Source organism: Gavia stellata, unplaced genomic scaffold (assembly GCF_030936135.1).
Source record: "Gavia stellata isolate bGavSte3 unplaced genomic scaffold, bGavSte3.hap2 HAP2_SCAFFOLD_34, whole genome shotgun sequence".
In the NCBI taxonomy this organism is placed as follows: Eukaryota; Metazoa; Chordata; class Aves; order Gaviiformes; family Gaviidae; genus Gavia; species Gavia stellata.
The window spans coordinates 1123462-1267329 of record NW_026776320.1 but is presented as its reverse complement, the minus strand read 5'-3'; the positions used below and the strand labels follow the sequence as shown (position 1 = coordinate 1267329).

The following is a 143868-nucleotide window of genomic DNA, read 5'->3' as shown; positions in this document are numbered from 1 at the left end:
TCTTCATCAACAGTGCTTTCAATGGGCCCTTTGTGGTTGCATGGCTGTCCAGGACACAGCTGGGGAGCTGAGTTCTGCTTTTGGCATGATTTGTTGGGTGTCCTTGGGCAAGTCCCTTTTTCCCTGGGTCACCTGCATAAAGGATCATAATACTAGCTCACATGAAACATTCCGAGACCACTTTTAAGGAGCTAGATCCTATTGTATAAGAAAACACCAGCAGATGTTAAGGATAATGTCCCATCTATTTTTATTTGGAAAAATATAGAATCATTAAAATCCATTAGCCTTTATCCTTCCCTCTGAAAAGCTTTTTTGTATACATATTTTTGCTGTCCATAGTTGGGGAGATTTAACAAGGCAAGTTTGAACCCAAAAAAAGTCACACTGTACTGAAATGTGCTTTCAACTATCCACAGGTGCACACCATATGGCAAAAATGTGGTTATGAGAAGGTATAGCTCCAAACCGTAAATACATTCATGTCAATATGCTCTGATACACAAGCTGGGTCACTGGGATTTCTTCTAGTCTTGGCTTTTGTCAGATGGGTAAAGCTTGCTTGCCTCAATGCCTGTTAAATCAGAGAAGCTCAGTAAGTGCAAACACGGAGGTTCAGACTAGTCTGAGCAAACCAGCAGAGATAGAAAGAACAAGTATCTCTGGAATCAGTCACCCGGCTTAGCAACCACTACTACCCTCCTTGTTTCTTGCCTCTCCACATTAAAATTCCTTGGAGTGGGAGAGCACTTTGTTGTATTTGCAAATTAATATACTACAGCCATGTTCCTTGTACATATTAAAAAACCCTGCAATTAACTACCAAGCTGGCTAGCCAATTGAAGAATAGATTTGATTCTGTTTTTTCACGTTACCAAGCCTATTTAATTTAAGGTTTGCAAAAAGTAGACTTGATGACTCCTGCTTTGTTCTCTCCAATATTCAAACCATTGCAAACAGTAGTGTAAAATATTACCAAACTATGTGCAAAATAAATATATTATATTCGCTACATAATAAATAGGATGAAAACCAACAGGGAATCAGATAGCCTTTTGATGTGGACTTTGGGACCAGAGTGACATAGACGACTTCAAAACCTGAAGCTCAACTCCATTTTGTGTCAAAAACTTCAAGGAGAAAATTTACTGATTGTTGGCCTCTCATTCCAAAAAGGCTGGGTTTTTTTAGATGTATAGGGCTTTTTTTTGGTTTTTTTTTTTTTAATATTTGCTACAAATGAGTTGTTTCCAGTTTAATGGGGGGGGGAAGAAATAAGGGAAAGCTGCACTGAAAATTAGGAGACGAAACTGGGCAGAGTAACTCTTGAGGCACACTGCCAAAAAAAAAAAATCCAGGAGAGAGAGTATTTCTGAAATACTAGTCACAGACCAGGCAGAGAGGTGGTTCTCTATTTCCACAGCTTATATGAACAGAAATGACACCTGGATATCACTGGTAAAGAACTGACAGGAAGACAGAATTTCAAAAGCACTGAAAATTGGTCTTATTGCTCCCAGTGCCGTCCATTATCGTAAACCAAGCTGGATCAGCACCGGATATTTTGCAACTCTAATAAGCTCCACTGAAAACACAGATTTGATTAAATTCAATAGTTTGGGAAAAATGAATGCATACTAACACTTTGATGTTATTTTAATAGAATTTTGCTGGCTCTATTCATCCACTCTCCTGGGCTAACTCGCTTTTTTTAAGCAAGTGAAAGGGATTGAATTTTATTCAGGACATGTGTGTCACAAAGAAGAAGCAAGTATCTTTTAGAATCCTGCTTTGAAAATGGTAACAAGGATGGGTTAGTTACTGATATTGGTTTCTAAAGTATATACATTAGCATTGTGTTTCAAACAGTTTTACTGCTTTCAAACATTACTCTTCATCTCCCTCACATTTAAAATGTCCCTGACACATGAGTTTTTCTTCTGCTTTGTCAAATTATTTATCTTTTGACATTTTGTTTTTGTATTTCATGAAGGCCCCCAAAGCAGTAGTCTGTGTGAACTAAAAAATTAGCATTATTCTATAGGTGAAAACCTATCTTTTGTTTTGCTATTTCATATCACTCAATAACATGAAATGCCAACTTGTCTTGTTGATTCTTAGCCTTTTTTACTTCAACTATTTAAATGGTTTAAAGACTCGCACAATAAAGTCTCATAAAGTCTCGATTATTCTTCATTCATCTATACTAAACTGTTTTAGTCAACAATTGACCTTGATCTATTACAAGTCTCATTGCATCTGGTTACATTTGCTCTTGGAATTTATTGCTCTTCTTTCATCCACGCTTTTGACCAATACTAATCTACTCTGTTTTTCATTTTCTAAGCATCCCACATAGTTCAGAACCTTATTGATATTCTGGATTCATATGTTCTGATTTATTTGAGTTTCTCCTAACTATCACTGCAGACAAAGGCAGCTTTATTGTAGAACACTAATTGGAAATGGAAAAGTGCTACTTTGTTAGACTGTATTATGAATTCCTCTCCCATCTCCCCAAAGCAAAGTGGTTCTATTATGTGTTTTGGATTATAGACCCCAGACTAAAACCTGCGCATATTCAAGTCTCACCAAGCAACAGCACAAATCCCAAGCAGAGACCAGAAAAGTCACAATTGGCAGCTGTTGAATTTGTATCAGCTGGTAACTGAGGTAAACCGTATCATTGCCAAGCATGGTTTATCTTTCAGTGCAGCCACCAAGATCTGAATTAAACAAGACCAATTTTTTTTCTAATTAGAAATGAGGAGGATGCAATGAGCATCCATTCTAGACACTTTTCTGAGGGGGCATCACATGGAAGCAAATATGTAAACACACAAAGCAGGCCAGCTTGCCAGAGACATTGTAGAAGTTCAAGCAATTGAAACATTGATTACAAGATATTAAAAAAGAAAGGGGTTTTTTTTTGTTTTTTTAATCCATTAGGCCCCTGTGTGGGAGAAGATGGGGTCACTGAACCAATCCTCTGCTCTAGCACAAAACCCACATGGCTCAGCAGGGGAGGGACTGCTGGTTTCCACACATCCATCTTCCATCCTGTTAGAAAGCAGGCTGGGATTAAATCCATCCTCCTGCACAAGCACTGTGTGAGGGCAGAGTTTGAACTCTGTCATCTCTGCAGCCTTGGGCGGGATGGGGTAAGGGGGTGGGAGTCTAATTTTTTACCAGCAGACCACAACAGAAGAGTAAACTTCTAGGGAAATGTTTCTTTAACAATAAATGTCAGCTCATTACTACAGCTGACATTATTATCAGCATCATTATTAGAAAAGTATAAATTCTGGTGAAATTCTGATTTAGGGAAAAGTCTTTGAAACACTGATTTTTCCTTTTAGAAAAATAATTTAATTTTATACTATATTTTTAATTCAGAGTTCCACAGCAATCCACATGTACTTACTTTAACCTATATCTCTCTATAGGTTCTTTTTTTCTAAAATAGGGGTTTAGAAAAAATACAAGTTAATTTGCTTTGCTTTTTCCATTACGAGGAAAAATTCCCATCTAGCTCTAATTGATGTTTATCTTCATAGATTTCTTTATCACCATCAACCTCCAGACAAATCATGCTCCAGCTGAAGGTGAAGTGGTTTCTATAGGGTGTTATATCATATCAGTATGCCACATTGAAGATTTGCTGGGTATGTGTAGCATCAATCCAGTGTGGTGCTCCTGCTCTATCACATTTCGCTAACATAACAACTAAAAAAGAAAAGGTAAATGTAAATGAAATATCCAGCTCACACAATTTGGAAATCACTGGTCGTTCATAACTTCTCCATTTGTTCTGGGGGTTTTTTTTGCAATTCTTCAATTTTATTTTATTTTTTCTTTGTCTTCTAGTTCCTCATCTTACCAAATGAAATCATATGAGCACATGGATTCTCCTTGCAGTACTAAAGATCTACTTGAAGACCTGTGAGGACATTGACTTCCTACCTGCCCGTACAAAGCTTAGCATTGTTATGACAGGATTAAATATTTAGTAACATAATAAAATGCGAAAATGAACTATAATAGCATTACTGCTATTGGGTTACCCCTGCTCAGGATCTGTATTGCATTTTTTGCAACTGCATAGTCATCCATTTTTATTAATAAATGTAAATTTAGAAATCAATATGTTCACCCATATTAAAATCCTTCATTTCTAAACAGGTTTATTTTCACCATAGTAGTTTTTTTTTTCCTCTACTGTATTCCTAAATGTTTTTCTAATGTTAAAATACTTTCTATAGAAATGGTTTGACATTTTCTTTGCTATGTACTAAATCAAGAAACCTAAATCCCAAAGAATTGTTTAATGACTGCTTATGTCTGAGGGAAACCAGGGTTAAAGTGCAATTTTTCAAGTAAGCAGCATGCTGATGCTCACTAAAGTGATACAGATTATTTTAGATAGGAGTAACTGAGCTGGGTAATTCATCTAACCTACCTGACCTGACAACTCCTTTCATTATTTTAGAACAGTAATTGAGATGCCAGAACACGTGATGATGATGACATAAGATGACAATATTGGCCCACTTCAACCAGCCTCCATGTCTACATCAATGAGTGATACTACAGGCTCACAGCTTAGCCACAGACAAGGTCCAAAATGCTTATCCTCCTCTGCCTTTCTTTTCAGAGGATGAGACAACTCCAGGGATTAATGTGTGAATTACCTTGAACTCCTTTTCTCATTGTCATAAGCAATGAAGTGCCTCAGGAACAGTCCTGAAATTGGCTAAGGGCCATATGCCACCACTCACCCTTTCCTGCCCCCTTATTTGTTTCAGTGGTGAGAGGACTGCTGGCTCACTTCACCTCTTCCACCAGTTCTTTTCCCGCTGCCAACTGGGCCACCTACTCCTGTTGACAGCCAGAGAAGTGGAGGCAAGGCTCTTCCTATTCCCTTCAATTCACTCCCATATGAAGGGGAGAAAAGGGCAAGCATTTAGGCCATGTTTTAAGTCATTTTCCTTCCTCTTTACTGCCTGCATATCCTAGGCTTATAGTTCTGCAGCTTCCTTAAAACAGCTGAGAAGAGAGACCTCTGCTTTATAGACTTCAAGTCCACCCTTTGTGATGACCACCTTTAGCAGCCTCCATACAGCTAAAAGTCAGGTTAGACAAAGAGTGTTTTGTCCTCCTTCTTTGTCTAACCGAATATGTGCTTCCCTTTAAATGAGTGCTTAATCCTCACATTAACAGTTTTCTCTCCTAGACTTGCTTCTTGTTGCAAAATCACCTCCTGTGGTTTTAGGCAGAGAACCACAGCTAAGGCTACAACCAAAAGGATGCTCAGAGAATATAATAGAACCTGTAGTTTAACACAGGGATGTATAAATAACATATGATATGAAACAGAATTAAAGCAGTAAGTAGAAACACATCAAGCAAGCAGTCACAGTACTGAATTGAAAAGCAGGGGGAAAAGCAATAGCTGTAGATAACACACTGCGTGTGCTGGAGGGCCTACAGAGATTTCAAAGATAGTTTAAAAAAAAAAAAAAAAAAGACACTTCAACATCTCTAGATCTAAGAATCTAAGACACTCCTAAAGATATTTTCTCCAAGTGAAGCCTAAAATGAAGCACTTCAGCATGAAAATGAAACTATCTGTTTAGCATTCTTTCTGGAGAACTCAAGTATCTCTGGAAGCTCACATTCTCCTTCAGAGCATCACACAGCTGTGGAAATGAGAAAGAAAATATAAAGCAAGACTTGCAATGGATATAAAAATACTATGGAGGTAGTGGGGATCTACTATAGATATCTACCGTGGATAACCCAGCTGATCCGCTCTGCCTTACTGTAAATTCTTAGCAGTGCCACAGAGGAAAAATACAGCCACAGATATTCAGAATAAGCAACACCCAATGGTGAAACGTTTATTTCAAAGAGAAGAAACTGAAATCCAACGTTTCTGTAGCTATAAACACCTTTAATTAGAAAGCTTATTTCACTTCCTGGATATTCAGAGAACTACTCACTGGCCTCAAGCTAATTTCATTTTCCAATCTCATAAGACAGTAGGAGCTACACATAAAATGACAAAAAATTACACCAGTGTGTTTTGTTAGAAAAAGAATTGCACTCTTCACAGTAAGGTGTGATTCTGGAAATATTTTCCTACAGAGGTGTTTGGGTGCTAAAGGGAAGTAAAAAGTTACTGGCAGCAAACTCAGAATATTCTCTTTGTCACCAGAAGTCCAGGAGCCTGGACTGATGCAAAGTAACAGAGCTCCAGCAAAGCCAAAGACAATTCCCTGGTGATAACACTGGATGCTTCAATGGGGTTACTGCACTCAGTGACTGGTTGGGAGGCAAATAAGCACAAGTGTGTCATTCTACTTCTAGAGTTAGTGTGATAGAGCGATCCCCCTCAATACCATGTAAGTGGCATCAAGATTCATGAAATCACAGTAAGAGGATTTTGTGATTAATATATCTGATCACATATCATACTGCCTGACTTCACCCTGCTGTATTAGGCTAAATGAGGGAAAGGGATGTCTTGTTTTTCTTATAATTTGGAGAGAGAAAAAAGAATCCTACACTATCACTTGATTTCTACCATATGGGTTAAATATTTAAAGCACCCATTGCTGGAATGGCTCTCTGAAAAGAACACTAAATTCTTCAGCTTTGACAGGCAAAGTCAGTGATTGGCATTTCAAAATAAAAAAGACTGGAAAGAATATAAAACCCAAACAATAAACCTTTCACATTGGCTGTATTGTCACAAAGCTCCTTCTCTTCATCAGCGTGATGCCAGGTATATTCACTGTCTCCCCAGAAGCTTTAAATAATAACACGAAGGAAAAGATGAGAACTTAATCTATTCCTCTCTAGGGCAACTTTTAACACTAACTTTTCTCTACCGAGATCCTCTCAGTTGACTTCCAGGCTGACACAGCTGATTTACACTGGATTAAAGCATTGGTTTCTTTCTGTGAAGATGACACACCAATGTCCCTGGCTTAAAGCAGACCTTTGGAGTTTTGAACAAAAATCCCTCTTCCCATTCAATCCTTTTTTGTCGTGATTACAGAACAGAACATGCGTTGCTAGAATATGCAACGAGATGTCCATAAAACAGGAATGGGGACATGCAATTGTCTGGTATAATTTCTGAATGCCAGCAAATTAGAGTTGACCAGACAATGACAATTTCATTTTGTGAGAACTTTCAATGTAACCACAACAAAACGTGGAAAATATTTTCCAAATGCTTTTGTTCCAATGCAAAACAGAAAACAAACCCATTTCAAAATCTTGCCATGAAAACAAAATCAGACAAAAATGTCTACTTTCAGAATAAAATCTGAGCTTTTCCATTTGGAAAGAGGAAGCAAGGGTGTTTTAGCTGTTATGAAGCAATATGGAAAATTCAAGCTCCTGTTTCTCATCCCAGATCAGTATCGCAGTAAGTCAGCGATCACCCCTTCTCAGCGGATCATTGAAATACTTAAGTCTCCATAAAACATTGTAGCGTCACAGAATGCATATTTGGCAAATGGAAATTCTCTGATTTAGCCAGCACTAGTAGAAACCTGTTCTTCCACTCTTCCAGAAATTTAAGGAAATTTTTCTTATAAAAATGAGTAACGAATATGAGTAAGCAGAGTTACCTGTGTGCAGAAGCAACATTGGGCTAAATTCTTCCCTGTGACTGCTTGCTGCTGCCATAATTCTGTCTTAAGTACAAATGACTGCACTGCTTTCAAATAACTTGCTATAAATGCTATTTGCTGGAAGAGAGGATAAGTGCTAGCAGCTATAATTCAAAAGCAATAAAAGCTGCACACATTCCCCAGCAACACAACAAATATGAGACAGACCTGCACTTACAACAACAACAGATAGCTAGAATAGTTCAAATTGTTTATTCCTCCAAGAGCAAGAAGAAGGGAAAAAATATCTGGTAGCTCTTCAATGAAATACATTGAGCAATTATGTTAGTAAGAAACAAGAGCATTCCCTGTGTTGGTTAGGCTGTAGAAAAGGGATTCTATAGAATAAAATATCTGCAGCTCAGTGAGCATCGTAACAGGACATTTAAACAGGGACGTGTGAGACACGAAGTAATTTGCTCTACACAGCTTCAGTGAGAGTCCTGTGTCCAGCTTGGAGCACCACATCTTAGCAAATATGCAGACCAGTTTGGAAGGATGCCAGCATAGAACAGTAAGGATGAACTTGAGTGTGGAAGTTTTGCCCCCTGAGGCAAGACCGAAAGAATTGAAAATTTGCTAAGTCTATAAAAACACAGTTGGAAAATCCTGGAAAAAGAAGGCCTGAGTAAGAGTTTTATCTTGATTCTGTCTGTCAGTGACCCAAGCCACTGCCCGAGTATACTCAGCAGTCTGGAAGACAAAATTATTGAAAATGTATGAGAGGGTTTTACCCCTGTAGATCTGAATTTTGCCAGTGAAGTCAATCTTGACAGTAAAGTTTCCCTCTTGATGTCTATCTCAGTGGATCAGAGGATTCACTTTTTAAAGCTTTTTGCCCAGATCTGAGGAATATCCTATGTAAAGCAGGCAACAATAGACCATTATTTTAAATTTGTGAAACTGAAACATCCAGAGTTCCACTAAATATATAGTCCACTTCCTCAAGCTTGGTATCTTAGACACATCCCTGCAGAAATATCCTTAATGCTCCAATTCAGCAAGCATTTAACGTCCATTAAACCAGTCACAAGTTCCATAAGACTGAATGGATTTAAACATACTCTGCTGAAATGAATACTAAAAGTAAAGCTCCCACCATTTTGGAAAAGTTCCTTTGAACAAGATATGTATGAAGCCCATAGAAGGGATAGTATAAACATCTTAAAGCTTAAAACAGAATCAGATTTGCTGAAACAGGAGCAGCAAGGTGATGAAAAAACCATATATTTTTCAAGCTTAGACAGCCAGGCCAAATCAGCTGCAGCAGCCTTTCACCTTTTATAGCTTAAGGATAATTTCCACCTCGCTTAAGGACTATACTTCTCGGAGCTCTCCCTGCCATATTCGTGCTGAGCCCTGTGCCTCCTATACGCCAACCAGAAGGCAGGAGAAGGTTTGCATTGAATATCGCTATATATTATCCCAGAAAAGGTTTTTCCTCAATTCTACCACTGGTGATCAGGCAATTCTGAAAATAACCCATCATCACAGTTTAGCAGAAACCAATTACGAAAAGCTGTGGAAAGGTTTCTTCAGTTGAGTAAGTTACTGCGCGCGTAAGCATAGGACTGTACCTGTTATAATTATTGACTTGAGTGACAATGGAGGAACTGTTCTTCACATTAACCTTCCAATCTTGGGGGCTAAACCAAAAAGTGCCTTAATGTATTTGTTGCTCCACCTCCCATACGGTTTCACAGACTTCAGCAGAATAAAGCTGATTTATACTGCTCAGCACCGGTCCAACACACGCAGGAAACATTGCTAAGGAATCACAGGTTTTGTCTGTACCTTTTCCTCTTTGTAATCCGCGAAAATCCTTTTTATGCTGATCTCTAATGCACGGTGTTAAACCTGCCTGGGCCAATAGATAATACTAAAATACAGGAGCGCTGCTGCGGGCTTCCAGTTCATCATAATCATGCTCCTGACTCCCAAAATTATCAACAGGGTTGGGAACAAAAGAAAATGCTGGGGCAAAGACGGAAGGTGTCACACGGGGTGCACAGATCTGCCTAGAGCACAGAAGCACTGGCAGAGCTGGGACCAGAGGGAATATCAGTACCTCCTTTGCACAGCCTTGCTTAGAAGAGCTTGCTGGTCTTCAACTACGATCCTTCCATAATCTGTAGTGTTACTGAAACATCACCAGAGGATATTTTCCTTTCCTTTCATTGCTGTCCTTTGTAGCACAGCTCAGAAAGTATAAATCAAAGCAGCATGGAAATCACATTTCCTCCCTGCCTCTGGAATGATTTCATCATCTCTTTTTCTATTCAGCCTGTGAAACAGCTAATGCTCTTCTTTTATTTTCAATCCCTTCGTGGATTTTAGGTTACCTGTACTACTGACCTATTTACAACCAAGTGCCAAACTAAAACATAACGTGGCAACAGGTTTAGTAGCCCTTGTCAGTCTAAAGAGATTAAAAACAAAACAAACCCTGCCCCAAAAAAATAAAAACAATCTGGGGTTTTTGCACCCCCAAGGACAATGTTTCAAATCTGAAATTCAGCCACTTGTACCAAAAGAGGCACAAGCAATTTTTTTATATTTTTAAAAAAGTTAGCTAGTATTTAAGCTACTCAGTTAAGGAGATAGCACAAGTCAAATACAGAATAAGCCAAGCTAAGATTAAGATGGAAGTTTCCAGCCTGACAATAAGGGGCATCATCCACTACACAACCACTGAAGAACCCCCATGCTATTTCTGGCATTTCTGCCCTATGCAGGTGTGATCGGTACCCCCTGCTCCCGACCCCTGGTAATGTCTGTCCCCTTAGTGTCAGGTGACAGAATCACACGCATTTAGAAAGACAGCCTCACTCATTTTTGCTGTCACACAGAACACTGATGTGAACATTAAAAATCTTGTAGAATTGTTCCTTTGTCTCTTTGACTACATCAGTTGTTTATGTATAAGCTGCCCAAAGTACCTCACATGTAATTAAACATAATCTTCAATAACACTAAATAATATTCAATATAAACAAACAAATAAGAGTAAGCGCTTGCAGTGAAGTAGGAGAAATCCAATAGAATTAAAACTTTGTAATCAATTTATTATAAGAGTGATTAGCAAAAAATCTTGGGGAGAAGGATTAAGAAGCCATTTCAGAAATACCTGAGCACCATTAGCTCGGTGTCCTCCTCACAGGTGAACAGGTTTTGGAAGACCATGTTCATGGCGCATATGTTGCATTAGGAAATGGATAAACATGCAAAAAGTGAAGTGAATGGGATTCAGAAATTCCACCTGTCTTTCACAGTGATGTCTTTTATAACACTTTTATGATGCAGAAGTATTTTCTTTGGAAATGGAGTGCCATATTAAATGTAAGCATATGGAATTTATAGTGAAACAGGTTATCACTAGTGAAATTATGAAGCTATTACATCTTGTTACTCCCAAATACGTTAGCTTACTTTTTGTTAGTCATTTGCAATAAGACAGTCAAAGTCATCTTGATAATTGATGTGCTGACCTGCCCTAAATGCGATGCCTCTGGTCTTGAAATTTCACCATGATTTCCTCTACAGGGATTTAATTAGGAGATGTGCTCCAAGGCACTCGCTCCACATTTCTGCATCTTCTAAGAATGACCTTTGATTTGTTGATTTTCATTTGCTTAAACACATCCTGAAACAAATTTTGCAAACTGAATTAATTTTCATTTGCACTTTACCATTTATGTTAAAATGGGCCAGCGCTCTAACTTCCTTTGTAAAGACTGGCTTCTAAAAAAGAAATTTCCTAAAGTTTAAATCATTCACCGTAATGTCTGTGAAATGTGTATAATGATTGCTATTAGAAGTCATCATCTAGGGCAAAATACTAAATACATAAACCCACAAGAATTCACAGTAATTCAAAATACATTTTTCTTCCTGGAGAATCTAATTTTAGCTACTAAAAGACCATCATAGCATTAATACTAATGTTTTTATTGTACATGACCTAAACTGTTGTTCAGAAAAACCCCAGGCAACTCACTTAAAAGTGCAATTGCTCTCCTTAGATCAATATGAAAAAAGCAAAATCTAGAAGAGAAAGCAGGGAGGAAGGTATAGCTTTGTTGTATGCTCTACCTGCAAAATGAGCTCATGGGGGTTTATTCACTCTAAAGATGGGTTTCATAGCACCGATAACAACGCGCTGTTAAAAACTACACTGAAAGCAATGGGTGCTGGGACTTTCAAGCATAGGGATGCACATTTAGCAGAAGCCACTTGGCTAGTTAACACTAGAGGCTCTGCCAGTCGACCTGGCCCTGCCCAGTCTAAACCCCTGTGCAATGTGGAAGGAGGTAAGATCCCCTTAGTACATAAAAAGAACTTGCTGGGAAAAACAGTCTGGGTTATTCCTTCCTCAGGAAAAGGTAAACCTATTGGCGGGGTTGTTTTTGCTCAAGGACCTGGGTGTACTTGGTGGGTAATGCAGAAGGATGGGGGAGTCCAGTGTGTACCTCAAGGCGATTTAATTCTGGGTGAAAATAATCCATGATTTGAGCTGCATGTTATGGGAATTGCTATAGCAAGAACCCATTGTTGCTAGCCAGGCTAGGAGCAAAAGGAGGAGTTCATTGCAATCTTAAACCCTATAAGCTGGCCCAAAGGGACCAGGGGTGGAGATTGTCATGGAAATACTTTTAAATTGTTGTAACCCATAAGTTGAGTTGCGTGTTACAGGAATTACTATAGCAGGAACCACCTGTACCAACGGAGGACAAGCCTTACAAGAAGCAGTGCAAGTGCAGCAGTGACCCGACCTGAGCTGGCTGTGGTGCCCAAGAACTCCATGCAATACAACACCTCTCCTGTCCTGAGTGACCACCCTAACAGCTGGAGCCCAAAATGAACTGAAATGAACTCAGTGGACATTTTGTGGACATTTGTGGATATTTATGGACATTTTACAGACATTTCACAGGGGTGATCCATAAACTAAGGGAATGATGTCCGTGTCCTATATCAAAGGGTGGGAAGGGTGATGGTAACTAAGGAGAACGTATTGGATAGCGTGCTACCTGAGCATGCCATAAAAGGTAAGGAATAAGGGGTGGAGAATATGCTGGTTTTGGCTGGGATAGAGTTAGTTTTCTTCACATTCACTAGTACAGGGCTGAGTTTTGGATTTGTGCTGAAAACAGGGTTGATAATGTTTTAGTTATTGCTGAGCGGTGCTTACACAGCGTCCAGGCCTTTTCTGCTTCTCACACCACCCCACCAGCGAGTAGGCTGGGGGTGCACAAGAAGTTGGGCTCTGAACTTGTTTAGGCTACTAAAACTTCCAACATACACTCGCTCTCCTGCTCACGCTGGCCAGAGCTCAACACCGATATAGCGAACGTCCAGCGATTGCTCCTACAGTAAAGGTGCCAGCCCTGAAAGCTGTTGCTGGTCCTCATCTCCCACTGGTAACCTCTAAAACGAACCACAAACACTTGGGCTCTGAACTTGTTTAGAGCTGGGACAGCTGGGACAGCTGGACAGCTGATCCCAACTGACCGAGGGGATATTCCATACCATATGACGTCATGCTCAGTATGGTATTCCCCGCTGGGGCCTGGGGACTTGAAATCCCCCATATGGACACGGGCTGCCCATCCCGAGATTTCTCCTAATTGCCTGTAGAATAACTCCTCAGCGCTGGCATCCTGGCTGGGCGATGGCTAGCAGACACCCACTACAACATCTGCTTTGCTTTCCATCCCCCTCATCCTCACCCAGAGGCTCTCAATCACGTACGTCATCGCCACCTGTAAGGGCTCTACCATCAAACCTCTCCCTCACATACAGCACGACTCCTCCACCTCGCCTGCACTGCCCACCCCTCCTGAACAGCCTGGACCCTCCATCCCAGCGGGACCCCTTCCACCAAGTCCCACTAATCCCAAGGATATCCCAGCTCTGGGAAGGCACCAAGGCTTCCAGCCAAAGGCATTTGCACCCACAGCCCCCAACAGCCACCTGCAGGGCCCGGGGCAGCCCAGCCCCCCTTAACCCTTTCCCTCCCCAGGAGGAGCTGGGGAGGCTGTTGGGGTGGGGCGGAACACAGGGAGCCCCCGCATTCCGTCCTGGGAGACCCAGAGAGTCCTTAGCAGCCAACAGCCACAACGGACCATGGCGCGGCCACCACTGCGGCTCCCAGCGCGTGGGCCCTGGGCCCCCCCGGCGCCCTGGCTCCTTCAGCCTTTTGTGCTCCCCAAAACCTTCTACCCCCAAGGTAGGGACCCACCCCGACCCCTGCAGCCCGGGACGCTCCTGGGGGCAAGAGCGGAGGTGACCGATGGCCGTTGCTCCTGTCTCTCTTGCAGGCTCACCCAACCTGTGCCAACTGCCCGGGCAGGAGCAGCCCTTCCCCGCAGCCTGGGCACCCCCAGTGGGGCTGGCCCCCCAGGCACCACCAGCAGGTATGGCACCCCTCTCTGCTCGGGCACCCCGCCACCTTCGGCACCTTCAGCACCCCCGACCCCTGGGCACGCCCAGGATCCCCCCACCACCCCCAAGCACTCCCAGCATCCCCACCACCCCCGCCCCCCCGGCAGATATGGCACAGGGCTTCAGCAAGCCCGGGCGACCATCCCCTGCCCTTGCCTGGGTGATGGGTGCCCACTAAATCCCATTTCCACAGAACTTCCCAAATCCTTGGGGCCACCTCTCCCGTGTCAGCCCCCTGGAAGTGAGTCTCCTTCCCCAATTTGCAACCTGGTCCCACTGGCACGTCAGCTCACCCCACGGCGAGTGCTCCGGCCACAAGCTCCCCACGTGCCTGGCGCAGAGCCGGGGGACCTCGGCCATCGGGGCCGGCTTGGTGGGTGCCCTTGGAGGGTCCCACCGGCCCAGCACGGCTCCCTCTCCCCCACACAGGTCTGCAGAGGGCTCCATGCGGCTGCTGCTTCCACCCCCAGCTCTTCCACATCCCATGGACGAGCACCCATCTGCCTCCACTGGCCACGGCCACGCTTGGCCGCGCTGCCGCTTCTCTGCCGGGTGCTGCCCTGTGGGGTCCCGGGGGCTGCAGGACCCCCCCGGCTTGGGCAGCCCATCGGAGCCCCCAGGGACAGCCGCAACACCTCCCACCCTACACCCAGCAGGGGAGAGCGGTGACCCCAGCCCCCCCGCTGCTGCCGACGTCCATCCCCAGCTACCAGCAGATCCAGGGGCAGCCCGCAGAGACCAAGACCTCCGGCAGTGCCACCCCCAGGGCAGCACCCCTGGGAAGCAACATCCCCCCGGGCAGCGACATCCCCCCCAGCCCCTCTGCTGCCCCCCACGAGCAAGCCCTGGGGGACCCCACAGGCGACCTCGCCGTGGCTGAGGAGGTCCTTCTCGAAGAGGCCCTGAGGCTCTTTGGTTGCTCCCCGGACGCGGTGGGGGTCAGCCAGGACGCTCCCAGCAGCGGCCCCAGGCCTGGGGACCCTGGTGGCACCGGCGCAGCCATCCCCCACTGCGACTTCGCCTCGCTCTCCCTGCCCGAAGAGCTGCTCAGCCCCGACTACAGCGTCCCCGAGACCGCCGACGCCATCCTCAGCCTGGACGAGTTCGTCATGGGGCTGGAGCCCCAGGAGCCGTGGGGGGATGAGGGCAGGGACCTGCCACCGTCCCAGCCTGCCACGGCAGAGAAGCGGGGGAAGAAGCGCGCCAAGAGCACCTCGCCAAAGCCAGCCAGCAAGCGCAGGGCTCTCGCCGGCAGCACGGGGGTGGCGGGGGGTTGTTTGGACCCACAGCAGGGGTGAGAGGGAGATGGGGGGAGTGGGGGAGGAGGGCTGGGTATTTGGGGAGGGGGGTGGTGTTGGTATAGTAGATTTGGTGAGGCCGCTTCTCTTGTTTTCTGCATTAAAAGCCATTTCTCCTGAACTACTCCGTGCCTGTGTGGGAGCGGGAGGAAGCGCAGGGGGCACCGGGAAAGGGCACCCAAGAGGTGCAAAAGCCCCGCAGAGCCCCACAGCAGAGCCGGCGAGCCCCGAAGGGCACCGAGCCGTCCCCAGGGCTGAGTCACCAGCAGCGGGGCAGACAATGGCGGCAGCTGGGGGACTGCCCTGTCCCCTTCCCCAGGGGAAGCAGACCTTCGGCAGGGGAGCCAGGACAGACGGGTCCCTGCACGACACACGGACACGGCCCCACGCAGAAAGCAGCATGGAGTCCCCGGGACAAGGACAGACCTTGGGGGCCAGGCTGGGGATGGACACACACAACGGGGGCTGCAACGCCTTCGTCCTGAACACGACCAGTGTCCCCTCCAGCAGGGACAGGGCTCGGTGCAAAGCCCTTCAAAGCCTCAAGACAATCACACCCTTCCTTGGGTCCCACCGCGCTCCGCTCTGGAGCCAGGCTCTGCCTCACTGCCCAGCAAAATAACCCCAAATCACTCCAAGAATGGCGAGGGAGGGAGCTGCAGGCCAGGCAGGGACCCTCCTCCCCTTCTCTGGCTGCACCTTGGGCAGACGCAAGACCAGGAAGGTGGCAAAAAAAATAGGAAGAAAGAAAATCACTGCACCGGCCAGAAAGTGCCTGGAAACTTCATCTCTCTTTGTCCCCCTTTTCCCATCCCAGCTCCACAACCTGGGGCCAATGCAGCCAACGGCGCCTTCGGGAAGTGGCCTCACCTTTCCGGCTCTAGCTTGCAGAAGGTGCAGGGTGAGGTCCCCATTGGGGCAGCCTCCCAGTGCCGGGGGTTGGGGGGATAAGCCCCTTCCTTAGGGCAGTCCCAGTGATCCCGCTGGGGCAGTGGGAGCCGCTCGGGACCCCGGGCAGGCACAGTCCCATTGGCGTCTGCATGGCACGGCGCAGCTCCCGCTGCCGCTGCTGCTCAGCGTCTCGCCTCCCATGCTGACCCGCCCCGAGCATCCTCCTCGCCCCAAAACTCCTGTCCCCTGGAGCAGCTGCACCACCACCGCCCACAGCTCTCGGGGGCCACAGAGACTTCTTCTGCTCCAGGGAAAGAGGAAAACAGCAGAAAAGAAAAAGCCCACAACCCAAACTTCAGGGCGGACCAAAACTTAAAGCATCTTCTTAAGGGCATTGTCCAAATTGACTCCTATCCTGAGCCTGCTGCCCACCAGCACCCCCAGACCCCTTTCTGCAGGGCTGCTCTCCAGCCACTCGGACACGGGCTGCCCATCCAGAGATTTCTCCTAATTGCCTGTAGAAGAACTCCTCAGTGCCGGCATCCCGGCTGGGTGCCAACGCATTTTTCTCGATCCCTCTGGCAGCAGAGTGCAGGCCACAATTTGCTTTCACGTGGAGGGGTGTCCAGTACACCTGGAATCGACTGCCCCAGGGGTGGGAACATAGTCCTGCCATTTGGCATGGATGGATACAGACTGCACTGGAGCAAGGTGAAGCTCCCGAACACCTGCAGTGTATTGATGACATCATTGTGTGGGGCAACACAGCGGAGGAAGTGTTTGAGAAGGGGAGAAGAATAATAATTTAATAATACTGATAGATCTTGCGTGTGTGTGTGTCTGTGTGCACGCGTGCACTTCTGGAGACTTTCTTGCGATGACAACTGCTCTGCTGGGAGTTCTTATTATTGTTGCATTCATTTGACTTTGCTTACACAGTCAAACATCGCTGAAGCAAAATCACTACTGATCACTGTGCAAGTGGGAATCGTTCAGGTGACAGTTACATGTGCTGTATCTGGAACCAGATCATAGCAACGGAATTCAGGTATCCTTGAGGACGGAGATGGAAACTCACCCTGGTCACTAGGATCCGCATCCTGGTGAAGACAATGGTACGGTACTAGAACCTTCAAGTAGACAGTAACCTGTTTAGGTTAGTGTTAGCAGACATGTTTTCAGGGTGGCCAGAAGCTTTCCCGTGCTACGTCAAGAAACTCAGCTTAAGCGGGTGGATGTTTGACCAATCGCTTTAATGACAATTACAATTACCCCTCGAGCAAGGGAAGGAGTAAGCCCTTTTGAAATATTAAGGGAAAACCCTAGCCGGTCAGAAGCACAGGTAACCGAAGTGACAAAATGCATTTTATAGGGGAAGGAATGTTGAGAAATTATTCGCTGTCCCTTTCGCGCGTTTTATCATCCTTACAGAGGTACTTCAGTCAGGGAGCTCCTTTGCCCCTGGATTCACCAGTACACAATTTCCAACCTGGAGACCTGGTTTATATTCGCACCTGGAAGGATGAGCCGCTGAGAGAGAAGTGGAAAGGACCCTCTACAACCCTACTGACCACCTAGAGCGCTGTGAAGGTAGAAGGAATCAGCTCCTGGATCCACTACACGGGAGTCGAACCAGCTCCTCCGCCAGAACCCGAAGACAAGTGGAGAGCCATTCCAGCGGGACCCTTGAAAACTGTACTATTGCGTAATCGGGTTGCAAAATGAAAAGCTATCTGGTTTTGTTTCTTTTCCAGGTTGGAGGTACAAATGTGTTTTTCCCAAAATGGGACAGATCTGGAAATGTTTGGGAAAGCTTGGCAAGAAAAGTAATAAATACCACCACCTTCTGTCTAGCTGGTGGAACCTCGGTAGAGGAAGTTTTCACCTCCTGCCTGTTAGGAGTACCTACTCCTCCGACGCTTTTGGAGAATTATAACATTTTAACATCTTTTAATATCAATATGACATACAGCAGCATGTATATTTGGGGAAAACCAACTAAAATCAGGGAAAAAGGTAAGCTAAGAGTGAGAGTTAAGGGCATGTTTCCAGCTGAAAGTTGTGTTCAGTTTGTGAACTGCACTCCACGGTCTAAATGTGAAAATCTTTCAAGAATCGAGCCCCCACTGAAACGTAATAAAACTGAGATAGTGAGTTATGCTTGGGCCCATACTAAATTGCCAGTAGGATGGTTTCTTCTCCGTGGAAAGAGATCATATATCTATATCCCTGTAAATGTCACTGGAGGATCATGCGCAATGGCAAGGTTAACAGCAATGTTACCAAAAAAAGGAAGACTTACGTGAAAAGAAAACTGTTAGCCAGAAGAGACAAGTCGCTGCTCTGTCTCCAGATTGTAACTCTCAACTGACATTATGGAGCCCTAGTGAAATCATGGCAGCTGCCATCCTTGCACCTGGAGTTGGGGTAGCTATGAATTATCACAGTATAAAGAGACTAGCTTGTGAATTAATCAAAAATACTAACTTTCCTTCCCAGGTGCTCTCTGCCTTGAGAGAAGAGATGACACAGATTAGAGAAGTCATGTCAGAAACCCGAGCAGCTGTTGACTCTCTGCTTTTAAGACATACCCATGGATGTGAGGAATTTAAAGGAATGTGTTGTTTTAATTTGACAGACGATTCTCAGATCACAGAAGAAAAGATCCAACAGTTGAAAGAATTAGCGGAAAACACCAAAGAGAGAGAAGGCTTGGATTTTTCTTGGCTGACTTCCTGGTTGCCCGGTTTTGGATGGTTAAAGCAGCTGTTTATAGCTGGCTTCCTCCCGATATTTAGGATTCTGATCAGCTGTTGCATGATACAATGCTCACCTTTATGTTCTAATTGGCTGAAATCATCTCTTCAGAAAAAGCCTTCAAATAATATTTTAATGGTGCAAAAAGAAATTAACCCCTTTGTTGACAAGATAGAACAGAAGGCAATGGAAATTAAGGACGTTCAGACTTGTGGGAATGGTAAAACATATCCATAAGTCTCAAAAGGGGGGAAATTGCTGTGTCTGGAACCAGATTATAGCAACGGAATTCAGGTATCCCTGGGGACGGAGACTCACCCTGGTCGCTGGGATACACGTCCTGGCGAAGACAACGGTGCTGTGCGAGGGCCTTCGAGTGGGCAGTGACATGCGGAAACAAACTTCACAACTGACAGAGAATTGTAAAGCAGGCATGTTTATGGCGGCGCCGGGTGCAAGGGGATTTCTCCTCCTAACATGCACACCGGCTTAAAATCATGACCGGTATTTAAGACAGTTAACAAAGTTAATTACGCCTCCTGGTTCTACCCCTTAATTAACTCTTGGTTAATACTTTTCTTACTTCATCTTAAAGTTACAGTTCTCTTTTAATTCGCCACGCATGCTCAGAGAGTAGGGGGCTTAATTGGGTTGGGGCTTTTCTAGCCAGGAGGTGTGTTCCTTAGCATTAGAATGAGATTATAATGAGACGAGTTAACTCTAGGGCACTATTTTGGCAGTCCATTGTATTTTTCTACGATTCGTCCTTGCGCTAATCGTTATTGCTAGTTAGCAGAGAGTCGGTGAGACAGTCTTTACCTCTAATATTTCTAAGTGCCAAGCGCACTTGTTAAGAAGTATCTTCTTTACATTCTTCTCTCTTACTTTTAACCCTTGTTTTTCAACATGTCCTGTAACAGCAACAACCTACTGAGTGTGTGCGATGGCGTGTGGGGACGTGGGAGTTATTGTGGAGAAGGAGTCTGGGATTTCATCGAGACTGGGATCCCAAACTAACCTCAGTTAGTGATTTTAAGAGTAAAAAATGCACCCCTCGGAGGAGGTTTTCAATGCAAACACAGGTCCCCCTCAGTGTACCGAGTGACATTAAAATGAAGACAGGCGCAGACGGACTTTGGTGTGAGCGACCAGTCCGTGACTGCGACGTGATTCTGTCTCTGTCGCTGTTCCCTACGAAGGACCCCCCGTGTGTCCCAGGGGTGCGCTGGCTGATGGGCACTGCCCGGCACCCCGCTCTGCAGAGCGGCGATACGGACCGAGGTCTCGGCCCCCGGTGCTGACGGGCGTTGTGCACAGCGGGCGAAGAGCCCCGGTGTAGGGACAGGGACCGCACCCGCAGCCCGCCCGGCCCCGCCGCCTCCCGCGGCCCCCACCCGCGCCCCCGCCCGCCCCTTCTCCCCCGCGGGTCTGTCCCCGCGGCAGCTGCAGCGGGATGGCGCTGCTGCCCGTCCCCAGCGTGCGGGGCAGGGCTGCGCACACGGAGCCCGAGGGGTCCCGTCCCGGCACACAGAGCCCGGCGGAGACCTGCGCGGGGGACGGGCGGGAGCGGCGGCAGCAGGAAAACGCTCCCGAGCCGGTCCCCTCCCGGGGCCGGCCCGGGCCGGGCTTCCCGAGCGGGGCGCGCCCCCGGGAGCGGGGCGAGCCCGGGCGCGGCTGGCTACCGAGCCCGGCTGGCTACCGAGCCCGGCGGCGGGGCCGGGCCGGCCGGCAGCGCCGAGCACCGGGCGCAGTCTGCCGCGGGTGCGGCCGAGGGCCGGCGCGGGCTTCGTCCCGGCCGGCACCGTGCGCCTCCGGGGAGCGCCGGGACGGCGGCAGCCGGCTCGGCCCCTCGGCCTCGGCGTCCTTGTCGCCGCCCGGGACACGGGGACCCCCGGGGCGCTCCCCGGCCCCCGGCAGCGTCCCGCCCCGCCCGCCCCCCCACCGCCGCCGGAGCGGGGCAGGACGCGGAGCTGCAGCGCCCGGTGCGCGGTGCCGAGGGGCCGGTTCCTGCCCGCCATCGCCTGCGGCGGGAGGAGCCGCACCGCGCCCGCGGGCACCGCTGCCCCCCCACCCGTCCCTGCCGCTGCGCCCCGACCGGCCGGGGGGGCTCGGCTCGGCCCGGCTGCGCTCGGCTGGACTCGTTCCGGCTCGGCAAAGCTCGGGTCGTTTCGGCTCCGCTCCGATCCGCTCCGATCCGCTAGCTGGGCTGGGCTCGGGTCGTTTCGGCTCGGCTCGGCTGCTCTGGGCTCGGCTCGACGGGGCTCGGCTCGCCCGGCTCGACACCACTCGGCGGGACTCGGCTAAGCTCGGGTCTTTTCGGCTCCGCTCCGATCCGCTCGTCTCGGCTGGGCTCGGCTGGGCTCGGCTGGGCTCGGCTCCGCTGGACTCCGCTCGGATCGGCTCGGCGGGACTCGGCGGGACTCGCGGGACTCGGCGGGGCGGGTCTGGGCCGGGCCCGGTGCCGGTGCCGCAGCCCCCGCCCAGGCGAACCGGCCCGGGCGCTGCCCACGCAGGAGCTCTCCTCGGGCGGGTCCCGGGACACCCCTGCCGAGCTCCGCCGAACCCCCCTCGCTGGGCGGCAGCCGGCGGGACCGAGAGACCCCGGCGGGCGCAGGGCAGAGGCGCGGCGGTCCCGCCCCTCCCCGCCCCTCCCCGCCCCTCCCGGGACAGAGGGGTCCGCAGCGGCTGTCCCGGGGCTGCTGCCCCACGCCCACCCGTGCGGCGGCACCGAAGCGGGTGGAAGAGGCCCCCGGCTGCCGACCCCACACGCGCCCCCCCGCAGGAGCTCCCGGGCCGAGGGGGCCCTGGCCGGGGACGCCCGGCGGGCTCCAGCCCCGGGACGCGGAGCAACTCCCCCGGGAGACGGTGCCGCCGCCGCCGCCGAGCCCCGCTGCGGGGAGCGGGGTGGGGAGCGTGCCGCCGGCGACCCCCCACGTCCCGGGTGGGCAGCGCGCGCGCGCACCCGCGTGTGCATTTGCTTTTCCCCGCGGCCGTTTCGCTGCAGTTTGTAATAACGGGGCCGCGGGCGGGGACGGGGACGGGGCGAAGGGGCGGAGCCGGAGCAAAGGGGTGGAGCAGGAGCGAAGGGGCGGAGCCGGGGCGGGGGGGGCGGAGCTGGGGTGGGGGGCGGAGCCGGAGCGAAATGGCGGGGCCGGAGCAAAGGGGCGGGGCCGGAGCGAAGGGGCGGAGCCGGAGCAGAGGGGCGGAGCCGGAGCGGAGGGGCGGAGCCGGGGCGGGGGGACGGAGCCGGGGCGGGGGGACGGAGCCGGGGCGGGGGGGCGGAGCTGGGGTGGGGGGCGGAGCCGGAGCGAAGGGGCGGGGCCGGAGCAAAGGGGCGGGGCCGGGGCGAAGGGGCGGAGCCGGGGCGGAGGGATGGAGGCGGGGCGGAGGGGCGGAGCCGGAGCGAAGGGGCGGGGCCGGAGTGAAGGGGCGGAGCCGGGGCAGAGGGGCGGAGCCGGAGCAAAGGGGCGGAGCCGGAGCAAAGGGGCGGAGCCGGAGCGGAGGGGCGGAGCCGGAGCAAAGGGGCGGAGCCGGAGCAAAGGGGCGGAGCCGGAGCGGAGGGGCGGAGCCGGGGTGGAGGGGCGGAGCCGGAGCGAAGGGGCGGAGCCGGAGCGAAGGGGCAGGGCCGGAGCGAAGGGGCGGGGCCGGAGCGAAGGGGCGGAGCCGGGGCGGGGGGACGGAGCCGGGGTGGGGGGCGGAGCCGGAGCGGTGGGGTGGAGCCGGAGCGGTGGGGCGGAGCCGGAGTGGAGGGGTGGAGCCGGAGCGAAGGGGCGGGGCCGGAGCGAAGGGGCGGAGCCGGGGTGAGGGGACGGAGCCGGGGCGGGGGGCGGAGCCGAGGCGAGCGGCGGAGCCGGAGGGGAGGGGCGGAGCCGGAGCGAAGGGGCTGAGTCGGAGCGAAGGGGCGGAGCCGGAGCGGAGGGGCGGAGCCGGGGTGGAGGGGCGGAGCCGGAGCGAAGGGGCGGAGCCGGAGCGGAGGGGCGGAGCCGGAGGGGTGGGGCGGAGCCGGAGCGGAGGGGCGGAGCCGGAGCGAAGGGGCGGAGCCGGAGCGGAGGGGCGGAGCCGGGGTGGAGGGGCGGAGCCGGAGCGAAGGGGCGGAGCCGGAGCGGAGGGGCGGGGCCGGAGCGGAGGGGCGGAGCCGGTGTGGAGGGGCGGAGCCGGGGCGAAGGGGCGGAGCCGGGGCGGGCCCGTCCGGCGGGTTCTCATCCGGGGAAGGGGCGGAGGGGGTGGTCCGCTCCCGGGGCCTGAGCGCTGCCCGGGAGCAGAGGCGGGACGGCGGGGAGGAGGAAGGGGGCGGCCGGGGTGCGGGACCCGGCGGGCGGAGGGCGAGCGGAGCGCAGGGCTCGTGTCGGCCACGTCCCGCGGCGAGAACCGGGCTCCCGCGGGGCGGCGGGGGGGTCACGGCGGAGCGGGGAGCTGCCGGGGGGCGGGGAGCGTGCGGGACTCGCTCGGGGGAGCGGGGGGCTGCGGAGGCAGCGGCGGGGCCCGAGGGGGAGGAGCTCTCGCAGCGCGACCGGGACAGAGGAGACACAGACGGCAACTGCGGCAGAGGAGACCGACGCTCCGCTTTTATGGCGCGCACGGCCGCGCAGCGAGCGGAGGCTCCGTCCCGGCGGAGCAGCGCGCCCGCAGCCTTTCCGAGCGGGACACGTCCGGCACAGGGCAGGAGACCCCCGGGGACCTGTGCCAGTCCGCCCCAACAGCCAAAACGGTGATGCACTCCTCCAGGGCAGCGCTGTGAAGGCCTCCGGAAAACCTGTGTTCGGGAATATCAAAAAAGCCTCCTCCAGGGCAGTGCTATTAAGGCCTCTGGAAAAAACGGGTTTGGTAATACTCCAAAAAGGACCAAAGGCGTAAAGGGCTCCCAAAAAACTAAATGGTGACACACTCCAAAGAAGCCCAAGGGTACAGAGGTACAGAAAAGAACCGGTTTGGAGAGCTCCCACAAAAACCAAACGGTGCAGGACCATCCAAAAAAATTAAAGGAGAACGGCTCCCAAAAAAACAAAAGGTGATGCATTCCTCTGGGAGGTCGGCGTGGCGATACACTCCAGAAATCACGGGTTTTGTAATATTCCAAAAAATAGCAAAACCAGAAAGGGCACGCAAAAAACAAAACGGTGACCCTTGCAAAACGAGACCAAGGGTACAGAGCTTAAAAAAAGCCCCAGGGTGCAGGACTCCTTCCAAAACTTACTCCAAATGGTGCAGGGCTCACTCCAAAAATTACTCCAAACCATGCAGGGCTCCCCAAAATTACTCCAAACAGTGCACTGCTCCCCCACAATTACTCCAAACGGTGCAAGACTCCCCCAAAATTACTCCCAATGGTGCAGGGCTAACCAAAAATTACACCAAATGGTGCAGGACTCCCCCCAAAATACTAAAAATGGTGCAGGACTCCCAAAAAACGCAAATGGTGATGCTGTCCTCTGAGGGGTGCAGGCGGAATGGTGATGCTCTCCTCCAGGATGGGGTGTTGCGGCGATGCTCTCCTCTGGCGGGGCAGGGCAGCGATGCTCTCCACCGGGTGGGGGGACCGGTACAGTGATGCACTCCAGAAATCACAGGTTTTGTAATATTCCAAAAAACAGCAAAACCAGAAAGGGCACCCAAAAAACAAAACGGTGACCCTTGCAAAACAAGACCAAGGGTACAGAGCTCAAAAAAAGCCCCACGGTTCAGGACTCCTTCAAAAAAATACACCAAAGGGTGCAGGGCTCCCTCCAAAAATTACTCCAAGGCGTGTAGGACTCCCCAAGAAAAACTTCAAATGGGGGAAGGATCCCCCCAAATACTCCAAACGGTGCAGGTCTCCCTCCAAATTTACTCCAAACGGTGCAGGACTCCCAAAAAAATATTCCATATGGTGCAGGACTGCCAAAAAAATATTCCATATGTTGCAGGACTCCCCCCAAAAATATTCCATATGGTGCAGGACTCCCAAAAAATTACTACAAACCCTGTAGGACTCCCCAAGAGATACTCCAAATGATGCAAGACTCCCACAAAACCCAAATGGTGATGCTCCCCTCCAGGGAGGGGCCGCGCGGTGATACTCACCTCTGGCGGGGCGGCTCTGCGATGCTCTCCTCTGCGTGGGGGGGCCGGCACGGTGATGCTCTCCACGAGATGGGGGGTCATCGTAGTGATGCACTCCAGAAACAATGGGCTTTGTAATATTCGAAAAACCAGCAAAACCAGAAAGGGCACCCAAAAAACAAAACGGTGACCCTTGCAAAACAAGACCAAGGGTACAGAGCTCAAAAAAACCCCAGGGTGCAGGACTCCTTCCAAAAAATACTCCAAAAGTTGCAGGACTCCCTCCAAAAATTACTCCAAACCGTGCAGGACTCCCAAAAAAATTACTCCAAATCGTGTAGGGCTCCCCAAGAAATACTCCAAATGGTGCAGTGACACGCGGAAACAAACTTCACAACTCATACAGAGTTATAAAGCAGGCATGTTTATTGCGGCGCCGGGTGCAAGGGGATTTCTCCTCCTAACATGCACACCGGGTTAAAATCATGACAGGTATTTAAAACAGTTAACAAAGTTAGTTACTCCTACTGGTTCTACCCCTTAATTAACTATTGGTTAATACTTTTCTTACTTCATCTTAAAGTTACAGTTCTTTCTCAATTCACCACACATGCTCAGAGAGTAGGGGGCTAAATTGGGTTGGGGCTTCTCTATCTGGGAGGTGTGTTCCTTAGCATTAGAATGAGATTATAATGAGACAAGCTAACTCTAGGACACTATTTTGGCAGTCTTTTCTATTTTTCTACGATTCGTCCTTGTGCTAATCATTATTGCTAGTTAGCAGAGAGTCAGTGAAGACAGTCTTTATCACAGAGAGTCAGTGCAGACAGTCTTTATCTCTAATATGTCTAAGTACGGGGTGCAGTTGTTACAAAGTATCTTCTCTACACTTTTCTTTCTTACTTTTAACCCTTGTCTCTCAAAATGCCCTGTAACATTCTCCCCTTTTCTGTCCCCTAAGCAAATTCTTTGGCTTTTAAAAGTGGTTTGTTATGTTTCATCATTATTTTTAGTGTCCACACTTGTCCAGTAAGTTCCTTGAGTTTACACCAAAGGATAAGATTTACTATTGTTAATGTTGTCACAGCTATTAGTAACACCAATATCGGGTGGGTCATTATGTTTAAGATTTTGGTAGCTGACGGGGAATAACCCCTAAACACATCCCATCTGCATCATGATGGACAGTAATTAAAGTCTTTCTTCCATTTTCTTCAACTTGTTTTAACAACCTTTTTAAATTTTCATGATGCAATAGTTTTCTTATTAGAGTGAGATTCATTCCAATAGGGGTGGGCTGTATCTCCTGAATCAATGTATAATTAAACTGTAGCAATTGATAAGTAGTAACAGGAGCCGTGTAGGTAAAATCACATCCTGTAAGACTAACAAAGTTGCAAATGCAAATATTTGAATGGTTGCTCGTGTCCACCATTTGATCATCTACTTGTACAAAATCACACTGACTTCTCAGACAAACACATCCCATACCCCTGTAAATTATGATGGTTCTTAGGGTCTCGTTGGGATGCACCTCAAAGTGACAAACATTTTGTTCAGTGTCAAGACAAGTATCTTGCCCTTTGATGGTGTTTCCTTCACAAATAAATCCTTGCTGGTCTCGTACGACACAGGCCTCGACATCAATAGTTTGCCACTTATTCCTGGTTTTCATAGCCCATACCCTATGTTCTAGGGGATGAAGTACAGTTCCGTGGTAATTTAATCCTAGTGCAACAATCGGGTATATGTTATACACTAAAGCTTTATATATTGTTAGTACAAAAGCTGTAGCTGTGTTGTTAGTAGGGTCAAAGGTAAAATTAACCAAATGCCACCACGATGGGAATCTCCTTTCAAATTCTGTTGCGTTACTCCAAATCACCTTTTGGATTTCTTTTGGTAGGATTCCGTCTTCACCTTCCCTAATGATTGCAGCTGCTATTGTCTGTATCCATAATTGAGCTTGGATACAACTGGGTGCTGTAGAAACATTAGTCTGAGCCACGTCTAATGCATTTATAATCAGTTCATTGTCCTTTTCATTAAGCTTTTCCCACTGTGGGAACACATTTGCTGTAAGCCATTGGCCGGTTCCTAAAGTTAGGAGGGAAGATCTTAAAGGGTTCTGTATTTTGTTCAGACCACCGGTCACCGTGGCGAGTTTGTTCCTTATTATCGCAGTATCTATACGATTTAAAACTCCCAGTCCTGTTCCCACTGCACCAATCGCATGTCTCCTTTTCCTCATTCGGGAAGGAAGGGTCCTTTTATGTAACCATGACGCCCACCCTATGTGTAAGGGTCTTATAAATGATGAACAGGCTGGTTGAACGGTGCAAATATCGTTCTGTATTAATAATTCCACTTGCTTAAGAGACCATATTGGATTAGACATTATCTGTTGCTGACTGACATATTTAATTACGTATGGTCCTGTCGGATACACATATGGTCCCATTTGCTCAGGCTCTGTGGGACTTGATTTAGTAGCCTGAGTCGAGGTAGTGTAGGCAGGGGGAGTGGTGGTTTCCTCTGGTGTCTGCAACCGAAATCTAAAAGTTAGAGCTTGGGCCCCCTCTTGAGTTGCCCCCAGACATACTATGGTCACCGTTTGAGTTATATTGAAGGGATACCAACAAGCCTCCTTGCTTTCACATATCGTGCTGCCTGTTCTATTGGCAGAGTCCCAGACAGCACCGTTCTTGGCAGTAATTTGGGTCTGGAGAGGAGGCGGGTTACTTACTTTAAGGAGTCAACAACCTATCTGGACCTCCTTTCCTTTCTCAATCATCCAGGTATAGACCAAATCTATTCTTTCCCATTTAGTTGGTCACAGTGTCATGTTATTATTACATATTGCCACAGTTGCCAAATTCAACCCATTCCCGAGCTTCCCGTATACCCAAAATAAGCGTCTGTCCAAGGCCACTCCCAACAGTGGTTACAGTTCAGCAGAGTCATAAGAATCCATATCATCGCTTTCGAATGCGAAGCTTCAATGGTCCCATAGGTGTCGATTCCCATCGTGGCTTAGGGGCTTTCTTCACTCTGGTGTGATGCACCCACGAGGTCTGCTCTTTAATCTTGATCGCTGTATGGGATGTCAGCAGCACCTGGAAGGGGCCTTCCCATTTAAGTTTCAGAGGTGAATCTGTAAAGGACTTCACATACACGTAATCACCAGGCTTAATATTATGCACCGGCCCATCAAGACCTCTGGCTCTGGTTCCTAAGACAAGTTTCTCTGTCTCCCGAGGTTGTTTTTGCAGGTTTACAATATAATCAGATAACATTTCGTCTCCAATCTGAGTTGATATTCCCGCCTGTACAATATAGGGCCTCCTGTACAGTATTTCAAAAGGGCTGAACTCCTCTTTAGTTCTGGGCTTAGTTCTAATCCTCAGGAGTGCCAAAGATAATGATTGTGGCCAAGACAATCCGGCCTTCTCCTGCTCAATTTTACAATCTGTAACTTAATTAAGTGGTTCATCTTTTCCACTTGACCACTTGCTTGTGGCCTATATGAGGTATGTAACTGCCAATCTATTCCCAAGAGTTTACTAACTTGCTGAACAATTTTTTGCAATGAAATGTGATCCTCTATCTGAGGATATTGTTGCAGGAATTCCAAATCTCAGTATTATTTCTTGTAATAGTGCTTTAGCTGCTTCCCTAGCCTTATTAGTTTGGCAAGGGAATGCTTCTGGCCAGCCTGAAAAGGTGTCTGTTAGAACCAGCAGATATCGAAACCCCCCTTTTCTTGGAAGTTCAGAGAAGTCAATTTGCCACTGCTGCCCTGGATAGTTTCCTTTCCCTATTCGTCCAGGTTGGACTTTAGGGCTTACCTTAGGATTATTTTTCAAACATATCGCACACTGTTCTGTCACTTGTTTAACAGTGGTGTAGAGGTTCCGGGCAACTATACGCTGACTCAAATGTTTATACAATGCCTCAGCTCCCCAGTGGGATTTCCTGTGTTCTGCTATAACTATGGCCCACAATAACGCAAATGGGATTATTATTTTGCCCTGCGGAGCCTTTGCCCACTTGCCTTTCTCTATTTCTCCACCTACGTCTTCAACTAATTTCTGATCTTCTTTGGAATACCTGGGTTCACAATCAATTTGTATTTTACTGTCTGGAACCAATGACTGCACCTCTAATTCACCTTTCTCAGCTGCTCTTTTGGCTTCTCGATCCGCCACAGCATTGCCCAACTCTTGAGCGGTATCTCCTTTCTGATGAGCCTTGCAGTGCATGATACCCACTTTTTCGGGTTGCTGCACTGCTTCCAGGAGCCTAAGAACTTCTTCAGCGTGTTTTATATGTTTCCCCTGGGAGGATAGGAGTCCCCTTTCTTTCCATATGGCTCCATGGGCATGGACTACCCCAAAAGCGTATTTGGAGTCCATCCAGATATTAATCTTTTTGTCTTTGCCTAGCTCCAACGTTCGGGTTAAAGTGATTATTTCTGCTTTTTGTGCCGAGGTATTTGGGGCAAGGGCTGCGTATTCTATTACCTGATTCACGGTGGTTATTGCATACCCTGCTCTGCGGACGCCTTGTCGAACAAAGCTACTTCCATCTGTGTACCAGGAATCCTCAGCGCCTTCCAGTGGCTCCTCCTTTAGATCTGGTCAGCTGGAATAGACCGCTTCAATCGTTTCCAGGCAGTCATGTGATACCGGTTCTCCCGTGGTTCCATTGAGGAAAGTTGCTGGATTGACAATGTTAGTAACAATTATTTCCACATCATCCTGTTCCACCAGAACAGCCTGATATTTAAGGAATCTCTGCAGTAAGAGCCAATGCCTCCCTTTCACCTCTAATACTGTGGATACAGTATGAGATGTCAGCACTGTAATCTTTTGGCCCAATGTAAATTTACGTGCTTCTTGAATATTTAGCACCGATGCTGCTACCGCCCTTAAGCAGCTATGCCAACCTTTACTTACTTCATCAAGTTGTCTGGAGAAATATGCCACTGCTCTTCTATATGGTCCCAAGTTTTGGGCTAAGATTCCCAGGGCTATTCCCTGTTTCTCATGGGAGAACAACCAGAATGTCTTAGTAATATCTGGTAACCCCAAAGCAGGGGCTTCCATTAATTTCCTTTTCAGTTGCTGGAATGCTCTTTCTGCTTCCCCATTCCAGGTGAGGTCTTTTGGATTAGATTTTAACAGTTTATAGAGTGGTCTTACCGAGAGTCCGTAGTTATAGATCCATAGACGACACCACCCCGTCATCCCTAAAAACATATGGAGTTCTTTAGTTGTCTGTGGTCGAGGAGTTTGGTAGGTGGCCTCCTTTCTTGCTGTTTCTAGGGTCCTTTGGTCTTCAGCCACTAACAACTCACATGGTCTTTTTATTTAGGGCTTAGCCGCAATTTTACTCCCTTGAAGCATGACTGACTTCACTGAAGTCAGACGTACCCTGGGGAAAAACAGATTCCAAGCAAGAGAATTATAGAAACCAGCTCCACACCAGGAAGACTCACCAACCTTGATGGAGGCGTTTATACCTGCATCCCGATTCACTGGGTTGTCCACAATCCCGGTGGATCATGGAGCAGCAGAGAGGCAGATGTTGTTCAAAGGGAACACTCATAAGCCTTCCACAGCTAAACCACAGATATTCTGCATGCAAGCAACTGCAAGCCCAATGCAGGTGACTTTACAGAACCATTTCCCAGAGCCTGCCTCTTTGCTAAGGGGTTTTCAAGGTGCTGTGCACCTCCTGACCGCGCTACTCATGCATTTCTAGCTGAGCTACAGCACTCAGATACTTCGCTGACTCATGCTCCACCAAGGACGAGACAAAACGTTCCATTTGTACCAAATGCTGATTCTGCTGTATAAATCCCCACGTGCTCCTCACCGAGCAGCACTCACCCCTCTCCCAATGCCCTGCACAACCCCTGCAAGGGGCACAAAACCCAGTTCAGAACCCTGCCAGGGAGGTACTGAAGCTGTGCAGAGGACCTCTCGCTGGCAGAGCTCCCTACTCCAGACACTCGCCTGTTCAAGGGCAAGTCAAGGGACAAAGTATTGGACATCAGTGCTCTCGGGGGTTATGTCACCCTACTTCTACTTGTGGTGATGTTCACGTGTTGCTCTGCTGCCTCTCAAAACTTGAAGAGCAGCACTTTGCCGCCCTTCATGGGCGCCCGTTTACCTCTGCCACCCCAAAAATGAACACTAATTTATACTAATAAATCACATTTTAAGGCACCAGTGTACTTTGCAAAGCCTACCTCAGTGAGATTAAGCTCTTGTGTCACTTGGGTAGCATAGAAATCTGCCCTAGGCCAACCTAATTTTTACCCTAAATAAGGTTCATGTGAAGTAATTTCTCAGTCCCTCCAAAGGAACAGATTATTTCAGAAGCATGGGGAGCCAGGCACCACAGGGCACTTCCTCTTTAGTTTTCTATATCCATACTGTTTGAGGACAGGACAAAGTGTTAAACTGAATCTAAGCTGCAAATGGAAGATGAGAAAACAGCTCTGCCCAAAGAGATCTTGCACCTCTGGCCTGGTGCAGAAACACCAGCTGGCTCAGAGCTATGCCCTAACCTGGCCTCTCCAACCAAGTCATGCGAAAAACAGTGCTCAGAGGTGGCAGGATGCTGATGGAAGGAGTCAGCCTGCCTGTATTTGTCTGCCTGCAATGCTTCCTCCCTTCCGCGCCATGGACTAAATCCTCTGTATTAACAAGCCTCCCGGTAACAGCACTGACCCTTCACATCACTGCACTGAGAATCAGACTTGCCAGGGCCACAGCACTGATGTTCAAACCTCCAAGCAAATGCATGTGTGGCACGGAATAGGTGCCAGTGGACAGAGCAACCACAATAACAAGCATGAAGACACAGCCACACCAGTACTACTGCCCAGTACCACTGCCAGTACTACAGGCTCTGGAGTAAGGTGTCTGCCTGCAGACTGTATCTGCCCCTTTATTGCTAGACATGCTCTGCCAGGCAGATGTCTCACTGTCATCTGCAGCACACCACCCTCCTGCTGAGTTAAGGACATCTAGAGCTCAGTGTCTCTGCACCAGGCTGGCCACCTGCCACGGGCACAGCACTCCCTCTCCCCTAGACTCGCAGCTGGATCACAGGCAGGCAAGTATGCTCAGGGACAGCACGGCTGCAAGGCTTGGAAACACAGGGGATGAAAAAGCATCATCTTTGCTCCAGTCCAGAGCCAGGCAGGGAAGTGGCTGCCAGATGGGAAAGAGAAAAGCTCTCTGGATCTACTTGTGCCTCTAGGATTTTCCATAAGAATTAAACTCCTACCACTGAGATGGCTAAACATCTTATCAACACCCCTCCCTGACACTTTCCCACTCTTCCACCTGCACCTTCCCTCACGAACATTCAAGAAAGCGCAGGGAGGGAAAGCACAGCCTGCGAGTCCCTGTGCAGCGCCTAGCAGCACCATGCAATGCCAAGATGTGACCAGCTGCAGACTGCCTGACCATAGCCTGGAGCAGACCTCACAGCAGGGGGTGGACTACAACCGGCATGCAAAAAAAGTGATTACTTTAGACACCACGTTCAGCTGTGTCACTACTGTGTCCAACATGATATACATTAAGGTGACTGCAGTTTTCGAAGGTGGTGGTCCTCAATCTGATCAGGCTCACTTCGGGTCCTCCAAATAACAGGTCACTTTTAAACAGACCTTTGTATCTATAATTAGTGGAGCAAACCCATAATTATGCAGCAACGGACAGATACTAGAAACCGACACCTTGAGAGGCTGCCCCACCACAGACAGTAGACTCTGTTAGCCCTGAAGCCAATAGACATTACGTCAAATGTGCCAGCGCTGAAGGATAAAAACAGCCTGAAACACACAAGAGCCTCCAGCCTATGAGAGCATAATCTTCACCATGAGGAAAGAGTTTCCCCCAGTTCCAGATCCAGTGCAACCCCACCAAAACCAGGATGGGTCCTCAAAACCCACACCAGATGCCCTGGTCTGAATCCGGCCCTGCAGGTGCAGCTTCCCCTGAAGGCACCAACCTCTTGGCACCTCCAGTCTCACCTTGTTCTCCTCAGGGGTGAAAAGGATGCAGAAAGTGGAACACATGCCAGGTGCTACCTTACGGTACACAACCTTGGGGCCGATCAACTTGAAATAAGGCGAGCTCTCCAAGACGACCTTCACCAGCCGAGGAGCCTGCAGGAAAGACATGAAACTGTGACTTTGCCAGTTGTGGAAACACGAGGAGAAGAGACCTGGCCATGCCCTGGTGACATCCTTCCTCAACCACCTTTCCAAAGCACTTTTAGCTCTCGAGGTACATGCACATAATACACAAGGGTGGACCTGAATCCCTTCTGCCCGGGCAAAATAGCTCCAGGCCAGAGGCAGTAGGGCAATGCCCTGCTGTGAAGGAAGTGCCAAGCAGATAAGACACCAGCAGCATGGCGATACGATACCCAAATCAAGTCATCCGCATATTCAACAAGCCCATAGAACCTGCTTGCTTCTGCCTGCGCACATCCATGCCATCACGCCTCTAGAGGGGGAATGTATTATCTGAAGGCAAAACAGGACATGTTATACTGGGGCAAGGAAGAAATTAACTTCTAACCTACCTGGTTTGAGCGGGGCAATCAAGCTGCAGTGCTACAGAGTTGTGCAGGCAGACCAACAAGAGAAGGAGACCACAGACATTGTGGCCTTACTGGGAATAAAAGCAAGCTGAGGAGCAAAAGGAGGAACATAGGAAAACAAAGGGACAACCCCACAAACAAGGAGATGGCTAAGAGAATTTAAAGGGGGCTGTAAAGAAGCAAGGAAGAAGCATGATACTCTACAAGGAAAGGTTGATGCAGAAGACCGAGGAGTCAACTTACCCAATTAATGGCAAGCCAGACGACCCCCCAGCCTATGCCTATCAATTATGGGCTTCAAAGGCATTTTCTGAGATACATGACCAGCACTGACTCACACTGTGGTTTCATTACTAAAAGCCAATCTCAGCTCTCCGGAGGCTCTCACTGCCTGCTGATTGTAGCCAGGCAGCTGCCAGTGCAGGCAAGGCAGATTTCTGGGCATTCCTCCCCACACCCGGGAGTCCCTGCAGGCACCCTGCTGCAAGTTTCTGCCCTCTGGGATGCCACAAGCACAGAGACAGCACACAGGTGTTTTCTAGCACACGGATATCAACCCCTGAGCACCAAATCTCATCTCAGAAAGTCTAAAACAGGTGATTTTGACTGACAGGCAGCTTCACTGAGAAACAACGAACCCACATGAGGCTTGGCAAAAGTGGAGATTCATTCTGCACCACCCACCCGAGCCTGATAACCCACGGCCGAGGCAGTCCTGAACTCTCCAAACGCCCTTTGCTCCCAGCAATGCCCTGAGGCAGCGGGTTCCCAGGGCCAATTTCACACTGCAGACAAACATTTTGGTCACCAAGTCCCTTGGGAGAGGAGTGCACATGGCCAAGACCTTCAGCAAAAGCCACCCAGAAGATGTGAGGGTGGCGAGGAGCAGCCTGAAGACAGAAAAGCAATTTTATAACACACAAGTAAGAGCAGTAAGTGTATGGCGAAGCGCTTCTGTATTTGAATGATTACAGAGCCTCTCTTTGGAATATACTTTGCTGTCAGCTGGATTTTGATGGAGCAGACAACCTCAGGCTACCATGCAGTATAAGTCAGTGTGATTCAGAGGAATCTGGGAAACTGGTGAGAAAACTTTGAGACACAGCACCATGTTGCTTTTCTCTAGGACATTCCGAAAAGCCAACAACATACGGATATGATTTAACCTCTCTTGGCATTATCATCTCTATCTGTGTGTACTTAAATATGCCAAGGATTTTCCTTAGAGCTGATCTTTCTTTTACCACAGTGCTGTCCAATGGTTGAAGTCTTACTAGCTTCAAAACTAATTCATTGTGGGGAAAAAAAAAAAAATCAACAGTTCACACATTGCCTCCCCTTTACAGGGCATACAAATCCCAAGGTGCAGCTGTACAAGTTTATGATTTTTTACTGGGAATGGCAAAAGTGTTGATGCAGATGCTCCTTTCCACTTGAGGAAGCAGGAAAAGAGCAAATTAACTGTTTGCCTGTTGGCTGCTACTTGGCAAAGACAAACATTTTGAAGTGCCACATGGATAACGGAGCAGCTGAAGCCAAAAGACTTAGTGGGAATGAGCCATAGGGAAAGAGAAACTGAGGCACACTTTAATCAGGAAAGAGGATACCTACAGCTAAGAGTGCCCAGAATCACTGTGGACCACACAAATGGTATCCCTGGGGCATGGGCATCCACACTGCATTATTCCAATATCCCCGAGCTGAACGCCAGACCAGGGATGGTGCAGCACTCTCCAGGAGTAACTGAGGGACCACGCCTGCATCCTTCCTTGCCAAAGGGGCTTCCATTTTCAACTGTGTCCATGTCAAAACCTGTCATCTCCGAATATACTTCGACTTCTCTTGCTGTTCTTCCACCTGCCATATGCCCCGACAGCTTTTTTTTGTCCACCTGTTTGTTCCCCCAACAGGCAGATTTGGAGAAGGAGTTAATTCACCTGCTCTTGTGCACACTTCCATCTTCCCATCCTGCCCTCCTCTCATGGATACATCTTACTCTTCAGTACACAAGAGTGTCTTTAATTACACCTTTCTTTTTCTGACCCTTCTCTGCTGCCAGCACACTTACTGTTACATGTCAAGAGAAACCCTTGCCTGTACAATGTTCTCTCCCAGAGCACCTTCTAACTCAGCTCCTTTCCTCGCTCCTGTCTTTTCCCACCAGCTTGCTCTTGGCACATGCCTCACTCCAGCAAATGTTTCCCCTGCTGAAATTCAAAAGGTCTCAATTTTCCTCTTTACAGTGGAACAAAATTGCTGATATTTTTCAACTTTTCCCTTCTCAACTTCCTTGGGAAATCTCAAAACAATCACAATTTTTTCAAGCAAAGGTGGAGACCTTCAAGAGCATGTTACTGTGGATGGGCTGTGGTTCTCCAAAGCGAAAGCAGAGAGCCACGTTGCCTTAGAAAAACCTGGGCAGAACTGAATTAAACTTAGCAGGAGCCTAAAGTGGCCCCTAAAGGCCTCCCACTGCTCCTCCTAAATCAGTCCGTTTCCACTGCTGCTTCAAAACACCCTTCCTGGAGTGCTAACACCACTAATTGTAACATATTCCAGCATAAAGCGGAGAAGACACAACCCCTGTGCTCTGACACTGAGCTGCACAGAGGCAGCTAAACAGGTTGTGAGAGGCAGAGATGCCCTGCCAGAAGCCAAGGTTAACCAAGGAGCCACCAAGACGTGATACACGCTCGAGGTCAAGCATGCGGCTGGCAAGAACTGTACAGCCCTCAACATTCCCCTCAGTCCGGGGCTCTCGAGGGGAAGGATGCTGACTAGAAAAGCTCCTTGCTGCTAGATACCACCAACACATGGCCAAAATCAGGGGGAGAAGCCCCAGCATGGGAAGATTTCCACCATCTTGCAAAATAAAGGTGGTGAGGCTTTTTATTCTGACATGCTGTGCTGCGGCAGATACCTTGCTATGCTGTATACCACGTGAACTACACTGCTCTCCTCTTCCAGCACAGCGTTAAACCTCCACCTCCCAGCACTTACCTTGTCGGTGTTCCTCAGAATCAGCGGCGCTTCATAGACCTCGCAGGGGACGTAGCTCTGAAATACCACCTCGGATGGGAAAGGCTGAAACAAGCTCTGTTCCAGGTCAACTGAGGAGACCTGGAGATGCAAGAGAGGGCAGTGAGAGGTTCAGCTACTGGGAGAAAGATTCATGAATGAGACTCCTATATTGATCTCCAGTGAAGTACAGTCTCTTGGTGAGTACGTCTGCCCAGCTCACACTAGGGAAGCAGGAGCTCACCCACCTGTGTTCTGAGCTCAGCACCATGCTCAGCAGGCTCAAGCTAAGAAGCTCTTTTGGGAGGTGTTGCTACAGGTTTCCTTCTCCAAAATGCAAGGCAGCGCTTACCTCCAGCAGAGCCCTGTGCTAATGGGGTCACACAGCGCCGGAGCATTTACTGAAAGAGCCACGAGCGCTCACGGAGAAAGCGAAACCCAAGAATTTACGTGAGACTCCATGGGAAACCATTTTGGGATGATCTTTACTCTGAGACAGAGCCCCACACATCCCCAAATACATTTTTTGATATAGAGCCTAGAAACCAGTAAGAAGGGAACAGTACCAGGGGGGGTAAGGCCAACAAGAAAGTAACACACTAGTTAGGAAAAAGACAAGTGAGGTGAACGGTGGATGGTGATAAAGTTTAGCTCTTTTCTCAGCATTACTGGGCAACTTGAACAAGACTGGACTTGGTATCTCCTTTTTCCATGGGCTTTAATGGGATGCTTTTTTGTATTCTGGTTTTGCTGTTGTATTTCATACCACTGCAGAAGCATGGCTGAAAACATACACAAACAGCAAATGCTTACAGAGCAGAGGCATTACTTTGAGGAAATTCCTCCCTGCTTTGCCTCCCCTGTTCCAGCTGCACTTTTCCCACTCAAAAGACACGGGCAGGTCTCCTGCTTCTCCACAGAAGTCAGAGTCGCGCGGAAGCTAGTAGCTACGCCACACTGCCAGTTAGTTGTGCACTCGTCTGACACATTCCCAACCTCCCGTGCTGTCTAGGGCAATCCTTAACCAATTTGTTACAGGTCTCTGGCTGGCAATTTCCCACTCAACAGCCTACCTCAGTTATCTACCCATTTGGACTGCGCGTTGTACTGAGCAGTCCTGTAAAGAAAAGCAGCTTTAAACATACATCTGAGTAAACACTGAGCCAGATAGAGCACATCCACGCCCCTCTGCCCAGGGTCATTCCCCTGTATATATGGCAGCCTGCAAATTCTAACACCTGCAAGGGTCCCACACATTGTTCCAACCCACAGCATTAATGCAGTTGGTTTTGTTAAATCTTTAATACTTGCCATAGGCCTTCAGCCTTCGAAGGCCAATGCTGCCACCGCTGAGGGAGTCCTATGACCCCAAGCATTTGACAGAGGCTACACCAAAGCGAGATGTGGCTATTTCAGCAGGAGGATGGAAAATGGCAAGATCGCACCCTGGTGTCCTGCCCCAGCCTTCCCCCAGTATCGGGCTTTAGCACTGGTAGCTAAATTCCAGCAAAACCCACCAAGTTCACCAGAGGTTATCTGTATTGGCTACTAAGCATATCAGGACTTCAATGTCTCACCGGGGAAAAATGTTTTACCTTTCCCCCAGCAGAAGGCAGAAGGAACTCCACCACCACCAGCAGTTTGAAAGGACAACAGGACCTAGTCACTGAGTTATTCAGATAAGCTGGAGGCGAGCCTGTCACAAGCACGCACCCTCTTCAAATGCCACATCAAAGAGCAAGGAAAAGGCTACCTTTCAATGGGAGCTTTCACTCCTCTCTAGAAGCTGGATAATCCGGGGCCGCCTCATCTCCCCAGTGCTGGCCAGCCTCTGCTCCGTGGTGAGAGACATATCTCTTTCAGGAAGGCGGAGGGAGTCAGCTGAAATGCAAAACACCAGCAAGAGCTACAGAAATGCCTTTCTTCAGAAAGACTTTTCTTGGTCAAGTGCCACTGATGAATAATTTGTGATCACAGCCACCTGGATAGTCCTGGAAGTCCCCAAGTTTCTGCTGAAATATTTAACACCAGGAAATTAATGATATAGAGCGGAATACACACGCTCTAACCAAGTGGCTCTGCCCCATTAGCTTCTCCTTCATGATTCGATGTGACATGTTTGGGGGATTACTTCTCTTTGGGCATTTGTTTTCTCTTTAGTTTTGCTGGATTGAGCCAGACTGAGCCTTTGAAGAGAGTGGGGAGGAGTTATCAGAAATCCCTGAACTCCATCCTTGCACAACGCTCACAACCAACACGTGTGTGGAGATGTCACACAGTCATGCCAGGACCTGGAAAATTCAGAAGGCTCAGCAGCACAAATACAGGCACAGAGGGGCCCTTCAGGGCCCGTGAGCTTGGCAAAAGCTGCGCTCAGGAAAAAGTTAAGGTGAGCACTTTGCTATGGCCCTTAAGCATCCAGATCCCTTTGTGCATGTGTCCAACAGCTTCCCTCATCACAATAGAACTAAACTGCTCTCTGATGATGCTGTGCTGAAAAAGACAGGAAATTAAGAATAAACAGTCAATTTCTTGATGGGCGGTAAGAAAAAAAACGGGAAGTTTCACCTAAAGGCACAGCTTCATGTCTATATAGATCCTGTGGCTGGCACTATGCCACGTGCCAGTGCTCTTATTTCAAGGGACCCCACATCACTTGTGCTGAAGCAGCAGCACCAACCTCTGAGCTGGTCCGATACCAACCCATCGCCCTCCAAACTTAAAGGGTGGGGATACTCTACAGATACTCTGCACTACAACACACCATACCCAGCTTTTCATCCTGCCATTTATTACAAAAGCTCTACCACAGCCAAGATAGTTAATAGGAGCCTAGTGTTATACCTTCCTCTTCTTTCTTTTAATAAACTTTCAATCCTCAGCTGTCAGTGAGGTGGACCAAGCTCCCTTCCAAGGGTCTGCTGGAGATTCCACAGCTCCGCATGCTATAATTCACAACTGTGGCTCCTGCCTTAAGTATTTACAGTACTGTTTTCCCTTTCCCAACTGCCTCTCCCAGCACCTGATCTCTGCTATCCTGGCTTTGCTACTTGCAACAGCTCTCCCTTTTTATTTACTCTTTTCCTGGCAGCTCGACCACATTTCATTCTGGTTCACAATGCATCGCATCTTCCATGCAGGCAGCAACTTTGGAGTGGAAAAGCAGAAACCAAAGGACTACGAATCGGTCTGCAGGTCAGGAGCAAGTGGCCATAGGCAGGGTCAGAGCTGATGATGTTCACATCCTGACCAGCTGCCTTCACCAGCCAGGACCCTGAGAGGTCAGGCATCAGCCGAGTTCTCTGACAAGCTCCTGTGAACCTCAAGCCAAGCCAAGCTCTTTTAATCTCAATTTTCAAAACCTTCCGAGTGAAATATTTATGCGTATTCATGCCCAGATCTCAAAGGAGTTTCAAGCTCTGGAAAAACATCAACATTAATTGAATTCAAAGGTGCTAAACAGCAGACAGGTAAGCAGAGGCAGGACCACCACCCCACGGCCTCACTTTGGCAGGCTCCAGCCTCGTACCCAATGGTCCAGCACACATATGTTACTGGCCGCCAGAATAGCAAATATTCCCTATTGACTGGATTACTACTGTAACACTACAGCACTGGCTGTAACCCCGAGGTGCTACAGAGCAGACTTTGGCTTCACCGAGTTATTTCCCACCCTTCAGTCAGGGGGCAAGGCTGGACAACCTGTTAGGAGCAAGCTGCACCCTCCTGGAGTAGTCTAGCCTTTGGATTTTCCCTCGACGTAGACAGGAATTGCTTCTCAGGAAATCACCTATGGATTTAGAAGGCAAGGAAAGGATAGTTAGGGTGAGTTGGCTGTGCAGTCGCTTCGAGCTAGGCCATTTGTTGCGTTTTGCATCACAAGCCTTCACGGTATTTTATAGACAGAGCAAGAATAAATCGTCTTGTGCCTCATTTACAGACTGGGCCACAAAAAGATTTAAGGCCAAAACATCCGAAAGCCCACGTGCGAGACGAGGGGGGCAAGACCAGCAGCGGCGAGGCAGGCAGCCTCCATCCCCCTCCACATTTAACCCGCAGCCCCGGTGCAGTCACATCTGCATCCCATGGGGAAAAGCAAGCAAGCTAGCACGCAGCACTGATCATGAAAAGAGCCACACGTCACCTGGACACAGCCCGTGTGCCAATAGAGCCTAAAAATCAACTCACACACACCCCATAGAGGTGTCAGCACTGCCCTCAAAAGGGACTATCTGCTCCTCTCCTGCTCACTGGGTGATAACTCGCACCCCAGTCCAACCGGCTCACCTGCTCGGCTGCCACCTCGCGCCTCCCAGTCTGCCTGTGGCGGGGCGCTCGGCACAGGTGACACCGATGCACAAACCGGCACAGCCAACCTTGTCATTTCTCAGGGAAGCGCTGTAATAAGTACACCCCGACAAGCACAGCCCAACAGACACAGCTCTACACTCTTCGCTGAAGCCAGGCTCCCCCTCACTCCCTCACTGAGGAGCTCCAGATGGGCTCTGAGCTCCATCACGGGGCACACCACTGGTCCACTCAAACGGATGCATTTCACCCGAGTGCCTCTGCCCAGCACTCTTGTGCAGGGTCTGACACAGGGCTGAAGGGAGCTCAGGGCTTGCAGAGTTCTCCTCAAATCCCTCATGCCCATTTCAAGGCCAGAGATGCTTCTGCGACTAGGAAAACAGAACCGGCTGTTTCCATCATGGTGGAAAACTCAAGTTGCCTACGATGGCAAACAAGAGCACTTCCAAAGCAGATATCTGGAGGTTAATTCCCGCTTCACAGTCAGCATCACTGGTATTTCATTAAGAAGCCATCCAGGACACTTCAAACTCTGAGCCTTGGGCAAATGCCACAGGACTGCAAAGTGTGAAATCATTATCTAAAAGAACAGGTCACCTGTTCCTCTTCCCCACACTTCCTCTCCAACAAAAAGGCTCCTGCCTAAACAACTAGACCTGAGAAGTCCCACAGCCGTTAACGCACTTCACCTGGGGGCACGTGCATTCTGCTCCTGGGGAACAGCAAGCCTTCAGGCAGGGCTCACCCAGTGCCACAGGACAGGCACGTAGCGCAACGTCTGCTTCTCAGCGTACAGTCTCTTCCAAGGACTGAGCGACAAAATACAAATGCACGCAATAAAGTGTCACCCCTGGTATGCAGCACATCACCCTCCGGTGCCTTCAGCATGAGCACAACCTGGGCTCATCCTCCTCCCACCATGCGTCAACTCATTTTTGCCTTATGTTCCCTACACTGCCACAGAGACGAGCCGGTCATTAACTGACAGAGGGAAACGCAGGGCTCCGAGGTCAGGTAACCGGGGCAAGATGTGACCTGCAGTTCTTCCCAGCCACTGCTTTCCTTCCATCCGCCTCACAGCAGCAGAGGCCAGCTTATTCACCCCCACTCTACCAGGTGGACATTGGGATATGGATCCCATAGCCTGGCTATTTCATTGTACTTTCTCATCTAGATGAAGACCCAGCGAGATCTTACAGAACTTGCACAAAGTTTAGGCGGGTTTTTTTTCCTAGACAGGTTCAATCCAAAGTAAAGCAGAACTCACAGTAAAGAGAAGCCTGGGACGGGGGAGCTCAAACATGCCGGACAGGGAGAAACATATGCTGACATTTTTTTATGCGCATGCCTTCACTCCAAAGCCTTTTTCTCCTTGGCTCCTCTTCCCACATCCCAACTCTCATACATTAACTCCCTTATTTCAACTCCCAGCAAATCTCCATCCGCTCTTGCCAGACCCTGGGCTGGACAGACCCAAGCCCATCACCTGGAGGGCAACTACACCAGCACACACAGCAACACGGTTTATCACTGGAAATTCCAAATGACAGCCCTGAAGAGGTCACCACTTGGGAAGACCACACCAAGACACTCTGCAGGAGCTAATTTGAGCCACCCAGGCTACAGAAGCGCAGCACCCAGAGGGCCCCAGCTCTATCCCTGCGCTCAGCCAGGCTCTTCAGCCTCCCTGCAGCACCCATCACTACAGGGAAAGCCTGGGTAACCCTTGCAAAACCTGCTCCCAGCCCCGAGGGAGGTCAACTCCCTTTGCCAGGGCCTTAAACACCCAGACGAAATCCTGGCAGGCAGCACAGAATAGCTGATGCAGCCCCATGAAAGGGGAGCCACGGAGACCCTGGTGAGCAAGCTGAAGGGGACTGGTGCCCTCTGCAAAAAGCAGCTTTCTTGGATTCTCTCGGCTTTTGCACACAAAGCCCTCAGTGCACTCCGGCGTTTTGCAAAACACACACGTTCTGCCAAAGCTGCTTCATTTCTGATGGCACAGAAGGTGAACACTGCAGATTATTACTTTTTCGAGCTAACGGGGACTTTGAGGGGTAGGAATACACTGCATTCCCAGAGAGCACAGTGGGGAGGTGTCGCTGCAGGTGTACACTACCAGCCAGAGTGCTGGCAGCTGAGCAGGGGGAGGCCACAGCCAGCTTGTCCAGTAGCTTCTTCACCATAACCATGGCTCTTGGTGGATACAGACACCAGGCAGCCCTGCCCAGCTGCCATTTTTAAACAGCAACAGACCTGAAATTAAAATCAACATGGGTGTACGTACTTTGCAAACCTACACACACGGTTCAGGATGCCCTGCAGGATGTAGAAGACTGCAGCCACCGCTTTCTGACCCAGTCCTGGGCTTCACCATGCTTGCAGGTGGAAAGTCATAAGACAGACCATCCCTCTCACAGAGCTTGCTGCCAGATGCACAGGTGTAGCTGAGACAGGGAAGACCATGTCTCTTCCAGGCTTCTTCCTCAGGACAGGGCTTATCAGTTCCAAGAACACTTGCAAGCTAGCCACAAAATGAAGCATCAGCCATCTTCCCCAGGGGAGACCCACACTTTCAAAAAGAGAGCCCAGAAGCTGAAATTCACACCACCACGGTAGCTCAGGACCATGAACTCAGAGGAGCTCCAGGGTTTACATCGCCGCTCCTTCTCCATTCCTGGGGCTGTACATACAACCCCACAGGGACCAACAAGGCCCTCTTCCCTTGCCAACACCCTCTCTGCCCCATGAGCTCGCCTCTGTTTTCCTTCACAATATCCAACTCCCACCATTAGGTTCAGCTTGGAGCCACCATTCCCGATTCACACGTGGCTCTCAGTTGGCTGCCTGTGTTTCTGGCTCAAAGGACACGTTTCAAGCAGCACAGACTGCAGCTAGTCCCAAGAAAACGGAGAGGGGAGGATCACACTTGCACACAGCCCAGCGCAGAAGCAAGCCACCCACCTCAGCACTTCAGACAAGCCACCCTTCTCCACCCTAGCAGGGTCTGACCAAAGCAGGCTCTTGGCCCTGGTCTCCTTAGAGGCACAGGTAACAGTTAAGCCATGCAGGGAGCTGCTCTACAGGGCTCCAAATCCTTCCCCCCATCCCCTGAGAAGCGTTGTTTACATAGCTCTTACCCTCCTGCAGAAACAAATGAGCATACAGCCAAGGGCAACAGGCAGCCATGTTGCATTAGTAACCTCTCCTTTGCTGCAGTGCTAGAGGGACACAGAGCACTATCAGCCGGCATCCCCAAAAGCCCTGCTGCAGGCTCTGAGATGAGACCTGACAGCACAGGCACTGTCTAGCTTCTGAACACCAACACCAGAGCCCCTGGGCGGGGGGTTGAAACAGGCACATCAGAAACATAGCTTTCCTGTCACCAGTGCTGCACTCACCAGACCAAACCCACAGAATAACTGGACATGTCTGGCGTCTTGCAGAGGACAGAGCCACAGCAAAGGCTACGACCAGAGCTGCAATGAGGATCCAGGGAGAGCAGGGAAGTGCTGGCGCAGACAGCTTACACCACCACAGGGATGCAGATGGGAGCATCCACTACCCCCACTTCAACCCATAAAGGAAAAACTCCAGCACTCGGTTAAAGAAAGGAATACAACTGCAACACTCATTCATTTTAGATGCTATCAAAACTTTTCCTCCTGAATAACTGCAGTGAGATCACTTACCTAACTGCAACCTCATGAAGTGCCAATCATGAAGTCCCAAACAGGCAGCCCATAATCCTCTTTGTCCAAGCAGCGTTCATACTTGTTTTCTTCTGAAAAAAGAAGGACAATAAAGTTGGCCCCTTTCAGCCATGTTTCCCCGGCCTTCCTCTGAGCAATGCAATCCCACATTGCAGGGGAGAACATTGATCCTTCTGGTAGCACAGACCTCAAGGCACAGCCCTGGGTTTCCTTTCTCCCTTTTTATCCCCATGCTGGGAATCTGTTTTGTTTCCTCACTTTTTGCTTAGTTTACATCTCACTTCCAAACCCTGAACTGTTTCTCTACTCCTGCTCTGAATCAAGACAAGATTTCAAATGCCTACATTTTGGAGACCCTGACATTAGCCGTACAGCCATGAAACCCAAAAAGAGTAAATGGTTTTTTCCCCACTGCTTTTTAAAACAAAGTCCTTGGCCCCAACAAGTGTAATGCTTCCTAGGTTTTCCTTTTCCTTAATACTATGAAACCATTTAATCCAGCCAGCTCTCTTTCTGTAAATGCAGAAGAAAATTGACAAGCCTCAAGAAGGTAATCCCATTTCAAGGGGAATGTCTGACATAGAGGTTAGCAGGGCAGTAACTGAGGCTGGGATTGCCTGGAGACAATGCACAAGAAGATGGGCAGGCTCTGGATGAAGTTCAGGCAGCAAGGTACTGCCACAGTGTTACAGAACATCTCAAAACACAAGGTCACAAACAAGTGGAAAAGAATGGAAAGAATGGAAAGAAGATACTTCATAACAAATGCACCTGGCACTTAGACATATTAAAGATAAAGACTGTCTCCACTAACTCTCCACTAACTAGCAATAACGATTAACGCAAGGACGAATCTTAGAAAAATAGAATGGACTGCCAAAATAGTGCCCTAAAGTTAACCTGCCTCATTATAATCTCATTGTAATGTGAAAACCACACCTCCTAGCTAGAAAACACCCCCAACCCAAATAAGCCCCCTACTCTCAGCATGCGTATTGAATTAAAAGAGAACTGTATCTTTAAGATGAAGTAAGAAAGGTACTAACCAATAGTTAATTTAGGGGTAGCACCAGTAGGCGTAACTAACTTTGTTAACTGTTTTAAATACCTGCCATGGTTTTAAGCCAGTGTGCATGTTAGGCACTGCAATAAACCAAGGTCGGCTTTCTAAACTATCATTTGGTTTGGAGAGTTTTCTTCGCTACGATTTTCCAGCACGCACCGGAGTATTTTCGGGGAGGCCCTCCGATTCCCTGGTCAGGTGAGTTTCTGCGACAGCTCTCTGGGGAGGCACGTAAACCAGTGCACGGCCAACATAGGCTGGAGAAGAGAACACACCTGCAGAGTCTATACTGGGGGGGGGTAGGGTGGGGGGGGTAGGGGGGAGGCACGTAAACCAATGCACGGCCAACATAGGCTGGAGAAGAATCTCTGGGAGACTAACGACATCATTGGTATTGGCATTAGTATTGGGATTGGTATTGATATTGGATTGGTATTGATATTGGTTGCCTGCAAGGAAGTCATATCTGAATTAAGTACGCGTTGTTGAGCTATTGGTATTGGCAGTGCACGACTGTGTAATCCGTACACTACTACGGGGACGCCCGGAGTCTGGATTTTGGTTTGGCTTGGGCACACGTACGTGGTAATTTTATACAGTGGGCGATGGACAGTCTACTGAAGGGGGAATTCTTAAGCGCTCTCCTCTAGGGTGTATACTAAACCACTGGAGCAAGTTGGGGGGTGATCCCTTGCTCAGAAAAAGCTGGTAGAATATTGCAGTCATTGGTGGCCCTTGTATACTCTGGATGATCAGGAGAAATGGCCTAAGAATGGAAGTATAAGCTACAATACTGTGTTGCAATTAATGCTGTTCTGTAGATGCGAAGGAAAATGGCATGAGATACCATATGTGAATTTGTTCTTTGCGTTGCGGAATAATTATGATATACGTAGGGAGCGTGGCTTGATGGAAGGTGAAAGTGCTGTATTGGCGCTAGAGGCAGAAAATAAGAAAACACCTAAGCGTTGTTGTTCAGCATGTAGCATCGGCAGGCGATGCAAGAAATATAAAGAGAAATGGGAAGAAGAGCAACAGGAGGAGGAATTTGAGATAAGGATAGTAATTGGGAGAGGCAATGGGCAAAGCATGGACTGGACAATGTTAGAGAGTGGGATGAATGTGGATTTCTGTTGTTGTAATTGTGGGTTTGATTTTGGCGTGGGGAATTCTTTTTGTTGCTGTGAGTGAAGTTTGTAAAGATTGTGTGATGAATGTGGATTTTAATGATAATTCTTAAATACGTGATAACAGATTTAAGAAGGGGAGGAGATTTCCCTGTAAAGCACAAAGGGCCGGAATATCCTTGGAGAAAGATCAGTGTGCTTTCTGTAAGCAGAAAGGACACTGGAAAAGGGAGCGTCCACAGTTAAGAGGACAAGGCCTGGAGGAAATGCCAAGTCAGGCTGTTAACATGATGACATTAGAGTCAGACTGAGGGAGACCGGGGGAAGATTCAGAAACCCTCCCCAACAGAACCCCTGGTTATAGTAAAGTTGAGGAATGAAAAAGTAAAATTTTTAGTAGGTATGGGGGCCACTTACTCAGTATTGAATACAGGCAAGGCTAATTTGAGTAATCAAAGCACATCAATTATTGGTGCCACAGAGCGGAAAGAAAATAGGCCATTTTTCCGGCCTTTGAAGTTTGGAATTGGCAAAAGGGTGTTAACCCATCAATTTCTTTATATTCCTAATTGCCCTGTGCCGCTATTAGGACAAGACATATTAAGTAAATTGAATGCACAAATTACTTTTTCAAAAGGAAAAATCCAAATCCATATTCCTGAAAATAAAGCTTTGGACCCGCAACTTTTTATGTTACAGAAGGAAGCCGAGTTACAGGAAATACCAGAAGAAGTTGAAAATGCTGTAACCCCTCTAGTATGGCCTTCAGGAACACCAGGACGATCCCGAGCGGCAGAACCAGTAATTGTTCAGTTGAAACCAGGCGCCAGACCGGTAAGACAAAAACAGTATCCAATTAAATTAGAAGCAAGAAAAGGCTTAGAACCATTAATAGAACAATTTGTAAATTTTGGATTACTAACAGAATGTCAGTCAGAACACAACACCCCTGCCGTTAGCATCTGAGAGTCAGGAACCGTTTGCTTTTGAGTAGGAAAGCCCTAAGACTGGTAGAAAAACTCACTTGTGCTGGACAGTATTACCACAAGGATTTAAGAATAGTCCTATGATCCTTGGAAATCAATTAGCCAAAGAATTAGAAGACTGGCAAAAGATGCATAAAAAGATCACCTTACTGCAATATGGAGATGACACACTGCTAGCAGCAAGTAACAAGGAAGATTCCATACAAATTACCATAGATCTCCTAAACTTTTTAGGTTGGCAGGGTACAAAGTATCCCGGAAAAAGGCACAGATCGCCCAACAGGAGGTAATATATTTGGGGTACACAATTTCCCAGGGCCAGCGTAGTCTTGGAATTGAAAGAAAAGAGGCTGTTTGCCAGATGCCCGAACCTACATCGAAACAAGAGCTCAGAGCATTTCCCGGAATGGACGCATGGTGTCGCCTGTGGATAATAAATTTTGGACTCACTGCCAAACCCCTATAGGAAGCTGTACTAGGGGAGGAAATCTCCTTGTCTGGACTCAGGAGTGCAGAGAAGCATTCACAAAATTGAAACAGGCCTTAATGAATGCTCCAGCCCTAGGCCTTCCGAATTTGGAAAAACCATTTGAATTATCTGTGCATGAAAGACTGCATATTGCCTCAGGGGTATTGGCCCAGAAGCTGGGATCATGGAGAAGATCCGTGGGAGATTTTTCAAAACAACTAGACAATGTTAGCAAAGGATGGCCAGCATGTCTCCAAGCAGCGGCGGCTACAGTATTACTGATCCAAGAGGCCTGAAAATTGACGCTCGGGCAAAAATTAACTGTATTGGTACCCCATGCAGTTACAGCAGTGCTGGAACAAAAAGGAGGACACTGGTTGTCACCAAGCCGGATGCTGAAATATCAAGCCGCTCTTCTGGAACAAGACGATGTGGAGCTGAAAGTAACCACGATCCTGAATCCAGCGACCTTCCTAACTACTGATGCTGGTGGAGAAGAATTAGCACACGACTGTCTGCAAACGGTAGAACAGACGTAGTCCAGCAGACCAGACCTGAAAGACCTACCAATAGAAAATGCGGACTGGGACCCGTTCATAGATGGTAGCAGCTTTATGCGGAATGGAACACGAAAATCAGGTTATGCAGTAATAAGTGGTAAGGAAGTCATTGAGGCCAAAGCTCTGCCATCTAACACTTCAGCCCAGAAAGCAGAACTCATAGCCTTACTGAGAGCATTAGAACTGTCAAAAGGTAAAACTGTTAATATATGGACAGATTCAAAATTTGCCTTTGGAGTGGTGCATGCTCACGGAGCCATTTGGAAAGAAAGGGGACTTCTAACATCGCAGGGATCCCCAGTCAAATACAGGCCAAGGATCCAACAACTATTACAAGCAATTCATCTACCCCGATTAGTGGCAATTATGCATTGCAAGGCACATCAAACTGGAAATAGCCCAACGCATGTAGGGGACCGCAAGGCAGACAGAGCTGCGAGAGAAGCAGCTGAAGGTCAAATATTGCTAGTTTGGCCAGAAAAGGTTCAGAGGTTGGGACCTAAGAGTCCGCAATATACACCAGAAGACAATCAATTGGCTAACCTACTGAAAGCAAACAAAAATCAAGAAGGATGGTGGGTGAACCCTTCGCACCAAGTAATAGTTACACAAGAAATCGTGCGTGAAATACCCAATAGACAACACCAAGAAACTCACTGGGGAATAGAAACCATGGTGGAAGCACTAAAAACACAAGTGCTAAGTGTTCGAATGACTGGAATAATTAAGAGCATAGTGAAGAAATGTGAGTTATGCCTGAAGAATAATCCTCACCTACCCTGAAGACCTTTACCAAGGGTGACAAAGCGAGGAAACAGTCCAGGAGACTATTGGCAAATAGATTTTTCCGAATTACCGCGGCAAAATGGGTACCGGTATCTTTTAGTAATGTTAGACACTTTCTCAGGTTGGCCAGAAGCTTTCCCTTGTTGCACCAACAAGGCAAAAGAAGTAGCAAAAGTGCTACTGAAGGAAAGAATACCAAGATTTCGGGTACCCATAGGACTATCTTCAGATAGGGGCCCACACTTCATAGCAGAAGCTGTTCAAAGTTTGACTAAAGCATTAGGGGTAAAATGGGCTCTCCATACCCCATGGAGACCTCAAGCAAGTGGAAAAGTAGAAAGAATTAATCAAAACCTAAAAAGACAGAGAAGTAATATTTGCCAGGAGGCTCAGATGAAATGGCTGGATGCTTTCCCCTTAGCTTTGCTACGGATATGCATCCAGCCTAGAACCAAAGAAAAGGTTAGTCCTTTTGAGACCACATACGGTAAACCTTATCAGATGACTGAAACAGGAGTTAATCCTGAAATTGCAGGAAGACATTACCTAAAAGAATATGTTATCTCTCTGGGAAAGGTTCTGTCCTCTCTCCACAGGTGCATCACTGTGAGCACGCCACTATCTTTGGACGTGCCTGTGCATCACTACCAACCAGGGGACGGGGTGTATCTGAGGACATGGTCAGACGAGCCGTTGAAAGAGAAGTGGAAAGGACCTCTTCAAGTTTTACTCACCACCCATACTGCTGTCAAGCTTGAGGGAGTCGCTCCGTGGACACAGCACAGCAGGATCAAGCCAGTCGCGTCACCACAGTAGTCTGTCAAACAAGAGAGACCTTTACGTTTACAATTAACGCAGGAATCATGAAGTTCTGGATTATATCTCTTGCAGCGATGTCAGGAAGTGCGGAAGTCAATACAGATGGAGAGGTCAATACAGATTTGGATGAAAACCTGATGCTAACTTTGATACAAGGGTTTGGTAAAATGCATAATCTTACCAGTGTTACAGCATGCATCCCAATCCCTCACTTGGCCAGTCAGCCCATCCCATGGGGCACTATACCGGTAAATTTATCTTTACTAGAGGAATATGACAACATCACAGGAGCCTTTAAGCAGGCCAGTGTCTCTTATTATTTAGACAAAGACAAGAAATGTAGACAGAGAGGAAGCGATGTATTACAAGATGCTACTTTTTGGACATGAGGGGACAACAGAACAGTATTTGGGAGAGGCTCGGAAAAACAACGTCCCAAGGGATCACACCCCTTAGATGGCCATTTTCTGCAAATAGCATTGGCAGCCTCTGGCGGACAGGCCGCAGGATTACTGAAACTCTGTGTCACTAATAATACAGTACCTAACGTAACCTCCGCTCCAGAATGTACTAACCTTAGAACAGAACTCAAAATTTGGACTAGACCTTTGGAAGGACATTGGAAACATAAAGGGAATGTGGACTGGTGCTTTAATTGGGGAACGAAGGCTACTTATGTTAGCCGAACCAATTGGATGTGCCCCGATGTTCTAAATTATAGTGAAATATCAATCCTAAATTCTACCTTGACAAAGATAGAACGTTGTAACAAACAAAATTTTTCAACTAATGATTGTAAACAAGACGTTCCAACCCCAGGCTACACGACCTGGGTCACATCAGATGGCTATTGGACTACCTGACTACGACTTAGTACAATAACTAGACAAGTAATTTTAGGATTACTGACCTTATGTCCTATATGGAAAAAGAATCCAATCAAAGCTCAATATTGGGGACGAATTAAAAGAGATACCGAGACAGAAAAGGACCCCGATACTTGGACGGAGCCTTCTGCAGCAGTACAATTTGAGTGGGCACTCCAAAGTTTCCCATTACCAGGGCTTTAGAAAATCGAATGTTAATAGAAAATCTGACTTGGCAGGTGGAAGCCTTAGCAAGAACCACTCAGAAAGGATTCCAAATGATCAACAAACAAATCCAAGCTAACACTAAAATGACATTACAAAATAGGCTGGCCTTAGACTTGCTATTAGTCAAAGAACAAGGAGTGTGTGGATATCTTACGTTAGACAAAGAGCACTGCTGTATCCACATCCCAAATATCACTGAAAACCTGCAAGAACAATTAGACAAAACGAGAAAAGTAGGAAAAGACAATAGAGTGATAAAAGAGGCAGCGGAAAATAATTGGTTTATCAAAATTCTCCAAGAATTAGGTGGGTGGTCTCTAAAAGGATGGTTAGCTACATTGTTGGAGGGAGTAATTCATGTGGTTGTGATTGTGATTATTCTAGGAATCTGCATAGGCTGTACTAAAAGAACCACTGAAAGAAACATATGGAAGTAGTAAAAATCTAAATACTTCAAAAGGGGGGACTGATACCAAAGAATTAAGAAAAAAACCGAAGTTGCCAAGCCTAAACCGTGATCACATACAAGCAATTAATGACCCTAACTGCATCGCTGAACTGATATAATGATAATACCAGAACTTCAGACTGAACTACTATCTAAACCACTGAGAAGACTTGGTATCGACTATGCATAAGATAACTGATTTTTCCACACAATTGCTTCAGTAAGGCTCTTAGAAATTATTATTAATAATATTGATAGTATTATGGTATTAATAGTATTATTGCGTGCATAATCAGGTTAGAGTTGAAATATTTTATATGCTATTTCTTTTTCCAGGTTGTAAGAGGACGGGATAGATTTGAGAATGTGTGACAAGGTTAATCACCTTCTGTTTAGTTGCTGAAATCCAAGTAAGAAGGATTCAGACTTCTGGACATTATAAAATATATCCGTACGTTTCAAAGGGGGGAAATGTTACAGAACATCTTGAAAAACAAGGTCAAAAACAAGTGTTAAGAACAAGTAAGAAGAGTTAGAAGAACGTAAAGAAGATACTTCATAACAAATGCACCTGGCTCTTAGACATATTAGAGATAAAGACTGTCTTCACTAACTCTCTACTGACTAGCAATAACGATTAATGCAAGGACGAATCTTAGAAAAATAGAATGGAATGCCAAAATAGTGCCCTAGAGTTAACCTGTCTCACTATAACCTCATGATAATGCTAAAGAACACACCTCCTAGCTAGAAAAGCCCCCAACCCAGTTAAGACCCCTACTCTCTGAGCATGCGTGGTGAATTAAAAGAGAACTACAAGATGAAGTAAGAAAGGTATTAACCAAGAGTTAATTAAGGGGTAGAGCCAGTAGGCATAACTAACTTTGTCAACTGTTTTAAATACCTGTCATGATTTTAACCCGCTGTGGGAGAAATCCCCCATGCACCCGGCGCTGCAATAAACCAGTGTCGGCTTTCTAAACTATCATTTGGTTTGGAGAGTTTTCTTGGTTACGAATTTCAGTAACAGCCGGGGTGCAATTTCTCCTTAAAAATGTCATAATCCCGATTGTTTGCAGTAAAACACATTATCATTAAATTGCCATGACGGCTCTGCTCCGCTCTCAATTGTTTATTGCATTGGGATTTCAAGCGGAAAAAATCTCCAAGTCCAATCATCAAGAAAAAGCACCAAAAAAGGCAAAGTGTCCATTGGAAATGCTGAGAAACAGTTCAGTAACTCCTGAATATATTCCCTGTTTTCACTGTGAGACTCCAGCTCTGAAGGGGGGAAGCAGAATACAGAGATCCGGTAATACCACACTATACCATCTTTAATTCGCGAGAGCGAAGCGTAATACGCAGCAAGCTGCAAATACAGTGCTCTTCACTTACAGTAGCTGAAAGCATTTCATTCCCTTTTTTTCCATCCATTGCTGGGTTGGGGTTGGCTTCCCCCCCCACCTTTGAGCTGTGTTAAACAACTCGGCTTACCTGGAGGTGCACGGCGCTTGTGTTCTAGCTTGTGCTGCGGGTTCTTCCTGCAAAGAAGAAACCTCTGGTGAAGCTCCGGCGGAGCTGGGTACGGGGAAGGGAGCTAAAGCTGTGCATTAAAGACAGGGGAGGAGGGGTGACCCAGCGCGCACCTTCCCGCCCCACTCCGCTCCCGGCCAAGGGACCGGATTCGCCCCTCGCCAAGCTCTGCCGCCGCGGCAGGGCTGGGTCTGGCCCCAGGGACGGTGCTTTCCCTCCCGCTGTACGGGCGGCTGCTCCTTCGCCTCTCGAGCCGCCGGTCGTCCCCGGGGAAACCCCGGCAGGGCCCCGCGGGAGGCGGCAGCGCGGGCGCCCGCTCGCCCCGTCTGCGCTCCGCGCTCGGCCCCCGGCGCTGCAGACCCGGGGGGGCGGCGGGGGGGAGCTGCCGGCTGCCGGCTGCCCTCCCGGCGCTTCCCCCCGGGCCGCGGAACCCCTCGCGGGGGGGTCCGCAGACTGCCCTCCCGCAGGCCGGGCGCTCCCGAGCGACTCCCGCCGGCCCCGACGAGGCGGCGGCGGGGGCCGGCGCCCTGCCCCGCCGGCCCGCTCCCGGGGCGGGCTCGCCGCGGGAGAGCCGCCCCCGAGGAGGGGCCCCGCCGCGGAGGGCCGGTCCCGCCGGGCCCCCCGGCCCGCGCTGAGGGCGGCGGGGCGCTGCCGGAGCCCTCCCTGGCGCGGGCGGGGCGGGCGCGGCTCGGCGGAGGTGAGGGGGGGGCCGGCGCCTTCCCGCCGGGGTTCGGCTCCACTTCTTCCCCGGGTGGACGGCGCCTGGGAAAGGTCTTCTCCGGCCCGGCCCGGCCCGGAGCGGAGCGGCGGGGAACGCGGCCTCGTTCGCTTCGCTCCCCGGCGCGGCCGCGGCGTGGGCTGTGCCGCCGCCCGCGCGGGGCCCCACGGGCCTGGCCCGGGCCCGGGCCTGGGTCGGAAGGGACCCCTCAGGGCCGTCCGGGCCGCCCCTGCCGCGGGCAGGGACATCTGCCGCTCGGCCGGGCCGCGTCCCCTCGCCCCCCGCGGGGAGCTGAGCCGAGGGCTGCGCTGCCCTCCGCCCTGCCCGGGGCGAGCGGGCCTGAGGGGCTGCGGGGCTGCGGGCAGCGCTCGCCCGGAACGCCTTCCCGCGGGGGTTCGGCTCCGCTTCTTCCCCGGGTGGACGGCGTCGGGGAAAGGTCTTCTCCGCACGGAGCGGGGCGGGCGGGCGGGCGGAGCAGACGCGGGGCTGGGGAGCGGCTGCGGAAGAAGCCCCGGCTGGAGGTGCTGGAGAGAAGGGGGGCCCTGCCTCCTTCCCTCGGCCGCCCCTCGGGTTTGCTCGCGGGGTGGGTGCGCGGGGGCCAGAAGCCCCAGTTCAAGTCCCATGAATGAAATTCATGTCGGATTTACTTCATTTAGTTACTGACGGCTGTGGATCCTTCACCGACATGCGTTTGCGATGCTTGTTTAGTGCTGAAAACGGCTTCAAAAACGTTTGAAACAGAGATCTCGCCAGCTTGTGTTCTGCTGGCACTGGCACTGGACAGGTACGTCTTTGTGTAACGCCACCACCCCCAAAAAAAACCCCACTCCCCCCTGAAACTGAAGTCCAGTTCTGGACCTCCTGTGTGCCTTTTAGCGGCGAGTCATTTTCTTTCAGGCGACGTGGATCCAGACGTATATCCTGTGTCACTTCACTGTTGAGTGCACAGACTTCTTGTAAACCTCAGCTGCTCAGGTCACATCCTCTGTCGGTGTTGGAATAAGAATTTCAGGTAAGACAGACTGACATCTGTGTGCTGCTGGGATTGTATTTGGGAGATCACAGACGGCCTTCAGCTTTGAGGATCAAATTTAACCATGATTCTAAACAAGAAGTAGAAATACCTTGCCCCTCCTCTCCCTCCTTGACCAGCTTCAAAGTTTTTAAGTGAATTGGCCTGTGTATTCCTCGTCCCTGTCATGCTGTCGCTGGGTCAAGAGGACTACCCACGGGTGTAAGTTCAGGCGTGTGTCGGAGACTTTGCAGGATTGAGGGCAGGTTGATGACCAGCAAGGAGATGTTTCCTTTGTAAACTTGTGGCTTTTATTCTGAGCTGAATCAAAGTGGTTCATGTTCATGTCTGTCTTTCAAGCCTGGAAAGTGTCCCACAGCTCCAATCCTGGACCAAGTGCTTTCTGGGGAGGATGGCATGGTGGGCTGGTCCTCCGTCCCTGGGAGTGACTCGGGGGTGGTCCGGTTTTCTAGAGCTGCTGCATTCTTGTGCAGAATTCAGCCCCTGCACGATTCAATCTTGGTTCTGCAGAGCTGGTAATCAGAGGGGTGCCTGGGTCTCTGCTGGTGGGGTGGGTGGGTGGGTGCTGAGAGCTCGGCTGTGCCTGTGATTGCTGCTACTGTGGTTCCTCGATTCACACGTGGATGAGATATGAACACAGTCTCTGTCACAGCTGTTCTCTGTCCGTAGGAGAATCAAATGCCGAGACTGAGCTACTTAACCTGAACCTGCTTTTTCTTCCAGGGAAAATGCTGCAGGAGAGTAAAAGCCTTGTCACTGAGGAGCCAAAGCATTGGCTGGATGTTCTCTCTATCTGGAGAAACCTTCCTGGGCATGAGGGGAAAAAAGGCGATGATTCTCAAGAAAGCCCATCGCCTCTGAAGAGACAAGAGATCTTTTGTCTCTTTTGTCTCCTCTTCTCTGACGAAGAGACAAATATTGCAAGTGAAAGACAGAAAGCAGACCAAGCGAGAGAGACTGTGTCTGAGGAATGTCAAGCGGAAGCTGAAGAGAGGTGTGTGGTACCAGAGAGAAAGAGCGATCGGGACTGCCGGACTGAAAGCAAGGCTTCCTTCAAAGTCCCTTCCAAAAGCAGTGGGGAGAAGCCTGTTGCGAATGGGCAGCTTAGCTTCAGTTTGAGAGTTTCTTGTCGTTGTAGTGGAGCGGTTGCCAGAATACTTCCTTCGCAGGTATGCTAAAGTTTCTGTGTTTTAAAAGAATTTAGCAAAGGTGAAGGGAGATGTGTAGTTTGTAATTTCAATTGTGTTGTATGTTTCAGACTAACAAACTGATTGAAGCTTTTTCAGTATTTTCTCAAAAAAACCCCCTTAACCTGCATTTACTTTGAACAAGTGGAAATACAAGGGCTGTTGTTAATTTCTGGGCACTGTTGCCCTGAGTATTTTCCAAATCAATGCCTTTTGCTGAGGATAAGTAAAGGTAAGAGGTTGAGGTGTCTGGGCTTGTGGAGTCCCAGGAGTGACCTGAGAGTAGTTTCCAGCTACTTAAGGGCCGTTGCAAGGCCAGTGGAGCCGGACTCCTCTGGGTTGTGGCAGCCTGTGTAAAAGAAGGGGCAAAACCAGACTTGCAGCTTGGGCGGGCTCTGGTTGGGCCTTGGGGAGAACTTGTTCCCCAGGAGGGCGGTGCAGCCCTGAAATGTGTCCTGGGGGGTGGACCTTGGTCCTTGGGAGAGAGGGGCCCTTTCCATGCAGCACTCTTCCCATCTATAATACCTTTCTCCTGTGAGGAAAATAAAAAAGATGAACAAAGAAACCCCGTGTAGCTGCAATTTATGTAGATTTCTCTTCCTTGAAGAGCACAGTAGTTTAACTAGATGATTTTTTTTCCCTCCTAAAGCTAGTACCTTGGGAAGGTGGGACACATGAGCCTGCCAGCATGAACGTTTGCTTAAATTTCTGTTGTGCGTTGGAACTGTCATACTCTGAAGGTAGTCCGAGCTTTCTAGATGCCATAAAAGCATTCAAATGGTGAGTTGCAGTTGTGCATTCACAGGTTTTCTCTTAGGTAAAGTAGTTTACAGCTCTCAGAAATATTTTGTGCGTGATCTATAATTCTAAAAGGATGACAACTTTAGTTGTACCTTGGGCGGGACTTGAACTTCAGCCTCCCGCACTCCAGGGGAGTGACGGTCACTTTGTCCTGCGGTGTCTTTGCTCTGCCCCTTGCTCACTCGCTGTGCCCTGTTGTACCTCTTCTAGTCTTTGTACGAGTGGTTCTCCTCGGGATAAAGAGAGACTCTTTCTCTCCCCAGGTATTTATAAGGACTGTGCAGTCAAGGCTGTGATCTGTAGTTTTGTTAATTCTGCTCTTTTTACTGCCTGTGACTGTTCTTCCCCCGTGCAGGCGATGGGAAGAGCCGTTGGCATAGCGCTCATGAAGCAGTTTGGGTGGCGGGCTGATCTGCGGGACCCCGATGCAGAGGTCGCGGTGTTTGTCTGCCAGACGGCTGTCGCTGCTTCCAGGATTGCCCCTGATAGCTTTTGGGTTGTTCTCTGCTCCCTTTGCACTCAGGACCGTGGCCTCTCCCCTGTTTGTCTTTCTGCTGCTGAGTTTAACTAGAAACCATCTGGTAGCGCTGAGTAAAGCTTTTCGGTAGCTACCATGTGCGTAGTGCCTTCCAGAGCACTGAAATAAATAGCAGAAGGGCCAGCATGGAAAAGCTGTAGTGGTCATATTGGCCGTTGAAAACATGTGACGATGCCTAGTGAATCATTTTCTGTAGGTATTCCTAATTATGTGTCAGTTATGTCTGTTATTTTTTGCCACCTGAGGATGTGGAGGTACTTTGTTAAATTAAATGAGGTCTTCTGCCATGACAGCGAGGCAGACTTTACGAACAAGGAGTGCTCTGTGCGGAGGTGACAACGAGTCTGCAGGTCTTGTGCCTTCAGGATACAAGATAGCTGACATTTTGTGACTTCTTTTTGGTTAGAATTCTTCTCTTCAAAGTCAGTTGATCACTTTCTGGGGCAGTGTGTGAATTTGGATATTATTTGGGTTTTACTGTAGCTGAATAATTACCCCTTAGGCTCTTTGGTTGTGGAGTGGTAGTTTGTTGTGTGCCTGCAGAACAGCCTGAGGCAGATTGGTTTCATCCACTTCCTGCTAAATAGCTCTTTTGGAAACTGCCTGTTAGTTACTAGAAAGTGATTAAGGAGAACTTCATGTATACATTACGTAACTTTTTACACGTGCGCGCGCACACGTGCACGCATGTGTATATATCCACCTGTGTAAGTGTATATGCTGTGAGCTTACAGGTTGAGAGGTTTAGGAAAAAGAGTAGTAAACTGCTGCGTACAGAGGAATGTTTGATTTGTGGCGAGAATTTTATCTACAAATGTCTTTTACCCTTTAGGATGGCGCCAGAAGTTGCTGCAGTAGGAAGAAAAGGTGTCTATAACCACCTCTGTGATCTGTGGGCAGCTGGAATAACTGCTATAGAGCTTGCTAAGCTTCATTCTCCAATGTTTGACCTACATCCAGTGAGGTTAGCAAGGGGTTAAAGCGCGGTGTGTAAGTACAGCTCCCCAAATCTGGAGTAGTGGCTACATGGGTGCTTGTGGTGTTTGGGGGTACTGCAAGGGTATTGGGTTGTAAGTGTTCTGGATGAACGTGATAGAAATTGTGACAACTCCTTTTGGTGCATAAATGCACCATGTTGTCCTGGTAAGCATCTCTTAAACGGATGGACTTCTTCCTGCCAACTAAACAATGTATTCAACATTCATGTCGGGTATGTACTGCCATGTAAACCACAGAAATACTGTTGGTTTTTTTAGAGCGCTTTTGCTAATGATGGAAAAGAACTTCCAGCCTCCTGAATTAAAGGACAAAATGAAATGGCGAGTACTTTTCTGTTTCAGTAGATAATGATCATGTAGTTCACTGGGCAATTGATTCTCATGTTTACCACTTCCTTTTACAGGTCCAATAGTTTCCATCATTCTGTGAAAATGGTACTTAGGAAAAAATCCTAAAAAAAGACCGACAGCTGAAAAGTTACTACAGGTATAAATTTATGTATGGGATTTTTTTAAAGTTCTAAAATTAAAATATGCTTAATATGAGTGGTTGGAATTTTAATCTGTGTTTTTCCTTCTGTCTTTCAGCATCCTTTTTGTTACCCAGCCATTAAATCCAAGTCTTGCTATTGAACTTTTGGATAAAATGAATAATCCTGAGCATTCCACTTACCGTGATTTTGATGACGATGATCCTGAGGTAGGAATACGTTTTAATCACAGAATCAGATTAAGTTTTCATTTGCCGACAAAACTAAATGCTTATGATTTCTTGAGCCACAGAATGTTTTGTGATCTGGGAACAGGCTCAAGGGTTGCTTTTACTTTTGGTTGTGCTGCTCTGTCACATGTACAGGCCCTTAGCAAAACTCATTATATTTGGGGGAGAAACGCTCAAAGAGAAAGAGATGAAAACACTTTAAAATTTTGTTTGCAGTTGTCCTTCAACAATTTTGCAGCAGTATGTGTGGACTTATTCTCCAGTCCCGAGTTCTGTCGTGCATTCTGCTTTCTGTTTCTTTGTGGAATTATGTTTCCATTCATCTGCAAAACAAGCATTCATAAAAATCGTTTTCTACCTCTGTAGAACTTGTTCTTTTGTTCCTCATTTGCTTTCTTATGAGAAGGAGAGAACGATCCTGTAGTTGTTTTTGTCAAGCGGTTTGGTATGTGTTTCTTGCAGATTCTATTTTCTATCTTGGAATACTCTGAAACTCCATTTCACCTACGGTTTTGTCAAAGACAAAGTTTCTGACTTTCTGCTTTAACAGCTGGGAAGAAACAGCACGCTTATGTAAGATGATAAGCGGTGCAGGACTGAAGTGTTTCATAAACAAGAGAAAACAGATATTCTGTTACTGCATCCTGTCTTCATACTTAACTGTATGTTAGTGAAGACTTTCCAACTATCAATACCGTTAAACTGAGAGGCCAAAAAGGAAATGTTATCTGAGCAAAGATAAATGCTGGCCAGCATTGTCTTTACTTGCTCAAATCCAGTGTTTTAAAAACCCTTGTCTTGAAGTTAAAGACACTCTACAGATAAAATGTCTCCAAATGATTCTAACTTTCATGTACAATCACATACATGCAATCTTTATTTTTAGCTTCCGCTTGATTTCTGTCTGTCTTTGTTGCTATTATGCTAAAGAAACCTGCTAAAAACCAGGTACACAATACTGGGTTTAAAGTGAATATATTTTGGTATTGAAGTATTTTATTGTTCACTTCTAGCCTCTGGTAGTGCCTCATAGGATTCATTTGAGAAGTAGAAATGGGAGAGAAGAAAAGACATGCTCTGAAATAAACTGTAAGCATATGACAACATTAACTATTCTTAAAATAATCATTGATATTCACTTATTTCAACTCGTATTCTGCATAGCTGACGTATATAGAAACAGTTTTAGTGATATTCAGGAAAAGAAAAACTTATGCTGTTTCACTTAGGGATATAGTTTCTAGATGACTATGCAAAAGAAACATTAGTGTAAAGCATTTGAATGCCCCTTTTGTCAGCACTTCAGCAAATGCCACTATTGCTTCATCTTAACTGAACAGGACGCAACCTGAGCTCTTCTGAGAGCTGGTTGGTATCGCTTCATACGCCACTGCAGCAGGGATATTCGGAGTGATGCCAGATTGTGCTAGGTAGCAGAATGGCAGAGGAAGATTTTTCTGCCTTAAATTAGTCTCTTGTTGTGGTTTTTGCTTTTGAACTGAAACAGTCCTTTAGAAATCAGGAAAGGAGGTGGTTGATCGCTGGCCATTAAAAGCAGACTCCATCCCCCAAACTGTGGTCATTCTTTAGCTTGAATTAAATCAGAGCAATCCTTGGAGCTTTAGTTGTGCAAACTTTGTGCAGATGAGTTAAGATGATACTGCATCACACAAACTGAAATATGCATTAGTTTCCCGGAAACAGGCTGGCTGTGGCGATTAGCTCTATTGGGTTATGTTAATGTTGTCTACCTGGAGACAAAAGTAGATCTAGCACCTGATATAGCCTCTGGGTCTCCTGATAATGGCCGATATGCAAACTTGAGACTTGGCCAAACAGCCAAGTCAGTGAAATGCCGCAAATGGGTGCCCTAAGGCTAACCTACCTCATTATAATGTTAAAACCCACACCTCCTAGCTAGAAAAGCCCCCAACCCAAATAAGCCCCCTACTCTCTGGGCATGCGTAGTGAATTAAAAGAGAACTGTATCTTTAAGATGAAGTAAGAAAGATCCTAACCAATAGTTAGCTAAAGGGTGGGACCAGTAGGTGTAACTAACTTTGTTAACTGTTTAAATACCTGTCATGATTTCAACTGGGTGTGCATGCTAGGAGGAAAGATCCCCCATGCACCCAGCGCTGCAATAAACCAATGTCGGCTTTCTAAACTATCATTTGGTTTGGAGAGTTTTCTTGGTTACGATTTTCGGTAACATAATTACAGTCCAACTTAGATTCTTGTTTTCATTTCTCCTCTGTAGTTGGTCAAGTAAAATTTGGTCCACCGTTGAGGGAGGAGACAGAGCCACATCGTGAGTTTGTGAGTTACAAGCATGGGCTATGCTCTGCACATTATTCCCTGCAAATGTCTGTGGAGGAGGAGAAATCCAAGATGTGTAGCATACCTCCTTAGTGCTACTGAAGTTGGTAGTGAATTTTTCTGACAAGTAGCATATTGGTCCTGGATCTTTTGGTGCCATTGCACTATATGCAGCAAGACCCCTTATTCGTGGGCTCTGCCAGGTGTGATGTATGTGCTAAGCAACAGCCCTTGGTCTTGTGGGTTTCCCCTGTGCTTTATACCTCATTGCCAAGTATATAATTCCCTTTATTTATAGAGTTATTTTTTTAATTGTAGAATGCCTGTGCATATTCAAATGTTTCTCTCCCTTGTGCTTGTATTGACACTTGAGCCACGCCGAGTCTGGCAGTTGATGTATTCTGTGAAGGTGTGTTGCCAATGTTTTCATCCTACGGACCTGTCAGTGCAAGGGGTGTGAGAACTCAAGCAGTGAGGGAAAAGGTGTCTGTGCTGCCTCACGCACGCGATTGCAGCAGCTTCCTCTCTTCTATGGAGACTGTTGCTTTCCACACTTGTGCACTTGGGCAGTTTCTTCACATTCCTGGATAAAAAAGACACTCCTTTGCTTCCTTACTGCAGACTTCTGTGTTCTCTGTTTTTCTAAGGCAGGTGTTGAGGTGAAAAAGTTGGCTTAGTGCATAGGTGGGAGGGACATTGGCTTTGCTGAGTTGGTTTTGGGAAGGGTGTGTAGCTGGGAATGTAATTCCTCTTCTGAAGGCTACAAACTACACGTGAGTGGGATTTCTGGCGTAGGTTTCCTTGTACTGCTCTGTCGTTGTACTAAAATCTCCTTCCCGGTGCCTTGTCCTTTGGTAGTGGGTCAGCTGGCTCTGGGTGTATGAGTTTGTACGTGATCGGCTGGACAGGTAGTCTGCAGGTTCTAGTGCCCGTTGGAGACAGGGGAGAATAGCTTACCACATCTCACGTAGGACTTAGGCAGTTGTTTCAGATATGTTATTTAGACCTTGACATGACTGCATAACAACATCATTTCGGAGCCCTGGTTATACAAGTGTTTGTTAAACATGGTAATGAAGTCAGTGTTTCACTGTAAACTCATCACCGTAAACTCCAAAAGATTTTTGAACTGATTCCAAGTTATCCCGGCTTTGCTCCCCTGTTGCATTGTCTGGATTATAAAGAAAATACAATTGGTAGCATCGTATAGTTCAAATTATAATGCTTGGCTCCTTAAGAATTTCATTTATTTCTACAGACACAGAATCATAATTGCAAAGAGATGTTAAGGGAGAAGCTGAAGTTTTAAAAATACTTTTTCTGTTTCTTTCTTGCTTTATCAGTTACTGACCAAACCAAACCAGTTAGCGGACAACTTCATGGGGCAGAGATGTGTTTTCCTTGCACCTTAGGAACCTGAGTTGCTAAACCGGGGAGAGGGATTTTCTGCAGGGACTAAAGCACAACTTTGGAGAGCACTTCTTCCTCCGGTGTTGTTGGGAGGGAGGAAGAGCCTTTTCCTACCTTGTGGGTTAGCAATCAGGGCCTTTGCACTTTGGAATGGCAGAAGCCCTTGCTGCTCCAAGAAGGGACTTGAACGATGCAGATTAATTCTGCTGATAAGGAAATCTCTTAGTATTGTCTGCTCCTGTTGGAGTTTGGGTATTTGAAACCTGTCCAAAGAACTTGCCTCATCTCCCTGCCTGTAGGGAAGATCCCTGATTGCTTGTTTGGATCTTTCCGAAGAGGGCAATTAACTGGTCCACTGCTCGTATCAGAATGAAGCATGCAGTCCTGATCTGTCCTTTCCAGATAAAACAGAGCTATGATTTTGAAAATGATGATGTTGGGTCTGGAGACCAAAGAAAAACTGTATTTTGTCATTAGATATAGAACCGATGGACAATTTAAATTGGCATGTCAAATGCGAACTAGAGCTCTGTTCACAGAATGGCTGTTCCAGCAAAGAGCCTTAGCACAAAGCAGGCTGAGGGAGAAGTTTGTAACAACCTACACGCTCTTTTAAATGCAAGCGGGAGCAAGAGGTGCCTGTCTGTTCCTCCAGCACTAACAGTGTGGATCCCTTTTCCTTACAGCAGTTCTTCTGACCCTTTTGCTTCTGTCTCACTAAAGCATGCTTAAATTTGATGTTTATAAGGCAAAGGACTGGACCGCTGCAGCATGAGGAGTTATTGGTGGTGGTGCACGGAGATGTGGAACTGGCACATACTTGCCTCTAACTGAGGCAGTTTGTCGCTCATTGCCACAGCTCAGGTGGTGAACAATAATCCATTCTTTTGGTGTGACTCGGTAGTGTCTGGTAATGTGACCGTACCCTTCGCTGTGTTTTACCTCCATCCCCAGAACTGGCTTAACATGGTTTGAGTTTCAACTAACAACTTTTTTTTTAGCAAGAAACTTTCCCTTTGTGTCTACGTGGCTTTCAGTCACAATGTAAATAATTTGAGTGTCTTGATCTCTGTCTAACAAACAGCCTGGCAGTAGTGATTTTTGGACGATTCAGAAGAAAAATACTACACTGCAAGATCTAACCTGGTATTTTTCATCTTATACCTTTCTTTGTCAGTGTTAGTTTTGTCTTTGTTTTCCTTTTTCAAAGCTCATGTTGTGCCCTGTTGTTGTACTGGTGTTTTCATCTGTGTAAAAGCCATTCAGTCAGTATAAGGATGAGTCTAGATGTGGGTTTCTGTAATGTGGGAAGGAATTCTTAGTATGTGCAGTATTGAAAGTATTTAACCCGTATTCATGTTTAGTTGAATCATTTGTATAGAAGGGGCTCAGTATTAGGCACTCATTCTAATTTCTTTATTTAACTGCCTTGCAAAGCATAACTTGTTAGTTTTTTGGAGGGTGGTTAAAAATAGAAGAGACAGTCTCTTTGTATTTTTGTCTGGTAGTTCCTTTAAATAGTCCCATGAAAGACTATAAAATTACATAAATGTAAGTCTCTGAATTCTCCAGATGGTAATTGTGTGACAGAATGAATATACACTGAATAGCAGTAACAGAAAGTGGGGTCATAAGTGTTTTCAATGGCATTTGGCATCGCTTACAGACTGATACGTTTTTGACATTTTCTTTTACTGCACTGCTAAAAAATTTGGTTCCTAGCATTGCAGTGTAGAAATTACTCTAGAAAGAGAGTTTTCTTATTTCTGTGCTCTTTAGGCACTGTGTAGTTCGAAAAGTAATGCTTTGAAATCTTGGACATCTTCATATACTGTTAAAAAAGTTAAAGAAACGTTCTGTACTAGATGAAGAGCATTATTCTGCTAACTTTCTTTGATTCGTGAGATGTTTCATAGAAGTGCAGTGAGGGGAACATGGAAGACTGGGCTGCTTGGGAATGTCTTGGTTTGTTTTTCATGTGGTGTTTTTTGTTTTGGATTTGTTACAAATCTGTAATATAAAAACTCACCTACACAATGTACGTAGGTGAGCAGGCACTTCTTTACTGCAGCGCTGGACGCCCAGGGGATCACTCCACCTAGTGTGCGTGCCTAGTTTCTCTGCTACAAAAGTTATATTCAACTAAAGTATACATATTCATCATATTTCCAAGAAACAATTAACATACTCATACAATTTCCGAGAACTCATAAATATATGTAAATGCTCGTGAGGCATGCGCCTTCAGGTACAGAGGTGGTCGTCTGATGTCCTCTGGTGGTCGTCCATAGTCTTCCTCATGGTGTCCTTTAGTTGAACCCCATCTTTGCGCATGCTCAGGTTGGTTGCAAAATCCCATTCTTGGAATCTTCTTAAGTTTTCCTCGGTTTACTGACCAGGCCTATAACTTACCATTCTCTTGACAAGCAAACCCTATCGATTCACAATGCTACATTGTTCAACAGTTAGTTTATGATTAAATCACAGATAAATCATGCCTAGTTACCTTCATACAGAATATATATAATTTATTTTTTATTAATCGCTCTCTGGATTATACTGTTCTATCAATATCCATCCTTAAAATAATCAATGGTTATTTCTATTAATATCTATTGATTGGCATTCTTGATATTCAAATCAAGATGGGAAAGGTAAGGAATTTTCCAAGCAGCATCACTGGTGCCTATCAGGTCACATTGTCACGGGACTCAAACGAAACTTTTCTATTCAATTCTTCATCGTTCCATCTCGTTACTGTTAGTTCCTTAGTATGGAACGGCAACTCCCTGGTGAGGTTCCTATGGTTAATGTTTCTAACTGAAAAATCCTAACATATGCATTTGTATTTTATTATTTTATTTATTAATCATATTTAACCTTTCTGTATGATTATATTTGATTATTTTAAAAAATCAGAGTATTTACAACAGATTTGTTTGTTTTGGCATGAGTTGGCTTGGTGTGACGTGAATCTGCCAATACCATAGTTACTGAGAGCTTAGACTGTCTTCCCCGTTCGTGGAAGGATTTTCCTGTATTGCTTGATTATGAAAATGTTTCATAAATTGCGTTGAGATGAGTAGCTTAGATTTCTCTGTACACGGTTGGAGCACCTCCATCGTGTGCAATTGCTCTGGTTTGGGGAGTGTGGTTTTGGTTTTTCGTTTTGGTTTTCTTTTGTTTTCATCTTTTCAGTTTAACGCTTTTTAAAATCTGCCTTTTTCAGGTTACTTTCAGTGTTTGTCGCATGTCTTGCTAGCCTCGTATCTGGGGGTCTGAGAGACAGCTGAGAACATGTCTCCTAACTGGACTGTCCTTTCCCATCCTTCTTTTGCCCCATGCTGTTCAGTACCCTCTTCAAAAATTATTACTATGATAAAGCTTGTAAAGTACTGTTGTTGTCCCATTCGTGGGAGGGTTTTTAAAGTCAATCGACAGCACTCTCTGTGTTTCACTGCTTTCTTCACAACCTCCTGTGCTCATTGTGAATCAAAGAGGAGAATTCTGGTTTGGTGGCAATGCTTCACCCATTTGTGAGGTTTTTTCCAGTAAGACCTAATCCTTCTTGAAACTAGGAGAAATATTTAGTAGTTGGTTCCTTCTTCTGTTGTGGACCAGCACACACTGATCAGACTTTCTCTCTCTGTCTCTGTCCTTCCCCCACTCCCCGCTCCTGCTCTTGACAGTATTGGCTTCGGCTATGTTCAGTGAGGGAAGTGTTATGTGGATTTTTCAAACGTCATCAAGAGGAAAAGACTACTTTTTCAGAAGCATAATATATCACCTACTATTGTTGGGGTCTTTCCCATGCTATTCTACTGGGTTTATAAAATACCTTATGAGCAGCAACTCTTTTGCATAGCAATGTGCCTCTAAGATCCTACCCCAAAAAATCATCAGAAATTGAGACATATTTGGGGCATCACGAGTCATAAAAGGTATACAGTCAAGGCTGGGAGCAAATCTGGGGAGTGAGTGAGACTATTTTTATTTATTACCTCACATTTGGCACAGCTGGATGGGTCATATGGCAGCTTATGCAGTCACCATGCACATTACCTTTTAAAAACTTGACAGCTACGATGTGGTTACCCTTAAAAAGCATTCTTCTCCTTTTCCTCTTCCCCCTCCCTCTGCAGCTGTGTTCCTGAAACAGCTACCTGGATCTGCCAGGATGGAGAAATTCAGTAAAGGTCTTGTTAGCAGGGAAAATTCTGTGTCCAAACCCCAGTATCCCTTCATGCAAATGGCAAACAGACAAAGACAAGATAGTACTCCTCTTTGATCTTCTACAAATGTACCCCTTTGATTCGTATCTAAATACATAACAGAATATTGTGCTCTAGGTACAGGGCTCTTCTCTTTTTCAGGATAGGTCTTTTTTACTTTTTCTGCACCTAGACCACAAGTTCTTCAGGAACTTACTTGGGCACCTTCCACTGTTTGAGACTTTCTTGCACATTTTGCTTCCTGTCATTTTGAGTTCCTCCTGTTCCTATTCCGGTCATTGCACAGTGTTTTGGCAGCTGTTTTCTGACAATCTCCTTTGCCTCGGGAGCAGCAGAGGTATGCTGGTCTTTAAAAAAAAAAAAAAAAAAAAAAAAAAGTCTTCCCTGCACATTAGACTTCACATAGGGTAGACCTCAAACAAATGCTTCTCCCATATTTTTCCCTGTCTTTCTGTGTACTTTAAAAGCATTTGTTTGGATACAGACTCAAATAAGTGGGAGAGCTGAGCATTGCATTTGCAGTGAGCTCAGTAAATGGTTTAAATCAAAGTAATCTTCTCCCAAAATATGTGCACCTTTGCTCTGGAACAATTTTTGAGTTTTATGCTATTGATCCTGGGAGAAGCACCTGAAAATCCAATGGCTAACGACATATATGAGTATTCATCTTGTATTGCGGCAGCCACCACGATGACAGTCTCGGGAATCTACCTGAGCTGGTGTAGTAGGACCCAATTTCTGTCAGTTGAAATGTTTTTGCTATAATTAAGCCTATGTTCAGAAGCAGTCTCAAGTACGTGACATGCTGAGGAATAATGTGCAGCTTCTTTCAGGTTCTTGTTTCCACCAGGTCGGTTCCCCGTTCGGGTTCCCTGTGTGGCGTTGCAATGGCTGTGTCAGTGTGGTGGAGGGAGGTGCGTGGGGTAGAGAGAAGGCGGGAGTAAGGGCTGTTAAACCCAGCTTCTGCAGAGCTGTTGCTGTATGTGTAAGTGCATCCACCTCCCAGAGGTGACGTGTTGTACTTAGCAGTGGTGGGGTCAGTCCAGGGGAATCTGTACGAGAATTTGGCTTCTAGCCCCAGAAGCCCCATTTCTGAGCAACAGAGCTTATTGTTGTTCTGATTCAAAACAAAAGGTCATGTTGAGCAAATAATAATATTTTCATTCAGGTTACCCTGATCTGCAAGGAAGTATTGTGGCAAAAAATCTTTCTTCCCTTTCATAGTGAGCTGAAAAATAATTCCAGTTCATATATGCTAGACTGAGCTGCATACCTTGTTAAGTTATAAATGCCATCAGAGAATCCCCCAAAAAAGATGAGGTAGGAAGGAACCCCTGGAGATCTCTAGCCTACTCCTGCTTAAAACAAGGGCAGCTTCCAAGCTAGATCTGAGGTTTAGTTAAAGGCATGGGCACAGTATGGATGGATGGTAAATTGACCATCGCAGGCTGCCCTGGCTGTAATGCTTTCGGATATTCTCTTTTCCCAGTAAATGGAGCGCTAAGTTCAGTTTTTACAAAGAATGCTCGGCTTCCAGGGCTTCCAGTAAGCCTGTATCCATTATTTAATTGATGGAGCACTTTGGGGAGTCTCAGTGAGCCTCACGTATCCCATTGAGCCTCCTGTGGTTTGAGGTTCCTTTTCAGTAAGCCATTAGCTCTTTCTACCATCCCATTTGATGGAGGGTAATATGGAATACCCATTTAATTTCCTCTTGTCTTACCCAATCTTGCACTTCCTTACACGAAAAATGTGAGCCATTATCACTTTGGAAAACATCAGGAGTAGGTAGATTTGAGAACCAAACCGAGAGCCCTGGCACTGTATTTTGCCCATCGGCTTTCTGACAGTTGCCATAAGCAAGTTGCCGGAGACTGCTTCTACTCCTGTGAGGATGTATCGATATCCTGCGGAGGATTTGAATGGCCCAATGTAGTCAATTTGCCATGTAGGCCATACGAGTTTTCCCTTCACTGATACGTAGAGGTGGTGCTTTAGCAGGACAATCTGCTGGTAATTTCAGTCTACACTGGGGATGTTCTGTAAGAACAGCTTCACAAGTTTTTCTGTTCGTAGGCCAGCCTTTGTGCAGCAAAGTGAAGTGCTTCTTTTCCTGTGTGGCCTAGGTTTCGGTGCAACCATTCTCCCCGTCGATCCCACTCGGGATTGAAGGTGATTTTCCTAATGTTAGTTAGCTCATCTACCTTTTGATTCCACTTTGTGGCTGGTTGATTATCCTTGGCATGAGCTTTTACCCATCCTATCTTGAAAGGTGTTTTCCTGGCTATCTCTAGTAATAATTGACAGTCTTTGTTTCTCCAGGCTGGGGACCTATTTACTTCCCAAATCAAGGTTGCCCATTGACAGAGCCACTGTGTGGCACCGGCCCACACAGCACTAAGAGTCTACATAGATGAGTTTTGCTTAATTCTGTGCTGTTAAAACAACTGCTTTTATTTCTCCTACTTGTTTGCTGCCTGCACCTTCTTCTATTAGTTGTTTGCTGGTGGTAATAATTAATGCAAGGGCCTTATATTGCCGTTTATCATTTACCCTTTTTGCCGAAGCATCCGTAAACCAAATGTTTTCTGTTGGTGTACCCTCAGCGAGGGGCGGTGCATCTGGGATGGGTGAAGGTTTAAAAGGTGGTTGTAGCACTCAAGGTTCTGTGTTTGTGGGCATCTGCAATTTGGGAACCTGAGTGTGTCCTTCAGTTAATTGCATATTCTCTGCAACTCCTGTTAGGTAGTCATAGCATTTTCTGGGAAATGACAGAAAATCCAGGTACCTGCTTCCTCCAGTATCCTAAAGTTCCCATTAGTTGTTGTAAGTCCTTCCTTGACTGGGGCTTTTGCAGCTCTTTGATTTTTCTTAAGGTATCTGGAGGAATCACTGCACTGCCTGCTATCCACCAAGTACCTAGAAGTTTTACTTCTTTACATTTTCCGGGTGGAATCTCAATTTCTGCTTTATTTAGTGCTTGCCATACTGCCGCTGCCGCTTCCCCCACCTTCTTAGGGGAAGTTCCTCTAGTCAGGATATCATCTATATAATTGGTACAGTTTAACTTCTTGGGGGAGTGCAACTGTCTGTAAAAGTTCAGCAAGTGCTGCAGGAGCAATTGTGGGTGAATGTTTATACCCCTGTGGGAGTCTGTTGAAGGTATGTTGTGTTCCCTCCCAAGTGAAAGCAAACTTCTCTTTATCCTCCTCCTTCAAGGGAACCGTAAAGACCATCTCTTTTGCATCTAGCACAGCCATCCATGGATGTGCAGCTGCTTGCAAAGTAGCTGTTAAGTTTGCAATGTTTGGTACAGCAGCTGTTAGCAGGGCTGTCTTAGCATTCAGGTGCGGATAATCAATTGTTAAATGCCAGCTCCAGTCTGGCTTCCCAACTGGCCAGACAGGTGAGTTCTATGGGGAGTAGGTTCTGGAGATAATTTGTCATTTCTCCAAATCAGCTATGACTTAAGAAATTCCATTTTGTGTCGCAGCAGAAATCGGATATTGTGGTACGTTAGTGATTTTTGACTCAGGGAGCGCAGGGGCTGCGCAAAGTACACGCACTGTAGCCTCCCTCTTTCTACTGGGGTTGGGATCGATGTTGGAGCCCAAGGACCACACTCTGCCATTTGGCAGGCGCCAGGTTTGTCTGTTGAAAACATCGAAACCTAGAATATTTTCATGGTGATCTGTAATTGCAAAGTGAGTAGTCGATGTGCGCTTCTCGCCCAGGAGCCATAAATTGACCTTGGCAGTTTGACACTCAGCACTTGCTCCATTCACACCGGTGATCTTAACTCTTTCCCATCCGGATCGCATGCCCAGCTTCTTGGCATCTTGTTGTGTTAGTAGTGAAATTTGTGCTTCCGCATCTATTAAAAACTTCACCAATTGTCCTTGAGGGCCAACTGGAATTAAGATATATGGGCCATCATCACTTATCTGCTGATAAGCCTCCACTTTCTGGACAGGCAGACCCAATGGCCTTCTGGACATCACTCGTTTTTTGGCTTCATGCCCTAGAGTTCCTCCCTAAAGGGGAGGAAGGGGTTGTCTCCCTTTCTGGGGACTGCTGCTGGAGGAGTTCCCTATTTCACTGTTACCTGGTTTCTGGAATGCTTCAATCAGACTCAAGATAATATTAGTAGGCTCACCTTGCATGCTGACTCCAGGAATGCCTAGGGCTAATGCATTCCTCATTTGCACCTCTTCAAGGGCTTCCCAATTAGGTCAATTGTCACAAGATCATTCTTCTGAGAAGTTGGGACTCATCCATGCTTCAGTAAATAAACTTGCCATCCTGCCTGACTACATCAATTTGTCCGGATAGAGGGTGAGAGAGTTCACTTCACTCGTAAGAGAGAGGCAACAACATGCTTCATTGACATAAAACATTGAGTTAACAAAGTTCAATGGTAAATGCAAGAGTGGTTTAACAAGACTGGATGGCAAGGAACACTGGATTATTTACTGCATAGAGGACAGGTCAGACAAAACTGTCAGGGAGACCCTTGCGTTGAGTCATGAGGTTCAGAGAGGACCCCCTTGCTTTCTAAACTTCTTCTGAGAGAGGAGGCTAGGTGCGGCTGGATCCAGACCTGGGCAACATCCTGCGGCTCTCCAGAGCTAAACAGAGGGTAGGAGCATGGGGCACACAGGGCAGGAATGCCTGGGTGTCCCAGCTTCATCCCCTTGGGGCTGGGGTGCACCGAGGTGGACGGTCTCTTTCTAAAGACCTCCCAAGGAAGGGTTTGTCCTCAACGTCCAGATTCAGCCCCCCATGGGTTTCCCCTGCCCATGCTCCTCTTCCACCTCTCAGCCCTTCAAAGAGTTGAAGGGGTGCTTTTCTCTCTTTGGCCTCAGGACATGCAGCTCAAGCTCGCCCTGGTGCAGAGCATCACCGAGGTCAGCTGTGCCATCCAGGCTGTGGGCGACTGTGGCAGCTTTGAGCTCTCCTTAAAGCGGAAGGCGATGTGGACCTCGCTGGTGAGTACCCGTAGGTGGGGCAGTCGCACGGGGGAGTTTTGGGCTGCGCCATCAGACTGGTTTCCCCAGAGGCACGATGTGGGGAGGGGAGCAGGGTCCCTCCTGCGGTGCCTTTGGGGATGCGTGGGGGTGATGGGGCAGTGTCTGCCCAGACCTGGCAGCAGAGCCTGTCCCCAGGGGAGGCGGGAGGGCTGTCCCATGCCCCGGCCAACTCTGTGCTTCTCTCTCTGGGACTTGCAGGACTGGATCAAGGGGGAGCCCTGGGACTCCCTGGTGTATGGAGTGTTCCAGGCCCTGGAGGAGTTGAGGTGAGGTCTGTTCCCCAGGCTCTGGGGACTTCTAGTGTGCCCCATCCCAGCTGTCTGGGGCAGCCCCAGTGGCCTTGAGCATGGAGCCGGGAGCTGCTGGGGCTGTGGAGTGGGAGGGTGTCCCCCATGTTGGGTGTCTCCCCCAGGAAGGGAGCCCCCAGGGTTCCTTAACCTGGGGGCGGGGGTTTGCCTGCTGCCTGGGAGGAGGCAGGAATTGCTGGTGCTGAAGGCAGTGCTCGCTGGCATGGGCTGGGGGTGTTGGATTTGGGGCCCTCGATTAGGAGGAACCCAGCTGTGGTCTAAGCCACTCTGGAGAGGGCTAGTAAATCCTCTTTCTGTTTTCTTTTTTCCTCTGGCCAGCAAGCTGAGGCCACTTCTGAGCAGGGAGGAAAATCGCAAGTTGCTGTCAGTGTGCTGCCAGACTGTCTTGTCCTGTCCTTCCGAGGACTGGATGAACAAGGTCAGGAAGACAGTGAGGGCAGCCGTGAACACGCAGGTACCCACCAGCCAGTGCCTGCCCACCCCTGGGTCAGGGTCCCACCTCAGGTCGCCCCGGCAGCCCCCCAGCTCTGCTTTCCTGCTTTCAGCTTCTGCACATGAGATGCATGGAAGATCTGGGCCATCTCCTAGAAAGTCTTCTGGAGGCAGAGGAGACCTCTGCCTGCTTTGATGACGTGGTCCATGTGAGTGGCCATGGTGCAACAGGGAAAGTGTCGTGGGGACAGAGAGTGGAGGCATTAGAGGGTGTTAGGAGGTGGATACCTTTCCTACGGGAAAGTGGGGCTTTGGCTCCTCGCTCTGAGGCTGTGCGTCTGGCTGGAGCAAGGGGCTGAGCTGGGGGACGGGAGCGCAGGCCAGGCAGGGAAGTGGGCCCTGATTTAGGCAAAGCCAAGAGCCAGCCCTGAGCTGGGTGAGAGCAGCCTGGGGGAAGGCTGGAGTGGGGAGGTGCCGGCAGGGAAGCAACAGTGGGCTCAGGGCAGAGGCGGCTGGAGAGAGCGAGGTGGTGGAGGCTGCAGTGCCAGTGCTTAGTGGGGCTGGGGGCCGTGCTGGGAAGGGGCCAGAGAAGGAGGGAGTTGGAGAGGGACCTCAGGGAGAGAAAGATGCCTGTTGCGAGAGAGATGCACCCTGCCTCAGGTCCTGAAGGGCTGGCTCACCTCAGCCAAAGAATGGGAGCGGGAGAGAGCCCTGCAGGTTTGCGTCCATGTGCTGGGAGCTTGCAAGGAGCAACGTGAGCTTATGGTGAGTAAAGCCCCCCTGCATGCCCTGGTGCCCCCTTCCCACCATCTGTGTCCCCCAGAAGGGAGCCCTGCCCAACTGGGTGCTGGGTTTGGGGGCTCCTGGGGGATGGAGCTGCTAGGAGCAGAGGCTGCTGAAACCCTGAAGCCCCAGCAAATGGTTCCAGGAGGAGGAGGGCTCTTTCCAGCCCAGGATTTGTCAGCAGGGAATTCCTGCTGCACCGAGTTCAGGAGGGCCCTGGGTTTCCCTGTGGCCTTCACCGCCATCCCTTGGGTTCTCCTTTGCAGTATCTGGGGTCAGCGGTTGGGTTTCTGTAGACGTGACTCGTCTTTTTTCCTGGTGTTTGCTCCAGCCAAGACCATGGAGGTGGTGCCTCAGGCAGATGAGATCAGGTGCTTTGGTGAGGAGCTGAACAGCCCAGACACGGAGACTGTGGTGGAGACCTGTACCAAAATAGCAAAGGTAACTGGCCCCAAAAGACCGGGGTGGGGGCCCAGCTCCTGGGCTCCTGCACGTCTCCCTGCTCCCCTCCAGAGTCTCTCGCTGTCTCCAGAGCAAGCTGTCCAGGATGGCTGTTGTTAGCAAGTAGCAGGAGGCTTTGAGACAAGACTGTGCTTTAGACACACTGGAGCAGATACCGTGATGTGTGTATGTGCGTTCGCACATGTGTGAGTGCTTTTGTCAGAATACAAATTTGGTATATGAGCCAACGACGTGGGGGGAGACACTTCCAAATCGGTTAGCTGTGTCAGATGTAAACAGCACTGTATGCACAGCAGGAGGAAAAAGTGATTGCCCCCTCTACGATTGCCTGACTAACAGTCCCGTCAAGTTTCCTTTCCTTGCCGAATTGCTGGAGCAGAGCTGTGACGCGGTCTCTCCTGTTCCTGACTTCTCTCCAGGCTGTTTGCAAATGCATCCTTCCAGCACAGGCTACAGACTTTCTGAGTGCTGTCCTGGACAGCTTGCTGCATGTCAGACCTGCGTGTGTGAAGGCAGTATGGAAGTGGGTGTTCCATCTTCCTGGTGGAATGCAGGAAGGAAATAGTCCAGGAGGCAAAGGAGACCTTTTTCCCGTTTGACTTTGTCTTTTCTCCTGTTGGCTGTTGCACGACACCCTGTGCAGTTGGCATGGGCTCAAGAAACACTGCCTGTGTGCCGAGCCGAGGGGCTGCCGATGCTCCGAGTCGTGCATTGGCAACTGCTGCTGGGGTCTGCTCCAGCTGGTGACAGGGATGTGGGCCCGTCTTGTCCAAAGTCTTCCGTTGTCCAGGTCCTTCCCACGAGTGACGCACTGGGAGGCACCGACCTTGCCGTTCCTCCCCTTCCTCCGGGGTCACTGTCAGTCCTCCCTGCCCTGGGACCTGCTTCACTTTGCTCTTTCCTCACTTCTCCCCAATTCCCCCTACTCTGAGCTTTGCTGGGCACACCAGGTTTTCCATAGGTTTCATACTTGTTCATTGCTCTCATTGCTTTCCCCGACTGTGGTGTTTCCCAGCCTGCGAGGTGCCCTTCCTTTAGCCACCAGTTGCTGCCTGTTTGTAGCCTGGGAGCCTCTGGCCTCGTGCTGTGCCTGCCCTTTCAAGGCTCCTGTTCTCCTCCTCCGTTCCTGCTCTCCTGCGCTCCGTTTGGGCTCCAGGGCCAGCAGCAGCTCGCTCAGCCCAGACTAACTCCGTGGCTGTCCACCGCTGACAAAGGTCGGTCGCAGTGACAGCAGCCACGGGTAGCAGCCCACAGGATCGCGCCCAGCTGAGCTAAAGCTCACCCAGCCGTTAAGCCACTGCCATTACAGCCAGGGCAGGGTGTCCCTGTGCCGTCCCTGCGCCGTCCCTGCAGAGCCCGCGGCCGCTCTGGGCAGCGGGAGTGCCGCATCCGTGGGCTGTGGGGTCACCCCTTGCTGCTTCCCCAGGCGCAGAGCAGGTTCTGTCTGCACCACGGGCCAGAGGTAGGCAGCTGTGGGAGAAGCTGGGATCTTCCACGGATGAGGGACCTGGCTGCCTATTTGTCCTTATCATGGCCACGGCTTCTAGCTGTGAAAGGCTCAAGCAAACACTCCTTCCTTCAGGGGAAGGTCCTCTGTGTGGGGAAGGGGTTGGCGCTTTGGGAAAGGAGGGTAGAGGCAAGGAGAAGTGTCCCCGGAGAACTGGGTTCCTCTGGAAGGAGTCACGAGCCCTTGCAGAGGCCCTGCAAGGCATCTTCAGGGTCTCAAAGAGCGTGTTTGGTTTTGCTCTTGCATCGCTACAGACACGTGGGGAGAGTTAGTCAAGCGTTGGGTGTGAAATGTGTCCGTGTCCTCTGTGTGCACAATGGCACGCAGCTGCTCATACGGTGCCCAGGGACATGCCATGACTGAGTCTGCGCGTGTGAGTGCATGCATGTCTGTGTGTGCGTGTGCGCGCACAATTGCTAAGAGCACGCTCGGCTCCAGACGTGAGCCAGGATCAGGCAGGGTGGAAGGGGTGAGGTTTCGAGCTAGGTCTGGACTCTGTGTCACGGGAGCAGGCACTGCTCATATGCTGAATGACTGTGTCTGGGCCCCGCAGGAGGGGGTAAAGGATGCACCGAGCCCTTCTTTCTCCTCTTCTTCCATTCAGGTGCCAAAAATCCTGAACACCCTTTACACCTGCATGCAGCAGAGCACCCACAGGCCCTTACCCAATAATGACCACAAATGGCTCTTCACACCATTTTTCTGTATGTTCAGGTTAGTTCTTTCAGTCAGACACAGAAATCACAAGTGATTTCTTCTTCTTTCCCTGAAGTAATCAGTCTTTTAAGTAGTTACTGCTAAACAATGCGGAAGCTACCAAAAGAAGTTGAAGCAGGTACTTTCCTCCTCACAAGCAGCATATCATTGAAGTGCTTCCCCTATTAAATTCTCTTCTCTACTCTAAAGGGTCCCTGTTTTCTCTGCCCCCAAGGTAAACTCCAGAGCTATTCATGGGGTTTCAAAGAAAGGCACAGGTAGTTTACCTGCCTTTAAAAAAAAAAAAGGGCACTCAGAGCTATGAATGGAGACTGTTTACTAAACACTGCACAGACAAATTAACCAAAGAGCAGACGTTAATGGGAAAAGCTGGGAGCAGAATGAGAAGCATCACACAACTAAAGCTATCCCAAGCACTTAGGCCTCCATCAAGGACCACAAGCCCTGAGGCTGATGATGGCTGTTGGATGAGCTTCCCTCCCCCAGGTGGAAACACCTCTCACTGTGCTGTGCTCAGACCAAAGAAGGAAAAAGCGATACACCCCCCCACATCTAAAGGCATGCCACTCCTTTCAAAGGTAAATTTTGATTTATTTAGATAAACTGCCTGGCCAGTTTTAGCACCTGCCTCTAGAGTATATTGATTTCATCCACCCCTACCCACAAAAACTTCTGACTGAGTGCTGAGTAATGTGGAGTCAGGTGGACTTAGACAAGCGCGCTGCTACCAGGGAACTGTATTTTTAACCTATTTACAAGTATTTGTTGCTTTGAAGCTGCCCGAGGGTCAGCATGCCCTCGCTACTGGAGGTTCTTGCTCTGTGCAGGCACTAAGGAAGACATTTCTGGCCACAGGTTATTTTAAAGCACAGCCGAACATACAGTTTATGACCTCCTGAGAATTATCTCCCAGACAGATCCGGAACAAGGGCAAAACTTGTATATTTAACATGCATTTGGGTTACCTGACTGTTAAACATGTTACAAATCTGTAATATAAAAACTCACCTACACAATGCATGTAGGTGAGCAGGCACTTCTTTATTGCAGCGCTGGACGCACAGGGGATCGCTCCACCTAGTGTGCGTGCCTAGCTTCTGCACTACCAAAGTTATATACAATCAAAGTATACATATTCATCATATTTCCAAGAAACAATTAACATATGCATACAATTTCTGAGAACTCATTAATATAAGTAAATGCTCGTGAGGCATGCACCTTCAGGTACAGAGGTGGTCGTCTGACGTCCTCTGGTGGTCGTCCATAGTCTTCCTCATGGTGTCCTTTAGTTGAACCCCATCTTTGCGCATGCTCAGGTTGGTTGCAAAATCCCATTCTTGGAATCTTCTTAAGTTTTCCTTGGTTTACTGACCAGGCCTATAACTTACCATTCTCTTGACAAGCAAACCCTATCGATTCACAATGCTACATTGTTCAACAGTTAGTTTATGATGAAATCACAGATAAATCATGCCTAGTTACCTTCATACAGAATATATATAATTTATTTTTTATTAATCGCTCTCTGGATTATACTATTCTATCAATATCCATCCTTAAAATAATCAATGGTTATTTCTATTAATATCTATTGATTGGCATTCTTGATATTCAAATCAAGATGGGAAAGGTAAGGAATTTTCCAAGCAGCATCACTGGTGCCTATCAGGTCACATTGTCACGGGACTCAAACGAAACTTTTCTATTCAATTCTTCATCGTTCCATCTCGTTACTGTTAGTTCCTTAGTATGGAACGGCAACTCCCTGGTGAGGTTCCTATGGTTAATGTTTCTAACTGAAAAATCCTAACATATGCATTTGTATTTTATTATTTTATTTATTAATCATATTTAACCTTTCTGTATGATTATATTTGATTATTTTAAAAAATCAGAGTATTTACAACAGATTTGTTTGTTTGTTTTGGCATGAGTTGGCTTGGTGTGACGTGAATCTGCCAATACCATAGTTACTGAGAGCTTAGACTGTCTTCACCGTTCGTGGAAGGATTTTCCTGTATTGCTTGATTATGAAAATGTTTCATAAATTGCGTTGAGATGAGTAGCTTAGATTTCTCTGTACACGGTTGGAGCACCTCCATCGTGTGCAATTGCTCTGGTTTGGGGAGTGTGGTTTTGGTTTTTTGTTTTGGTTTTCTTTTGTTTTCATCTTTTCAGTTTAACGCTTTTTAAAATCTGCCTTTTTCAGGTTACTTTCAGTGTTTGTCGCATGTCTTGCTAGCCTCGTATCTGGGGGTCTGAGAGACAGCTGAGAACATGTCTCCTAACTGGACTGTCCTTTCCCATCCTTCTTTTGCCCCATGCTGTTCAGTACCCTCTTCAGAAATTATTACTATGACCAAGCTTGTAAAGTACTGTTGTTGTCCCATTCGTGGGAGGGTTTTTAAAGTCGATCGACAGCACTTTCTGTGTTTCACTGCTTTCTTCACAACCTCCTGTGCTCATTGTGAATCAGAGAGGAGAATTCTGGTTTGGTGGCAATGTTTCACCCATTTGTGAGGTTTTTTCCAGTAAGACCTAATCCTTCTGGAAATTAGGAGATCTATTTAGTAGTTGGTTCCTTCTTCTGTTGTGGACCAGCACACACTGATCAGACTTTCTCTCTCTGTCTCTGTCCTTCCCCTACTCCCCGCTCCTGCTCTTGACAGTATTGGCTTCAGCTATGTTCAGTGAGAAAAGTGATATGTGGATTTTTCAAACGTCATCAAGAGGAAAAGAAGCATAATATATCACCTACTATTGTTGGGTTCTTTCCCATGCTGTTTTACAGGGTTTATAAAATGCCTTATGAGCAACAACTCTTTTGCAGAGCTCCATGTCTCTAAGATCCTGCCCCAAAAAAATCATCAGAAATTGAGACATATTTGGGGCATCACGAGTCATAAAAGGTATACAGTCGAGGCTGGGAGCAAATCTGGGGAGTGAGTGAGGGTATTTTTTCTTATCACCTCGCATTTGGCACAGCTTATGCAGTCACCATGCACGTTACCTTTTAAAAACTTGACAGCTACGATGTGGTTACCCTTAAAAATCATTCTTCTCCTTTTCCTCTTACCCCTCCCTCTGCCGCTGTGTTCCTGAAACAGCTACCTGGATCTGCCAGAAGGATGGAGAAATTCAGTAAAGGTCTTGTTAGCAGGGAAAATTCCGTGTCCAAACCCCAGTAGCCGTTCATGCAAATGGCAAACAGACAAGAACAAGATAGTACTCCTCTTTGATCTTCTACAAATATACCCCTTTGATTCGTATCTAAAGACAGAATAACAGAATATTGTGCTGTACGTACAGGGCTCTTCTCTTTTTCAGGATAGATCTTTTTTACTTTTTCTGCACCTAGACAGCAAGTTTCTGAGGAACTTACTAACTTGAGTACCTTCCGCCGTTTGAGATTGTCTTGCACATTCTGCTTCCTGTCATAGTCTTCCTCATGGTGTCCTTTAGTTGAACCCCATCTTTGCGCATGCTCAGGTTGGTTGCAAAATTCCATTCTTGGAATCTTCTTAAGTTTTCCCCGGTTTACTGACCAGGCCTACAACTTATCCTTCTCTTGACAAGCAAATCCTACCTATTCACAGTGCTACATTGTTCATAGCTAGTTTATGATTAAATCGGGGTAGCTCATACCTAGTTACCCTTATACAGAATATATATATATATATAACTTTAGATCTTTTAATAATCACTTTCTAGCTTATACTTTTCTGTCAATTTCCATGCCTATGAATAATCAGTGTTTATTTCTATCTATCGATTGGCATTCTTGATATTCATATAAAGATGGGAGGGTAAGGGGATTTTCAAGCAGCATCACTGGTGCATATCAGGTTACACTGTCACAGGACTCAAACAACACTTTTCTATTCAATTCTTCATCGTTCCATCTCGTTACTGTTAGTTCCTCAGTATGGAACGGCAACTCCCTGGTGAGGTTCCTATGGTTATTGTTTGTAACTTAACAATCCTAACTTATTTATTTATTAATTAAATTTAACCTTTTCTATATATCATATTTTGATTAAAAATCAGAATATTTACAACAACTCTGTCCTGGGAGGGGGCCAGGGAATCCAGTTTGGACTGGGAATGATCCCAATATGTCCTGGGAGGGGGCCAGGGGATCCAGTTTGGACTGGGAATGATTCCAGTGTGTCCAGGGAGGGGGCCAGGGGATCCAGTTTGGATAGGGAATGATCCCAGACTGTCCTCTGAGGGGGCCAGGGGATGCAGTTTGGACTGGGAATGATCCCGGTCTGTCCTGGGAGGGGGCCAGGAGATCCACTTTGGACTGGGAATGATCCCAGTCAGTCCTGGGAGGGGGCCAGGGGCTCCAGTTTGGACTGGGAATGATTCCAATCTGTCATGGGAGGGGGCCAGGGGATCCAGTTTGGACTGGGAATGATCTCACTCTGTCCTGGGAGGAGGCCAGGGGATCCAGTTTGGACTGGGACAGGGCCCACTCTGTACTGGGAGGGGGCCAGGGAATCCAGTTTTGACTGGGAATGATCCCAGTCTGTCCTGGGAGGGGGCCAGGGGATCCAGTTTGGACTGGGAATGATCCCAGTCTGTCCTGGGAGGGGGCCAGGGTACACCGTTTGTACTGGGAATGATCCCAGTCTGTCCTGGGAGAGGGCCAGGGGATCCAGTTTTGACTGGGACAGAGCCCACTCTGTACTGGGAGGGGCCAGTAGATCCAGTTTGGACTGGGAATGATTCCAGTCTGTCCTGGGAGGGGGCCAGCGGATCCAGTTTGTACTGGGACAGGGCCCAGTCTGTCTTGGGAGGGGGCCAGGGGCTCCAGCTGGAACTGGGGATGACTGCAGTCTGTACTGGGAGGGGACCAGCGGCTCCAGTTTGGACTGGGACAGGGCCCAGTCTCTCCTGGGAGGGGCTCAGGGGATCCAGTTTGGACTGGGAGAGGGCCCAGTCTGTCCTGGGAGCGGGCCAGTGGATCCAGTTTGGACTGGGAATGATCCCAGACTGTCCTGGGAGGGGGCCGTGGGATCCTGTTCGGAGTGGGACAGGTCGCATTGTGTCCTAGGAGGGTGCTAGGGGATCCATTTTGGACTGGGAATTATTCTAGTCCATACTGGGAGGAAGCCAGGGTATGCGCTTTGGACTGGGAATGATCCCGCTCTGGACTGGGAGGGGGCCAGGGGATCCATTTTGGACTGGGAATGATCCCAGTCTGTCCTGGGAGGGGGCCAGGGGATCCAGTTTGGACTGGGAATGATCCCAGTCTGTCCTGGGAGGGGGCCAGGGGACCCAGTTTGGACTGGGAATGATCCCAGTCTGTCCTGGAAGGGGGCCAGGGGATCCAGTTTGGACTGGGAATGATCCCAGTCTGTCCTGGGAGCGGGCCAGGGGATCCAATTTGGACTGGGACAGGGCCCATTCTGTACTGGGAGCGGCCAGGGGCTCCAGTTGGAACTGGGAATGATCACAGTCTGTCCTGGGAGGGGGGCAGGGGCTCTAGTTTGGACTGGGAATGATTCCAGTCGATAATGGGAGGAGGACACCGGATCCAGTTTGGTCTGGGAATGATCCCAAAATGGACTGGGAGGGGGCCACTGGATCCAGTTTGGACTGGGAATGATCCCAGTCAGGACTGGGAGGAGGACATTGGATCCAGTTTGGACTGGGAATGATCCCACTCTGTTGTGGGAAGTGGCCAGCAGATCCAGTTTGACTGGGAATGATCCCAGTCTGTCCTGGGAGGGGGCCAGGGGCTCCAATTTGGACTGGGACAGTTCCCAGTCTGTGCTGGGAAGCGGCCAGGGCATCCAGTTTGGACTGGGAATGATCCGAGTCTGTACTGAGAGGGGGCCAGGGAATGCAGTTTGGACTGGGACAGGGCACAGTCTGTACTCGGAGGGGGTCATGGGATACAGTTTGGAGTGGGACAGGTCCCAGCCTGTCCTGGGAGGGGGCCAGGGGATCCAGTTTGGACTGGGAATGATCCCAGTCTGTCCTGGGAGGGGGCCAGTGGATCCAGGTTGGACTGGGAATGATCCCAGTCTGTACTGGGAGGGTGCCAGGGGATCCTGTTTGGACTGGGAATGACCCCAGTCTGTCCTGGGAGGGGGCCAGGGGATCCTGTTTGGACTGGGAATGACCCCAGTCTGTCCTGAGAGGGGGCCAGGGGCTCCAGTTTGGACTGGGAATGATCCCACTCTGTCCTGGGAGGGGGCCAGGGGATCCAGTTTGGACTGGGACAGGGCCCAGTCTGTCCTGGGAGGGTGCCAGGGGATCCAGTTTGGACAGGGACAGGGCGCAGTCTGCCCTGGGAGGGGGCAATGGGATCCAGTTTGGAGTGGGATAGAGCCCAGTGTGTCCTAGGAGGGGGCCAGGGCATCCAGTTTGTACTGGGACAGGGCCCAGTCTGTACTGGGAGGGGGCCAGGGGCTGCATTTGGAACTGGGGATGATTGCATTCTGTCCTGGGAGGGGACCAGGGGCTCCAGTTTGGACTGGGACAGGTCCCATTCTGTACTGGGACGGGGCCAGGGGATCCAGTTTGGACTGGGACAGGGCCAAGTTTGTACGGGGAGGGGGCCAGGGGATCCAGTTTCGACTGGGAATGATCCCGTTCTGGACTGGGAGGGGGACAGGGGATCCATTTTGGACTGGGAATGATCCCAATCTGGAATGGGAGAGGGGCCAGGGGCTCCAGTTTGGACTGGGAATGATCCCAGTCTGTCCTGGGAGGGGGCGAGGGGATCCAGTTTGGACTGGGAATGATCCCAGTCTGTCCTGGGAGCGGGCCAGGGGATCCAGGTTGGACTGGGAATGATCCCAGTCTGTCCTGGGAGGGGGCCAGGGAATCCAGTTTGGCCTGGGAATGATCCCAGTCTGTCCTGGGAGGGGGCCAGGGGATGCAGTTTGGACTGGGAATGATCCCGGTCTGGACTGGGAGGGGGCCATTGGATCCAGTTTGGACTGGGAATGATCCCACTCTGTACTGGGAGGGTGCCACGGGATCCAGTTTGGACTGGGACAGGGCCCAGTCTGTCCTGGGAGGGGGCAATGGGATTCAGTTTGGAGCGGGAATGGTCCCAATCTGTTCTGGGAGGCAGCCATGGGATCCAGTTTGGACTGGGACAGGGCCCATTGTGTCCTGGGAGGGGGCAGGGGATCCAGTTGGGACTGGGAATGATCCCAGTCTGTCCTGGGAGTGGGCCAGGGGATCCAGATTGGATTGGGACAGGGCCCAGTCTGTCCTGGGAGGTGGCCAGGGGATCCAGTTTGGACTGGGACAGGGCCAATTCTGTACTGGAAGGGGGCCAGGGGCTCCAGTTGGAACTGGGAATGATTGCAGTCTCTACTGGGAGGTTGCCAGGGGCTCCAGTTTGGACTGGGACAGGTTCCAGTCTGTCCTGGGAGGGGGCCAGGCGATCCAGTTTGGTCTGGGACAGGGCCAAGTCTGTACGGGGAGGGGGCCAGGGGATGCAGTTTGGACTGGGAATTATCCTGGTCTGTCCTGGGATGGGGCCAGGGGATCCAGTTTGGACTGGGAATGATCCCAGTCTGTCCTGGGAGGGGGCCAGTGGATCCAGTTTGGACTGGGAATGATCCCAGTCTGTGCTGGGAAGGGGGCCAGTGGATCCAGTTTGGACTGGGAATGATCCCAGTCTGTCCTGGGAGGGGGCCAGGGGATCCAGTTTGGACTGGGAATGATCCCAATCTATCCTGGGAGGGGGCTAGGGGATCCAGTTTGGATTGCGACAGGGCCTATTTGTACTGGGAGCGGCCAGGGGCTCCGTTGGAACTGGGAATGATTGCAGTCTTTACTGGGAGTGGACCAGGGGCTCCAGTTTGGACTGGGACAGGTCCCAGTCTGTCCTTGGAGGGGGCCAGGGGTTCCAGTTTGGACTGGGAATGATCCCACTCTGTCCTGGGAGGGGGCCAGGGGATCCAGTTTGGACTGGGACAGGGCCCAGTCTGTCCTGGGAGGGTGCCAGGGGATCCAGTTTGGACAGGGACAGGGCGCAGTCTGCCCTGGGAGGGGGCAATGGGATCCAGTTTGGAGTGGGATAGAGCCCAGTGTGTCCTAGGAGGGGGCCAGGGCATCCAGTTTGTACTGGGACAGGGCCCAGTCTGTACTGGGAGGGGGCCAGGGGCTGCATTTGGAACTGGGGATGATTGCATTCTGTCCTGGGAGGGGACCAGGGGCTCCAGTTTGGACTGGGACAGGTCCCATTCTGTACTGGGACGGGGCCAGGGGATCCAGTTTGGACTGGGACAGGGCCAAGTTTGTACGGGGAGGGGGCCAGGGGATCCAGTTTCGACTGGGAATGATCCCGTTCTGGACTGGGAGGGGGACAGGGGATCCATTTTGGACTGGGAATGATCCCAATCTGGAATGGGAGAGGGGCCAGGGGCTCCAGTTTGGACTGGGAATGATCCCAGTCTGTCCTGGGAGGGGGCGAGGGGATCCAGTTTGGACTGGGAATGATCCCAGTCTGTCCTGGGAGCGGGCCAGGGGATCCAGGTTGGACTGGGAATGATCCCAGTCTGTCCTGGGAGGGGGCCAGGGAATCCAGTTTGGCCTGGGAATGATCCCAGTCTGTCCTGGGAGGGGGCCAGGGGATGCAGTTTGGACTGGGAATGATCCCGGTCTGGACTGGGAGGGGGCCATTGGATCCAGTTTGGACTGGGAATGATCCCACTCTGTACTGGGAGGGTGCCACGGGATCCAGTTTGGACTGGGACAGGGCCCAGTCTGTCCTGGGAGGGGGCAATGGGATTCAGTTTGGAGCGGGAATGGTCCCAATCTGTTCTGGGAGGCAGCCATGGGATCCAGTTTGGACTGGGACAGGGCCCATTGTGTCCTGGGAGGGGGCAGGGGATCCAGTTGGGACTGGGAATGATCCCAGTCTGTCCTGGGAGTGGGCCAGGGGATCCAGATTGGATTGGGACAGGGCCCAGTCTGTCCTGGGAGGTGGCCAGGGGATCCAGTTTGGACTGGGACAGGGCCAATTCTGTACTGGAAGGGGGCCAGGGGCTCCAGTTGGAACTGGGAATGATTGCAGTCTCTACTGGGAGGTTGCCAGGGGCTCCAGTTTGGACTGGGACAGGTTCCAGTCTGTCCTGGGAGGGGGCCAGGCGATCCAGTTTGGTCTGGGACAGGGCCAAGTCTGTACGGGGAGGGGGCCAGGGGATGCAGTTTGGACTGGGAATTATCCTGGTCTGTCCTGGGATGGGGCCAGGGGATCCAGTTTGGACTGGGAATGATCCCAGTCTGTCCTGGGAGGGGGCCAGTGGATCCAGTTTGGACTGGGAATGATCCCAGTCTGTGCTGGGAGGGGGCCAGTGGATCCAGTTTGGACTGGGAATGATCCCAGTCTGTCCTGGGAGGGGGCCAGGGGATCCAGTTTGGACTGGGAATGATCCCAATCTATCCTGGGAGGGGGCTAGGGGATCCAGTTTGGATTGCGACAGGGCCTATTTGTACTGGGAGCGGCCAGGGGCTCCGTTGGAACTGGGAATGATTGCAGTCTTTACTGGGAGTGGACCAGGGGCTCCAGTTTGGACTGGGACAGGTCCCAGTCTGTCCTTGGAGGGGGCCAGGGGTTCCAGTTTGGACTGGGAATGATCCCACTCTGTCCTGGGAGGGGGCCAGGGGATCCAGTTTGGACTGGGACAGGGCCCAGTCTGTCCTGGGAGGGTGCCAGGGGATCCAGTTTGGACAGGGACAGGGCGCAGTCTGCCCTGGGAGGGGGCAATGGGATCCAGTTTGGAGTGGGATAGAGCCCAGTGTGTCCTAGGAGGGGGCCAGGGCATCCAGTTTGTACTGGGACAGGGCCCAGTCTGTACTGGGAGGGGGCCAGGGGCTGCATTTGGAACTGGGGATGATTGCATTCTGTCCTGGGAGGGGACCAGGGGCTCCAGTTTGGACTGGGACAGGTCCCATTCTGTACTGGGACGGGGCCAGGGGATCCAGTTTGGACTGGGACAGGGCCAAGTTTGTACGGGGAGGGGGCCAGGGGATCCAGTTTCGACTGGGAATGATCCCGTTCTGGACTGGGAGGGGGACAGGGGATCCATTTTGGACTGGGAATGATCCCAATCTGGAATGGGAGAGGGGCCAGGGGCTCCAGTTTGGACTGGGAATGATCCCAGTCTGTCCTGGGAGGGGGCGAGGGGATCCAGTTTGGACTGGGAATGATCCCAGTCTGTCCTGGGAGCGGGCCAGGGGATCCAGGTTGGACTGGGAATGATCCCAGTCTGTCCTGGGAGGGGGCCAGGGAATCCAGTTTGGCCTGGGAATGATCCCAGTCTGTCCTGGGAGGGGGCCAGGGGATGCAGTTTGGACTGGGAATGATCCCGGTCTGGACTGGGAGGGGGCCATTGGATCCAGTTTGGACTGGGAATGATCCCACTCTGTACTGGGAGGGTGCCACGGGATCCAGTTTGGACTGGGACAGGGCCCAGTCTGTCCTGGGAGGGGGCAATGGGATTCAGTTTGGAGCGGGAATGGTCCCAATCTGTTCTGGGAGGCAGCCATGGGATCCAGTTTGGACTGGGACAGGGCCCATTGTGTCCTGGGAGGGGGCAGGGGATCCAGTTGGGACTGGGAATGATCCCAGTCTGTCCTGGGAGTGGGCCAGGGGATCCAGATTGGATTGGGACAGGGCCCAGTCTGTCCTGGGAGGTGGCCAGGGGATCCAGTTTGGACTGGGACAGGGCCAATTCTGTACTGGAAGGGGGCCAGGGGCTCCAGTTGGAACTGGGAATGATTGCAGTCTCTACTGGGAGGTTGCCAGGGGCTGCAGTTTGGACTGGGACAGGTTCCAGTCTGTCCTGGGAGGGGGCCAGGCGATCCAGTTTGGTCTGGGACAGGGCCAAGTCTGTACGGGGAGGGGGCCAGGGGATGCAGTTTGGACTGGGAATTATCCTGGTCTGTCCTGGGATGGGGCCAGGGGATCCAGTTTGGACTGGGAATGATCCCAGTCTGTCCTGGGAGGGGGCCAGTGGATCCAGTTTGGACTGGGAATGATCCCAGTCTGTGCTGGGAGGGGGCCAGTGGATCCAGTTTGGACTGGGAATGATCCCAGTCTGTCCTGGGAGGGGGCCAGGGGATCCAGTTTGGACTGGGAATGATCCCAATCTATCCTGGGAGGGGGCTAGGGGATCCAGTTTGGATTGCGACAGGGCCTATTTGTACTGGGAGCGGCCAGGGGCTCCGTTGGAACTGGGAATGATTGCAGTCTTTACTGGGAGTGGACCAGGGGCTCCAGTTTGGACTGGGACAGGTCCCAGTCTGTCCTTGGAGGGGGCCAGGGGTTCCAGTTTGGACTGGGAATGATCCCACTCTGTCCTGGGAGGGGGCCAGGGGATCCAGTTTGGACTGGGACAGGGCCCAGTCTGTCCTGGGAGGGTGCCAGGGGATCCAGTTTGGACAGGGACAGGGCGCAGTCTGCCCTGGGAGGGGGCAATGGGATCCAGTTTGGAGTGGGATAGAGCCCAGTGTGTCCTAGGAGGGGGCCAGGGCATCCAGTTTGTACTGGGACAGGGCCCAGTCTGTACTGGGAGGGGGCCAGGGGCTGCATTTGGAACTGGGGATGATTGCATTCTGTCCTGGGAGGGGACCAGGGGCTCCAGTTTGGACTGGGACAGGTCCCATTCTGTACTGGGACGGGGCCAGGGGATCCAGTTTGGACTGGGACAGGGCCAAGTTTGTACGGGGAGGGGGCCAGGGGATCCAGTTTCGACTGGGAATGATCCCGTTCTGGACTGGGAGGGGGACAGGGGATCCATTTTGGACTGGGAATGATCCCAATCTGGAATGGGAGAGGGGCCAGGGGCTCCAGTTTGGACTGGGAATGATCCCAGTCTGTCCTGGGAGGGGGCGAGGGGATCCAGTTTGGACTGGGAATGATCCCAGTCTGTCCTGGGAGCGGGCCAGGGGATCCAGGTTGGACTGGGAATGATCCCAGTCTGTCCTGGGAGGGGGCCAGGGAATCCAGTTTGGCCTGGGAATGATCCCAGTCTGTCCTGGGAGGGGGCTAGGGGGTCCAGTTTGGACTGGGAATGATTCCAGTCCATACTGAGAGGAGGACACTGGATCCAGTTTTGTCTGGGAATGATCCCAATCTGGACTGGGAGGGGGCCAGGGGATCCAGTTTGGAGTGGGAATGATCCCAATCTGTCCTGGGAGGGGGCTAGGGTATCCAGTTTGGACTGGGACAGGGCCCAGTCTGTGTTGGGAGGGGGCCAGGGGACTAAGTTTGGACTGGGAATTATTCTAGTCCATACTGGGAGGAAGCCAGGGTATGCACTTTGGACTGGGAATGATCCCGGTCTGGACTGGGAGGGGGCCATTGGATCCAGTTTGGACTGGGAATGATCCCACTCTGTACTGGGAGGGTGCCACGGGATCCAGTTTGGACTGGGACAGGGCCCAGTCTGTCCTGGGAGGGGGCAATGGGATTCAGTTTGGAGCGGGAATGGTCCCAATCTGTTCTGGGAGGCAGCCATGGGATCCAGTTTGGACTGGGACAGGGCCCATTGTGTCCTGGGAGGGGGCAGGGGATCCAGTTGGGACTGGGAATGATCCCAGTCTGTCCTGGGAGTGGGCCAGGGGATCCAGATTGGATTGGGACAGGGCCCAGTCTGTCCTGGGAGGTGGCCAGGGGATCCAGTTTGGACTGGGACAGGGCCAATTCTGTACTGGAAGGGGGCCAGGGGCTCCAGTTGGAACTGGGAATGATTGCAGTCTCTACTGGGAGGTTGCCAGGGGCTCCAGTTTGGACTGGGACAGGTTCCAGTCTGTCCTGGGAGGGGGCCAGGCGATCCAGTTTGGTCTGGGACAGGGCCAAGTCTGTACGTGGAGGGGGCCAGGGGATGCAGTTTGGACTGGGAATTATCCTGGTCTGTCCTGGGATGGGGCCAGGGGATCCAGTTTGGACTGGGAATGATCCCAGTCTGTCCTGGGAGGGGGCCAGTGGATCCAGTTTGGACTGGGAATGATCCCAGTCTGTGCTGGGAGGGGGCCAGGGGATCCAGTTTGGAGTGGGAATGATCCCAATCTATCCTGGGAGGGGGCTAGGGGATCCAGTTTGGATTGCGACAGGGCCTATTTGTACTGGGAGCGGCCAGGGGCTCCGTTGGAACTGGGAATGATTGCAGTCTTTACTGGGAGTGGACCAGGGGCTCCAGTTTGGACTGGGACAGGGCTAAGCCTGTATGGGGAGGGGGCCCTGGGCTCGAGTTTGGACTGGAAATGATCCCACTCTGTCCTGGGAGGTGGCCAGGGGATCCAGTTTGGACAGGGACAGGGCCCATTCTGTCCTGGGATGGGGCCAGGGGCTCCAGTTGGAACTGGGAATGATTGCAGTCTGTACTGGGAGGTACAGGCCAGGGTATCCAGTTTGGACTGGGAAAGGGCCAAGTCTGTACGGGGAGGGGGCCAGGGGATCCAGTTTGGACTGGGAATTATCCCAGTCTGTCCTCGGTGGGGGCCAGGGGATTCAGTTTGGACTGGGACAGGGCCCACTCTGTACTGGAGGAGCCAGTGGATGGAGTTTGGACTGGGACAGGGCCCAGTCTTTCCGGGGAGGTGGCCAGGGGAAACAGTTTGGTGTGGGAATTATCCCAATCTGTCCTGGGAGGGGGCCTGGGGCTCCCGTTGGAACTGGGAATAATTGCAGTCTGTACTGGGAGGGGACCAGAGTCTCCAGTTTGGACTGGGACTGGTCCCAGTCTGTCTTGGGAGGGGGCCAGGGGATCCAGTTTGGACTGGGAAAGATCCCGGTCTGGACTGGGATGTGGCCAGGGGATCCAGTTTTGAATGGGAATGATCCCAGTCTGTCCTGGGAGGGGGCCTGGGGATCCAGTTTGGACTGGGACAGGGCCCAGTCTGTCCTGGGAGTGGGCCAGGGGATCCAGTTTGGACTGGGAATGATCACAGTCTGTCTTGGGAAGGGGCCAGGGGATCCAATTTGGACTGGGACAGGGCCCATTCTGTAATGGGAGCGGCCAGGGGCTCCAGTTGGAACTGGGAATGATTGCAGTCTCTACTGGGAGGTTGCCAGGGGCTCCAGTTTGGACTGGGACAGGTTCCAGTCTGTCCTGGGAGGGGGCCAGGCGATCCATTTTGGACTGGGATTGATCCGTGTCTGTCCTCGGTGGGGGCCAGGGGATTCAGTTTGGACTGGGACAGGGCCCAGTCTGTCCTGGGAGGGGGCCACGTGATCCAGTACGGACTGGGAATGATCCCAGTCTGTCCTGGGAGAGGGACAGGGCATCCAGTTTGGACTGGGAATGATCCCAGTGTGTCCTGGGAGGGGGCCAGGGGTTCCGATCTGTACTGCGGCAGGGCCCAGTCTGTACTGGGAGGGGGCCAGGGGATTAAGTTTGGTCTGGGACAGGGCCTAGTCTGTCCTGGTAGGGGACCAAGGGATCCATTTTGGACTGGGAATGATTCTAGTCCATACTGGGAGGAACCCAGTGTATGCACTTTGGACTGGGAATGATCCCGGTCTGGACTGGGAGGGGGCCATTGTATCCAGTTTGGACTGGGAATGATCCCACTTTGTACTGGGAGGGTGCCAGGGCATCCAGTTTGGACTGGGACAGGACCCAGTCTGTCCTGGGAGGGGGCCAGGAGATCCAGTTTGGACTGGGAATGATCCCAGTCTGTCCTGGGAGGGGGCCATGGGATCCTTTTGGACTGGGACAGGGCCCACTCTCTACTGGGAGGGGGCCAGGGGTTAAGTTTGGACTGGGACAGGGCCCAGTCTGTCCTGTGAGGGAGCCAGGGGATCCAGTTTGGAGTAGGAATGATCCCAATCTGTCCTGGGAGGTGGCCAGGGGATCCAGTTTGGACTGGGACAGGGCCAATTCTGTACTGGGAGGGGGCCAGGGGCTCCAGTTGGAACTGGGAATGATTGCAGTCTCTACTGGGAGGTTGCCAGGGGCTCCAGTTTGGACTGGGACAGGTTCCAGTCTGTCCTGGGATGGGGCCAGGCGATCCAGTTTGGTCTGGGACAGGGCCAAGTCTGTACGGGGAGGGGGCCAGGGGATGCAGTTTGGACTGGGAATGATCCCGGTCTGGACTGGGACGGGGCCAGGGGATCCAATTGGGACTGGGACAAGGCCCACTCTGTACTGGGAGGGGGCCAGGGGATCCAGTTTGGACTGGGAATTATCGCAGTCTGTGCTGGGAGGGGGCCAGGAGATCCATTTTGGACTGGGAATGATTCTAGTCCATACTGGGAGGAAGCCAGTGTATGCACTTTGGACTGGGAATGATCCCGGTATGGACAGGGAGGGGGCCAGGGGATCCAGTTTGGACTGGGAATGTTCCCACTCGGTACTGGGAGGGTGCCAGGGGATCCTGTTTGGACTGGGAGAGGGCCCAGTCTGTCCTTGGAGCGGGTTAGGGGATCCAATTTGGACTGGGAATGATCCCAGTCTGTCCTGGGAGGGGGCCAGAGGATCCAGTTTGGACTGGGAACGATCACAATGTGTACTGGGACGGGGCCAGGGCATCCAGTTTGGACTGGGAATGATCCCAGTCTGTCCTGGGAGTGGGCAGGGGATCCAGTTCAGAGTGGGAATGATCCCAGTCTGTCCTGGGAGGGGGCCAGGAGATCCAGTTTCGACTGGGAATGATCCCATTCTGTCCCGGGGTGGGGTGGGGCAGGGCATCCAGTTCGGACTGGGAATGATCCCAGTCTGTCCTGGGAGGGGGCCAGGGAATCCAGTTCGGACTGGGACAGGGCCCAGTCTGTCCTGGCAGGTGACACGCGGAAACAAACTTCACAACTCACACAGAGTTATAAAGCTGACATTGGTTTATTGCGGCGCCGGGTGCAAGGGGATTTCTCCTCCTAACATGCACACCGGGTTAAAATCATGACAGGTATTTAAAACAGTTAACAAAGTTAGTTACGCCTCCTGGTTCTACCCCTTAATTAACTCTTGGTTAATACTTTTCTTACTTCATCTTAAAGTTACAGTTCTCTTTTAATTCACCACGCATGCTCAGAGAGTAGGGGGCTAAATTGGGTTGGGGCTTTTCTATCTGGGAGGTGTGTTCTTTAGCATTAGAATGAGATTATAATGAGACGAGTTAACTCTAGGGCACTATTTTGGCAGTCTTTTCTATATTTCTACGATTCGTCCTTGTGCTAATCATTATTGCTAGTTAGCAGAGAGTCAGTGCGGACAGTCTTTATCAGCAGAGAGTCAGTGAAGACAGTCTTTATCTCTAATATGTCTAAGTACCGGGTGCAGTTGTTACAAAGTATTTTCTCTACATTTTTCTTTCTTACTTTTAACCCTTGTTTCTCACGGTGCCCTGTAACGTTGTAAAGTTCCCCCAGGATCTAGTAAAAATCCTCCAGGATACTCTCTTTTTGAATGTGAGGTGTTGTGGTTGAAGTTCTTATTTTTAATTAGCTTAAGCAGGAATGTGTTCATTACTTGTAAAACATGCTCTGGAAGCTAGGCAGTATGCAGAGCTGAAAAGTAAACCCTCATCAGAGAATGTTCTGAGGGCCCCACAAGCTGTACCACGCACTTTTCAGAGTACTAGAAGTTGGGAAACTATTTGTCAAAATCGATGAAATACTGCCCTCTTCGGATTAAATTTGGTCTAGGGGTAGCTGCACTTGCAAGGAAAGAAAAGAGATCTGAAGAAAGAATAAAGGGACAAAAGATGCGGCTTGGCAACTGGGTGAACCTTCTACAGCGGTTGTTCATTGGGGAACCTTCATAATTTCTGAGTGGCAAATACAGTGACCCCCATCAAAGCGAGAGATATGGGTAGCCTGAATAAGAGCAACACGCAATGTACCGGTGTATTTTAGGATAATAGCGTAATGAAAAGAAAGGTGCCATGAAATGCAAGCAGCAGATGGATGCCTGAAAGTAAGCAGGCGGTGGTTCTTGGTGTAATTAAGCAATGGAACTTCTTGCTGCTCAGTTTTGTGCATACTAACCTTTTGAAACGTTCAAAACCAAGGAATCCAAGCCCCCAAAAGAAAAGCCCATTGGAGAGCTTTCACACACAAAGACACATTCAGGAAGTCTCTGAGCTGCAAACTGCTGGGTGAGCGTGCTGCAAAAGTACCACCATTTGCTTGCCTCTGTCTTATGCCCTTTCCTAGGTATTCTCCCCTGGCAGCTCTCACTGACTCACTTCTAGTACCTTCAGTGCTCACCTTAGTGAAGTATTCCTCCCTTAATGGCAAAACTGACTTGCACACTCGCCACTAGGTAAGGCATTTTGCAGACCTACAAGCAGAAAAGGGTTCAAAAATAAGATGAGTAAGATGCGCTCATACAGAAATTTGTACACGCTGAACCATTTGTCTGATTAGTTTGACTGTTTTTATGATAACTTCCTCACACAGAGTTGCACACAACATTGTTCCAGCTGTAAGTCACCACACACTCTGAAAATCTGATTGCTTTTCAGACCTTTTACGAGAAAGATGGGCACAGCAGGATCTGAACCTTCACTGAGCATCTGCACAGCTGAGGGTCCAGGACATCGCTTTACCCTTTCACAGGATGAGGCCTAATCCTTCTCGCACGTCCTGCAACTTCTGCTGCAGAGATGAAAAGTGCTCTTGTTCATCCCTTCCTTTTTTTGACCCTTTGAGACTCCCGTGGAGAGAACTGAGGAAGTAATCCTTATGCTCCCATCCTGGTAAAACCCACAACTCCATTCAGCTTTCACACGTCTCAAAATGGAAATCACCATCTAAGGAAACTGCTGCTTTCTCTCCACCATGGTGGACTGACGTGAATGCCACTTCCATTTTGACACAGTTTTACAAGTGAAAGAGTTCTTTAAAACGCTGTAATTCCTTCAAATGCATTGTAAAATACTTCTGGTATAGAACATCTTTAAATACGTTCAGTGTATGAACAACACAAATCTTTTTGTACTGAAATATTTTATTTGTATTTCTTTAATTAATGTCCCTTCCAGCTGGAGCTATTCTGTTCTGTTCTGTTCTGTTCTATTCTATTCTATTTTTAACCAATGTTTGTGAAAGCTGCTGAATCGAAGGAAACCAGAAAGTGGCTTCTGACACTGCAGCTTCTGGAAGCTGTTGCACCTTTGGAAACCTTTGCTGTATTTCCTACAGGCAGTGCTTTCTCTTCTGGGACTTTGGCGAGCCCCCCTTCACGGGCTTGTGACCGCCGTGCTCTGGGTTGTGGCCACTCAGGTCTTGAAGACCTCCAGGCTCAGGGATCCTACCTCATCTCTGGGCATCCCACTCCAGTGCTTCATGATCCTCACAGGGATTTTGGTTTTGATCCCTTACCTCCAGCCTGAACCTCTCTAGTTTCAGGCAATGCCACCGTCCCTCACCCTCCCAGCAGGCAGTGCTGGGAAGAGCCTGTCCCCATCCCCTTGATACCTTCCCCATAGGCACCAGCGTGCGCTGTGAGGTGCCCCAACACCTTCTCTGGTCCATGCTGAACCAGCCCCAGCCCCACAGACCCTCCTTGCCTCCCCTGAGCCCCTCTGCTATGTCGGCCTCCCTCCTGTCCAGGATCCCACATGGGACATAGCACCGGCATGAGGCCTGATGGGTGCTGAGCAGAGGGCATCACCCTTGTGCCTTCTGGCTAGGGGAGAAAGACAGGAGAAAAACTGTGAGAGCGAGCCAAGTGCTGCCCTTGATCCCTGTGGGAGGAAGCAGGGGAGCCCCGAGGGCTGGCCAGCATGCTGGGGTGTGGGAAGAGCCTGTGGGACTTTGTCCCGCAGCCTCCCAGGGAGGCACGGGGTGTTACCCAATGAACCCTCTTGTCGTATGTGCCTGGAGACATCTGCCATGGCCAGAGCGACCTGACAGGGCTCTGGGAAGACATGGCTGAGACCTTGGTAACTGGCGTGAAACACCGATGCCGAGCACAAGACAAGAGGTGGGGGGACGGAGTGGGCACTGGTGTTGCGGTAACCCCAGATGTGTGTACTGGGGCTGCAGCGCTGCCAGGGTGAGCGCCTTGGGCGAGGATGGCCCGTTGGGACAGTGTCATCAACAAGATATGGGTTCTGATGTCACTGAATCCCCGATTCAACCGATGGGTTCTGTTGTCACCAAGGGATGGACTGAGACGTCCCCGAGAGACAGACTGTGATGTCACCTAGTGACGGACTGTGATATTCCCAAGCGATGGATTGTGACCAGGCATCCCCCACTGCTTATATCTGGGCGCCGAGTCGCACCCAGCCAGCTCGTGCCAGCACTCCAGCTGAGCGAGTTCGCGAGGTTTGGAGTGTTAAGCGAGGCCTGTGGTGCTGGTGTCGTGCTCAGGGAGTTGTTTGTTGCAGCTCTCCGTGTCCAACCCCAGAGCCGTCAAAGGATTTTCCCGGCCCTGCCAGCTTCAGGCAGCCGGGGCACCTAGGAGGCACCCTCACAGCAGCAGAGGTGAGCTGTGCGGGGACACCTCACCCTGGGGAGCTGGGAGGGTTTCCTTCTTGAGGGACCTGGGCATTTCTTCCACCCCTCGCCAGGCCACCCAATGACCGTGGCCTCTCTTCCTTTTCTAGTGTGACACCCGCTGCTGCAGCACCGGTGCGAGGGAGCCTCTTGACATCGCCAGCTCCCCCCAGCCCACCGCAGCACGTGGAGAGCATGGCCACGGAGCTGGAGAACTGCTGTCCAATATGCCTGGACAGCTGGGACAATGCCGCTTACGTGATGCCATGCCTCCACCAATTCTGTTACGGGTGCATCCTGCGGTGGGCTGAGAGCAAGCCCGAGTGCCCCCTCTGCAAGAGGAGGATCCTCTCCATCGTGCACTCGGTGCGGGCAGACGACAACTTTGAGGAGCATGTTGTCCCACCTGTGGCTTCATCCGTCGTCAGCCACCAGGCAGGAGGAGTTCCTGGCCATCCAGCTGCCCACAGCCCTGCAGCGACACAACCACAGCCTGTGGGGATGGTGTCCAGGGCTTCTCTGGGTGGCCTCCAGCCCAACACCTGGGCATCCCTTTTCCGGGTCCACCCAGCTCTCCTCCAGCCCCTTCTGACCTGGGTGCGTCAGGAGCTGGGACGGATCTTTGGGAACCGGCGTTCGCTGGCGGCCATCGTGGAGGACCTCGTCATGCCCCTCCTGGTCCTCTTTGGGCTGGATGAAGACCTACTGGTCCAGCTGCTGGGGGCCTCCCTCCAAAGCCGTGCGGCAACATTTGTGCACCAACTTATTAATGTTGCTGTGCGATGGTGCAGTGGGGAAGCCCACCGTCTGCTGGGTCTGGAGGATGGCCATGCTGCCGGGGAGCGGGAGGGCAGCCCCGTGGCTGCCCCCAGCCCCGCTGCCTCCCGAGGAGGGTCTCCCACACCTGTCCCGGCCCCCTCCAGCAGCTCCGAGGGAACCAACGTGGACGACCTCCCCAGCACCTCAGCAGCTGCCCTTTGTGGGGGTCCTGGCAGCCCTCCCTCTGCCCCCGTTCCTATTCCTGGGGAGCAAGAAGAGCCCCCGGAGGATCCCGAGGAGGCCATGGCACATCCATCTACTCCCAGCCGGGGCAGGGACCACTCCCCTGGGGGGCCACGGCGACCCCCGAAGAGGAGGGCCGGCAGCCCCGAGGCTTCCTCTCCAGCCAAGAAGAGGCCACCCCGCCGGCAGCACTAGAAGAACGCCCCAGGCACTGCCGAAACCGGGGTGGGCCAGCAGCTGGGGCATGTGCCGGCCCTCAAGGGCTGCCAGCCCTCTAAGTCTAATTATCAGGCAGTAAAAGAAAATAAAGGCTTGAAAACTGCCAAAAAAGTCTTGGTGTTTCTCACAGTGCAGGTGGCGTTGCTATCCCCACCCGGGCTGCTTTCTCTGCCTTTTCCTGGGGCTATGCCCACCATTTCCTGGGTGGTCAAACACTGGAACCGTCCTTCTTAGAGCAGTAGTCGATGCCCCCTGCCTGTCAGTGCCCCAAAAAAAGGCATTTGGACAGTGCCCTCCACATGCTTTAACTTTGGGTCAGCCCTCGACTGGTTGGGCAGTTGGACTAGATGATCATTGTAGGTTCCCTTCCGACTGGAAATATTTCCTCTCCCCTCCCCTCCCCTCCTCCCCCCCCCGCCCCTCCTCCCCTCCCTCCCCCCTCCTAATAAATAGTGTAATCCTCTTCAGGAAGAAAAAGGAGCTAAAGGACCTGTTTGACCTTTCACTTACCATTTGAATCTCCGTCTTCAGAACTTTCTGCTGTTTGGCAATCTGGCATTTCACTGTCCTCTCTTAGGTCTGAATGTTCAGAAAGCATGACACTCTTCTTTTCAGAAGCAGATTTAGCCACAAGGAGAACCCTCTCTCTTTCATTTTCTGACCCAGATTTATTTTCATGCCCATTTTTCTGTCGTTCTTGAAGTATGCTTCCATTTTCTTCCATAGAAGAATCCTGTGTGGACTCAACTTCCGTGCAATCCATGTTAGAAACATGTTCTTCTGGAGACTCTTCCGCACTCTCTACTTCATTTTGGTCTTCTGGAACTTTATTCTCTTTATTGAACTAAAATTTCCTCCTCTTTGCTGCGATACTTGAAGACGCTTTGTTCTTTCTGCGTTTCCTTTTTGACATCTCTACAAAGAGATATCAGAAAAAGTAAGCCAAAACATTACCAGAACAGTTCTTCCTTCAAAATCCAGCATCCTCATCTTACTTGACTTACAAGGAAAATTATCAAAGGAGCTCAGGTAACATCGTCTGTCTCCCTACATATGTCTAGAGAAAGAGTTGCAAGTTAATGAGGTCAATTTGCTATTAGAGTTTAAAAAGCCAGCTACAGAATTTCACTCACAAAACCATCAGCTTCAAGATTTTATGAGCAGAAAATTCTTACTTTAGATAGGAAGTATTACCAGAAAGCAAAGTTATTAGGTGAAGTTGCTTACTGTCTTACTACGTGAACTAATATAGATGAACAGAAAAGCATTTGGAGACGAGCCCTTCTTCAAATCGGTTATAAAGCTGTAAACTTCAGAAGCTAAACACATGTTGGGCAGAGTTAAAGAGACAATTTTAAGGGAATATTTGCTGGAGAAAAATTTGCCTGTGAAGACTTACACCTCACACGCTTTCTGTTAATCTTGTTTAAAACAAACTTAGCATTTTTGCCTTCCAGAAAAACCCACCGTTCTTTGTATCGACGGAGTACTGCACAAAGCGCATGGGTGAAGTCAATGGCAAAATTCCTAGTCCTGTTATGGAGACCAGGAAAGTTCACCCCATGTCATGCGTTTTAGCCGAAAGAGACCCAAGTCCCTTTGTTCTTTCATGTCCTTTTCACAGGAAAAGTGAGGAAATAATTGTCTTTCCTTTACATATCTATTATTATTGCTCCCCTATTTTTCTGCCCTTTCCCCCTTCAGCTGGAAATCACACTAAGAGGTGGCATAGATTTTAGCATTTGAGGGCAGGGAAGGGAAAAATACTGTTTCTCATAACTAAAAGCTAGTTGAGTATTCAGAAACTGCCATGTACAACATTTTTGACTTCAAGAGAGAGCAATTTAGGAGCCATTAAACATCAGTTGGGTCATCAAGTCCAGTGTCTTACAATGTAAACCATCCACTGTACTTGAACTTCATAACTATATCGAATGAATGACCTCTGGATTTATCTCACGTTTTGAAGCAAATTAAAAACACTGAACGCCTCTGGCACGAAGAACCAGGCATCACAGAAACCTGTTATGTCACAAAACCAGAGAAGGTATCAGTGACTTTAGCACCTTCTCCAAGAAAGTCTGAATAAAATGCAACTTGCCTTCAGAGCACGGTGTACTGGAATCTACAGGCGCTGCTGGCATCTTCATCTTTTCGTTACACTTTGGGTCTGTTTTCTCACAGCCAGGAACATAGTTCTGCTTTGGCATTACATGGTAGTAAGGCGGAGCATACTTTGAAGAGCTACAACCTTGCAATAAAGAACAGATAGCAAAGAATTGTGTCTTGCATTGTTGGTTACAAATACCGAGACAAATCTTAAAATCATTAGCGTCAAAAACCGTACCTCTTTTCTTGCGAGATTCTTGAATTTCTTCACAGCGCTGTTCAAAATCTTCATCCATTTCCTCTCTCACAATGGCATATGCAGTATCTCTCAAAGCACAAGCTCTGTGCCTAATGAGACGATCTGAAATTTTACAGTCAGAACTGAGTCTTTTCTACCAGCCGATGAAATCCTTTATTTTGATTACTTATCGAAAGATTTTGCTCTTTTCATAGATAGGTTCTGAAGGGTTATCTCAGTGAATATTTTCAGCATAACAACATAAAAGTTAATCATTAAAGCAAAAGCACTAGTTACTGATCAACACTTCTATCACAATTTCTTGTCCAAGTAGTTTAATGCTCCAACATTTACAACCTGGCAAGAAATGCTGTCTGTGGATGTTTAAAATGATCTAATCCCAAGTCTACTGTCCACAGATGACGTTTATCAATTTATACATTTTTAATTTTTCCAAATTAGGGATAAAAACACATTCTTACCTCCAGGGTCTTTATCTGGGTTGTACTGTAAAGCATTGCTGCAGATTAGATCGATGTCTTTTAGAAAATCTCCTGCAGTTAGGTACTGGTGCAAGTCAATCTTCGAGAGAACTGCCGAAAGGTCCATGGGCTGTTTAATAACTGCGTCATAATCAGGTACCTACAAATGAAATATGCGTGTTCAGAGATTTAACACAGTATCTACCAACATTAATTATTTTAATAACGTAAAATAAAGGACTTCTTCAAAACCCCAAATATTTATGACACATCCAAAGATATGGAAATTAACCAGTTAGTTGCTTGAAAATAGAAGGGCTATTTCAACTGGCTTTGAAGAGACAGACCAGAAGAGGGAAAAACAAGAAGCAGGGAGGCCAGAAGCACGTGTGGGGCAGAGAAGGGAGCAGACACCCAGAGTGGGATTCATTTCACTTTGCTTCAGAAAATCACAGCAAAGAAAGCTTTCTCAGTAGAGTCACCCGAGATTCTCTTTGTTGTTGGCGGGAAGAAAAAGGTGCAGGAATGCACCTTTGAAGTATCTGTCCTAGGCATCTACTTTTGCATGAGATAACTGGACCGAGAGGTGCCGATTTCTTTACTCAGACCATAAAAGGAGCCTAATGACTAGTAGAGATGAGGACATCTAGGTTTGTTTAGGTTATTTACATCTCAGAAACTAGAAGTAAAGGGAAAGACAAGTCAGTGGATGTTTAGGGGAACAGGACTTTGCTGAAATGCAAAGCTCTATTAAAACGACAGCTGACTTCGAAGTATATGCCCCTGGCTTAGACTTATTCAATACATTACATGAGAAAAAAAAAAGACAGAAGCGTATGGGAGGAAGAAGAAACCACACAGCCCTTATGGTTGATCTTATACGGAGGAGCCCCAGACGAAACAGAGAATAGAACCTTGGAATTTATTTTAAAAACTGCTGTTCTTACTCCTGTTCTCACAGAAACTACTGCGAGTCAATTAAAGAGCTTTAGGCTTTATTAAAACAGTCCTATAGATACTGTTTATAATTATAAAGAAAGAGATCTCTCTGCTTTTCAGTGCTGTAAGATGCCTACATGTCAAAGCCTTTTCATGAGTGAACTGTGTTGGCAGTCGGTCTAACTGGCAGTTGGTCTAACTGGCAGTCGCTCTAGATGATCGTTATAGGTCCCTTCCAACTGAAATATTCTAAAGTTCTGAAGGCATTGCAGAAGGAACCCGGGGCTTTCAGTGAAACTCAAATAACAGACATTTGAGGGCCTCAAGGAGTCAGCAAAAGTAAAAGCAAACTTCCTGCTTCTTGAAAAATCAGAATAGTACGGTCCTAAAAACAAAGACAAACCTTCCTATAAAGAGCACACGAACTCTGAGAAATATAAACATGCAGAAATTATGAATACACGCAGATAAAATGGTATTACAGATCAACACTAATTTACCTCCTCTGGGTCGACAGGCTTTGTAAATGCTCTGAAACGTCTGTCACCGGCAAGTCTACGAGTCACATCCCTTAAGAAAATCCTAAGTTCACGCAATATATCCTCCTCCTGCTCCTCCAGCTGTCTTATTTCTTCCTCTGTCAGCTGTGGAGGCTTAGGCGGTGGTGCTACAGGCAGTACTTCCAATGTCTGCCAAGCTTAAAAGAATCAGAAACTTTTAGTCAATTTACGGTACTCAAATACAAGCCTATGAAAAATTATTGATAGAAAATTACCACCAAAGCAAATGCTGTAGAGCTGTTAACTTACAGTTAGCAAAGTTTTCTATGTAGAATATCCTCACCTGTCTTAGTTTTTGATGCAGGAGGTTTAGCAGTTTGATTTACAATTAAGTCCTCAAAAAATGTCCTTCTTTCTTCCTCATTAGGCAACTGGATTTTGAACACTTCATCATCTTTAATAAACAATTCTTTTATCTAAAGCATGAGGAGAAAAGATATTTCAGATGTAAGGTCACACAAATTCATGTTCTGTTCCAAAAAGATGAGTGCCTTTCCAAATTAAACCGAATAATCACCTTGATAAGACAAACTGTGAAAAGGTATCTTCTTGGCCTTAAAAGGCTGGATTTTCATAGGTTAGCATGGCAAATTAAAGTATCTTCTCTAAGGAACACCTCTAGAGTTAAAGCTCAATGAAGGGACCCTATGATACACTGATAAAGTGCTGACATTCAGCACCTCCTAGACTGCTTATTTTGTATTTACCTGCCTTGCTGTCCTTTAGTTTGAATCTTTATGGCAGCTATAGAAGGAACAGGCAGGATTCAGGAGACAAGTGTGGGCTTTTTTGGTAAGGTGCTGTGGGGTTTTTTTAAATTAATTTAAATGAGGTGTCTAAAGCTGCACACTTCCAAGTTTTACTCCATTTTTCAATCTCTACTACCAGAAAGTATGGAAGGAATTTCAATACTTATTTTAGAAAGAATTTATTAACCGTAGAAGAATTTCTGTAGAAAGTTAAGCCCTTTCAAAGCGTTTGATGATAAACACATCTAGGCAACCCCCTCTCTCCCCCCCAGTAAATGAGACAAAATAATCAGAGCAGCATATTCACATTTTGAACACCTTCCTTTAATGCACACTCTCAGATACCTAGAAAGCTAAGCACATACTCTTACTGAATTTTGTTAAGAAATACAACTAAAAATAGATTTCCAAGTTACTTAAACAGAAGTTGGAACTTAGCTTTCTGATTTGTAAAGCTTTCACCGATATGAAGAAAGAAATTGAAATTTTTAATAAAGAATTTAAATTTGAAATTACATTCCATCATTAAGAGTGTGACCATCGTACTTTCTCTGTAAAATACCTTTCACTTTTCAGTAAAAGTATCTTTTTCCCATGTACATTTCAAGCACCGTATATTCTTGACTAAGTACGTACCTAACAATCTTGAAGTCACTGGAATTATTGTCTGAAGTAAATGTTTATGTCTGTCTAATGAGCATGAGTGTGTGAGAAGCGGGAAAAAGTTGGGTCAAAGTCAATCTCTTTACTCAGAAAACACTTTAGGCAAATGCTTTCAAGCATTGTTTTGTCTAAGCAAATTTTAAGAGACCTGGTTAGGGTGCCTGAGTAATAACAGTATGAATTTGCTTAAGAGTGCACAGTACTCCAACGTTTAAAGGATTTATAAATTAACAAAAAACTGACTAAAAAAAGTAAGAAGAGTATCAACAGAAATACCTCTTCTGGGAGATCTGCATGACACACATCAGATGTTGCAAGCAGCAAAACTGGAGCAAATGCTGGAATGTTCTGCAGTAGTGTTGTAAAAGTAGCTCTCAATGTAGCTCCAGCAGCCTCCCACCACAAATGGATATGTGGAATATAAATGATACTTGGTGCTGTTCTTTGTGCTTCTCGCATCAACTGGTAAAATGAAAGCTTGGATAAGAAAACGAAACCATGTAGAACAGGCTAATAAGTAACTACGTGTCAGTCAAACTATCTTATGAAATAGGAGCACATGCAGCCAAAACATCAAAACAATCCAACAAAAAACAACTCCTTAACAATAAGGTAAAATTTTCACTTTACTCAAATATGGACATTGCTACACAGACAGAAACTGACCTGAATCTCTGCCTGATTTCAAAACTACTTAGGTGTAAGGTAATGCCTAAAGAGCCTTACAACTCAGCTGCTGTGGTGGTGTGCCTGAAAAAACAAGACTAACCCTTGAGCAAGATGTATTAGCCTGGGTAAATCACTACACGACTGCACCATTTTCAATTCAGAGTGCGCACATATCCAAGTCACTCTGAAGCACAGTTTGAACAAGCAAAGACCTATGTGAAAAGATGAGGGCTGACACTGTGAAAGAAGCCTGGTTACAATTCATAACTTCACGTACATTTTATAAGAGGTGACCAGTCTGAATAGCTGCCTGAATAGCTAAATCACTCACAGCCTCTCATTATCAATCAGACCAGATTACGTGCTTTGGAAGACCACAAGCCATTGCCTACAGATGGTACCTCGATCACAGAAGAGGACATGCATCTACCACATGAGGGAAGCGGCAACAGTCCTTTCACATGACAAATTTCTCCGTGCACCCTTTCAGATTATCAATATTCAGGGAGTTCCTGTCACAAGATGGGAAGTGCACGTGGTATATCCGGGCAGTGACTAGACATGCTAGTTATATGACTGCAGGTGCAACCATCACATAACACAAAAGGAATTGTTCCTCTTCTGTGACAAATGAGTCTCCAGTCATGGAACATGTCCATCCTTACTTGTAGAGCTCTCAAATGCTGCTACTAAAGGTGAAAATATTTTAATACAGTGATGTCAAACAACGAAACAGATTTCCTGCCTAAAAGTAAAAAGGAAAACAGCACTAAATCTGCTTATATTTAATTTATAGTATAAGAAAAACAAACATAAGTGTTCCATGAATTTTAACGCTTTTACTGCATATACTGCAGCAGTACAAGCTGTATAGGTATATATAAGAAAAGAAACACTTCTTTTCCCCAAAAGCTTGATTGCCTTACAAATATAATGAAAATGAAGGTTACAAAAAGTGCATGACAGGCAGTCAGGCTGCTGCAGAGCCATCTACTGGGAGCACAGATTCTTAAGCAGCAATGAAAACAACTTTCTGGATCCCACCGAGATGGGGAGGACTTCTTGCTATAAAGAGGGGTTTATTAGCAGCACCTCCCAGCTTCCCGAGCTGCTAGCAACATCCTCACTTTCCATTCCTTTGGAATGAAAGATAGGGCCACATGTAACATCCTCATTTGGTATCATTTGATCTAGCAGAAAAGTGGCTTTTCAGACAGAAGTAAACCTAACAGCACATTCAAACCAGGCCACCTCCATTAACAATGAATTTTGCTTACTTTACTAGTTTATATACAGTTCATGAATCCTATGAGATTAAAGAGAAAAAAAGGTACCTGTGCACATGTTTCTTCCGATGATGTGGTGCTAACAAACAGAACAGATAGGTCTAGTGTATAGACTGGAAACTTTTCCAGGGCATGTAGTACTGCAGGTGCCAAATGAGTAGCTTGCCCGTATCCTGGCTCTCCAACTAGTAAGAACCGTGGCCTGCAAGATGTTGGCTGGTAATAAGCATTTCTAGAACAGGAAGAAGAAAACAAGTTTAAAAATGAGGTGATGAATAGGCACACAGATGATAAGGTTTTTTCCTATACACCTTTCTTTCTTTTTTTTTTCCCTTTCGGTAAATACTCTCCATGTTCCAGCAAATAATAAGCTGGTCTGTGATCAGGAACACTGTCAAAGCCCATTTTCTTTTTAAAAAACTTGTACCATACCTCCCTTAAGAAATCCTGCCAATCCCCAGCATGTCTGCTGTTCCTTTGGCTGGGTTAAGTAACGGCTCTTAAATCATACAGGGGGACTGTCCAGCTAAATACACATGTGACAACTCATCAGCAACCCGATATGGGGAAGAATAACTACTCTATCTCTCAGCACATGCCAATCTGGATCTCCTCACTGCCCGTAGACACTGATTTTCAGTAGGTCTTGAGTTTAAGTAGCTGTGAGATCTCTACATCTGTCTAGTTTAGCTGAAATTTGGCCATAGTTACTGGAGATAGTGGGAAGGAAGGAGTAGAACAACATTTCTAGAAAAAAATTAACGTGGGCACTGAAACACATTAGCTGTATCTGAAGAAGTACACAAATGGACTGGTTAAATTACAGCAGTACACTCAATATGTATTAAGATGTATATTTATTTTATTCAGTCATTCTAATGTTTCATCTTTGAATTGTCTATTAATTTCCTAGTAATCCTGCTTTACTAGCATGAAACACATTTGTGAAGAGCATTCGTTTTTTTCCACCACAATACTATTGTACCTTTGCTGGCTGAAGACAAAGATCTAGAGACCTAACCAAGCTCAGCAGGTCAGAAGATTTTCTGGACAGCGCAGCAATAGAAAGTGAGAAAAATAACTGACCCACCAGTGACGACAATAATCTGTTTTTTCAACTGTCAGCTTATATGACTTCCACATTAAAATGTTAAATCTGTAGGGTTTTTTTAGCTAAAAGGACAGGCAGCACGTTTCTTTGGTCTTGAGTCTTTCAAGGAATGCCATGGATTAAATCAACACATTCTAATAGTCTGTGGACCACTTTGACTTAGGAAAAGAGGGCTGGACCATTCAGTTTGATGGGTTATGGCAGTGTACTCCATTAGAACCTCAGTACCCAGCTGGATCTTCACGCTTACTTCTTGCAAATATTGATCACCCCCCCACACCCCTCCCCTCTACTTCTTCATCTACCACCCCTCACACCAAAACTGTTTACAGACACGGCCATCTGAATAATGCAAACATAAAGGGACAAATATGTACCTGCTAAAATTGAGGAATTTTTCCTTTTGTCTACCAGGCATTTCAGGAGTTGGCTTATCTTCGAAGATTGATGGTGATTCCTCATCACTGTCAATCACATAATTTCTTAAAATATGATTTAAACTGTCTGAAAGACAAGAGAGGTTTGTTAACTTTCCTGAATAGTCCATATCTTGCTCTCACATTAATACAGCTTCTAAATCAGTGCTGGAGACCCCTTATATTGTATTTCTTCATTTGAGGGCACATGCCGAATGTTATTTTATGAAGAGTTTATCCTACCACAGATCTAAGGAGATTGCACAAGTCTCTACAAAGCTGTCCTACATCGCATGATTTGCATAAGGTATTCTCTCTCTGTTGGTGAAAACAACAGGAGGTTTCTTCCTTAGAATAAAGATGATTAGGAACTTTTGTAGTTCCTAGACACCTGAAAAACCCAACAAGGCCACTTCCTTCTGGAGCAGGTTCCCCCACTGGATGTGGGGAAATTAAGTGAACGTGGTGGCCACAGCCTTCCCTTTGTCTAGGACTAGTGAGTCAGAATATACAGATCAACACATCTTCTAAATAAGGCTCCTCAAAGATCCCCGAAGGAAGAGATCATGAAAGGCCGACAACGGAGACGGGATGCAATTACCAATCCCTTAGCCTCTCTGCTTTTATATTGTTGGTGGGTTTCTGCCTCTTTTACCAATGCAAACAATCTACCAGCTCTACTGGGAGTAATACTGATAGGATATTCTCCAGGGATTAGGATAGTAACTAACTATTCATGGATCTCCGTTAATCAGGAGTGCAGCGAGTTTATCAATTTATTTGCTGTCACCAACCGACAGACAACTTGGTCAGGGCTGATGCAGTCAGGAGTGTGAGCTCACATACGCTATGCAAGCCAAGCCCCAGAGTATACGTTACTGAAACATTCTGATCTCATGTGCAGGTGTACAATGTGATCCACAAACATTCAAATTAAGAGACTATGGTTAAAAATCACGATAGCTGTAACACTATTTAGCTTAAACCACTTATACTTGTATTGTGGTTCCGACATTCTTCACAGGAATTAGAAGCATTCATGTAAAAATGCCCTCTCCCCCCATTTAAACATTTATTTTGAAAGAGGTGCCTCACACATTAAACCTTAAATCCATCTCTATGAATGATAAACACGATATTAGCTACTGTGAGAAACAGGGTGCTCTAGGAGAGAATGCGTAGTTCTCTCCTAGGTATTGCGAGTCATTCACAGCTCCCATCCAGCACTTCAGTTTAGAATCCAGAATAAAAACTATGCACGATATTCCTGAAATAAAGGCGTGCATGTGCATATTATAAAATCCTACTGTCATTATGGCTGAGAGGTTTCTGTATGTTGATTGCACAAATCGGAAGTTTTTGCTTTGGCAGAAGTTTAAAGAAGCGGCTACTGTTGTTATACCTTGCTGTTGGTCCTTCTTTAGAGCAAGCTCTGCGTGGGGAAATACTCTCTGCAAGGCTTGTAAAATTCTTGCTAGTGTGTTTTCAAGCAGTGGTTTTGAAATAGGTGATAGTGCTCGCCCAGGTGAAGCCACAGCCCTCCGTGAAGCTGGAACAGTCTTCTGCATAGCCATGACAAAATCCTTCGCTGTTATTTTAATAGAAGCAATATCTAACTGCAGTTTCTCACTGCTTTTGTATATTTGAGGATAGCGGCGGCGCAGAGCACAGAGGGCAGCTTCAGCACATAAGCATTTAATATCAGCACCACAGTATCCTAATAAACAAAACAAGAATGAAATGTTGTGTCAGTCTCAGGCAACACAGAAGTCAAGGCCAAGGTTTCCAAAGTGCAACACTGAAAGACTTTGTATGCAGCTAAAAATTAACAGGCTAAGAGATAATCCAAAGCGTTACCGAACTGCAGAGAAGTTTTGTTATGTGGCTCACAGCCTGATACCCTGCGCTTATGAAGTGGCCTCCTAATCAGAACTTTAGTCCTGAGGAAGATGCCCCAAAGCTCTTTAATGTTCTGAGAGACAAGAAGAAAATTAAAAGAAAAGAAGCATCTAACTTTGTTTGCTCCCAAGGCGTGTCAGCTGCCTCACTCTGCAGCAAGGCACAAGAGCTCGGGTGCTGCCTGGTACAAGCTCAGATTCCTTAGGACTCAGTCATGTGCAGTGACTGACTTTGTTTTCAAACTTACCAACACATTTTTCAGCTAGCTCTTCAAGAAACATGTCCAGTGGCTTAGGGGTCCAGTCTCGTGTGTGAATCTTGAAAATATCTTTTCTAGCCTGGAAACAAAATGGTTGCATTTTGGTTTGTCCTAAGTTTTCTCTTAAAAATAAAAAACAAAACACAAAACCACCTCACATTAATAAAAATACTTTTTCTCTCCTATTCAGCAAAATCTCATGCTGACAGGCTCATTAGTTCATCAAATTTGGTTTTCTGCCAGTTCATTCAAGGAAGACAGTCCTAGCACTACCTTTCAAATTGCTACAGTTACTACGAAGAACAATAATTATGACTCAAACTCCTGTCATTGATCCAGAAAATGTCAAATGTTGCCTGTCTTCGTGTCTGATCTTAGCAAGACTTTCATTTAAGTATTTCCTGGTACACAGATTAATTATGGCAGATTTCTAGAATTCTTCCACAGTAGGGAACCGTGTATTATATCCGTTTCATGGCACCTCCTCTCCTGTTCCTGAAAGCAGATAGAAACTGGAGGCAAATGTGTGTGTTAACTACATGGTTCAGTGCACTTTTATTAGCCTTCGCTCCAATAAGCATTTTATCCTTTTTCCAAAAAGTGCTACTAAAAGAAAAAGCAATATCAGCGGTAGCCAGAGAAAAACCACAAAAACAGGGTTGCAGTTTTGCACACTATCGTCCCCCCAATATGTTTTTGTTGCTATATACCTATTTTTTCATTGCTTAGCTATTGCCATTGAACTAGAAGCTTCCCAAGCCCTGCACCTGTGCAGTGTACTTCACATCTTTGTCCAAGTCGCTGCTAACGAGTACCAGTAAGAATGTCAGATCCCCAAATACTTATAGGTAACTCCCAGGATACCCAGCCTGGGAACAGTCCAACACAGGTACGTCCACTATCCATTCATAAACCAAGAACTGAGAGCAAGAGTGCTTCAGGGTGAAAGTGCCTAATTGGATTAAATAAGTAAGCAAACATGAACCACTTTGGGAATGAAAAATCTTAAGTTGCTCCAGCACCAGCCTTGGTAAAAGTTGTTGTTAGCAGAAAGGAATTCTTGCGTGCACACCATTTCTGTCATTTTCCAGATGAGATAGCAGTAATTTATAGCTAATTCAGACATTGAACCTTACTTAAACATTTCAGTGACTAGCAGCATCCCCTTTTCTTGGCTGGTCACAGTGAAACCAAAATTAATTCTAGAACTACCTACTTGTTGAAATCATCTTAGTCATATATATTCAGTACCAGGTCTGCCCTCCACAGCACAACGCAGCTCTCTCCAGACATCCCTCTTTTGTCCAAGTTGTACAACACTGATTTCGACTTTAACTGCTCCGTGATACTGCACTGTTACGTGATTTTGTTACAAAGAGGGACTTTGCCACATTAGCATTAGGGTTGAGTTTAAGTTCTGACCTCTTTATTTGGCAGGCTGAAGAGGAACTCTCGATCAAACCGTCCGGGTCTTCGTAAAGCAGGATCTATAGAATCCAGCCTGTTGGTGGCTCCAATTACCACAATCTCTCCTCTGCTGTCTAACCCATCCATAAGTGCCAGAAGTGTTGATACAATAGAGCTAACAGAAAAATGTAATTTTCATTCACTGGTTTAGTAAATTTTGTTACATTTTACATGACCTTCTCCAATGACCACTCAAAAAGGACAAGCTTTTATTGATGAGATGCTCCTTACTGAAAGACTCGTTTTAAGACATAAAAAAACAGACAAGGTAACACAGGTCTTGTGCTGCTCTCAAGCTTAGTGAATTGTTTTCAATTATTGTTTAAAAACCATCTGAAGTTTAGTAGCATTGAATTACTAGTTTTCAGGACAAATGAATGTGTCACATGAAGTTAAATAGGTTGTGGTCTTCTTTTCACAAAGATCTAGCAGCATCTATGTAGGTACAAAAAATGTACTACCTATGGATTTCGTCTTGTTCACAGGACCGCACAGGAGCAAGACCATCTATCTCATCAAAGAAAATAATTGAAGGTCGCATCTGGTAGGCCTAGAATGAAAACACAGGAATACTGACATAAGTAAAGCAGCACAATTTTAAAGAGAAAAACGTCATGGTTGGAAAGTCACTGGAGCTAGATTTTTCCAACTAGCATCAGGGATCTCTACTAATTGAGCTAACGGAGTAAGTGGCACGAGTAACAGAAGACAGCAGCTATGTCAACCCACTGAGACTGGGTGACAGGAAACAAATCATACCAGTAGTTTTTACAGCTATTTGGCAACCACCGAGAACAGAGCCAGGACTTAATTCAATTACAGGTTCTGGAAGCAAGCTTCTGTTATGAATTTAAATGACCATGCTTGCAGCCTGCATCTGTTTCCCTCTGATCTAAAGCCACCGTCTCTTACCTCTTGAAACCTTTTTTGTGGCTGTTTGATGTTTTTTTTTTTTGGGGGGGGGGTGTTGCTTTGTGAGGTTCTCTCATTTGTTTTATTAATCTTTCCCAATACATCTCAAGATTTCAAGCCCCTAAAAAACCCACTGAAAAAAGAAACACTGACAATCCCGTTTCAGTGGAAGGAACTGACAAAACCCAAAAAAGAGTGAGTTCTTAAAAATATTGACCACAGAAAACTACAGTTACAACTCGGACAGAACACGTGGCACGTTTCCACCTTACCTGATCAAACAATAAACGAAGCTGTCGTTCAGATTCCCCCGCCCATTTACTCAGGCAGTCGGCACCTTTTCTCATAAAAAAGGCTATTCTCCTGTCACCTTGGCTACATTCATTAGCAAGTGCACGAGCAACCAGTGTCTTCCCAGTCCCTGGAGGGCCATAGAAGAGACAGCCTCTGCAATTAAAAATACCAAAGAGTCACATAAGAAAAAAACATCATGGCAAAGTACCTATTACAACCCTCATCCCTACAACACACAACTCTTCTCTCTAGCTTACACTTGACGTGTAAGAGAGCGGTAACAGCTGAAGCGTGAGAAAAGTCAAACCAGATGGAAGTTTTGTGTTCCTACACAACTCAACAAGGCAGTAAACAACATGAATAAAGAGGATCATGCAGATGTACAGAACCTTGAGAAATGATCGTAGTGTCCCAGAACAACACTTCCAAAACTGCTGACAAACTACAGGGGTGGTTACAGCACAGTGGAGCCAAACAAGAACAAACTTCAGCACAGAATCTAAGACTGGGCTAACTTATGAATCACCAGTTCATTCTTCAATGATACACGGCACATTCATTCTTGTTTTCACAAAAGGCAAGATTTGATAGTAAAGCATTTAATTCTCCCGTAAAAAGCTTTAAGTTAGTGGACTTGGTCTCCCATTGCTGATGATAAACGAGGAGGAAGTCTAAAGCTGGGATATATAAATATAGCCATCAGATAAATATAGCCATCAGATAAATATAGCCATCAGCTAGAAAAGCCAATACACTGCTGTTTCAAAAAGAATTTAAATGAATAAAGAAGCAAAACACAGATTTTGTTGTCGTTCCTTGTAATACTTTTAAAGTTACTGAAAGCAAAGGATTAAAAGTCGTATTTCAATATACCATGATTGAGTTTTGCTGACCAAGAATATGTAAAGCTAACAAGTAAATCTCTAATAATTTCATTTCATAACTAAGTACAACAAACGCTGCAAGGTTCTAGTTGCAAGTCCTATCAATTGTAAACTTGATACTTGAGCACTTGAAAAAAAAGAGAGTCGGTGGGAGAGACAACTGGACTTCCAAGAAACAAATTACAGTTGACTACCAGTAGGTAATTCCTTCTTCCTGCTTATAAACTAATGAAGTTGACTTGTACGTAGAACTCAAAACAAAAACACTCCAACCCTGCCTTTTAAAGGCAAGACACTTTCAAAGTATATTCTCACCACACAGTACATCTTTGAACCTACATATATTCTGGATTCTATCCAGTTTTAAGAAATTACTTTTGACTACTGCTAAAAAACCCCATCAACACTCCTGAAAATTTTGAAGCATGGAAACATATTGATACCTCAGTTGAATATTCTCATGAAAATGGGGGACCAGCAGGTCGAGGGAGGTGATTCTTCCCCTCTACTTCACTCTCATGAGACCCCACCTGGAGTACTGCGTTCAGCTCTGGGGCCCCCCACGTAAGGACAGGGACCTGTTGGCGCAAGTCCAGAGGAGGGCCACAAAGATGATCAGAGGGCTGGAGCACCTCTCCTATGAAGACAGGCTGAGAGAGTTGGCATTGTTCAGCCTGGAGAAGTGAAGGCTCCGGGGAGACCTTAGAGCAGCCTTCCAGTACCCGAAAGGGGCCTACAGGAAAGCTGGAGAGGGACTTTTTGCAAGGGCATGTAGTGACAGGACAAGGGGTAATGGCTTTAAAACTGAAAGAGGGTGGATTGAGATCAGCTATAAGGAAGAAATTCTTCACCATGTGGCTGGTGAGGCACTGGAACAGGTTGCCCAGAGAAGCTGTGGACGCCCCAACCCTGGAAGTGTTCAAGGCCAGGTTGTATGGGGCTTTGAGCAACCTGCTCTAGTGGAAGGTGTCCCTGCCCATGGAAGAGGGTTGGAACTGGATGATCTTTAAGGTCCCTTCCAACCCAAACCATTCTATGATTCTATGAAACAATGTCTGTTACCTTGGAGGTTGAATTTTGAATCTCTCAAAGACTTCTGGGTAAAGCAAAGGAAAAACGACCATCTCTTTTAAAGCTGAAATGTGGTCAGAAAGACCACCCACACCATCAAACCGTACCTAAAGAGAAATTCAAAAGAACACATTTTATATGTTAAAGAAAGCTGCAACCTTGATAAGGTTCCATCAGAAATTGTATGTCAGCACAAAGGAAATGCTCTGGGCAATTTTCAAACTGCTTGAGAGAAAACTGTAAACCAAGGTAGCTGTAGACAGCACGTTATTGAAAGCTTTCATAAACACTGGAAACATCTCACTGACACAATGAACTAAAAATACTTACTGAACAATCTGTTTGCATTGGATCAACGTCAGCCAGACATGCTCCAATTTTCATTCGATCCTTGTGAATTCCCTTCAAATCGTCTTTTCGAAAGTTTAGTGGAAGACACCTGATTTGAATTAAGGAGAAAGAGAAAAGCGCTTTCTAACTTACGATGCAGCTAGAAGGTTTTTGCTTTTATAACAATGGCAAGTGAATGCAGAAAACCTTACAAATGAGCTTAAACTTCCTAAATAGTTAAATACTTGTTCAAATTGTTTTCTATTTAATGTCTGTGAGTAAATAAAGGAAAAAGGTCACTGCAGGCATTAAACTGGGTTTACTTTAACAACTCTTAGCACTTACGAATAGCCACACCAGTCAACACAGCACATACATGAATGCAAGCTCTCACTACTTAAAAATTAGATCAAATGTTCAAGGTTTTTATAGATTTAAGAACAAGCATTTGAGATTTGCAAAAATACACTGTTTTCAGGTTTATTTTCCCTCTCGGTGAGCACAGTAAAAAAAATCCATTTAAGCAAGAGAAAAATAAGAATTCTAAAGATCATAGTAAGACAACAGAAAGAAATTATGGCAGTTTATAATAGCACTTAAGTTGTTCTGCATGATAGCATTAAGTAATTTTCAGTTCACAGCCTTCCTCAGACAACAGGCTGCTTGTTCTTCTCTTAACTGTAATCTAAGTTTTGTACTGGTTTTCCATGACTATACATGCTGGAAAAAACATCCCACTGCTGTTACACTTGGCAAACCTTTCTGAAAACAATGCCCATTTGGGCTTCACAAAGAGAATTAAGCCATGGACAGACAGGCAGAAACACTGGGACTACTTCACTTTGGCTTTATCCAACTTTCCTCAGTATCTTAACTCAACCAAGCATTATAAGAACATTCATAAGCATGGAAGAAAAGTTAATTAAAAGTGAAGGCAGTTCTGATGCTAAGAAAATTCATTTAGAGGGCAAGTACATAAAAGATGCTCTGGTATGAAGACCTCTCTGCAACTGGCAATCCCAAAACAGAGACACCAGTGGCAAATTTCAACATTGGCTGTGCCCAAATTCTTTACACATGAAACACCTTCCAAATACATCCTCCCGCACATGCTCTCAGACCTGGAAGTCTTAAGCAGCCACAAGCACCTATTTCCAAAAAACAGGTTAAACAGTTTTGCTGCGAAGTACAAAGCCCCACACCTTACACAAATCAATGTATTAACAATAATTCACAGAATCACAGAATCACAGAATCACTACGGTTGGAAAAGACCTGTAAGATCATCAAGTCCAACCTGAAAAAAAAAAAAAAACAAAAAACAAAAAACACCACACAAACAACCCACGCAAGCCAACCACCACACAACAACAACAAGGCACAACACACCAAAAACCAACCCACCCAACACCACACAGCACCATGTCCATCAAGCTACATCCCACAATGCCACATCCACACGCTCCTTGAATACCTCCAGGGAGGGTGACTCTACCACCTCCCTGGGCAGCCTATTCCAATGTTTCACTACTCTCTCGGTAAAGAACTTTTTCCTAATATCCAGCCTGAACCTCCCCTGGCGCAACTTGAGGCCATTTCCTCTAGTCCTGTCACTAGTCACTTGGGAGAAGAGACCAACACCCACCTCTCTGCAACCCCCCTTCAGGTAGTTGTAGAGAGCGATAAGGTCTCCCCTCAGCCTCCTCTTCTCCAGGCTAAACAACCCCAGTTCCCTCAGCCGCTCCTCATAAGACTTGTGTTCCAGACCCCTCACCAGCTTCGTCGCCCTTCTCTGGACACGCTCCAGCACCTCCATGTCTTTCTTGTAGCGAGGGGCCCAAAACTGAACACAGTATTCGAGGTGCGGCCTCACCAGCGCCGAGTACAGAGGCATGATTACCTCCCTGCTCCTGCTGGCCACACCATTTCTGATACAAGCCAGGATGCCGTTGGCCTTCTTGGCCACCTGGGCACACTGCTGGCTCATATTCAGCTGGGTGTCGATCAACACCCCCAGGTCCTTTTCTGCGGGGGAGCTTTCCAGCCACTCGTCCCCAAGCCTGTAGCGTTGCCTGGGGTTGTTGTGGCCAAAGTGTAGAACCCGGCACTTGGCCTTATTGAACTTCATCCGGTTGGTCTCAGCCCATCGATCCAGCCTGTCCAGATCCCTCTGCAGAGCCTTCCTACCCTCAAGCAGATCAACACTCCCTCCCAACTTGGTGTCGTCTGCAAACTTGCTGAGGGAGCACTCTATCCCCTCATCCAGATCATCAATGAAGACATTAAACAAGACCGGTCCCAAAACTGAGCCCTGGGGGACTCCGCTTGTGACCGGCCGCCAGCTGGATTTCACCCCATTCACTACAACTCTCTGGGCTCGGCCATCCAGCCAGTTTTTTACCCAGCGAAGAGTGTACCTGTCTAAACCACGGGCCGCCAGCTTCTCTAGGAGAATACTGTGGGGAACAGTGTCAAAGGCTTTGCTGAAGTCCAGGTAGACAACATCAACAGCCTTCCCCTCGTCCACTAGGCGGGTCACCTGGTCATAGAAGGAGATCAGGTTGGCCAAGCAGGACCTGCCTTTCATGAACCCGTGCTGGCTTGGCCTGATCCCTTGGGTATTCTGCACGTGTCCCGTGAGCGCCCTCAAGATGAGCCTCTCCATAACCTTCCCCGGCACCGAGGTCAGGCTGACAGGCCTGTAGTTCCCCGGATCCTCCTTCCGACCCTTCTTGTAGATGGGCGTCACGTTGGCAAGCCTCCAGTCATCCGGGACCTTCCCCGTTGACCAGGACTGTTGATAAATGATGGAGAGCGGCTTGGCAAGCTCCTCCGCCAGCTCCCTCAGCACCCTTGGGTGGATGCCATCAGGCCCCATAGACTTATGAGTCTCCAGGTGGCATAGCAGGTCGTTAACTGCTTCCTCCTGGATCATGGGGAGCCTATTTTGCTCTCCATCCCTGTCATCCAGCTCAGGGAGACGGATACCCTGAGGATACCTGGTGTGGCTGTTAAAGACTGAGGCGAAGAAGGCATTAAGTACCTCAGCCTTTTCCTCATCCTTCGTGACAATGTTCCCCGCCGCATCCAGTAGAGGATGGAGATCCTCCTTGGCCCCCTTTTTGTTGTTAATGTATTTATAGAAGCTTTTTTTGTTGTCCCTCACGACCGTGGCCAGGTTGAGCTCTAGCTGGGCTTTCGCCTTCCTAATTCCCTCCCTGCATGACCTAACGAGGTCCTTGTATTCTTCTTCACTTGCCTTCCCCTTTTTCCAGAGGTGGTAAGTTCTCTTTTTTTCCCCGAGCCTCAGCATAAGCTCCTTGTTCAGCCAGGCCGGCCGTCTTCCCCGCCGGCTCTTCTTACGGCACAGGGGCACTGCCTGCTCCTGCGAGCAGGACATACCAGTGCAGGCAGAGGAAGAGGAGGAGACCCTACCTGATCAACGACCACGGAATGTTAGCAGAGGTTGCCAGTAACAACCCAGAAGTTCCAAGCTGCACCACCCTGTTGGAACTCTACTATGGAAGGCACCTGCAGCCCAGCAGTTGTCACACGGATGTACCGTATACGTAAGGGCACGTAGGGAAGTCTCAGCCTGACCACTGAATACATTTAGCTCTTGCTGCCAGGAATAACAATACCTTTTTCTGTTGTCAAAAGAAGGAGAAAGTCCCTAGCCAATATTATGCCATAGCAGAAAGGCTTGCTAGTAAGGCTCATTTTAGTAGCTTTGTAAGATCATGAAAAAAACCCACTTACTTTGTTGTAAGTTTGTCGAACAAAACAGATTGATTTGTAATGGTGTAACGACTTTGTTGAAGTCTGCAGCTTCAGCGGACCTCCAAATCCCCGTTTTCTTCATGGACTTGTTGTGCAGCTTTTGCATCAGCTCCGGTCTTCAGTGTTCTGGTGACTACAATGCATTAATGTATAAAATATTTTGAGACAGAAAATACATTATTCCCTTTATTTCACCGTTGCTCTAGTAAAATGTAAAAAAATCTGCAGTGGCTTGATTTTTTCTTTAAATACCGAATTGGAAGTTATTGTCATGACCACAGCATTCAACTTTAATTAATTATGTTTAAACTACCTACCTAAAAGCATGACTTGTATAGCAATTTTTTAATAGACTGGGAAGCCAATCTGATGAAAAAAAACACGCAGCTTTTGTTCCATGCAGGAAGCAAGTTCATTCCAGTTACTTCTTTCTGGAAAAGTGAAAGCAACAAATACCTCTCTCTAAGGTGTTTTTACTCCATCCATGTCAAATTGTATCGAATAGTTTTTTTAAAAAAATATTTATGTGGGAAGTCTCTTCTTAAGATGCGTGGTTTTAGTCCATTGTTTAAGCATGCATCACTCATTTCCTGCATCCTGACACAAAATCTCTAGAAGATAAGAAACGTCTCAAGATAAACTCCCAAATAGCAAAGAACTCAAACGCTTGCCTGCTTTAAAAACGATCTGCCCAGTATTTACCACACAGCATCCTTTGCCACGGGTCTGTTACTTGCACTATCATTAAAACAGTTAAGAGAGGTCAGTGAGGAAGTAGTGCACAATTAGAACTTGAATTACTACACACAAAGCGCATTTCAGGCCCCTTCCTGCGTTCAGCCCATCCATGGCTGGCAGGACGCTGCCTGGAAATAACGCATTTTCCCAGCTGCCAGCAAGCAGCCTCACAGCACCAAGCCTGCTTGTGTACTCAGCACAGTGATTCAGTTCCAAGGTGAATCACTGAACTTCAGTGACACCTTCCCCACATCAGCGGGTTTGTGCGCCTCATGACTGAATTACTTTTTAACTCAAATATTACCTCCTATTTGCAAGAACGATTTTCAAGTAATTTGTGTCCTGCAGACTCCAGAAAATCCGTGTCACAAAGAAACCTGAGCTAAGGAACAGATTCTCAGGCACTAGTGCCTAAGAGCAGGCTGGAATTCAAGCTGTGTTCTCCCCAAGCCTGACAGGAATTAATAGCATATCCTTCTATTCTCACCTACCTCTTTCCTAAAACTCGTAGGAAATTCACTATCTTTTCACTATCTATTTTCACAAATTCAGCTGCTTTGGGTTGATAAGTTCAGCAGTTTTTGTGGCCAAGTTAAATAGATGGAGTGACCAAACACAATCCTTCTCAGAAACCAGAGTAAAAAGGAATCCTAGGGAGTTACCACTACTTACCTTCTTTATATTCTTATTTTTTTTTGGTCTGACTTTGGCTTTGCCAACCGCCTACATTAAGAAAGAGAACAGAGGAGAGAAAGAAGAAAAGAATTATTGTATTAGAATATTGTATAGAAGTCTTGTATTGTACTGTTCCCCATCAAGACTAGGGAACCTGACCAAGTTTGTAATCCAGTGCTCCACATCATGCAAAGAAAAGCCTGTGGACCACACTGAGGATTCAGGTCCCAAGTCTGCTGCGTACCATATGCAGACAGTTCGGTAGGGACGCAACTTTCCTAACCGGCTAATCTTGAAGTCTCAACAGTGCAAATAACATCTCAGTAACCAAAGCGGAGGAGAGATCTCAAAAGAGTTGGGAAAAGATGCACGTTTTTTATACAAGCAGAAGACTTTTACTAAGAAGAGTGATTCTCGTTCTAAGACACTGACACTGACATTAACATAATCATACTGCCCCGCAGATTTTTAGCTGTAGATTTATCATGACATGACTCATTATGCATGCTTTCACTTTTCCTTTTAATTCTATGAATTGAACAGGGATTGGACATCTAGAAATACAATACCTCGTTAAGTGTCTTCAATTGACATTTTCACTTAATATTTCCATGCTTTTGTCAAAGCTAGAGTCTGAACAGGGCGGCATGTTTTTTCTCATTGATTTCAAACAGTGTCCACTGAAGCATTCAATTTTGCCAGAGGAAAATTCCTAGGGAAAGAAAGAAGGAAATAAGAACATATTAATCTGAACCATGTATGTTGAGCTAAGAAGGGAATTCTCCCTCCTTTAGGCAAGTTTATTCTGTAAGTCTCATGACTTGATAGTGGTGCAACTCATGGCAGGTAAGCCTTGAACCACTTCGGCACCAAGAAGTAGCCCTCAGAAAAAAAACCCAGCCAACCAGCTTTCAAAGCTAAAGCTCCTCTCCGCCACACCTTTCTTGTGGACAACTTGAGCTTAATAGCCTTTGAAAAAATTATTGCGGCAAAACCTTTCAGATAAACTTAGTGTTTCATGAAAAAACCCCCACCTTTTATTTCAACATTGGTTCAGAGAAGCAGCCAAGCTTGACCTTGCATGTCCTGGGATTAAAATCTAGTTAGGAGAGTTTTTCTCCTCTTTCCGTTCCATTTGTGACCTCATTTGGAGGGATATTAAAAGATTTCCTTCAGGAGGATGGCATTTATCCACAGGAAGCCAAAGGGAACTCAAGATACACTTCTTTTATTACCATTGATCTTGTTCACATTGGTATTTCTGCAAGGAGGATGAGTACTATCACTTCTACTATGTGAGGAAAGCTGTGATGACCATGAGAGGTGGCTTGTTCAATTTACAACCCAAGGTTTCATTAGGAATACCCCAAACTACATCTCACACTGAAAAAGGCAGAAAAACGACCAGATTCTTCTACTTCTTGACACTAACTTTACCAAGAGGTACTTCCATTAGTAGTTGATGGAGATGGTGACAGAGGCGTGAAGAATGTCACTACAGGAGGGCAGTGATGCATGCGTAAGGCCCATGCAGGGCCATGCAATGAGAGCTGTGGCCACCTGCTGCTGAGGGGTCAGCCCTGAGCCACAGAGCTGGGCAATCCTGTAACTGTCTGACGGTCTTCTCCTCAGTCAACCTTGAACAAGTCATCCCCACCGTTCACCTGACAACTTCTCATGATAAGACAGACCTTTTGCACGAGGAGGATTTCCATCACCTTTCCTTCATGGCTCGTTTTAAGGAGCACCTCCCTTCCAGCAGTCCTCTGGGCTGGTGGAGCAAGGCCTCATGAGACGCCTCCCGTAACTGGCTTTTGAATTGGGGCATCTGAGATGAAACCCCTGAAGACATTTTCTGCTTCTCAGATCCAGCACAGATGGATGTAACAAGACCTAAAGCTTAACAAGAGGCAGTCGGATATGTCAGAGTCACCCTTAACATTTTTCCTCTCAAAGGTTTAAGAAAGAAATCATAACAGAAAGCCTTTCAACTATTTTTCAATTTGACAGAGCCCTAGGTTTATTTGAAGAAGGCAGGGCTTTGTGCACACTCACACACAGGAGCATGTAAAGACTTAAACCAATACGTTCAGCGTTCATCACTGAGACAACTAGAAAAAAAAAGCCTAGACCAAGAAATAATGATGTTCTCTTACCTGCAAACACACTCAATAGTATTCCTACAGCTGGTATGACTATGGCTTTTCTATCATCCTATAAAATCTACAGGCACGCCTGGGAACTCCCTAGAATGTTAGGTGACGTGATTAAAGGCTAATCTGCACAAACAAAAAGCAGCGAAGCACTGGCGGGCAGAGGCACCCCGGTAACTCAGCGCGGGGGGAACAGCCGGGCCCCACTCCTCACAGGGCCATCGGTCAGCCCAAGGCCTGGCTCCAGGGTGAGGGACCCCCCAGGGGCGTGGGCAGGAGAGGCCTCAGGGGTCACCTCACCTTGTAACAGGTTCTGGGTGTTCACTTCCAGCAAAAGCTGGAAGTTATAGTCATTTCTGCCCTGTTTTCATGAGAACTCTATTTCAGGAATATGACAATTGACAAGTAAAGGAAGAGGTCATGTGTCAGCGGGGATGAACTTTTGGGGAGAGTTTAATCTGTGTTAGTTGTGGTGTAAGTTGTGAAAAATCACGACCACTAAATACTACAACTGTACTTTGACATAGAATGTTTATTTTCCATAAAAATCTGAAATTGAGCATCACATAAAATATTGCAATAAATATTACATAATATAATTAACAGACATTGAACTGAAGTCTACATGCAGTGCTTGCGCAGTATTTTGCTTCTGTTTCTGACTGCCCATTTTATATTTTATTATTGCCTATGACATTATTCATCTACTCATTTATGCGTTCTAAAAGCAGAATCAGTATGATGATCTAAAGGAGTGAAATATTCAGCTAAGGTAAGATACTGGTGGCTTAGGCAAAAATAATTTGAATCGGTGAGAAGTGTAAAATAAAAATTTGCATGTGTGAGTACTGGAAGTAATATGAGCAGATGCAGCGCAGCTTACACAATGCACATAACTATTGTGGCTCTGTCTTATGAAGAGGTAAATTCTATCACATTAAGACTAATTTGATTATCTTGTGTTTTTAGAACAAATTATCTTGTGTTTTTAGAACAAATAGTGCATCCTGGCTTTTGTTGAAATGATTGCAGGAGTATACTTGACATTTACTTTCTGTATTGTAGTTTTATTTCACAGAATCACAGAATCACTACGGTTGGAAAAGACCTGTAAGATCATCAAGTCCAACCTGAAAAAAAAAAAAAAAAAAAAAAGCCAACCACCACACAACAACAACAAGCCACAACACACCAAAAACCAACCCACCCAACACCACACAGCACCATGTCCATCAAGCTACATGCCACAATGCCACATCCACACGTATGCTTTATAAACGTATTTCACCGGAAACCACATTCTTGTATAGCTCTCTTGTCCAAGGAATATCGGAATGTGCAGGCTGATGCATGAAGTACAGAGGTTCAGCTATAATTTCTGGATTAAATCCTTCATTCACCAGATGCATTTTCTGATGCTTGAAAGTTGCAGTGATTTGCATAACATCCTAACAAAGAAGTAATTCAAGTAAAATGCAATGTTCCATTTCAGCCTGTGTCATTGAAAATTGGATGCAATTACTGAGTAAAATGAATCATACCATTTTACTATGGAATGTCTTCAGTTAGACAGAATGATCTGATTCACAGGTACAGTGAAATCTCAGTCTAAATGCAGCATTTATTTCTTACTCATTTCTCTATCAAAGCCACATGCGAGCTTGGAAGTTTCTGTTTCAAAATAAGAATTTTCTTTAACTTTCATTGGTGCAGCTGATCACAAAATCTCTAGTTCATGGGACACTTGGCGATGCTCTGCAGAGAGCTGGCTGATTTTATGGTACTGGCTCTCCTCTCATTTCCAGCTGTTAAACTTCATTTAAGACATTAAATACAAATACGCTAAACGCCTTCCTGTGTTATTTTTCTGTGTAAGCATTTGCTGTACAGCAGTGACTCAAATGCCAATTCATGAACAAGTTGGTCTACACACGATAGTCAGTGTACGAGAGCAGAAGTGGTATATAAAATAATCTCATTTGAAAGGTGGCTTACATTAAGGGAAAAGCTCAAAACACACTGTTTTCAAGCACTGTTATTACTTGTACGGTGTTTTCAATGTAGCCAACATTTTCTTTCACTTCTCTTGCTGAAACAGGCCACTTTTCAGTTCTTGTTTTTCCGTCTTGATCTGTAACATGATCTGTAACATGCCTGATTTCCTCTTCACACTGCTACTCCATTTCCACAGCTCCCAGATCATTTAGTCTTTGGCTTCTGAGCTGAGACTGCTAATAAGTTTGCCAGCTCCTTCTCTCTTTTGGCAGCACTTAGGACAGGATCCACGCTTAGACCACCAAGTCATTTCACACAGGCACCGAAGAGCTGCCAGATGGTAATAATGGTCAGTCATTACCAGGTGGGATTGCTTCAAACTGAATAGCTAGCATGAATTTGTCTTGGTAATTATTTAAAAAGTTGCAATGATAAGATTAAAAGTTCAATAAAGACAGGTACTAAATATTTTAAATGTGTGTTATGAATACAGATTGCTGAGATTTTCTGTTTAAATGATCCCTTGATGTTATTTTAATAAAGTCAGATTTTTCTACATGGAAAGACGAGTTTTGGAAAAAAAAAAAAAAACAAAACCAAAAAACCCCTAAAAACCTCAAACCAAACCAGAGCACAAATAATGCAAAACTGAAATCACTCCCTGCATGCTCTTAGAAACCTCTTCCTAATATCCTTCTGCAAACAAGAAATAAAGCTAGCAAAAGTCAAGTGAAAAACCTACTATCTCAGAGCCTCGGAGTACACTGGTTCTATGCATCATTGTCGCTGGGCCCCTGCTCTTCTTCTAGAGTCAAGTCAGGGAGGTTGAGAAGAACAACTCTCAGCCTGTCTGGTTTTCACAAAATCAGTCAACCATGGTTGCAAGTTATATTAGAAAGAGCCTACGTATGGACTGCTGAAAAATTTTCAAGATTGATTTGATCTTAAATCCAATTTTGCATGAGAATTTCATATTTTTGTTTGTCACTCTTGATTAGGATGAACTCTTTCTCAAGACACATCTGGTTTTTTCAGAAGGGACTGAATTATCTGTCCACTCAGAAAATTGTGAGTTCAGCATTCATCCTATTATCCTCCCCTAAGATGTTTTTTAAAGTAACGATATGTTTTTTTGTAATTTTGAGGGTTTTTTCTAAGATTGTTTTTATCTGCTTTAATAAGAATTTACACATGTGTAGATGTTCATCAGTTAGTACTGATAGTATCTTTGGTAGTAAGCTAGCTAAAAAAAGCTTTAGTCAGAGAACACATAAATGCAAGCAGGTTTAATCGCTTCCACATATATAGACCCTAGAGCTCCATATAGATTTTCTCCATCTAATGGAACCATAAAGACAAGTCTGTTCCAAAGGTTTTTCCGAGAAGAGGGCACTGCTGTCCTGAGGCACCGTAGATAACCTATGCTAACTGCATTTGAAGATACATTTACTTAGTACAGTAACCTATTAGTGAAAAAATAGCTTTCCTCAATTCTTTAAACTCTCTAAAAATTACACTTCTCTCTAAATGTATACTCTCTCTGTGTGCTTTCTCCGTTAGGTTCCCATCTTGTTCGCAGTCAAATTTGTGCCTTTCAGGCAATTTGTCAGTATTTAGGGAGAGGCAAAACTGCCGAATGCCTCTCGGCATCCCCTAACAGCACAAAACGGTCTGCTCAAACTTTCAGAAGATGTAATGTGGGGCCCTTTCCTGCTCTCTGCAGATGATACTCTCCTGACCTGTTGCAGAAGGTCATCCTGTGGGGAGTACACGAGGGGTGTATTCCTTGCACTTTTAAGGTGCCTTTTCCTATCCCTTTTGTGTTTTGGTTAGGCAGCAGCAGTCTTGGGATCAGTTGCTGTAGCCCAGCATGCCTGCCCATGCTGTTCCCTAAGAAACAAAGCACTGAAATGGCTTTTAAAACAGTCCAGGTGTATACTTAGCATACCAAAAACCAGCATCTGGGCAAGACTCTAAGGACAGGACAGGAGGACATACCTGAAAAAACACCTGGTTGCTAGCTCTCTACAAATAACCCCCCTTATCAGAATCAAAAGGGGAGGCTCCGTCGTTCTTCCTTTCCTTCCCTTTAATATAAAGAATCCAATTCTGTAGGTGTTACTCAAATATGTGACTCAAAAAGCTCCAACACAGATTTAGTTGACCTTCTTCTGAAGGTTAGTTAAAGCTTCCGCAATGCATTTGTACCTTCTGACACTAAAAATCAAGCCTGACTGCCGAGATGCCTATGTGAATGCCCTTTTAGACTTTTGGTACAGGATACAAATAGGATTCTAAGTTAAACCTGCAGAACATACGCAGTGGTATGAGCAATACGCAGACCTCAAGTCATGTTATGGTGGATCTATGTAACGATTGGCATCTGTTCTAAGCTTCAAAAACTAGGCATGTATCTTAGATATTGTTTGCAGACTGTAGAAGGTGATAAAAATGAGAAAATGACACAAGTCTATTGGTAGACATAATATTTGAGTTACTCACCAAACGGAGATACTTGCCAAACAACAGAATGTTACAGCATTCTCAAGTTAATGAAAATTCACTAGAAGGCAAAGATTGCCTAATTCAGTGCATCCACTGATGCCGAGAAGCACTCATGTGGTACAAGGGAAGAGTGAGCTTCAGAATATGCTGAGAAACTGCATCACACTGAGTAAATGCTAAGCAGGCAGATAGAGCTCTTAGATGAGTGATGATAGCGGCTTTTGGGAAACCTGTCAATGGGAGAAAAGCAAATAATTATAAATGTACTGCTTGCATTAATAATTTTGCTGCAAACCGAATTATGTTTGGAAGGTAGAGGGAGAATTGTCTTTTCTTCTGAGTCTTTGTCTGTCCCGTCCTTTAGTCTTTACCTCATGAGTACATCTCCTTAGTCTCTCAGCTTCTTTAGTCTTTCTGCCTGTAAGGCTATTAAATCCTCTCATCTGCTGTGTCTGTGGGAGAAAGTCCATACCCTTCACAGGCGAGTGCAGACCGACCGCGCACACAGTGTTCCCTCGCCACAAAGCGAGAATGGGAAAGCTTCTGAAGAGCCACTGTGCTGCTCGGCTGCTATTTGCAATAGGAAAAACTTTTACAAAGTTGATTGGCTTGACAAGAGGAAGGATTCCCCTTTGCTTCCCAGGGAAGTAAGGTGAAGCTTCATTATTCAGGTCAGTCTCAGAGGAACACTTTTCTCCCAAGGCCCAAGCACTTGTACTGCCCATATTTCTTTTTAGTACAGACCTGTGAAATTCTGTCACTATGGAATCTGAGCAGCTGTTAGAGACTGACTTTATTGGCCTTATGTTTAAGAAATAAAGTTCAGCCATGGAATAGCTATGTGAAAGGTCACTAACTGGAATTACGCCCTTGTTATGCCAAGACAAAAATGGTTTAAAGTGTACTATGCTTTTAACTAAATGAATTTCTCCCTATCTTGGCTTAAAAATTCAAGTTCTGTCTTTTTGTGCGCCTGTTTTGTTGCTAAATTTATACCAGCTAAATTTTCAGAGAGCTGCAGTTGTACTTTGTTAGCACACATCCTCACCTGTACTTCCCGATGTGAAGATACACGAAGCAGTGTTTCTTGTGTTACTGAAAACTTTACGGCGAGATGGAACGGGGTGATCTGGCACCTTGTCTAATTTGTCTGGCGTAGTGTGAAGATGCTGGAAAGGAGAGCTAGTGCTCATCAGCCAGACAGCAACATTATTTTCCAAGAGATGAAAAAGAAAGTCTTTCTCTGTTGATCCCAAACAATCTGCCAAGTTAAAGAATTTATATGCTTATTATTAAAATAAGAACAACTACAGACCCGATAAGCTGCATTGGAATGATAGACACTACTGCTGCGTACAGTGAACCTGCGTACAGCAGAACTAACCCATCTATTCGACAGTGGGAAAAAAAAATCGTGGTTTAATCTCCCTCTATTTATCTTGTGGATTTAATTGTAGTAAGTAAAACTCCCTGTTCTAAAACAGACAAAAGACTAAAGCAGGCTACATGAAAGAGTTTTGGTCTTCAGAGTTGTTTCAGGATTAATTTAGGTTCACCCTTTTCACACTTGAATGTGCACAGGAAGGCCCACCAATTCCTTGTTTCAGAATTGTTTGAGTGAGGTACTGTCTATGGGGCAGAAACATTAAATACAAGCTAAAGAGAGGAGATGAAAGGAAAAACGTAGGATATGTAGATGGAGAAGAAAAGGAGGGAATATTAGGAAAGAGTGACTCCTAAGAAAGAGTATGCGTCTCTCTGAGTGAGACTACAGGCATACAGTCAGCTGCAGTCCAGAAGCCATACTGCCATGACCTCCCCTATGCCTGGAATGACAAGCTTGATACCTGCTTTTGGCTGCAGTATCCTGGCGGTACCACCTCGCTTGCTTCTGATTACTGGACTTCAGGATTCTCCAAAACATTCACAAAGGCTACGTGCCCAGGAATTTATAACACACTCTATAAGAAGGAGCTGCTCAGGACAGTGAAGCATTTTCTTAAATCTAGACAAACTCAAGGCACGCTGGAGAAAATAATTATTCATATACTGATGAATAACTTGGGATTTAGCTGTAAATGCATACAACTCAGTTGTTCCCCATCTTACCCAGTGCATGCTTAATTGGCAGTCTCAGCAAAGCCTTTGTATTCTTCTTACAGTATCGACTAACGGTGAAGTTTTGGCATGGTTTGGTTTGGGGTTTTTTTGCCAAGGCCCTCTGTCAAAGTAAGAGGTAACTGCTTGCAATGTGACTGTGTTACTTCTCCTTTGCGTTCTTTTCACCAGGTTTCACAAAGGGGCATTTTGCTGCACGTCTATCCAGATTTGTATCTCTGTGTGGTCAGAAATAAACTTACTTGTTCCAATGAGTCGGTAGACTCTGGTGTAATTTTCCTGAAGGCAGGGACGCAGGGGAAGTCCTGGAGAGAGAAAGAACACATGAAGCATTCAGTCAGTTAAAGAGCAGGTAAGACTCTCCAGAAATGTTCTGCAGTCCCAGGGAAATGTAAACAGCCCTGTGTGTGTTGGCCCCGACGTCAAGTTCATGTCCTACTTCTCTGAGGTATCTGAGATGTCCCTGAGATACCTGAGGTACATAGCCTTTAGGTAATTGCCCATGTAGTTAGTATTACAACGAGCCTAGAAGTGCGTACAAGACCAAGGATCTCTCATGCAGACTTTGAATAGTGATCCATCAGGCTGCCCAAATGTCCACTGTGGGAAAAAAAAATTTTCAGGATAGAGCTAGCCTTTTAATAACCTTTTAATAGCCTTAGTGTTTTGAACAGGTGCTACATAACCTCTGCTCTGAAATTTGGAAAATTTGCAAATTGCAAGTTGCAAAATTTGCAAAATTGCAATTGAATTCAAGAAAATTGGTCACCAAACTCCCTGGCTTTGGTTTGTTGGGGTTTTTTGGTGCTATAGAGTCAGAAAGTGGGGAAACCCGGAGTTTTGTTTACTTACTCTCTCTGCATTGCTCCTCTTTGTTTCTTTTCAGCTTTTCCTCTGCAGTCACAAGGATCAAAAACATTTCCTCGTAATGAAAACTGAGATTCTTAAGCACCTCTGGGTGTTCAGAGCCTGAGCTTGAAGTAAAACACAAAAGGCTAAGACAGTAGTCAACGGCATCGAAATGCACAATTAACTATCTTCCAGTATTTAGGCAACCACAGGACTAATGACAAACAGGAAGGCTTTCCAAACACAGTGAGCCCAAACATTCACTAAGAATTCAAGTGAAGGTTCTGTTTTCCAAGTCATCTGCCAGCTTTTTCAGTTACACAACATGCTACCCTTGCTAAAAGCAATCTAATCAGCAGGCAGCAAAAGTTCCGTTTTGAAGCTCACCCTACTGTCTCGTTAATAGGAATAGGTTAAGAAGTTTATCTGATTGAGGCAGAGAGGCACAGAAGACAGCTTCAGAGAAGTGTAAGGCAAGCAAAGAAAGGAAATAATCTAATCTGACTTCAGCTACATACAGTGGGTGTTGTTCTGTGTAAGTACTGAGAAATTACCTATAAAAGACATGAGAACATTATAATTTAGCTAAGTGTATAACCAGTGCTTTTTCCAGCATCTGAATGATAAGTAAACAGATATTTTCTTACCAACTTTTTGATTTTGTACTTTGATTAGTGTCTTGTATTCGGTTAGATCCTTTCTGCCCCTGTGCATCACTCATAGGAAGGTTGCGTGGGTAATCTGAACATACTCAGTTTATCCAAGCAGATGCTCTCCTGAAGCTCCACACCCGTAGTGTTTCACTGGTGACTGCATGCCCACACATACAGCTGAAGCCTCCTTTCTGTCTCCTGGATGTCCCAGGTCTCCTGTTCTGTAGTTCCTCAGCTTTGCAGCTATCTTCAAGCATCTGACTGAAAGGGAATCGGACGTTGCACCTTAGAACGCAGTGTGTTTGCTGACTGTATGGAGAGTGAATTGTTAAAAGCAAAAGCAGTCAATTACGCTCTGTTAGTTTATATGCTTAAGAGGACCATAAGCAGCAAGGCAGGGCGTTGTACCAAAGGAAAGGGCTACTCTGTTGAAACGACTGTTTCAGTGTAATGGAAGAAGTGTAGTGATGTTGCTGTGTACTCCTAACTACAATACATTCAGTATACAGCAAATGTTTCCATAGCATTTCTCTCACATTGTCGTATGTTCTCTGCAGTAGGTACAAAGGCCTCATTAGGTGGAAGAGTATTTTCTGACAAACACATTTTTTAAGCTTAGTCATACAAACCTCCGAGGACAGCCTTGTTACAGACTGTAAATGCTGAAAAAGGACACTATACTATATGCCACTGGCTGCCTAATGGGTTGAAGAAGTAGGCAATACTACATGAATACAGGAAGGCATATACACTGTTGGCTAACAACTTAAATCACACGGACTAAGCCTTTCATTTCTAAAAGTCAAAATCACAAGCTGAACAGCTTTTGAAAAAGGTTGCTAAATACACATGGGTGTGCTGCATTCCTGTTTGTGTACTATTTAATTTTTCATAAGAAGGATCTTCTATCACTGTATGAATGTTCTCTGAGGCATAATGATGGTGTTTGGATTTTAGAAAAGCTGTAGGCCATTACTTTTTTCCCTACAATTCATTTTACTGAATAATTAACAGATTACATTATGTCACCTGATTAGAATATATTAATTAAGCTTAGAGACTTTGTTCCGTTCACATACTAAATATTTCATTTCACTTGCTGTGTTTGGAGGACATCATAATTCTGGGCCGGTCGTATGGTACATTGGCACATTATGGAAGGATTGGACTCTCACCCTGACTGGAGGAAAAGATTAAAGAAGCTGTAAAGGAGACCACATGACTATGGAGTAGGTTGTCTGAAACCATGAATGGCCTGTCAGAGAGCAAGAAAAACAGGAAGCTAATGGCTAGGAGGGAGGGTCAGGCAGAGGAACGGTTTGGTTTATTTCTAATAATGGAAGTAGAGATGTGTGATTTTGCTGTTGCTGTTCCCTTGTGAAGAATGTATTTTAAAGGTGGGTTTTTCTGTCCTTGAAGGCAAGGACAACACTGGGAAGTACGCACAAAGTGAGGTCAAGAAGACTGAACAGTCTCTGCTGAAATAAAAACAACAGGATCAGCAGAAGAGAGAGAAAACATTTATCCTAGAGCGTAATATGGTTACGGGTCTTTCCTAGCAGTCCTAGATTTCAGTCCATTTCCTTAGTAGCAGAAACTGCACCTGTGTCATACATCCTGGTATGTGTCCTGAGGAACTCCCTGTTCCTACTTGGTGATGCTAATATACAGGATTTCAGTTAGTCGGTATGTTAGAACATTTGTTTTATGTCTTGGTACACATACCAACTAATGAGCCCTCATGGGTTCATATGGAGTTATGGAAGTATTGCCAACCTGTATGAAAGATGGGAAAAGAGGAGTAGAAAGGTTGAATAAATTGCCCAGTATTACCTAATACGCCAGTAAGAGGGCCAAAATTGCAGCTCAACATGCTGTACTCTTTGCTCCAAGCAGCGCTACCTTGGGACCACCACTTTAAAAGAGTTCTGAAGTAGCCATAAATTTGTATGTGAAAATATTGAGCTGAAGGAAATCACCACTAACAAAGGGAATCTGAGTCTGCCTGTAGTCAGTGTAGTTGTAGCTACCTAAGCCAATAAATAGAAACGGCAAGGAGATGATGCTGAAGCATCTGCCCAGGCTGTTCTCTTGCTGATGCATGATTGTTTCTGCTGGTACATTGGAGAGTTTCGGATCTGAGTCCTTTATTACACTAATTAATTCCACATATTTTTGGTGCTTATGCATTTGACATTTAAACAAGACTATCGCTTTCCCCTCTTTTTTATCCAGCATATGTGTATGTCTCTAGGAAGTGCTTGCAGCTTGGAATGGCTCTGATTTCCTGTTTTTGAGCAAAAGCATGAAGCAGTGGAAAGTCAGTAGTAAGTCAAACACAGTACAGAACTTACCTTCTCCTATCACCGCTGCTTTTGCTGCACGTGTATTAAGGCAGTGCAGGAGAGATCTAGGGTGGATGCTGAAGCTGAGAAAAGCCACCACACAGCCCAGCTTGGCCAGCCTGAAGCAGACGTAGCTGAAGTCAGGTCCATTACCCATCAGCAGGGCCACTGTGTCGCCTGTTTTCAGATTCCCAGAGTGTAGGAAGACCTGCGCTACCCTGCTGATCCTCCTGTCCACATCCTGGTAGGTGTTCACCTTCCCTTCGGAGATGAGGAACAGCTTGTGGGGAATCTTTCCCACTCTCTGCATGAAAAGGTCAATTATGGAGAGAATTCCACTGCTTGCCCACTTCTTTGCTCTTGCTTTTAAGCTCTTGCGCCTCAAGAAGTAGATCAGATCTTCCCAGAAAGATGGGAAAAAGGTCTTCAGAGACACAAGCAGCAACACTAGTCCTCCAGCAACTGTCAAAAGCCACGTCCATAGCCCATATTATTTCCTGGGGGGGGGGGGGGGGGAGGGAAATAATAGATTAGCTATTTCAGAGGTATAAAATACATTACTATAATTAATAACGAGTTTTAAGACAGAGACTGGGAGTTAATAAGCTAATTACAATTCCTCCATTTAATTTGAGAACTTTTAAAAATACCATATTGGAGTTCACCAGAATACAAAGGCCCAGAACAATAAAAAAAGAAAAAGGCAGTAAAGAGTGAAAAAGATTGTGCAGTTTCTCAGGACAGAGGAGTTCATCCAGAGTAAAGAATGTGGCCAGGGTGACAGTAGAATGAAAAAGACACTGGCAATTAAAAACAAGTTGGAAGTTTAGAAATGTAAAAAGGATCCAAAACCCAAATGAAACAAAACGAATTCAGGAAGCAATTTGACACCTTTTTTTTTTTTTTAAAACTTGGAGTCATAATTTTGTCTAGATTGTTTTTTGTACCCTGGCAAATCCCCAAAAAGTTGGAAACAAACAGTTAATTCGTATGGTATCGTATGTGTATTATGGATGTATGCTAAGTATTGCGCATCTGTAAGATGCGCCCAACATGCTCTTCTTCGCTGCCTGCATTGTTTTTGTGGTCCCATGGAATTTGAGACCATCATCTAATCCTCCACAGGTTTGAGCAGTCTGATGAACATGCACACATTTCAGGCAATACTACACTGTGTACCTTCTCAGATAGCCAGGTTTCACCTCAGGATTTTCTGGCATTTGCAATACATGGTGATTCATAACTTTGCATTATTTATCATCTTTTCAGTATTTAGAACAGCACCCTGAAGTCTCAAACAACATCATGCACAAGCATGATTTGGAAAAAAACCTTTCTAGCGTCAGTGTTATTAACTTTGTTAGCGTATTTCAGGCAACCAGTAATTGCCATCTTTTGAAACGGTCATCGAGGAGGACTTGTGAAGATCACACAAGATCCCTACAATCTGACGTGCATAACATCGACCGGTCTCCTTTTTGAAGTTTCAGCCATGATTACTATAAATGCTTGAAACACCTTGTGTGACAATCTAGGATTCAGGAACACTTGAGCAGTTTGGGAGCCTTTTCTAAATGATGTGGCCTCCACTCTGCAGTTTGGAAATATTTTACTGACAAGCTGGACTTTTGGTATGTTCATCAAGCTTGCTTACATTTTTAACAACATTCCGTGACTATACTAACTTGTGGATTTTTTTGCCGCAGGCAGGGTCTTGTATGTACCATAAAGCATAGGTAAAGTTGTGTGGGTAAAAGAGCAGGTAAGACTCTCCAGAAATGTTCTGCAGTCCCAGGGAAATGTAAACAGCCCTGTGTGTGTTGGCCCCGACGTCAAGTTCATGTCCTACTTCTCTGAGGTACCTGAGATGTCCCTGAGATACCTGAGGTACATAGCCTTTAGGTAATTGCCCATGTAGTTAGTATTACAACGAGCCTAGAAGTGCGTACAAGACCAAGGATCTCTCATGCAGACTTTGAATAGTGATCCATCAGGCTGCCCAAATGTCCACTGTGGGAAAAAAATATTTTCAGGATAGAGCTAGCCTTTTAATAACCTTTTAATAGCCTTCGTGTTTTGAACAGGTGCTACATAACCTCTGCTCTGAAATTTGGAAAATTTGCAAATTGCAAGTTGCAAAATTTGCAAAATTGCAATTGAATTCAAGAAAATTGGTCACCAACCTCCCTGGCTTTGGTTTGTCGGGGTTTTTTGGTGCTATACAGTCAGAAAGTGGGGAAACCCGGAGTTTTGTTTACTTACTCTCTCTGCTTTGCTCCTCTTTGTTTCTTTTCAGCTTTTCCTCTGCAGTCACAAGGATCAAAAACATTTCCTCGTAATGAAAACTGAGGTTCGTAAGCATCTCTGGGTGTTCAGAGCTTGAGTTGAAGTAAATCTTTTTACTTCCAAAAAAGTAGGTGCCCCCCAGGACCTCCAGGGCTGTTTCTGCCTTCCAGCCAGGCAGCCTGCCGCAGGTGCTGGTGCCGGGGGTTGTCCCTCCCCAGGTGCAGGGCTTTGCACTTCCCCTTGCTGCAGTTCTTGGGGCTGATGCCTTGGCAGGGTACGACCCCAGGTTGATGCAGAGAGCAGCACCATTGGTGACTCGGCGCAGGAGGAGGATTTGGGTGCCGCCGTAGGGAGGCTGCACCGGGCAGCGCAGGCTGGTAGGAGAGCGGAGCCCCGCGACGTGGGGCAGAGGGTGCGGTGAGGAGGAGGACGGGCCTGGGGTGATGAGCGATGGGGCACGGGCTGGCCCTGGAGACCCCCCGGCTGGAAACATCTGTCCGGGGACCAGCTGCAGAGATGCAGGCCTGGAGCTGGGCCGCACTTGCCTGCGGGCAGTTTATTTGGATTGATAGATCTGGGGCCTTCTGATGGACTTGCAGGCCGGCTCGCGCCCCAGCTGCTGGCCCGGCCCTGGTTTCGGCAGCTCCTGGGGCCTGGTCCTAGTTGGGCCGGTGGGGTGGCCTCTTGGGTGGCTGGCAAGATTCCGGGGAGCTGCCGGCCCTCCTTTTCGGGGCTCGCCGAGGCCCTCCAGGGGAGCGGTCCCTGCCCCGGCTGGGAGTGGAGGGACCTGCCCCAGCCTCACCCGCATCCTCCTGCGGCTCTTCCTGCTCCCCGTGGGTGGGAACGGGGGCGTCGGGGGGGCTGCTGGGACCCCCACGAAGAGCAGCGCTTGAGGTGCCGGGGCGCTCCTCTTCGCCGGCTCCCGCAGGGCTGCCGGAGGGGCCTGGGCCAGGGGCAGGAGACCCCCTTCGGGAGGCAGCAGGCCAAGGGGCAGCCGCAGGGCTGCCCTCCCGCTCCTCGACGGCATGGCCGTCCTCGAGGCCCAGCAGGCGGTGGGCCTCCCTGCTGCAGCGCTGCACGGCGACGTTGATCAGCTGGTGTACGAACGTCGCCGCGCGATCCTGGAGGCTGGCCTGCAGCAGCCGGACCAGGACCCCTTCGTCCAGCCCAAAGAAGCCCAGGACAGACAGGATGAGGTCCTCCAGCACGACTGCTGTTGAAGGCTCCTCCGCAAAGATCAGCCCCAGCTGCTGTTGCAGCCAGGGCAGAAAGCGCTGGAGGAGATCTGGGTGCTCGTCGAAGAGGGAGGCCCAGGTGTCGGGCTGGAGGCCGCCCACTGGAGGCCTGGGCCCCGACTCCACCGCCCGCGGCTGGGGTGTGACAGGGCGCGGGGGGCTCTGGGTGGCTGGCTGCCTGGGCGCTCCTCCTGCCTGGCGGGTGCTAACTGATGGTGATGCCGACCCAGATGGTGTGATGATGACCTCTTCGAAGTCATCATCTGCCCGCACCGAGTGCACGATGGACTGCACTCTCCTCTTGCAGAGGGGGCACTCGGGCTTGCTCTGAGCCCACCGCAGGATGCACCCGTAACAGAACTGGTGGAGGCACGGCATCACGTAGGCAGCATCATCCCAGCTGTCCAGGCATACTGGACAGCGGTCGCCTACCTCCATGGCCATGCTCTCCACTCACTGCGGTGGGCGGGGGGAGCCGGGGGGTGACGAACTGCTCCCTCCCTTTGGCGCTGCAGCAGCGGGTGTTGTGCTGGAAAAGGAAGAGAGGCCACGGTCATTGGGTGGCCCGGCGAGGGGTGGAAGAAATGCCCAGGTCCCTCAAGAAGGAAACCCTCCCAGCTCCCCAGGGTGAGGTTTCCCCACCCAGCTCACCGCTGCTGCTTCGAGCGCGTCTCCTGGGTGCCCCGGCTGCCTAAAGCTGGCAGGGCCGGGGATAATCTGCTGACGGCTCTGGGGTCAGGCACAGAGAGCTGCAAGCAACAGCTCCCCAGTCAGGACACCAGCTCCAAGGCCTCGCTCAGCACTCCAGCCTCACAAGCTGCTCAGCTGGAGTGTGGGCATGAGCCAGCTCAGTGGGACTCAGTGCCCGCATAGGAGCAGCGAGGGTCGCCTGGTCACCATCGCTAGGTGACACAGCCCATCCGTCGCTGACAACAGAACCCATCGCTCGGGGACTCGGTGACATCAGGGTTTTCTGCTCTCTTTCTGCCCTAGCTGGAGGGCACAAGGGTGATCCCCTTTGTTCAGCACCCACCAGGCCTCATGAGGGCACTACATCCCACATGGGGTCCCGGAGTCACGTTGACAGAGCAGAGGGGCTCAGGGGAGGCAAGGAGGGTCTGTGGGGCTGGGGTTGGTTCAGGATGGAGCAGAGGAGGCATCGGGGCACCTTACAGCACACCCCGGTGCCTATGGGGAAGGTATCAAGGGGATGGGGACAGGCTCTTCCCAGCACTGCCTGGTGGGAGGGTGAGAGACGGCGGCACCTCCTGAAACTAGAGAGGTTCAGGCTGGAGGTAAGGGATCAAAACCAAAATCCCTGTGAGGATCATGAAGCACTGGAGTGGGTTGCCCAGAGACGAGGTTGGATCCCTGAGCCTGCAAATCAGCCTTCAAGACCTGAGTGGCCACAACCCAGAGCATCCAGATCTATATTCGTTGTCGACCCTGCCCTGAGCCAGTGCAATTCTGTTCTCAACATGGCGTCCGATGAAATGCCGAGAGACCAAGTACTGGTTTTTAATACTGTTCCTCCCTGGTTTCAGGGGAGCTGCCACAAGGCACCATACGTGCCAGCAACTCATCTGGGCCCCATGAAACTCTGGTGAGGGTGAATTTTGGCCTCTGAGTTTCCTATGATATCCGATAGTGGTCAGAACTTCAAAAGTGCAGATGTTCCCAAATGAAAAATCGCAAAGCTGACATCCTTAAAGAATAAGACAGCCACTTAAATTGCATGGCATATATTTCAGGAATGGCCTTGGGAAACACGGACACTTTCTTCTTCCCATCTCCCCTAGCAGCTAGTGCTGGAATATTTTGTGGAACATTTTAGGCAGCCACATGTCATCTACATATACGTTCCATAATGTAACGTCTCAATATTCCAGTGTAGTCTATAAGCATAGCAGCTCACGCCACGGTACAAAAGCAAACCAAACTGCTTGATGTTTTGGTTTAGCCTGACAACATCTGGCCACAAAACATCTTGTTCATGCTTTTGGAACTAGTCATTCTAACATGCCATAGAAGACCTTCTTAAGTGCCCACTTCATGAAGAAATGTAGCTAAGTGCAAGGTAGTATTTCTTTCTTGTAGGTCATATTAATAAATGAGTGTAGCAGTCACTGTAAGTGATCCAAACCATGCCACTGAGGTTGGCTCCTTTGCAAGTACGCTTTTATACCAAGTCTACTCTAAAAATTCTGGGATGTAGATTCTGCTCTCACTTGCAACAGGGTACCTACCTAAGGACAGAATGCAGCATGTAACTTGCAATGTTACTTGCCAAAAAATCTTCCTTTATTTTTTTTTTCTTTCTAGTGTGAAGAGTTTTGCATACACTTAAATTTATAGCATACAATTAAGAACTGTGTACATTAATACTAGATCATCTTGTTATATGCATTCTGCACAAAAACGCACTGCAATTGACAGGTATTAAAATGTGACACAATTTGTACATTTTTAAATTTTGTTACGTAAAAGTATTTTTACAATTCAACATTAATTAAAGAAATACAAATAAAATATTTCAGTACAAAAAGATTTGTGTTGTTCATACACTGAACGTATTTAAAGATGTTCTATACCAGAAGTATTTTACAATGCATTTGAAGGAATTACAGCGTTTTAAAGAACTCTTTCACTTGTAAAACTGTGTCAAAATGGAAGTGGCATCCACGTCAGTCCACCATGGTGGAGAGAAAGCAGCAGTTTCCTTAGATGGTGATTTCCATTTTGTTTGAGACGTGTGAAAGCTGAATGGAGTTGTGGGTTTTACCAGGATGGGAGCATAAGGATGACTTCCTCAGTTCTCTCCACGGGAGTCTCAAAGGGTCAAAAAAAGGAAGGGATGAACAAGAGCACTTTTCATCTCTGCAGCAGAAGTTGCAGGACGTGCGAGAAGGATTAGGCCTCATCTTGTGAAAGGGTAAAGCGATGTCCTGGACCCTCAGCTGTGCAGATGCTCAATGAAGGTTCAGATCCTGCTGTGCCCATCTTTCTCGTAAAAGGTCTGAAAAGCAATCAGATTTTCAGAGTGTGTGGTGACTTACAGCTGGAACAATGTTGTGTGCAACTCTGCGTGAGGAAGTTATCATAAAAACAGTCAAACTAATCAGACAAATGGTTCAGCGTGTACAAATTTCTGTATGAGCGCATCTTACTCATCTTATTTTTGAACCCTTTTCTGCTTGTAGGTCTGCAAAATGCCTTACCTAGTGGTGAGTGTGCAAGTCAGTTTTGCCATTAAGGGAGGAATACTTCACTAAGGTGAGCACTGAAGGTACTAGAAGTGAGTCAGTGAGAGCTGCCAGGGGAGAATACCTAGGAAAGGGCATAAGACAGAGGCAAGCAAATGGTGGTACTTTTGCAGCACGCTCACCCAGCAGTTTGCAGCTCAGAGACTTCCTGAATGTGTCTTTGTGTGTGAAAGCTCTCCAATGGGCTTTTCTTTTGGGGGCTTGGATTCCTTGGTTTTGAACGTTTCAAAAGCTTAGTATCCACAAAACTGAGCAGCAAGAAGTTCCATTGCTTAATTACACCAAGAACCACCGCCTGCTTACTTTCAGGCATCCATCTGCTGCTTGCATTTCATGGCACCTTTCTTTTCATTACGCTATTATCCTAAAATACACCGGTACATGGCGTGTTGCTCTTATTCAGGCTACCCATATCTCTCGCTTTGATGGGGGTCACTGTATTTGCCACTCAGAAATTATGGAGGTTCTCCAATGAACAACCGCTGTAGAAGGTTCACCCAGTTGCCAAGCCGCATCTTTTGTCCCTTTATTCTTTCTTCAGATCTCTTTTCTTTCCTTGCAAGTGCAGCTACCTCTAGACCAAATTTAATCCGAAGAGGGCAGTATTTCATCGATTTTGACAAATAGTTTCCCAACTTCTACTACTCTGAAAAGTGCGTGGTACAGCTTGTGGGGCCCTCAGAACATTCTCTGATGAGGGTTTACTTTTCAGCTCTGCATACTGCCTAGCTTCCAGAGCATGTTTTACAAGTAATGAACACATTCCTGCTTAAGCTAATTAAAAATAAGAACTTCAACCACAACACCTCACATTCAAAAAGAGAGTATCCTGGAGGATTTTTACTAGATCCTGGGGGAACTTTACAATGTTACAGGGCATCGTCAGAAACAAGGGTTAAAAGTAAGAAAGAAAAATGTAGAGAAAATACTTTGTAACAACTGCACCCGGTACTTAGACATATTAGAGATAAAGACTGTCTGCACTGACTCTCTGCTGATAAAGAGTGTCTTCACTGACTCTCTGCTAACTAGCAATAATGATTAGCACAAGGACGAATAGTAGAAATATAGAAAAGACTGCCAAAATAGTGCCCTAGAGTTAACCTGTCTCATTATAATCTCATTCTAATGCTAAGGAACACACCTCCTGGCTAGAAAAGCCCCAACCCAATTAAGCCCCCTACTCTCTGAGCATATGTGGTGAATTAAAAGAGAACTGTAACTTAAAGATGAAGTAAGAAAAGTATTAACCAAGAGTTAATTAAGGGGTAGAACCAGGAGGCGTAACTAACTTTGTTAACTGTTTTAAATACCTGTCATGATTTTAACCCGGTGTGCATGTTAGGAGGAGAAATCCCCTTGCACCCGGCGCCGCAATAAACCAATGTCAGCTTTATAACTCTGTGTGAGTTGTGAATTTTGTTTCTGCGTGTCACCTGCCAGGACAGACTGGGCCCTGTCCCAGTCCAAACTGGATACCCTGCCCCCCCCCCCCCGGGACAGAATGGGATCATTCCCAGTCGAAACTGGATCCCCTGACCCGCTCCACGGACAGACTGGGCCCTCTCCCGGTCCAAACAGTATCCCCTGGCACCCTCCCAGTACCGAGTGGGAACATTCCCAGTCCAAACTGGATCCCCTGGCCCCCTCCCTGTCCAGACCAGGATCATTCCCAGTCCAAAGTGCATACACTGGCTTCCTCCCAGTATGGACTAGAATCATTCCCAGTCCAAAATGGATCTCCTGGCCCCCTCCCAGCACAGACTGCGATAATTCCCAGTCCAAACTGGATCCCCTGGCCCCCTCCCAGTCCAGACCGGGATCATTCCCAGTCCAAACTGCATCCCCTGGCCCCCTCCCCGTACAGACTTGGCCCTGTCCCAGACCAAACTGGATCCCCTGGCCCCCTCCCAGGACAGACTGGAACCTGTCCCAGTCCAAACTGGAGCCCCTGGCAACCTCCCAGTAGAGACTGCAATCATTCCCAGTTCCAACTGGAGCCCCTGGCCCCCTCCCAGGACAGAATGGGCCCTGTCCCAGTCAAAACTGGATCCCCTGGCCCCCTCCCAGGACAGATTGGGATCATTCCCAGTCCAAACTGGATCCCCTGGCCCCCTCCCAGGACAGACTGGGCCGTGTCCCAATCCAAACTGGATCCCCTGGCCCCTCCCAGTACAGATTGGGCCGAGTCCCAGTCCAAACTGGATCCCATGGCCCCCTCCCAGGACAGACTGGGATCATTCCCCGTCCAAACTGGATCTCCTGGCCCCCTCCCACGACAGACTGGGTCCTGTCCCAGTCCAAACTGGATGACCTGGCACCCTCCCAGTACAAAGTGAGATCATTCCCAGTCCAAACTGGATCCCATGGCCCCCTCCCTGTCCAGACCGGGATCATTCCCAGTCCAAAGTGCATATACTGGCTTCCTCCCAGTATGGACTAGAATCATTCCCAGTCCAAAATGGATCGCCTAGCCCCCTACCAGGACAGACTAGGCCCTGTCCCAGTCCAAACTTAATCCCCTGGCCCCCGCCCAGGACAAATTGGGCCCTGCCGCAGTACAGATCGGAACCCCTGGCCCCCTCCCAGGACAGACTGGGATCATTCCCAGTCCAAACTGGATCCCCTGGCCCCCTCCCAGGACAGACTGCAATCATTCCCAGTCCGTACTGGATCACGTGGCCCCCTCCCAGGACAGACTGGGCCCTGTCCCAGTCCAAACTGGATCCCCTGGACCCCTCCCAAGACAGACTGTGATCATTCCCAGTCCAAACTGGATCCCCTGGCCCACTCCCAGGACAGACTGGGCTCTGTCCCAGTCCAAACTGGATCCCCAGGCCCCCTCCCAGGACAGACTGGGATCACTCCCAGTCAAAACTGGATCCCCTGGCCCCATCCCAGTCCAGACCAGGATCATTCCCAGTCCAAACTGGATCCCCTGGCCCCCTCCCAAGACAGACTGGGACCAGTCCCAGTCCAAACTGGAGCCTCTGGTCCCCTCCCAGTACAGAATGCAATTATTCCCAGTTCCAACTGGAGCCCCTGGCCCCCTCCCAGGACAGATTGGGATAATTCCCACTCCAAATTGTTTCCCCTGTCCGCCTCCCAGGAAAGACTGGGCCCTGTCCCAGTCCAAACTCGATCCACTGGCTCCTCCAGTACAGAGTGGGCCCTGTCCCAGTCCAAACTGGATCCCCTGGCCCACTCCCAGGACAGAGTGGGATCATTCCCAGTCCAAACTGGATCCCCTGGCCCCCTCCAGGACAGACTGGGATCATTCCCAGTCCAAACTGGATCAGCTGGCCCCCTCCCCGTACAGACTTGGCCCTTTCCCAGTCCAAACTGGATCCACTGGCCCCCTCCAAGGACAGACTGGGACCTGTCCCAGTCCAAACTGGATCCCCTGGCCCCTCCCATTACAGTGTGGGCCTTGTCCCAGTCCAAACTGGATCCCCTGGCCCCCTCCTAGGACACACTGGGCTCTATCCCACTCGAAACTGGATCCCATGGCCGCCTCCCAGGACAGATTGGGATCATTCCTACTCCAAACTGAATCCCATTGCCCCCTCCCAGGACAGATTGGGATCATTCCCAGTCCCAACTGGATCCCCTGGCACCTTCCCAGTACAGACCGGGATCATTCCCAGTCCAAAGTGCATACCCTGGCTTCCTCCCAGTATGGACTAGAATCATTCCCAGTCCAAACTGGATCCCCTGGCCCCCTCCCAGGACAGACTGGGATCATTCCCAGTCCAAACTGGATCCCCTGGCACCATCCCAGGACAGACTGGGATCATTCCCAGTCCACTGGATCCCCTGGCCCCCTCCCAGGACAGACTGCAATCATTCCCAGTTCCAGCTGGAGACCCTGGCCCCCTCCCAGTAGTGTGGGATCATTCCAAGTCCAAACTGGATCCAATGGCCCCCTCCGACTCCAGACCGGGATCATTCCCAGTCCAAAGTGCATACCCTGGCTTCCTCCCAGTATGGACTAGAATCATTCCCAGTCCAAACTGGATCCCCTGGCCCCCTCACAGGACAGACTGGGATCATTCCCAGTCCAAACTGGAACCCGTGTCCCCCTCCAAGGACAGACTGGGCCCTGTCCCAGTCCAAACTTAATCCCCTGGCCCCCTGCCAGTACAGACTGGGCCCTGCCCCAGTCCAGATTGGAACCCCTGTTCCCCTCCCAGGACAGACTGGGATCAATCCCAGTCCAAAATGGATCCCCTGGCCCCCTCCCAGGACAGACTGGGCCCTGTCCCAGTCCAAACTGGATCCACTGGCCACTCCCAGTACAGACTGGGCCCTGTCCCAGTCCAAACTTAATCCCCTGGCCCCCTGCCAGCACAGATTGGGCCCTGACCCAGTCCAGATTGGATCCCCTGGCCCCCTCCAAGGACAGACTGGGATCATTCCCAGTCCAAAGTGGATGCCCTGGCCCTCTCCCAGGACAGACTGGGATCATTCCCAGTCCCAACTGGATCACCTGGCCCCCTCCCTGGACAGAGTGGGCCCTGTCCCAGTCCAAACTGGATCCCCTGGACCCCTCCCAGGACAGTTTGGAATCATTCCCACGTCAAACTGGATTCCCTGGCCCCCTCCCAGGGCAGACTGGGATCATTCCCAGTCCAAACTGGATCCACTGGCCCCTCCCAGTACAGAGTGGGCCCTGTCCCTGTCCAAACTGGATCCCCTGGCCGCCACCGAGGACAGACACGGATCATTCCCAATCCAAAATCGATCCCCTGGCCCCATCCCAGGACAGACTGGAACCTGTCCCAGTCCAAACTGGTTCCCCTGGCCCCCTCCCAGGACAGACTGAGATCATTCCCAGTCCAACTGGGATCCCCTGGCCCCCTCCCAGGACAGACTGGGATCATTCCCAGTCCAAACTGGATCCCCTGGCCTACACACAGGACACACTGGGATCATTCCCGGTCCAAACTGGATGCCCTGGCCCCTTCCCAGGACAGACTGGGATCAATCCCAGTCCAAACTGGATGCCCTGGCCCCCTCCTAGGACACACTGGGACCTGTACCACTCCAAACTGGATCCCACGGCCCCCTCCCAGGACAGACTGGTCCCTGTCCCAGTCCAAACTGGATCCCCTGGCCCCTGCCAGTACAGAGTGGGCCCTGTCCCAGTCCAAACTGGAACCCCTGGCCCCATCCCAGGACAGACCGGGATCATTCCCAGTCCAAACTGGATGCCCTGGCCCCCTCCTAGGACACACTGGGCTCTATCCCACTCCAAACTGTATCACATGGCCGCCTCCAAAGACCGACTTGGATCATTCCCACTTCAAACTGAATCCCCTCGCCCCCTCCCAGGACAGACGGGGCCCTGTCCCAGTCCAAACTGGATAACAAGGCACCCTCCTAGTACAGACTGGGATCATTCCCAGTCCAAACTGGAT

General features: G+C 47.8%; 2 protein-coding genes across 2 annotated transcripts; one reads left to right on the top strand and one right to left on the bottom strand.

The window, feature by feature from the left end:
• The first annotated feature begins 13977 nt into the window (after positions 1–13977).
• LOC132320850 (proline-rich protein 22-like) lies at positions 13978–15427 on the top strand. The gene is made up of 2 exons (XM_059834474.1): positions 13978–14101; positions 14559–15427. The coding sequence occupies exons 1-2, from the start codon at positions 13978–13980 to the stop codon at positions 15425–15427; spliced, it is 993 nt and encodes a 330-aa protein (XP_059690457.1).
• An 18146-nt stretch (positions 15428–33573) lies between these two features.
• On the bottom strand, positions 33574–135629 carry LOC132320849 (ATPase family AAA domain-containing protein 2-like). The gene is made up of 20 exons (XM_059834473.1): positions 135618–135629; positions 134965–135320; positions 113854–113962; positions 113515–113630; positions 111547–111721; positions 110824–110912; positions 110318–110477; positions 108884–108974; positions 108145–108454; positions 105259–105442; positions 103532–103717; positions 102127–102259; positions 101784–101980; positions 100345–100504; positions 99863–99985; positions 99617–99766; positions 98983–99048; positions 98743–98834; positions 36746–36865; positions 33574–33648 (listed from the first exon to the last, which is right to left on the bottom strand). The coding sequence occupies exons 1-20, from the start codon at positions 135627–135629 to the stop codon at positions 33574–33576; spliced, it is 2904 nt and encodes a 967-aa protein (XP_059690456.1).
• Between the last annotated feature and the right edge of the window lie 8239 nt (positions 135630–143868).

Excerpts from the sequence above, each read along its gene's own strand:
- LOC132320850 (XM_059834474.1), top strand. The coding sequence starts at position 13,978 with ATGGCCGTTGCTCCTGTCTCTCTTGCAGGCTCACCCAACCTGTGCCAA. Across the intron at positions 14,102-14,558 it reads CCCCCAGGCACCACCAGCAG|GTCTGCAGAGGGCTCCATGC; the intron begins GTATGGCACCCC and ends TCCCCCACACAG.
- LOC132320849 (XM_059834473.1), bottom strand. Across the intron at positions 102,260-103,531 it reads ATGCAGATCTCCCAGAAGAG|ATAAAAGAATTGTTTATTAA; the intron begins GTATTTCTGTTG and ends CTCATGCTTTAG. Across the intron at positions 100,505-101,783 it reads AGCCTGTCGACCCAGAGGAG|GTACCTGATTATGACGCAGT; the intron begins GTAAATTAGTGT and ends TTTCATTTGTAG.